This window comes from Oreochromis aureus, linkage group 13 (genome assembly GCF_013358895.1).
Source record: "Oreochromis aureus strain Israel breed Guangdong linkage group 13, ZZ_aureus, whole genome shotgun sequence".
NCBI lineage: Eukaryota > Metazoa > Chordata > Actinopteri > Cichliformes > Cichlidae > Oreochromis > Oreochromis aureus.
Window position 1 is genome coordinate 35,502,460 of NC_052954.1, and position 144,179 is coordinate 35,646,638.

Below are 144,179 nucleotides of genomic sequence, written 5' to 3' on the forward strand. Positions count from 1 at the left end.
TATTTTATTTTTGATTGTATTTATTTTTTATTTTTTTTTACCCTATATTACATTATACCTTATAATTTTATTCGTGTTATTTATGTTTATTATTATTTAATTGTTTTTATGAATTTTTGGTGTTTTTATTTGGCTTTGTTTCACTGCGCTCTTATTTTGAAGGACAATCCGCCGTACTTCCGTTTCTTCCAACCATTTAATCCTTTCCCACAATGCTCTGTGAGCTCGGCGGCTGCTTCCTGTTTATTGTGGCCGTTTTCCCCGGTGATTCCGACAGTTAACGTCGTTCTCCTGCAGCCAAAGCTCGGTGAGTTACCAGATTCCGGTCCCTTTTACCGGCGGCTCCGCGTCGTTTATCCCACTCTCTTATTTTGACAGCGGAGAAAATCCTTCTGCTTCCTCATCAGTGACAGCGAGCCTGACCGAACCGGAACTCCACTCAGAAAACCGTCGATTTTTCAGCCACTCGAGGTGCGACGCAGAGAAAATGATTTTTTTTATCATTCAAAGATTTTTCTGCATTTAAGTCGGTGTTTGGTAGATTTCGGCCTTCGGATATCTGAACAATAAGCTGTAAGTCCTGATGAACCGGGTCTCTTTAATAATGGATGCCCTGCTGGCAGCCGCCCTCCGCGGGCTGCTACCGGGAAATAACCGCTGGGATTGCTGAAAATGGCTCATATGTCTGTTCATATCTAATGTGAAAGAAACGTTAACGGTTTTATTCGACGTATAATCGACGTTTCGTTGATTAAAGATGCGTTTTCGGCGGAAAAATCCGCCTGGCGCCTTTGCTCAGGTCGCGGCGCGCTGCGCGACCTTAAAACCGCGGAATTGTGAACGGAGTTCGGCGCGGGGGAATTCCGCGTTAAAGCGGAACGGCCGCCGGGTTTGACCTGACAACTCAAACCCGGCGGTGGCCACGTGACCCAATGACACTCCCAGGTAGGAGTTTAGGATACCGAGGCGAGTTCAGAGGTCATTTGTTATTTGCAGTGACGTCACGAAGGGCTAACCCTATCTGTCGTTAGGCTGAAACTGAAAGTCAGATTAGGAACAAAAGACGTCACACTGTGTGCGCGCGTGCATGCGCGGAGGTGAGGCGCACCTGTTGAGTACCCCCCGAGGGTCTGCAGGTACAGGTTTCAGGATCCTAAACTCCAATTCCAATTAAAAGTTGTCTAATTTAAGGTCCAATGACACCTGTGCAGCTCTGGTGTAACTCTTGCTTTTTTTTCAACGTCACCTCACCATGACGCTGCTCGTTAACAAAGGATTTTATGTTGAAGAAGAAGAAGGACATGAGAACCTGACCTTGGGATGAGGGAACAGGAAGTGATGACTTGTTTCTTGGTTTAGCACGTTTGGTGGTTTTTACTCAATCATCTGCTGTCCATTGTATTGATTACTGGCGCATCCATTCATCGATAATCGACTTCTTTGAATCTCTTCCTGTTTCTATTTGTTTCTGTCAGATGTGACTGACCGCTCTCTGAGTGATCTGATTGGTTGAAGTTCTCATTGGTGGGCTGTGGTTTAGCTTCAATGTGAATGCTGTTGGAGAGCCGATCTGTACCTGCAGAGATGTGCAGAGTTAACGCCGCGCCTTATTTCTGTGGATAATTTATGCGTTCATCTCCGTGTTTGCAGATTCCTGCTTTGCGTGCAGCTTCTGACTTCAGCTCCACACTCCTTACCTTCCACCATCTCCTAGTCAGCAGCGCGCTTTTCTAGTTTCAGTAACGTGAACGGGGCGCCTTGCTGTTTTACTGCCCCCTTTTGGCCTCGAAGATAAATAAAATAATAAATACAAGATAAATGAATACATTTATTTATACATTACACATAAAACGTAATGTATAAACAAATGTGTTACACATAATAAAAACATTTAAACCAAATTAATCTCATAAACTGAGTAAGTGTGGCGATAGGTCGTCTCACTCAGGTGTTTATTTAACCAATCACTTGGCAGCTTCACTAATCCATTTTCCCTGCCCCTTTCAGATCTGCAGGTGCTCCTCGGAAGTTCTTCTTCACCTCTTCGCTCCGGGTTCGTTTGTTCGTGATGGAGGACTCGGAGGCGGAGCTGGTGGTGTCGGAGCCTGACGCCCTAGGTGCTGACTTCATTACGGTGGAGTTGGACACGCAGCCCATTGAGTACGTAGTGAAGTGGGCAGAGGTTGGCTCCAAGTTCACCATTTCCTGCGTGAAGAAGGACTCGGACGACCCATCGGACCTGACCTCCGACCAGCTGAAAATCGAGACGGATGAGGCGTTTTTCGCTCCGTATGAGGAGGTGTACCCTTGCGAGGTGACGGAGCAGAGCGTGGAAATAAAGACGGACTCTGACGAAGAGGACGACGGCGTGGAGGAGCACGAGGTGCTGGTGGAGGCGGGCAGCAGCCAGTTGGACGGGGAGGCCGATTCGGACCAGGACAACTATGAGCCTGATGAGCGGCAGTTCCGCTGCAGCTACTGCGGGAAGTGCTACAGTCATGCCTCCAGCCTGTATCGCCACCAGCAGACGCACACGGGCAAGAGCTCGGGAGCCACACCGCTTGCCAAGCGAGCACTGGAGCCGACGCACCAGGACGCACGCTACACCTGCCCCCACTGCGGCATGAGCTTCAAAGGAAGCAGGTTTGTCTCCGGTCCCTCCGAGCTTGACGTGTTCTCCTGTTCTCTTATGTGATGTCACTTCCTGTTTTCTGTTTTTTGACAGGATGCTGGGCAGCCACCTGCGGCTGCACGGGAAGCGGAGGATCCACCCCTGCAACATCTGTGGAAAGGAGTTCAACCACAGTTCCAGCCTGTCCCGCCACCGTCTCATCCACAAGAAGGGCAAGGGCATCCCCAAGGACGCCGCCATTGGCACAAATGTGGCAGCCCTGCGCCACTCGCTGAAGGCCGGTGCCAAGAACCGGAAGACCAAGCGGCAGCAGCACGTTGCGACTGCCGTCATCCAGGGTGGAGATAAGTTCTATGCCTGCCCGCAGTGTGACATGACGTTCCGGACGTCCACGCAGCTGTCGAAGCATCAGGTGACGCACGTGAAGGAGCTGCTGGACAACTACACGCCGGGCAAGGAGAACCTCGTCGAGACGTCGTCCGACCTTAAGATCCGCCTCAAGCTCTGCTCCCGCGACAAACCTAACTTCTACACGCTGTGCAAGAAGAACCGCCGCCGCCGGGCCGGACGGGCCGCCAAGCGGGGCCAGACCTCTTCCGAGGATGAGGACGCCCCAGGTGGAGGGCGCCATGGCTGTGGCCAGTGCGGGAAGCAGTTCAGCCACGCCTCCAGCCTGGCACGACACCAACTGACCCACCGGGCGGCTGACGGCGACGGGCGCGGGAAGCTGCAGCAGCACCCGAAGACCGGGCACTCTGCCAAGAACAAGACGTACACGTGCGCAGCGTGCAACAAGACCTTCATGCACTCATCCAGCTTCTCGCGCCACAAGAAGGCCCACATGGAGGAAGAGCAGCGTGCCCGTGCTGCCGCTGCCAAGCGCCGGAAGAGGCCCGTGCTGGATGAGACGGCGCCGCTCGAGTCTGACTCAGAGTGAAGGTGCCGGTCCGGGACCAGTTCTGGAAGGTTCTGATTGGAAGCGTTCTGGACCAGTTCTCCTCCAGTTCTGGACCCGTTGGGACAGATTCTGGTTGTCCAGGTTTCACGAACTGTTGGTTCTTCTCTGGTGTAGATAGCAGCAGGATATCCACTCGTGGCCGCACGGCGGGAGGCCCCCCGCCGGCACACACATCCATATATGGTCAAAACTGACCGTTAGCTAAACGCTCTTACAAATGGATTAGATTTACCTGCCCCGCCCCCTGCACCTATCTGTCCGCAGTCAAGCAGACTCTTCATTCTGCCTTCTCCACAGTCCTGTTTCCCATAAGCCACCTGGAGCAGAGAGGCTAGAGTAATGCAGAGCAGCATGGGAAACGGAGTCCTGACATCATCATACCTGCAGGTTCAATTTCCAAACTTTTAGTGATCAATCATTCCGATCGATCAGAGCCGATCGGTTGTTTTGATCGTTCATCAGACTGTATTCACCACCTTTGATCTCCACACACGGCCAACAAACAGATTATTGATCAGTGAAGGTGATTGGTGCGATCAGAAGTTTTCTAAATTGGTCTTAAGCCGATAAAACCGATTGAATAATCAATGATTATTTTTCTCTTCCGATCATAATATTGGAGCTTGGCTCAATCACTAATAGACTCCTCGCTCACTTCCTGCGTCTCCTCTGGCTCTGATGCGTTTTCTGCCTCTGTTCATCTCCATCGTTGTTCTCTTCCTGTCAGACAGCTCCACCCACTCCCCTTTAAGTGACTGACCTGATTGGCTGAAGTTCTTCCTAGCGCTGCATTCTGATTGGTCTGCTGCGTTTCACCTTCCACATTTTTTTTTTTTTTTTTTTTTTTTTAAAACACGTTAGCATGTGACCTCCATGACTGGTCAGTCATGTTTGCTGATGTCAGAGGTCGAGGTCAAACTGTTCTACTTATTTGTGAATTTGATGTAATATAGAACCAAATATTTAAACTTTACAACAAACAATTTAAAGTAACACTTCCCATCGCTATCCTGTAGCTTCATCTTTGTCATCAACAGCAGGAAATGGTTTTCAAAGTAAAAGTCTCCAAATCAGTTTGGTTTGTTCCTGACTTCCACCCAATCAGCTGATTTCAGGAAGTCGGTGACACATAAACGCAGATGGTGATCCTCCAAGACGCTTCAAGTAAAATCAGACCTGCGCACTCAGACGGACCTGTCCAAATTCCCGAACTGAACTCACAGATTCAGAGCAGCTGATTGGACGCAGAGAAACGATTGTTAACCGTGAGCAGACGTCAAAGATCAGATCTCAGGTTTCAGCTCTGCCCAGAGCGCCTGAAGATCAGAACCACGTCTGAACACGTGCTGAGAGCAGGTCACCTGAACTCCGAAGCTGATGGTCAGGTGACCTCTGCGAGCTGATCTCAGGTATGCGGAGGTAAAATCCAAAAACTAAAATTCAAATGTGGAAGAATAACGAACGAATGTGAAGGTTGAGAGGTTTTTGTCGGTCGGCGCTCGAACTGATCCATCTGATCAGTCTTTGATCTGCTCAGAGTATCTGAAACAACCATCTGCTTTAGTGTCACGGACGGTCTGAAGCTGCTGCTCAAATGTGGTTCGCTCAGCCAGGAACACCTGGAACACCTGGAGGAGAGTCCCTGTGACCAATCGGAGGAGACATCCAGTTGGGCTGGTTCGTATTTCTGATGTTGGACTCGAGTGAACGTCTTATCGATGTGGTTCATTGTTCAGATCAGTCCGAGCTGAGGTGGACTGATGAGAGCAATCGGTCTGATCGGAAGTAGATGGATTGGTCTGATTAGGAACAGGAAAAAAAGTTTGAGTGTAAAAATTCCCAGACTGATTGGTTAATCTGACACTTGGTGAGCAGTGGGACTGATCGGACTGATCGATCTAAGATGTTTAAAAAAAAAAAAAAAAAAATCCTGCAGATGTTTGTTGAAATCATCGGGATTCTGATGGACTCTCCAAAATAAAAGCCTGTGGAGTGCGCCTGAACCCCCCCCCGCCCCCCGCCCCCTGCTCTCTCACACACACACACACACACACACACACACACACATTCTGTTTCCTGCTTATTGACACTTTGAGACTTTTACTGTGTGAATCGATTGGATTTAATTTAATTCTGATCTATTTATGAGTGTGTGCAGGCGGCGGTGGCGTTCTGTACAAAACAAGGCTCCTCCCGCGCCTCCATGTTCTGGTTTGTTTCGGGCCTTGAAGCCGCCGTTCTCCTCTGTCCACGGCGCTCTTAGATCCATGTTGTGTTGGTTTGTTGGGTTTGCAGCGCCGACTGCTGATAGGTCGTTCATTGTGTCGTGTTTGCTGATAGAATAAACCAGTTGACATGTTTGTCTTGCGTTTTGTAATAAACCTTTGAAAGAACTTTCCTGAGTGTTTAAATAAACTGACCTGTCACCGTTACCATGGTAACCACAGCTCATCAGGATAAAGCTTTGGTAAACGGACCGGCTGTTCTATAGCGCTGAACACTCGCTCATTCACACCAGCGTGCAGGCGGGGATCAAACTACCAACCTTCCCCTTAGCAGGTGACCTGCTCTCCACCACCCGAGCTGCAGCCAACGCTACACACGCAACAATCGGCGATCACTGATCTGATGTCAACACCAGGAAAGGAGAGGACTTCCTGAAGGTCTGACCTTTCACCTGTTGATCTGGATCTTCTTCATGAACACCTGGAACATCAGCTCAGTGACATCATCAGAGCCCGTCAGGTGAGGGTTCCTCAGATTCTGCTGCGGTCTGATGCTCGTCACACAGTCACAGGACGGGTGTGCGGTGTTAATCATTTCTGTCTGCTCTCAATCGGTTTATTCAGACCCAAAACAAATATCCAAAAACATCTGAACAATCAGGTTGCTGCATTTGGCACAGACGCATGGACTGAATATCCAGAACTGACTATCCAATGAGATGGAAATGGTAAAATACTTGCAGCTGGGTCAGTCGGCTCTGATCGCGCTGACTTCCCAAAACGCAGACAAAAGCTTCAATGCCGCAATGGAACCCGGAAATCCCGCTGCCTGCTCCGGAGACTCCGCTCATCTGGGCAGCTTGTCATTGCTTCATGTTTTTGGAGGACTCATTCAAAGAAACGTATTTGCTGTGAGTATACACTGCACCACACGCTTGATATAAAAAGTCCAGAGTATCGTGTTTGCAGTGTGTTCAGTGTGTGAAGGTCTTTGTTCAAGATTCAAGATCCTTTATTTGTCACATGCATAGTTACGCAGTGAAAGGTGTCCTGAAAGGCTCCTCAACTGTGCAGAAGGAGAGAGAACATTATATACAGTGAGTGAATTGAATTAAATAAAACAAGCAGGATGACGGCTGTGACAGGGTCATGTACAGGAACTGGGAAATCTGTAAAACTTGATAAGAGATATATACAGTCTTTCACATTTTCCAAAGCTTCCAGTGGACCAGACTCCAGTGCTTGCTCCTGCACCCTATATTTGACACCCTGCTTTAAAAGGATGTGCAAGGTCAATGAGTACCTGGGGGGCTGGTTATTTACCGTTACCACCTTTAGTGAGCATGCACGTAGCTCTGCTGCACCAGGAACCTGGTTATGTATATCGTCATCATCACTGTTTATATTAATAATCGTATATATTTATTATTGATAATTGATCTCTGGGAGCGCGGCGTGTCTCTGACAGTGAATGAGTACTAGCTTTATGTGCTTCTCAGTTTTAGACGAGACCTAAAATAAAACCGAGATATTTGAACCCAGCCTTAAATTAGCGTCCGACCTACTTTTAAAGACAGATCCAGGAGTTCCTGGTTGTGGATCCAGATGTTAGTGTGATGATTTCAGAGTGTCGTTGAACTCCTTCGTACTGGAAACACTCGGATTGTCCCTGAACTTCTTCTGAGTCTGATGGAGGAGCAGGTGTGGGTGTAACCTGGCAGACTCCACCTCTGCATCAAAGCTGAGAAACACTTCCTGTCATCTGCGGTGACCTCCGTAATGTTCTGGGCGGATCATCAGACGCGCTCACAGCTGCCTCTGCTTCGGCAGTTCGAGCTCCTCTCAGAGGAGACGCCTAGTCCAAGATGCCAAGGAGTACCTCCCCCCAGCAGACCATCTCGCTCAGGTTTCTCCTGTTCAGGCTGACCTCTGACCTGCACCTGACGTCAGTTTGAGTTCAAACTGAGTTCATTGTAAATCAATAACGTGCGTGATCTAAGGTCTGTCACGGCTCCACCAGTTGCAGGTCGGTTTATTCTGCATGATGAGGGAGTGAGATGACTCTGAGTCACATTCCTCCGGATTACAATGGGCGTTTTGCTCTGTTTACCTGTTGCCATGGTGAATCACTGAAAACAGATTGATAAACTCACTGTAAGCATGCTCAGAGCCCACTGAGCTCTCCTTAGTGTTTCTGGAAGTTCTCAGTTTATTAAACCTGATCCAGATGTTCAAATGAAGCGGCCACTGGGGGGCAGTAGACATCAAGCAGGACTTTGAGCTGCTCACAGTGAACACAAGAGGAAGAGAGCAGAGCCCTCCAGTGGTCAGACTGTGCAACTGCAGCTGCTCAGATAACTTTAAAAATAAAAATATAGAAAAATAAAAATGTTTAAATATTTACAAATATGAAAATAGATGTTTGTGTCAGAGGGAACCAAAGGAGATTATCTCAAACTGCTTTCAAACAACAACAAGAAGCTGAAGCAGGAAGGTGATGTGCAGGTGAGCAGCTGGTCCGAGTGTCCTGGTGCCCGTGAAGGTCGTATTTATTCTGGCAGATGTTTGATCACCTGCAGACGTGACGTGGCATCTCTTTACCGTCAGGCGAGCTGGTTTTGGAGGCAGTTTCTGACACCTCACCCTCTCATCCCGAAACAAATGGCCTGGGTTTAAAAATTGACCAGCACAGCCCAGAGGTACAGTACTGCCATTTGTATTGAGTTTTGTGATTACTTCACAAAACGGCATATTTCAGATATTTGTCTAATGCATATTCAACCATTGTTGTTGGCGCCACCGTGTTTGACCTCCGCACTGAGACATGACACTTCGTGAATGTTCTTGTTTGGCATAGAGGCAAGGTATCCGTCACAGATCCCAAAGGAACACAAAGCGCTGCCATGTAGGAGGCACAACAGGTTTGCAGCCAGTTTCAGCTACTCTGTGTTATTCTAGTCCAATATGCAATGAAGAGGTTTGTGAGGGTTATTATGGATTCCTGCCTTTGGCCCACGCACCTGCGCGTAATCTCCTCACCTGCTGCTCATTATCTCCGCGTTCCTGTCACTTCTTAAGGTGAGAGATCGGTGCTACTCCCTCCCTCAGTCACGTCTCTCTGTCTCAGTGTCAAGTCCGCATCTCTGTGTTAGGTTTCCTGTTGTACTTTGACAGTCAGGATCTGCAGCCTTAAAGTACGCAGCCTCAACGGTCCTCAAGGGCCGCGTACTCAAAGACCGCTAAGGCCGGAAGTCCGAGGCTTGTGAAATGGGACAGTCTAGCCTCCATCGCGCTGCCCAGGTTGCCTAGCAACCATGATAGATGGAAACGTGTGGTTGACAGAAATGAAGGAGAACATATTTTGTTCATTCATTTGTTTGTTTGTTTGTTTGTTTGTTTGTTTCTACACGAGCTTTATGTGATTTAATAAGTATCTGAGGCTGAGACCACAGGACTGTAAAACATGATTGTTGGCCTTCATATCTGTACTGAACAGTCATTGTAAGATTAGCTAGTAAATAACAATTAGTTAATGTTGTTCATGAGACTAAAGTCAGTGTAAATATATGGCCAATATTATAGTTATTATATTAATCATTATTAGTTATTACAGCATTGAGTTTGAAGTCTCAAATCAAATCACTTTTATTGTCACATCACATGTGCAGGTACAGCACATGTGAGTGAACTCACATGTGCTATAATACTGAGCTTCAGTAAAGATTCAAGTTGCAGTTATTTATATTTCCTATCACCTTAAATCTTCACTCAAAGACAAGTATCTCTGACAGTGTATATACAGATGTATCATATATAAGAGACAAATATTGTTCCTTCAGTATGTTGGCATTACTAAATTTGGCTCAATGCTTACATATATATGGAAAAAGCAAATGTACGAGCTGTGATAACTGTTTCTGATAGAATGAAGATCAGACTGATATATGAAATATCCCTTTATTGGGTGAGAAAATCAGACCATGTCATAACTGCTTTAAGTCATACAGAATAGATATCAGAGCCTTAAACAGGCCGACTTCTGCTAAATGGGTCAAACTGGGCAGAAAGTCTACAAACACATAACATCCTTATAGAATATGATGTAACACTATAGATCAACTTAGCTCAGAATATATAAAGCATATAAACAATTACAGCAATATGATGCAACAAACACAGCAGTGCTACTAATCCAAAATACTCAAAGCTTCATAGAACTGAAACAAACATTTATTTTTAGCTCCATTCTGCTGCTGATACATACTTTAGGTTTCTGAATATTAAACTTGTTGCTGCCTTTCATAGTGTGTAACTTGAAGGCCCTGAGTACTTTCTCCCACACTGAAAACACTGGGATGATCACATTATTTGAACATTACCTAATAAGACTGATTCAGGACAGACAATTAGTTATGTTAAACTTTCCTAGCAGTCCTTCACAAACAGGGAACAGTCTGTCTATTCTCTCCATCTGTCAGCTGCTGCTGGCTCTTCCTCCTCCTCTTCCTCACACACTGCTGAGTTTGTCCTGGTGGATCATCAGGGTGCAAAGCCTCACAGATGATGTGCAGCAGTGGGTCCCTCAGTCTGTCCTCACTCTGGACACTTGCAGTTGTCACACATGGAAATCAAATGTGTGATAAGCTGCAGGATTCAAACACAAGTGTAACTTATAAATACATGTTCATACTTTTATTCCACAATCAGAGAGAAAGAAACAGAGAGAGAGTGCAGGACAGACAGACAGGTGACAGTCTCAGGTGTACACACTGCTACAAAACAGCACAAGAGAAGGAGGATTTAGTGTTTGTGTTATTACGAGTGCTAAACAAGAAGAGTTCCAGATGGTCCAGTGGACACATGTGTGACTCCTGTGATTAAAGCATCTTTCTTTCAGCTTAACGAGTGAACCGTCAGCTCGTTTAAACACACGTTAAAGTCCGTTTGGCTCGACACCACCGAACAGAGGCAGCAATATAACATAGCTAACATTAACAGTGCAGTGAATCCTGCTTGTGCCGTCATATTCAGGACTGCAAACCGAGCAGCATCACTGACTTTCAGCTTGTTGTGTTTGTGGTTATATGACTGACTTTAATTATCCATAAAATCATCGCATTCTCTGTAAGATTAAGGTCGACTATTGAACGACGTATATTTTAAAGTAAAGGCTTTAAAACCAAGTAAACACTGAAAGTACAAACATCGCTAATGTCACATAACTTTGCCGACATGTGGCCAACAGTCATGTTTTAATGTTCTTCGTTATTAAAAATTTGCACATAAATAAGTGACATCATATTCAGTACTTACTTTTAACAGTTTACTCTTCGGTCGCTCCGCTTCTGCCGTCTGCGGCAAAATTATCCACACCGACTGCCGCGCTATGAATTGTGGGATATGTGGGGCCACGAAGTCCTTAAAATTCAGGGAAATGAAGGACGCATTTGAGGGCCGCATTTCGAGCAGCCTTTGAATTGGGACAGCCTTCGGCGCGTCGCTGTGACGTAATCGGCCTTAAAATGCGGCCTTTAAGGCTGCAGACCCTGCTGGTCTCTCCATGTCTGATTCCCCCCAGCTGCATAATGAGGGACTTTAGTTGTATTTCTAGTGTTCATGTATTTGCAGTGAAGATAACCTCCTCCATGGTCCCAGCTCCCAGTGCGGGAATTCCTCTTCCAAACAGGCGCTCCACAGCTCCCTCAGAAATATCTACAAAGACGTCTTGGCTCCCTCCAATCATCTCCACAGTTATGCTGGGGAGGAAAGAACAGAGATTAATTTTCTTCACCAAGAGACACCAAAACTGCTTGGATGAGCTGGGCTGACACTGACAATGGTCCAGCATTGGCTGAGGCTCAGCCGCTCTGTAGAGCCCTCGTAGGACAGGGGAGAGAGGTCAGTGACAGAAGCTGAAGTCAGAATGCCAGCTCAGAATTAAACAAACATTTTGTTGAAGCTTTAATTATACCAAAATATACCAAACAATTGAAGAATAACTATAATAATACTGTAATAACTGCAATACTTATGAAGGAGGCCCAGAGCGTATCCTCTCAGCCAAGAATGAGATGCTGTCCTCTAAAAGAAGACTCCCCAGTACAACATTGCCTGCCAAAAACTGATTTCCAATGTTTCCGTGAGTTTTTTATGTGTAATATCTTTATGTACGTTGATGAATAGACTTTGGTGAACAGGGTTTACAAAGGGGATATATATAAAATTAAAACATGACCTGTTTTTCAAGTGTCTTTATAACTCTGTGTTATTGTAACTACATTATAACCAATCCGGTCCCTTTTGCCCACTTAAACTATGTTTACAGAACTATTGTTATATTTTTTGCAGTTTCTGCTGTCCTCTTGTCCAGAGGACTTGTCCACTCTAAAAAAGACATTTTTAATGAAAAATGAAAGAGACTGTCATTGATCTTCAGGCCCGCAGCATGAGGGATAACCTCAAATCCCACAAACGTCGTGATTATCAGAGGAAAGTGTTCACGATGGTAAACGCATGCTTGGATAAATCCATCAGGGCAAAGCTTTTAGTAACTAGAGTGAAGGGTACTGATGCTGTTGCTCCAGCAGGGGGCGCCTGCTCACTGCGTAGCCGCTCTCCAAGTCACAACTGATAAAGAAATCAATTCTAAAGGCTCAGTTTTTATAGTTTATGTGCTTAAAAGGAAAAACATTGACTTGTGTGTTTTATAAACTTTTAGTGTTAAATTAAAAATTCTGAAGATTTTAAATGAAAACAAAGCAAATCCATTAAAAACAAACTGTGATGACGGAGACTTCAAACAAATTCACATAGATCAGAAAGAAATCATGAAATCTGACCTTAAGCTTCACCTCCAAACCCACGACACAGAAACGAGCATCACTCGGGAAAATATTCAGTTGCTTTGATGTCAACACACTCTAGTCTTTGTTTAATTGTAGTTAGTTTTGTTTTTAATAATAAAATGTGTGGTTTTCATAAAAACAGTGAAATCAAAGTGTGTTACAGGTGACAACAGCTTGTTTAACCTGAAAGACGAAGCAGATTTAGAGCCGACGGACGCCAACACTGACGAGGAGGAGGAGGAATGTTCAGGTGGATCCAGTCAGCCAATCAGCAACTGTGTTTCCCTGTCAGAGAATCTAAAGAAGTAAGAGATCAATACCTCACCACCTCCTCCTCCCCCTTCTTCTGTAATACAATGCAGTGCCGAGGAGGAGGGGCCTAGGTGTGATGAGGAGGTAAATGGTCTCCTGGGAGAAGCTGCGTCTCCTCAGCACAGAGACTGAAAGAGGAGCCTTCTGACCTTCACCTCCTGCCTCTCTCAGTGAGGAGACGTGAGGATGGAGGAGCTCCAGCAGCAGAAAAGTCATTTATCAGAATCCATTTGTTCCGCCTGCAGATGAATCTCCACCAGCTCAGAGCAAAACACACCAATGCAGATCTGTCACACAGGAATCACCGATAGCACCAGTGATCTCTGTGGTCACACTGCTTGTGTTCTTCATCCCGCTCAGCAGGGAAAGGAGGAAGAGGAGCTGTTCAGCTGACGGGGTTCTGATTCTGGAGCCCACCTCAGTTTCTGGGAGTCATGGCTCTGAATCAGAATATTTTATTAATCTCTAAGGAAATGCTGTGACGATAACGGCAACAGATTGAACTAAATATTACAAAATTACAGATATAAGAAATAGCTCTATGTACAAATAGCTCAATTATAAATCTCCAGAAGTTTACAGAAATTAAATATACATGATTGACATTGACACAGGTAGGAATGACTTCCTGTGTCGTTCAGTGGTGCATTATGGGCAATCTGAGTTTCTCACTGAGCATGCTCCTGTGATTGGCCAGCATGCTGTGGAGTGGGCGGGAGGTGTTGTCCACCATTGTCCTTGTCTTGGACAATGTCCGCCTCTCTGACACCACCCTAAGGGAGTCCAGCTCCATCCCCACAACATTACATACTTATAATGATAAATAATAATAATAATACATTTTATTTATAGGCGCCTTTAAGACCCTCAAGGTCACCTTAAAATAGCACAAGAACAATGGCAACAATACAATTTAGACATAAGGTAACTAAGAAAAAAAAAACAGTTTTTTGAAAGTATAAAAGCTGAGCAAGGTAAAAATGGACTAAGAATCAGGCGTATGCAATGCTGAATAGATGGGTTTGAGACGTGATTTAAAAGTGGTGAGAGAGTTTGTGGTCCGCAGATCTGGTGGAAGTGCATCCAAAGTCTCGGGCAGAACAACTAAAGGCTCTGAGTCCCATGGTAGTCAGGCGAGCAGGTGGAACAGACAGAGGGGAAGCTGAAGAAGAGCGGAGTGTACGATGGGGTGAGTATGTATGGAGAAGATCGGATAAATATGGAGGAGCGAGGTTATGAAGCTCTTTGAAAGTGAGAAGCAGGATCTTGAAATTGGAAGGCAATGGAGCTGTTTAAGAACAGGTGGTTTATGTTCAGTGGATCTAATTCTGGAAATAATACGAGCAGCTGTATTTTGAACTAACTGCAATTTATGGAGGGATTTATGAGGTAGACCATAGAGAAGAGAATTACAGTAATCTAGACCAGATGTGACAAGAGCATTGACAAGTATGGCGGTACTGTTTGGAGTGAGTGAGGGACAAAGGCGGTTAATATTACGGAGATGAAAGTAGGAAGACCAAGTGATATTATTTATATGTGCTGTGAAGGACAGAGTGCTGTCGAGGATGACACCAAGACTCTTAACCTGAGGGGAGGATGTGACAACGGAGTTATCGATGGATAATGAAAGACTTCTGGGTGGGAGTTTAGTCAGTTTTGATCTGAACAGAATAGAACAGAATAGAATAGAATAGAATAGAATAGCTCTTTATTGTCATTGTTAAAAAAACAATGAAAGGCAGTTTGGCATCTCTCCATGTGTGTGAAGTACACGATAGCATAAGTATTTACACAATAACAGACAAATTTACATTGACACAAGAAAGATATGTACAAGGATACTTACAAGGGTATGTACAAGGGTAAGATGGCGCTGGCACGGCTGGCAGCCTTAACCCAATTTCCCTCGGGATGAATAAAGTATTATCAATCAATCAATCAATCAAGTTATACATACACCTGCATACATACATACACATACATACATATATGCATGCATACATACTGACACACACATATTTCCACATACACGCTTACATATATATATACACACATACATGCCATCTGATGAGCAGGTGCATTGTGAGGTGCAGTGTGATCAGTGATATTGCACATTGAGTGTGTGGGGGGACGATATTGCAGATTGGGGGGGGGCTGTTGCAACTATTAGTGGTACAATAAATACAGTTTAAAGAGGTAGGAATCTGGTGCCTATTAAAATGAATTCTATTTTATTGACATTACGTTTAAGAAAGTTGTGAGTAAACCAGGCGTTGATTTCACTTAAACAGTCAGAAATGGATGTGGACGGGAGAGTAGCTGTGGGTTTGGAGGATAGGTAGAGCTGGGTGTCATCTGCGTAGCAGTGAAACTGGATGTTATGCTTCCTGAAAATAATACCTAGGCATAGGAGATAGATGATAAAAAGTGAAGGACCCAGGACAGAGCCTTGGGGTACACCGGAATTAACTGGAGTAGATACTGATCACTGAGTGAGTAATTGAACAAACTGTGAGCGGCCAGAGAGATAAGAGGTAAACCAGGTGAGTATTGTACCACTGATGCCAATAGATGCTAATCTGTGAAGAAGGATGCGGTGGGAGATAGTGTCAAAAGCTGCTGTAAGTTCAAGGAGAATGAGGATGGTGATGAGTCCAGAGTCAGCTGCAAGCAGAAGATCATTGGTGATTTTTACTAGAGCTGTTTCTGTACTGTGATATGAACGGAAGCCTGACTGAAACTGTTCATACAAGTTATTTACAGTGAGATGACGATGAACCTGTGCGGCCACTATCTTTTCCAGAATATTGGCTAAGAAAGTAAGATTTGAAATTGGCCTAAAATTATTTAAATTGGAGGGATCTGAACCATTCTTTTTCAGTATTGGAGTTATTATTGCAGTTTTAAGAGAAGAAGGAACAGAACCAGATATAAGAGAGGAGTGTACGATATTAGCAATCAGTAGGCCAAGAGAGGGGAGTGAAAGTTTAACAAGATTAGTCGGCAGTGGATCAAGTTTACACGATGAGGACTTCAACTTAGTAATTATGGAAGATAGCTGAATTATTGTAGGAAGTTCAAAATTGGATAGAGAGGATGACAGTTGAGAAGGACAAAAAAATGCAGGTAGAACAATTGACCATATCACAGGACGAAGGCAATTGTTGATAAAGATTCTCAATCTTGGTGTAAAAAAGTCCATAAATTTGTTGCAGACTGCAGCAGAGTGTGTATGTATGGCAAAGGTATCTGGAGGCTTAACAATATTGTGTAATGTAGAAAACAAACTGCGAGTGTTTCCTTCAGCGGATTCAGTAACAGAGCTGTAGTAGGCAGATTTAGCATGATGAATAGCTTCTTTATAATGTTGTATATGACTGAGATAAATGTCCTTATGAATAGTAAGTGCTGTTTTCCTGGAGAGATGTTCCAGGTGGCATCCAGCTTTAAGTTGGCGAAGTTTAGATGAATAGCATGGGGCAGAGCGAGAGAAGGAAACGGTTTGAGTTTTCTGGGGAGCCAAGGTATCAAAAGAGGTTGATAAGTTCATTGTTATAGTGAGATACCAGTTCGTCTATGGAAGCTGAGGCATCAATGGTAGAATTATTAAGGCCATGGGAAAGAGCTGACAGATCAATGCCCCTAATATTTCTAAAAGTAATTGAGCGGTTTTGTTTATTTTTGTACAGTCTGTCTGAAAAAGGCATGTCCAATACAGCATAGTTCTTTGGGGTGACACCAGTACAGCAAACAAGATCCAAAATATGTCCTTTGGAAGGTGTGGGAACATCCATGTATTGGTGAAAGCCAAAATTGTCCAGACAGGATATAGACAGGATATAAAATCTCTTGTGGATGATTTTGATGTGCTGTCCATGTGGATGTATATTTGGAGATAAGAGTAGGATTTCAGCGAGAAAGTTGGAAAAATCAAAAACTCAAAACTCCATAATAAACCTCAGTGTGTGAAGAGGACTCTCCATTTACATGAACAAATTGGAGTCTGTTAGATAGATATGATACAAACCACTGCAGTACAGTACCTGTAATACCTACAGCATGTCCTAATTGTGCTAATAGAATATTATGGTATCGTACAGTATCGAACGCTGCACTGAGGTCTAGCAGGACAAGCACAGAGATGAGTCCACTGTCAGAGGCCATAAGAAGATCATTTGTAACCTTCACTAAAGCTGTTTCTGTGCTGTGATGAGCTCTGAAACCTGACTGAAACTCTTCAAATAAGCCATTCCTCTGCAGATGATCTGTTAGCTGTTTGACAACTACTCTTTCAAGGATGTTTGATATGAAAGGAAGGTTGAAGGGATTTTCACTGTTTTACTCTTTGGTTCAGATGTGGATACTGTATTGTTCTTTCTTTGTGATTTTTTATGTTTAAGTTGTTTGTTGCTGGTTTTTAGTTTGTTTTTTGTCTTTTTGGGAGCTGACACAGTCTCAGTGGAGATGGGTTTTTGGGGGGGTAGCAGGAGGAGAGAAGCTGCAGAGAGGCGTGTAAGACTGCAACTCTGCTTCCTGGTCCCAACTCTGGATAGTCATATTTTGGGGGGTTTAATAAATTGGTCCATATTTCTAGAAATGAGAGCTGCTCCATCCAAAGTGGGATGGATGCCGTCTCTCTAACAAGACCAGGTTTCCTCCAGAAGGTTTGCCAATTATCTATGAAGCCCACATCGCTTCTGGGACACCACTCAGACAGCCAGCAATTTAAGGAGAACATGCGGCTAAACATGTCACTCCTGGTCTGATTGGGGAGGGGACCAGAGAAAACTACAGAGTCCCACATTGTTTTGGCAAAGTTACACACCGATTCAATATTGATTTTAGTGACCTCCGATTGGCGTAACCGGGTGTCATTACTGCCGACGTGAATTATGATCTTACTGTATTTACGTTTACCCTTAGCCAGCAGTTTTAAATTTCCTTCAATGTCGCCTGCTCTGGCCCCTGGAAGACAATTGACTATGGTTGCCGGTGTCTCTAGCTTCACATGTCTGAGAACAGAATCACCAATTACCAGAGTTTGACCCCGGCGGGTGTGTCGCCGAGTGGGGAAAAACAGTTGAACACATGAACAGGTTGGTGGTGTACCTGGGGCTTCTGTTTAGGACTATGCTTCCTCCTCACCGTCACCCAGCCGCCTCTTTCCCCAGCTGCTTGGGGTCTGCCGGGAACAGCTAGCGGGGCCTGCGCTATCTTCGGCTGCACCAGCTACAGGGGCTGGGCTAGCTACGGGTGAATGAAGGGTGCGGCCGAGTCTCCAATTCCGTAATCCTGGCCTCCAGAGCTGCAAATATGCTACATTTGTTACAGGTATCATTACTGCTAAAGGAGGCCGAGGAGTAACTAAACATCTGACACAATGAGCAGGAAAGTGCAGGAGGGACAGGTGATGAGGCCATGGTGCTAGCGAGTTGGCTAAGAGCTAAGCTAAGCTAGTTGATAAAGACATGGTGAGTGAATACTGTGAAAATAAATTTGTGAGTGAATCAACAGAGTGTGCTTCGGATGAAGCCCGTGAAGATTACACTATGAAATTCAGTTTCCTGAGTAAGAAGAGTCTTTGTTCAGAAACGAGGTCTTCAGTGACCAGGTCAGATCCAAGGTGATGTGGAGGCCCAGGAATTCGATGTTGTCCACAAACTCCATCACCTCCCATTAGATGAGGAGAGGTGGGTGCTTTGTCCTCCTGGACCTCCTGTAGTCTACTATGACCTCCTTGGTCTTGTTGGTGTTAAGGACCAGATTGTTCAATAAACAGCACTGGGATCTCCTCTCTGTACATGGTTTGTTACAAGACACACTACCGTGGGGTCGCCTGCAAACTTCAGAACCGTGTTTGAGGAGTGGATAGCTGTGCTGTTGGTAAAACAGTGAAAAGAGCCGAGCTAAGCACACAGCCTTGTGCCTGTGTGGGGCCATATTGGATGACGTTCTGGCCCCTAGTCTCACCACCTGAGGTCTGATTTAAAGAAGAAAAACTTTAACTTTCTGCATGATTATTGGGGAAACTAACCCTACATGGAGTTTCTCCATTATTTAACCCTGACTAAATTTTAGCTGAATTAACTCATAGGGTCAGGGTTACTTCTTCTATCCGTTAGGGTTAGGGTTAGGTGTGGGGTAAAGGTTTCTGAGAGGTAAAAGCTCAGCTTCAGACACTCTAAACTCTCAGTCAGCCAGAAACATGACAGGAGGACTCATCACAAGTTGTGGGTGCTGCCCCTTGGCAGGCTTCCTGAGGACTGGCCATTCAGAAAAAGGTAGGCATGAAGTGAGTAGCTTCACTGAGGTTCAAGATCACCTAAAGAAGGATTATTTTGAAATGTGACTCAAATCTGCTCCGATATGAAGCCTGAGAGCATTTCTGGTGACGTGGACTGACTGAGCCGTAGCAGTCTGAGTGAAATAAGACCGGTTTCCAGACGAGGAGGGAGCTAAAGCAGAGCTAAAGTAGGTTTAGTAGGCTACAGGGTAATATGAGAAGACTCACAATGTTCACTTCCTGCAGAAATGAAAGTCAGAATGTGGAAAAAATGAAAGAAATTCTGAGTCATTTTTTACTCTGTAAAACTTTTATTTCTTTTTTAAAATGAATCATTTCTGTTTAGAACAAACATGAAAGTCATGAAGCAATGCTACATGTTCCTAATAGCAGGTTTGATGCTAGTGGTGCTGATTCATTCATAGAAACTTACATCTAAACAGGAGGCCCTATCTTTATCATAAATTCAAAAAGCTGCTACAAATTTTTACTTCTATTGCATCTCTTTGCAAAGATTCACATTTCATAAACACTTCTGCTCTTTACATCTCACATATATATTTATATACTTTTATACATAAAAACTACTCTCTTTGCAATTAAACTAAAATAATAGAAATAAAAAGACAGGAAGACATGACAGTGTCTGAAATGGTCAGATGCATTCATCAAGTCGAACATTTTCTCTGAGGTTTGAACATCTGCTGTACTGACAGAGGAAGAAGAGGAGGAGGAGGTCTGTTCCAGAGATCAGACAGATACAGATTAAAGTCTCATTAGGAACACCTGTCCCTCACCTGACCTCCACCATCACAGCCAGACACCAGCAAACGCTCTGGTTTACTGGTTACACCTGAATGCAACCCGCTGCAGACCAATGCTAACGTTCAAAGTTTGGAACCGCTCACAAACGTTCTCATGTTTACCTTAAACAGATCAGAAAGGTCGACCTTCTGCGTTACGGAGAAATGTGATGTTTGGGGCTCATAAAAGATTTTTTCTGGATGAAAGAAAAGGTATATGTTCATTTAACACCACACTGCAACCTGTACACACTACCTGAACTAATTTAGGGCCAATTTCCCCCTTCAACATCTCAACAAACAACCAAGACTGAGTGGTTGAGCAATGAAGGACTCTTTAGATGAGCTGGTGTTCTTTCTGAGCTTCAGTGCTGATGCTGTTGAGCTTCTGAGTGAACGGAGCGAACGAATATCTGAACCGACCGTGTTTACATCCAGTCTGAAAAATAATTCCGACATGAAACATGCATTAATGTCGGAGGTGTAAAATCACTGTCGGCTCAAGCACTTCCTGAAGGTCTCCTGGACCTCCACGGTCCTCCGTGTTAAATCTGCTAGGAAATTTGTGTTCTGATCTGATCTTTGTATCAGATGAAACCACATTTTCTCGATCCAGAGAAGGGTGGACTCCTGTCCCTCACTCTGAAGACGCTTGCCGAGCTGTTCCTGTCAGTGTTTGCGATGAAGATAAGCGAGGTGAGAGGCCGTCACAGCCCGATGTGTGAAGTCTACAACATCTCTCGACATTCAGTTTTACCGCGAACCGTTTTCACCAGGGAGACACCATGATGAGGTCTTGTGATCACCTCGTGAGACTGCACGTGGACGATCCTTTAAGTTTGGTTGTTTCAGGTAAAAGTCTTTCCGTACGTCTCCTTTCACCCTACAGCTCATCTCTTTGACCAAAGTCCGAGTTTTAAAGGAAAACGTAATGTCCTATGAGAGATCCTTGAGTGCGAATAAAAGTTCACGTCTGAGTGTTCGGACCATGAACTCGGTTAATGTGGCGGTTGGGTTTATGCCGGGTTTCTGTGCAATTTCATCGGATTTGTTTCATTAGTTGTGTCAGTGTTACCTATTGATTACTTTGTAACTACAGATGACAGTTTGATTGTTTTAGTACCAAACCCCCGGCAGACAACAGGTTTCTGATCTTTGCAAGTTCACAGAGTAAAATCATGTTTCTGATTTCTGACGGGCAGTGACCTCACAGTGAAGCTGGGAATCTGATTAGATTATTTAATTTAGCGGTCTGATTGGTCAACAGCTGCTAATATTTTAGCAAAGTTTTACCATGGAGACTTTTGTTTTTTCAAGAAATATAATACAACTTAAAAAAGTCAGTATTTATTTTTGATCTTTTGCCCTTTTTTGGAGAGAGAAAATCAGAAATGTTCACATTTATAGTCTTGAGAAACAACAGTATAGACTTTAGCTGTACACTGACCGTCAGCAGAAACGTCTGGTTGGCATGTTTTAATCACATAGTGATCCCAGAATATTTGATAAATCTGTCAGTAACCTCCAGGGCTGTGGTCACATCACCACTCATCTCTGAGGTCAAAGTTCAGCATCAAATCAGTCATGAGCAAAGTCATTGATGTTTCAGACGTAGATCTGCACGCAGGTAAGTTCTGTTAGCAAATGTCATAGCGGGAACTTTAATTGAAAGCTTCCTGTTTACTGTCTCCTCTAGAGTCACACCTAACTTAGCTATAGGACTGTTAGCTCTGTCATCTATCCACACTGTAACATGTTTAAAGTAACATATGAAATAGAAGAAAAGGTAAAATAAACCCACAGACATCTGTAATTTTTCAGGCCTTACCCTAGCTTATCTTAAAGTCTGACCTGAACTGAAACCCAGATCAAAGTTGGTTTGTTAAAAGAGTCGCTCAATCAAAGACAGTCTGTTCTTTTTCATTAACCTCATAGGATCAGTAAAGTCTTCAAAACCAGGGAGCTGTCTGTTCTGCCTAAAGGTGAACAGCTGTGCCACTGTCACACATCAGGACTGCATTTCCCAGAAGCCACCTGTTTTCTTACTGGTTTCTTGCTGGGCTGGTTTCCTTGGATCAAGTTTAACTCTGTGTTCATTGACGTAAAGCATCCACAGTCTGCAGCAGGGGGCGCTGTAAGCAGGTTTGTTTAATTATAGATGGAGAGCAGTCCAAATAAAACACGACTCTACGCTTGTTATGGCTGTGTGATAAGTTATTCTTGAAATTTTAATTAAAATATAAGCTTCGATCGGCCACAGCTGTGTCTGTGTTTGGTTACAGTACGGGACTTTTATCAATCATTTAGTTTTTAAAGCTCTGACCCTCCCTTTTAGGTGTAAAGGAAGGGTCAGACATAGTTTCAGATCAAAGTAAACCTCTAACCGAATCTGTGACGTGAGAAAGGTAGGTGTGCAGCCAGAAGGGCGGGGCTAAGAAGAAGTTTAGCCGCACCAGCCCTTGGAGGACAGGGACAAACCTGTCCATCGTGACAGAACAGGTACACACAGGAACATCATGACATCATTGCTAGTCAGTGATGAAAACAATAAGAAACATGCATTAAGGCACAAACTGGGAGACAATTTCGCTCCAGATGAGATGTGAGAGGCTTTCAGGTCAAGTCTGAACTGTGACATCATCACAAGGGCGATGCCCCTTTGAGTGCTTCACTTTGATTGGTTACTGTGGCTCATAAAGGCCAAAGTAATATTTCATGCTTGGATGTGTAAATATAGCTCTTCCTCTCAAAATACCACAGTCCTCATTATTCTGACATTTAAACCTTTTTAATACTTTTCTCTGAAAGTTTGATTTCAGAATTATATTTTGTAATGTAATAGTTTAAATAATCAATAAATACTAATTATAAGTAATCTGATTACGTTCTAAACATACGTCTTTATTTCCTGAAGATTACAGATATTCAAATCACTTGAATCAACTTTTACTTCCTCTCCAAAAATCGGTACGTTTGCATTGACCTGAAAGCGTCTGCAGGTGGAGGCGTGTTTTCAGTTCACAGGCGTGTGGTTCAGTGCAGGAAGCTGTGGTCACATGACATCAGTGCTAGAAGTCAGTTCAAACATTTTCAGCCAATCAAACGGCAGATAATGATGGAGCAATGACGACCTCATCCATCCAGCAGGAGGCACGAGGCCGTGTGTGTGTGTGTGTGTGTGTTTGTTTGTTTTGTCTCTCAGGAGGCGTGTCGGAGGAGCAGTGTGGGGGCAGGGCTCCACTGGCCATGAGTGTGGTGGTGGGGAGTGGGAGAGCATTCACAGGAACAGGGGGGAGCGGGCTTACCTAACACCCCCCCAGAGTCCAGCGGGTACTCCAAGATGGACGCTGGTGCTGCCAGAGCGTACGGGTAATCGTATGGCGTCGCGTAGATCAGGCCAGACTCAGGCCCCGCCCCTGCCATCAGTGCTGTTGTTCCATTGGGCAACACTGTCTGGATCTGACGAATCAGAGGCATGAGAGTGGGGCCTGTGGGGGCGGGTGTACGCAGGGCAGTGGGCGGCGCCAGGACAGGGGCGGGGCCCGAGAGGACACGAGAAGCCTGTTGCGAGACGCTGGATGCTGCGAAAGAAAAGGCGAGGGATGCTGGGTATGGGTAACAGGAAAGGGGAGGGGTTATAAAAGGAGGAGGAGTTTTAGTATGCTTGCTGTAAAAAGACAAAATGAAAATCTGATTCAAACGTGTGAATGGCATCTAAAACACTCAGCACTGCTCAGGGTTTGGTTCATGTTTTTAATTTTAACCAATAAATTTGGCACAAATGATTCATGTTTAAAATGACTCTCTCTGATTGGCCAGCCTGTCTCTTACAGGATTTGATGCTGGCGTCTCTGTACGTCCCATTCAGGATGGCCAACTCCATCAGCTGCATCTTCTTCAGACTGTCCTCGCCCTCTGCCTGAAACACAGACACGACTTTCAGACACGCGTGTGCTGTGAGAACATGCAGAACTGACACACATAGCAGCTTAAGTTTACACAGAATTTCATTCAGCCTGAAACAAAGTATCAGATGTATTAAAAAGTATCAAAAACTGTAAAATACATTTTAAAAGAATCTGAAATCAGCCACTACAGAAAGATTCATGTTGTATAAAACAATCTGTAAAATATCCAAACGTCAGTAAATGAACACAAAGATCGTATGGTTACTGTGTAACCTGGGTTCTCTTAGTGAGAGACTATCTCTCCACACTGTTACATATTCCATATGTACGTGGTAACTCTGTAAGACACCCCACGAGGAGACAGTGCAACCGAACCGCCGAGACTGAAGGTACCAATGGACCATTCTTTAAGACACTCCGGCTTGGCTGGCCACGCCCCACAGCTCACGTATAAAACAGCTTTGTAGACGTGACACCGGTGATAGTTTGATCGGAACGCGTCTCCGAGCGGCCTGATGGTGGAGAGACAGTCTCTCACTAAGAGAACCAAGGTTACACAGTAACCGTACGTTCTCTAGCATATTGAGAGTATCTCTCCACACCGTTACATATTCCGTATGTACGGGGTAACTCTGAAAGACACCCCACGAGGAGACAGTGCAACCGAACCGCCGAGACTGAAGGTGCCAATGGACCATTGACAAAGTACACATAAGCAGACCACCCCGGTCTTGTGAAGGCCAAGCCGGGGGGTGGAGGCAGCAGTCTGCAGACGCCAGACTGGCCTGAACCGGTCGTGCAGGATGCACGACCGCAAGTGATCGGCTGCTCAAGGTCAGCCCGGGACCGCGAGGCAGACCACCAGGGAGTGCCCCACACCGAGCTGCCAAGTAGGATCCTGCTGGTCGCATAGGCCTACAACATGCGGGCAATGCCAGACAGAGAGTCGGCACTACAGGCTGGAGAACTCTCACTCACCACAGCGAGGTCCGACTGGCATGTAAGCTGGTGAAGCAGGCAGCACACCAGGGGAGCACAGCCTACAGTAGCAGGTCAAGCTAGGGATGAGACGTGTCCATCCACAGAGCCGAAGCCGCCCCGTGCTGTCGACAGACAGGGAGGGGGGCTGACAGCCTAGCCTGCTGAAGTGGAAGGTTGAGCAAGGCGACGACCCGAAGGTCCACCCCCAGCACCGTCACCACGTGCTGTCCGCAGACAGAGGAGCCTCAAGAGTGAACTCAAACGAGACACTCGAGGTCAGTCATAAAGTCTCAGCTCACTGAGTGGGTCCGTGTTGGCCGTGTAAGCCCGTGACACACAGGCAATGCACCAGACAGAGAGCCAGTGTTGCAGGCTGGAGAACACTCACTCACAGGCCGAAGTGTCAGACACAGCAAGGTGTGACAAACATGTAAACCCGCGGAATGTGGTTAGCAGGCCAGAAAGCATGGGCAGTTGACTAAGACGAGCCCGTGTGCACGCTCTCCAAATGATCTCCAGCTGGAGCTTGGGGTGCACAGGGCCTGAACCTGGAAACCCAGGAGCACAGTGAGGAAAGGAAGCGTAGCTCACCGAGCCGCTGAGTGGGGACCCTACTCACTCGTCGCAGCGAGGTCCGACTGGTGTGTAAGCCAGCAAACACAGGTAATACGCCAGGGGAGCACAGCATACCAAGCCACTTTAGCACAGTAGTTGGCTATCGCTATGACAGAAACCCACAATATGCGGACGATGCTCCAGTTGGGAAGTCGGAGCCCCCGGCTGGAGAAGCCAAGTCATAACAGATCCCCACCTGGCACTAAGCAGTGACACAGTGCCAGGGAGAGAGAGCCGGCCGCAGCAGTTTGGCCACTCAGTGGATGGCCGAGCTAGGACGGGGCCCAAGGCCTGTCCCAGGAGCTGAGCAGCCGACCTGCGCCATCCCACGACAGGGGAGGGGCTGGTGGCCCAAGTGGGGAGTGACCCAAGGTACGTCACCAGGGCATAGCAGCCACTCTGCGCTGTCTGCAGACAAGCGGCCAGCAAGAATGAGCCCGACAAGACACCTGCGGACAGTCGGGAAGTGTCAGCTCACTGAGCGGGCACCTGGTGGCTGTGTGACCTGTGTGACAACGCACTAGACAGAGAGCCAGCGCTGCGTGCTGGAGTACACTCACTCGCTGGCTGACGTATCAGACACAGCTAGGTCCGACTGGCGTCACTCGCCGCAGCGAAGTCCGACTGGCGCGTAAGCCGGCAAAATGTGGGGAACACGCCAGGGGAAGACAGCCTGGAGCTGCAGTGCAGCCAGGGACGTGACTCGCCGGGGGTGTCAGCTCACTGAGCGGGCCCTGCCGGCCACGCAACTCACAACTAGGGATGGGTATTGATAAGATTTTCACAATTCCGATTCTATTTTCAATTCTGTTTAACGATTCGATTCTTTATCGATTCTCTTATCGATTCTTTTTAAAAAAGGAGAACACTAAGGTCAATTAGCTTAGAACTTTGTTTTATATCTTCTCTTTGAACAAGATAGAAATTTAGGAGTAAGATGGCCTTACAAACCCAACAGTGAGATCTTAAGAGATCCACAGCCTACGGCTCTTCAATGGGGTGTCACAGGGTCCCCAGGAAAAAAAATTGTAAATGTAAAATAATAAAATAAATATTCTTCTGTAGCAATAACAAAGTATAACATAAATTATTCTGTAGCAATTACACAAGAATATCCAGTAATGTCTCTGCCTACAATTAAACACATTCACTTGCCTGCAGCAAGTGGGGCAGGGTGGCTGGAGGACAGCTGAGCCTAGGCTCCGAGTCCCCCCTGCCTCACCTGAACACAGCCGCCTCCACATGCCTGCATAGGCTCCTTAGCACAGCGAGGTGGCCGCAAGGTAGAAAGGCAGTCCCATCAGGCAACCCTGGTCGTCTGACCGGAGCCAAGCGTCATAAACATCAACCTCCTGACAATCAACCCCCACCGGCCCAGGCTTCACAGAGGCAGGGTCATGGGAGGAAACGCTGCGGGAGGGGCCCGGAAATCAGGCGAGCCAGACATGGGTCCACCTGTCCGGGCCCCACTCCAGTGGCAGCCAGAGGGGATGGAAGTTTCTTCAACATCCACCTCACGATAATCAACCTCCACCGGCCCAGGCCTCACAGAGGTGGGGCCATGGGAGAGAACGCTGCAGCCATCATCCCCATTTTAGCCTGAGAGGCATAGGATCGGGGAGGGCTCTCCGTGTCCCAAGCCTGCCTGCAGCTGACGTGTCAAGTTCCATCCCTGTGGAGGGAGCGACAAAATGGCCACCAGCAGGGCAGCAGTTACCCTCACGCCCCTGTTAGGGGATGCCGCCCTGCCCAGGGAGGGCCCGAAGGGGCGTCCAGAGGGACCAGGGGCGGGGCTATCGGGGGAGGGCCAAAAGGCAAACTACTCCCGCCATGCACTGCAGCAACCATCTGCGGGCAGGGGACCACAAATGCTGGGAGGCAGGGCACTCAACTGCCTGCAACCAGACCAATCAGGCAGCAGCAGCAGCACCTGAGATAAGAGGTGCTGAGGCTGTGTGACATCATCAACCTTGAGGTCCGCTTTACTAGACGGGACCTCAGGAAGGGCTAGTTCCCACACCCGGCATGCTCTAATTAAGAGCTGAAGGGACCCATCTTGCCCGACACTGTGCCTGGGGACCAGCAGGGGGCAGCCCAGGGCTGGTGGGTGACACCGGAGAAGAGGATGGAAGCTTCTTCAACATCCGCCTCCTGATAGTCAACCTCCACCTGCCCAGGCCTCACAGAGGCGTGGCCATGGGAGGGACGCTGTGGGAGGGGCCAGCAGTGAATCAGCAACAGGTGTGGGAGGTGATCCAGCCCATGGCCTGCCTATCTGGTGTCCACAGCAGTGGCAGCCATTTTCCCCATAGTAGCCTGAGAGGCATGAGATGGGGGAGGGGCGGGCCATGTAAATGCTTTCAGAAAACCAAGCATGGTCTGCCTAGTTCGTGCTGGCAACAAAGCAGTCCATGCAAGCGTCAGCTTTTCTAGCCAGCACAGCATGCTCTGGGCTGCTATTTATTTTATTTTTCCCTCTTTGCCCAGGCACAACAAGACTGCTTGTGCCTATCGTCAAAAGGCAAAAATGCCATACACAGACATGTTTGGGACATGTGGGCTGCCATACTACTGCTACCAAGCAAGGGGGCGGGGCCACATGCTAACCAGGAAGTGCTAAGACGTAGCCAGCACTAGCCGCAACCTGAATTCCCCTTTCACTGTTTATTTGCTTCTGCGTCACTGTGCTGTGCTGACACTGAAAGCATATGCTTGGAACTCTGACATCCTTCCCACTGTAGCCGAGCTACGAGCGGAGTCCGGCTGGCTGCATTAACCCGAGCTGCGGGCAATGCCAGACAGGCTAACAGACCGGAGAATGCTCATTCGCCGGCTGTAGCACAGCGAGGTCTCAGCGGCGCGAAGCCTGCAAAGCTGGCAAGACGCCGAGGAAACACAGCCCGATTGCCCCACACACAGATGCCAGCTCGATCGGCAAAGGAACCGGGCCACGGGAGACCAACTAGGGGAGACCGGGGCCGAGGGAAAGATAAAGGGGAACCAAGCTAAGGGGAACCACGGCTGAGGGAGACCAAGCTCTGGGAAATTGCAGGGGAGAGGCTAGCGCCCAGGGAGGCTGCCGAAACAGGCTCCTGACGGACGGACGCACACACACAAAGCACTCTTGAAGAAAAGTCACTCACACGCAGCACACAAGTGGAGGTCAAACAGTCACGTCACGTCTGCACAGCTGTTTTATATGTGAGCTGTGGGGCGTGGCCAGGCAAGCCGGAGTGTCTTAAAGAATTATCCACGCGCCACGACCAAGGGGGGTTGTACCCTGTACATATGGAGTATGTAACGGTGTGGAGAGATAGTCTCGATATGCTAGAGAACATTCAAGTCCTAGAAATAAACTTTTGTCAAATTACGATGACTTGAATTTAGTTTGTAATGGAAAAACATGATGGTTACAGTATCCACTGAGCACGCTCAGTAACCAGCCTGCTGAGGGCTGTGCAGACCACAGGGGTCGCTGCTGTCCACCACACAACAGCGAGTATTTCTACGGATTCCTGAGAGGAAATACAACACAACATCAAACACCCAAACATACACGACACACCTGCCACGAGCTCGTTAGACAATCAGATCGTCAGTTAACATCTTCCATTTTCTTCAGTCCAACTACAAATTGACTTCTAAACCACTTTGTGTCTCTGTAACATGAAACTAACTTTAATGCCCCCCTCCAACTTACTGTCAGAAAACACACACACACACACACACACACACAAAGAGAATGATCAGGTGCCCAGACTCACTTCCTTGTTTTTTTTCTTCCTGCCTCTGCACAAATCAAGGAAGTGAGAGTGGAGGAAGTGAAGATCAGCAGAATCACTGCACTTCCTGTCTCTCTCTCTCACACACACACACACATTCCTAAATGTAGACATGATTCTAACATGAACATGAAGGTTAAAGCCCGAGGGCTGAACCCACAAAGTCAGGTTGATGTCAGCGACCTGAGTCTGTTTACCTGCTGAATCACCATGGTGACTGATGCTGAGCATCACCAGGTGAGGCTCAGAGTTTCCTCTGATTCTTTAATGAGGCATGTTTTCAGAGTGAGAGATCCTGTGTGTGCAGCTTGTTCCTGAAAGCAACAAAAGATGCTCCAGCAGATCAGACTGAACGTGCATGTGTTCATGTTCATGTGATAATGTGTTCATGCGATCATGTTCTTTTTTTTTTTTTTTTTTTTTTTTTTTTAACCTGTCCCGTTTGGTTCTTTTGCCATCAGAATTATTGTCTAAAGGCGAAGAAAGATGCCCAACGGATCATGCGATCATGTTCATGTGATCAGGTGATCATGTTTATGTATTTATGTGATCATGTGTTCATGTTCATGTAACAAGCAACAAAAGAAGCTCCAGCAGATCAGACTGAACAGACTGAACGTGCATGTGTTCATGTGATCATGTGTTCATGTTCATGTGTTCATGTATTCATGTGATCATGTTCATATATTCATGTGATCATGGGTTCGTGTTCATGTCCATCATGTGTTCATGTGATCATGTTTTCATGTGATCATGTGTTCATATTCATGTCCGTCATGTGTTCATCCTCATGTGTTAATGTATTCATGTCAATGATGTATTCATGTGATGATGTTCATATGTTCATTTGATCATGTTTTCATGTGATCATGTGACCATGTGCTCGTGTTCATGTCCATCATGTGTTCATGTGATCATGTGATCATCTTCATGTGCTCATGTGATCATGTTCACGTGATCATGTTTTCACGTGTTCATGTGATCATGTGTCCATGTGATCATGTTTTCATGTGATCATGTGATTATGTTCATGTGTTCATGTGTCCATGTGTCCATGTTTTCATGTGATCATGTGTTCATGTGATCATGTGATCAAGTGTTCATGTGTTCAGGTGTCCATGTGATCGACCTGCTGATCTCTCGATTACAGCATTGTGTGGGCATTTCTGGCGTGGCACTCCTGTGGATAAAATCATATCTCTCAAACAGGAGCTTCTGTGTTAAGTTGGGCTCATCATCATCCTCTGTGGCCCCTCTGTCATGGGGTGTACCGCAGGGATCTATTCTTGGGCCATTACTGTTTTCATTGTATCTCCTGCCACTGGGTGCGACCTTTCGTAAACACAAAGTTTCATTTCATCTATATGCTGATGATTGCCAGCTTTATTTCAGTCATTCTGATAGCTCCCCAATTAGACTCCTGCTTGATTGCCTTACTGATGTTAAGTCATGGATGGCTCAAAACTTTTTAAATTTTAATGAACGTAAAACGGAAGCAATTCTGTTTGGCCCGAATCATTCCTCTGATATCCCTGATGTTGACCTTGCTGCTCTGACCCCTCACCTGAAGAGCTCGATTACCAATCTTGGGTTAAAAATCGACTCTGCACTTACCTTTGATGGCCACGTGAATGGGGTGGTGAAATCGTCATTCTATCACCTCAGGCATCTGTCGAAGGTTAAACCTTTTCTTTCAAGGCGTTACTTGGAGACTGTTATCCACGCTTTCATAACCTCACGCTTGGATTATTGTAACTCCCTTTTAATAGGGGTTTGACTGGGCACTCTGACACGCCTGCAACTAGTACAGAATGCTGCGGCACAGTTTTTATCTGGTAAAAGGAAATTTGAGCACATTACTCCGGTCCTGGCCTCCCTGCACTGGCTTCCAATTGAATTTAGGATTCATTTTAAAGTTCTTTTATTGGTTTTTAAATCTTTAAATGGTCTGGCACCTGCATATATGTCTGATTTGCTGAAGCCCTATGTCCCCACTCGTTCGCTCCGGTCAGCTGAGCAGCTGTTGCTCTCAGTCCCCAAATCACGGCTGAAATTGAGAGGAGACCGAGCGTCCTCTATTGTGGCTCCTAAGCTTTGGAATAATCTTCCTCTTCACATTAGCCAATCGACATCAGTGATGTTTTTTAAATCCAGATTGAAAACGCATTTTTATTCACTGGCTTTTGACTCAGTGGTTGACTGACTTGTATTTACTTATATTTTATGTTTATTTATTATTTTATTGTATTTATTATTCTTATGGTATCTATTACGTTTCTATTGTTCAGCACTTTGGTCAGCCTTGTGTGTTTTTAAAGTGCTATATAAATAAACGATGATGATGATGATGTAATCATGTGTTCATGTGATTATGTTCATGTGTTCCATGTGATCATGTGTTCATGTGATCATGTTAATGTGATCATGTGTTCATGTGTCCATGTGATCATGTAATCATGTTCATGTGATCAGGTGATCATGTTTATGTGTTCAAGTGTTCATGTGATCATGTGTTTGTGTTCATGTCCATCATGTGTTCATGTCCATCATGTGTTCACATGATCATGTGTTCATATTCATGTCCGTCATGTGATCATCTTCATGTGTTCATGTATTCATGTCCGTCATTTGTTCATGTGATCATCTTCATGTGTTCATGTATTCATGTCCATCATGTATTCATGTGATCATGTTCATGTATTCATTTGATCATGTTTTCACGTGTTCATATGATCATATGTCCATGTGATCATGTTTTCATGTGATGATGTGTTCATGTTAATGTGATCATGTGTTCATGTTCATGTGTTTATGTTCATGTGTTTCATCTGTCTATGTGATCAAGTGTTCATGTGATCATGTGTTCATTTGATCATGTTAATGTGATCATGTGTCCATGTGATCATGTTTTCATGTGATCATGTGTTCATATCATCAAGTGTTCATGTGATCATGTGTTCATGTGTTCACGTTAATGTGTTCATGTGTCATGTTCATGTGTTCCATGTGTCCACGTGATCATGTTTTCATGTGATCATTATAATGTGATCATGTGTTCATGGTCATGTGTTCATGTTCATGTGTTCATGTGTTCATGTGATCATGAAACATGAACACCTTTTCAACCAATCACATTCGTTCCCTCTGTTCTAATTCCACGTGCCCTTCATCAGGCTGTGGGATAGGAAGCTGTCATGTTTCACAGCTGTGATGTGAAGCTGTCACCTAGGAAACAAACAGCAGCACTGAGCGCGCTCAGAGCAACATCATTCTGCCATTCAAACCTTTAATTCACAGCTCTGTGTCACAAATCAGCAGATTAACCAGTTTCTGCTGCTCCACCTCTGAGAGGTTCACCTCTTTACAGGTTTCATCATCATTATAGACCTTTAATGTCTCTGGTCAGAGCAGCCGGCGCTCATACAGATCCCGGCTTAACAGAAAAAGTTGATAATGAGCGAGTTTTAGAGTTCATTGAGCGAGCGAACTCGAAGAAAGCCTGGATATGTTGAACTTCCTTTGTCCTCACAAAAACATACACAGGTCAGAGGTCAGGGGACTCACAGCAGGCACGAGCAGTTTGGTGACTTCATCTACAGCTCGTTTGAGTTTGATGTCGGCTCGGTTCTGGGCATCTTCCACTGTGATGAGGACATGAAGGTCATCGTTCAGGTGCTCCCAGTTTGGCTTCCCTCGGTTCTGCTCTTCCTGCAGGTGGAGACATGAGTGAAGACAGAGACAAGTAGTAAATATTCACATGCTGTCTGGTGTTCACAATTGACTGACTTTGGTGAAATGCATCCTGGGAGTTACAGTTTGTTTTTACATTCACTTTTTGTAGTTGTCAGAAGAGGGGCCTCAAAGCCAAAGGCTCTGTGTCCCATTCTACCTTTAAATACTCTAGGAACCATAAGTAAGCCACCAGATCACAACAACAGTCACCTCAAGGTACTTTATATTATAAGGTTAAAAAACTGAGATTAACTGAAGGCTTTTTAGGGAGTTTTTAGGACATCCTGATAATAATGAATTACAGTAGTCCAGCCTGGAAGTAATAAATGCATGAACTAGTTTTTCAGCGTCACTCTGAGACAGGATATTTCTAATTTTAGAGATGTTGCACAAATGGAAGAAACCAGTCTTACATATTTGTTTAATATGTGCATTGAAGGACATGTCTTGGTCAAAGTTTAACTAACTAATTAGTTAAAAAGTTTAACTAATTGGTGTGTGTTATCTCGCTTCATAGATAGATAGAGCTGGGTGTCATCTGCATAGCAGTGAAAATGTATACTATGTCTTCTAATGATGCTGCCTAAGGGAAGCATGTATAATGTAAACAGAATTGGTCCTAGCACTGAACCCTGTGGAACTCCATAATTAACCTCAGCATGTGAAGAAGACTCTCCACTTACATGAACAAATTGAGTCTGTTAGATAGATATGATACAAACCACTGCAGTGCAGTACCTGTAATAACTACAGCGTGCTATATATTGCGATCTTCTGCTGGCGTTCAGCCTGTTAGTGTGTTTGCAGGAAGTCTGCTGAGTTAGCAGTGGATCGGCAGCTGATTGGACAATCGTTTTCTCACACAGATGAGTGGTTTTAACAAAAATTGTGTGAGTTTCAGCACGACATCAGTACAAAACCAAAATCCCCATCATTCATTGTCCTCCCTCTCCTCTGTCTCCATCTGGATCGTGTTGAACTCCTGTTGCTATGCCTGTCTCATGCATCTCTTTTAGCGTAGCAGGTGGCTAACCTCGTCAGCGTCACACATGAAGAAACACAAACACGCATGTTTTTTCAGCAGTTTGACCTGAAATGTCTGAAATAGTTTCTTCATGGTGAATCATTCAGAGAGTCTTGATCCTGAGGAGACCGTGTGACTCGGCTGCTTCTGCAGACTCAGAGCTTTCCCAGGAAGCAGCTCATCAGCTCTTATTTTAGAGTCTCAGCTCTTCCTGAAAGTTGGCAGACAAACTTTCTGACACACGGCTGCATGAAGCAACATCCTGTTCAGAGTTTTATTTAAAATCCCAAACTGAAGACAAATTCATGTCATAATCTTTCTTCAGTCTGACAGGACCTAACCCTAACCCAAAATGTCCTGGCCTGTCTGCCAAAGCAGAATGAAACTTTAAAGTTCAGAACGCAAGCTGAGCAAGAGAAGAGTTTAAGAGCTTTTTTGGAAGGATGTGTGACTTTATTTTTGTGTTTGGAGTAAAACAGAAGTTTTCAAACTGAACCCTGATCAGTGAACGTCTCAGTTTTAGGGACAGACCATCCATCTGAGACAGCGACAGATTTTCGGGCTTCATTGGAGCCACAGATACTTCCTGTTTCAGACATGAACTATTTCTCCAATCAGGCCCATCCCACATTAGTCTGCACCTGCATGAAGTCAGAGCCTGCTCAAACCGGTTTGGTCGACTGAGCTCAGACTGGATCCTGCATGTTCTTCTGCAGGTATCTGTTTCGGGTTGAGTGGACGTTCGCTGTGATAGGAGTAAAGTTCAAATAAAGGAAAGACGCAGCTCAGCCGCTCGTTGATTCACTCGGAACCTGCAGATTTACGACGATAACCGGTCACTCTGAGGGAAAACCTGTAGACTTCACTGAGCGACCTAATTCTACTGACACGTTCTACTCTGACTGATTTCATCTGTGCACACATCAAACCGAGTGTTACAAAGTCCTTCAGAACAACGCACAATAAAACACAAGCACAAAGACAATGAGGAGTTAACCCTAACATCTGGAAAAAAAATTCATAAGAATAACCTCTGTGAAAAGGAAATGTGTCATACCTCAGCAGCCGTGCACGTTCTCACTCTTTGAGCTTCTCAAACAAAGAGAAGGCTCTTCATTTGTTTTAAATGTTGAAACATGTCTGAGTTATGCTCAGGCTCACGTGTTCTGTCTCTGGATCAGTCCTACAAATCTACACCCGATGTGTATTTCACATGTGTTTTTACTCTACTGTGTACAGCGACCTTGAGTGTTTTGAAAGGCGCTTTCAAATAAAATGTATTATTATTATTATTATTATGTGTTGTCCTTTAAATGAAAATCTGCTGACTGACCTCTGACTGCGTTTCAGTGTCTGGTTTTTCACTTTTTACATCACCAAGAAAATCAAATAATTGAAATATAAGAAGAAAAATGTCATCTTATGCCTTCTATGTGCGTGCGTATGAGCGTGTATTCATATCTTTGTGGGAACCAAAAATTGGAAGTTTTTGAGACTCCAAATGTGGTTTTAGTGTCAGGGTGATAGCTATAGTTTAGGCTTGAGGTTAGGCATTCATTTTTCATGGTTAGGGGCTAAGGAACGAATTGTGTTAATTACATGTCCCCAGAAGATATGAATACCTGACATGCTGTGTGTGTGTGTGTGTGTGTGTGTGTGTGTGTGCGTGCGTTACCTTCTTCTTGTCTCTCATAGAGCCTCTTCCTCTCACCATGATCTTACATCCAGTTTCAGCCTCCAGCTGCTTCGCTGTCAGACCGCGAGGACCCAGAATCCTCCCCACAAAGTTAAACTGACACACACACAGGTCAGTCTGTTACCATGACAACCAAAGCACTAATTAGCCAATCATCTTTCAGATATAGCCATTAATAGTTAGAATGAATCTACTGAGTTGTAAAACTTTGAAACAGAGCAACACTGATGGTCAGAGACACAGGAAATGAATTATTATTGGTGCCTCATGATGATGTCATTAAGTTCACACACACACACAGACATACGTCGGGATGCTCCTTCACGGGGACGTAGAGTTTCTCCTGCAGCTGCACCGTTGGGCCGACAGCATCCGGCAGCTCGCCGCTCTTCTCCGATCCATTCAACGTGTCCGTGTACATGTCCTTCCTCACGCGGCCGATCTCTGAAACACACACGCAGGAAGTGGAAAACTGTTGTGCTGTCTGGCCAATCAGAAACTGAGATTCTGTTTGGAGTTCGTGGCAGAGGTGAGTGGGATGAACAGCCCATCAGCACTAAAACACCTGCACCAGGTAACGAGGAGCTGATGGAGCTCGGAGGGAAACAAACAGCTGGAATCAAACTTAACTGAAAACCGATGTTTCAGCGCGCCATCTTCAGACTCGTTCTTCATGTTCAGGTTTTCAGCGCTGATGGAGGCACTACTGTTTCTCTGCGTTTTGTTTTGCTGCGCACCTTTTCTTTGTGTTTGGAGTAAATCTGATCAGCCACTGTCAGCGTTCACGGGCAGAACAGGAAGTACAGCTCATTTAGGTTTTATATTTGTAAGTGATTTAAAGGTCGTGTTCAATTTTTTCCAAACATCACCGTGCAAACCTCTGAAACCTGAGGTGACGCTGATGTTCACACCTGATTCCATGATCTGTCATTCCCATGTCCTCTTTAGCTTCTTGTATCTGCAGGTGAGATGGATGTGATGGATGATGAAGGTGCAACTGATGATCTGTGTGACTGCTGCTCTCCTCGTGGAGTTTGAACCTTGAAGCAGCCAGATGATAACCTGACCTGCAAACATCGGTCAGATTTCCCTTCATGTTGAGCCTGATCAGTGAACAGCTGAGTGTAATAATGTTCATGTTTCACAGATCCAGCTCCAACCTGTGTGGTTTATTAGTCTTCTAGGTCCTGCAACTCCTTAAGTTCTTGAGTTTAAGGCATCTGGAGGTTCTTGCAAATGTTTCACCGGACAGAACGATGTGGCGTCTCGGGTCTTTGACCTCTGGTAAGCTTGTCCCCTCGGGGGTCATCCTCACAGTCACTTACCCACCCTGTAATCATGTGAGTTATGGGTCAAGCTGTGAGTTGGTGTCGAAACACCTGAGAGGAGGTCTGAAGACTGCGTTACAGGTGGCTGACTGCTGATGTGGTGGGTCCCCCCTCTGTGGAGACCACTATCCACCTTTACTGCTGTTATAACGGTTGGTGTTCTCGGTCCTTTCTCCTTTAGAGGGCCGCAACTTTATCACTGTGATAACTTTGACAGATATGTCCTGCAAATGTTTAACACTGGGACATGTCTGGTTACAAAATACAGCAATAAAAGCAAAACAACATGTGACAACAATCATGTGACATCATCCTGCACATGAAGACTTAGGCCAGCAGACCTTTGGAGAGGTCTGTAGTTAGAAACCAGCTAAAAACTCTGTGTTATAGCAGCTAGCTGTGGGGTTCCTCAGGGCTACCGTGTTGGTTCTTTATTCTTTCATGTGCATGTTTTTAGCATGTTGGTTTAACGTGTGGCATTGAACGTGTGTTTAAGCTGCAGCTCAACTCTTTGTTTCTGTTTTCAAACAGCAGCAAGTAGGGACATGAAACCACTGCAGCTTTCACAGGAAGTTGCAGTATCCCAGGTAACTGTTTCCATGATGATCGCACATCTTATACTGACCACCACCCCCTCTCAACCCGGTAAGATTTATTTCTCCCTCGCAATGCATGCTGGGAGACTTAATGAAGCTGTCTGAGTGGTGATTCAGAGCAACAAAACAACCCTCACCGTCAGCCAACCAGGAGCTAGGAGTAAAAATGAGGACCCCCCCCCCAAAATGTCCTGTCCTGTCTTCAGGACGGACCCTTAATGGTCCGTGTGAGTGCTCAGAACTGGTTTGTTTCAGGTCTGGATCCACCTGAGGACATGTTCCTGTGTGTGTGCGTGCTATGATTAAACTGCTAGGATGATTTATGGGCTCCGTTATTACAACCTTCCCTCTCTGCTCTCTGATGAGTTCAGTGATTTGTCAGTTTGAAATATCCAGCATCCAATCAATTTCCTGCTGTAACCCTGAGGCCACACACACACACACACACACACACACACACACACACACACACACACACACACACACACACACAGCAGGAAACAGGAAACAAGCAGCTACACAGGTAGGAAACACCTGAGCATCTCCTCAGCAGGTTAGAAACAGACAAATTTGCACACACGCCACAGATGGAGCATCAGAGACTTTCCATCACATCCAGTGAGCTCCTCACAGTCTGCAGCTCCTGCAGCATCATGGCCACAATAACCAGCAACATGCGAGCAGGTGACCCGCCCCCAGGACACACCTTCAAAATAAATCAACCTGCTTTCAGTCTGCCTGCAACATTCACTTCAACGTCAATGCCCCGAGTCATAGCGCAGGTGAGGAGACCACCAGTCATGAAAGGTTATCGTGTAAGAACCATGTCCTCACATGGTCTCTTCATCACCCTCATCGTCGCCCTGATTCCAAAGTGAACCATCACGGGGGTCTCCGAAGGGTCATCTCACACTGAGGAGCCAACCTAACAGGCAGGAACGTCCTCTCTACAATGGTTAAAATGTGATGTTGGTCCTCACAAAGACAGACAGACGCACACACACTGGTACTAGTGGTTTTACTGCCTGAGGCTATTACAGCAGGGACGCCAGCCAGAAGGGATTCTGGGTAAATTGATTTTCTTCTCTCTCTCGGACTGACTCGCTCTCTCTCTCTCTCACACACACACACACTTCATCTGAGCTTTTGAATTAATTGATTAGACCAATTAAATGATGAATAGCTGCACTTAGTGTAATTGAGACGCACACAGAGGACAGAAAAAAAAGGAGGAGAAAGGTTTTATACTGCGGTGTGTTCAGGTGCTGTTGGAAAAGCAGTGTTCACACACATACCACAATTCTCCCTAGTGTTAGGTCTAGCTGTCCAATCACAGCGCACTTTCTACATCAGTAACTCAAAGGTAAACAACACACCTGACACGTTGGACATGTTGGTCCTAGTTCACAGGACTCTACTGTAAACTAACCTAACTGTTATTAAGTGTTTATTAGGTAAATGCCCCCTGTGGCCATCTAGTGAAATGCAGTCTAACCCTAGCATCTACAACCCCGATTCTAAAAAAGCTCACTCGCTGAGAAAATGTAAATGTAAGCAGAATATTGAGTCATATTTCATTATCTATAGAAATCAAGTGATTAAACTGAGGAAATCATTTCACCATTTTTATACAAATATCAGATATATTTGAATTCGATGTCAGCAACACGTGTCCAAAAAGTCTGGTGTTTAGCAGCCAATCAGGTGAACGGGCAGCAGGTCAGTCACATGACTGGCTATAAGAAAGAGCTTCTTGGAGGTCGTGTGCTGTACAGACGTGTCTATATTCTGCACCCCTGAGTGTCAGTGTAATGACAGCAAAGCTCACCTGGGCATGTGTGGCTAACTTACAGCTAGCAGGCTAACCTTAGCGTGCTTGAAGCATGAACTTCATGGAAAAACAGATCACCTGACAAAGACACAGGTGAGCAAATGTGAGACAGGTGGACGTCTGCTGCATCGGTCTGCGGATCGATCGACCCTCACTGACCATGAGCTTCTTGTATTTCAGTCCTTCTCAAACTGTGAAACTTCATTCAAACATTCACACCTGCAGAAAACATCTGTGAGCACACAAACTGAACCAGATGTTCTCGTTCCTCCACCTCGCTGTCCGCTGGAGCACCGCCACACAGCATGACCACAATAAAGCCGAGGTCCAGTTCAGGAGAAGCTAGCAGACAGCTAGCAGCAAGAGCTGCCTGTGTCCCATCCACCTGTCAGTCACAGAGGCCACGCCCCTAATAATGCAATGAGGCTGTAAAGTGACTGAGTTGGATTCCTACTGATTAGTGAAAATTGTGGGTGGGGTTAAACGTGCCTCAGCCAGCTCACCCATTTGTTTTTTAATCTGTCTGATCAATGAAATCAATAAATGATGATTTAAAATCCATGATCACTAAAGTATGATACGTTACTTGAGTATGCTTCAGACAGTACTTTTACTCTGAATACACAGAGCACACTTTCTGACAGTACTTACTGCAGTACATGTAGGACTGCCAGCACTTTAACTTGTAGTAGTTTTAAAAGAAAAAGTATCAGGATGGTTTCAGTAAACTTTTCCTTTGATTTAAACCCTCTCACGCGCGCGTGCGGGTCTCACCTTCGTCCAGGAGCCTCTCCAGGTGCTGGAAGATTCCGCAGAAGTTCGGCAGACCGCTCATCAGTTTCTTGTCGTTCATGAGTTGCATCAAGTAATCCGGACCGGGTCTGGGCTTCTCCTTCCCCTCCATCCTCCCCACCACGACCCGCCGAACTACACGGATCCGGATCGCAGCGGACTGCACGGATCAGCATGAATCCAGACCCGGTCCCGGAGGCGCCTTGAGTCCCGCACGCTCGGCTCCGAGTCCGGGTTTAACGCTCCAGCTGCACCGGCTTTGCCCGGCTCTCTCTCCGCTCTCCGCTCCGCGCAGAACAGCGCTGTGTGTCGGCCAGCAGCGGCTCTGAGCCTCCGCTCCGCGCGCACACACACACACACACACACACACACACACACACACACACACACACACACACACACACACACAAAGGGGGGGCACAGCCTTCAAAATAAAACTCTAACTAACTAACGTGTGTGTGTGTGGTATTTTGTTCCCAGGCGTCACTGGCAATACAGCTGCTCCGTTTGAATGTGTCGCTCTAAATACTTTAATTGGTTTTAATGGTTTTTGAGCTTTTTTTCACATGGAAATGAGTGTCCTCCTCCTCTTCGTCTCTCTCCTCCTCTTCATCACCCTCCTCTTCCTCTCCTCCTCTTCATCACCCTCCTCCTCCTCTCCAAATGAGAGGAAAACAAATGAGAGCAAAACAAAAACTTTTCTTCTTTGTGAGTTTGGCTGAAAACCGATTTAACAATCACTGAAAGTAGTTTTTTCCTTGGGGGGGGGGAGCACCTGCCCAGCCCTTTCCTGATGTGGACCCAAAGTGCCCTTTTGTTGAGGGGTTTTTTTTGTGTATGGAGTCCTGCCTGTGTTCCTCAACAATAATATTTCACTTTTAATCACAGTTTTGCTAAATTAAAGGATCTTTTTTGCATCTATCACATGATGACCATTAACCAGTGATCGCCAGTTGAGCCATGAGGAGCTGTAAGAAACAGAAAGAAACTGGGAGACGCAGACTGAGGCAACAGAAACCAGTAAGTAGTCGAACAGCCTACACTGTAGTCTACAGCACACAGGAGTGTTAGCTTATTATGGACACGTGGGTCAGTTGTTTTGTGGAAACATGCTGTGTGTGCCTGTCCTTTATTACCTGCACACACATCCTGGTCATTAGCTGCTAGCTAACTGTGTAAGGCTGCCATGGATCTGCAGCTCTGTCCACCGTCTCAGGGAACAAGTTTAAGAAATCTTATCGAGTGATATATCACATGAGAGGAGAGAGCTACCATGCAGATTTACATTATTTTAATATGATGCTCTACGACGTTACAATGATGCCAGAAAGTTCCTCAAAATCACACACAGCACAGATAAAATCTCAAGATTTTATAGAAGCCGAACATTTCAGCAGATTCTGCTCCAATGTTCGTGTAAACATAAAAATGGATAATAAAACGGAGGCTACTCAGTGACGGTGTGCAGCCTGAGCTGAAGGCCTCTGAGTCTGAACGGACAGAAAGTCACCTTTTTGGTTTTAGGACGTCTTTCAGCTGCTGAAGGTCAGTCGAGTGGGCAAACAAGCCCATCTGGGGTCAGCTGACAGGGTCACGTGACCAGAGCCTGGACGACCTGTTACGAGTGGAACAATGAAAGTTTTCTCTGACGGACAAACAACAGAGTGAGGGTGTGTTTGAGCGCGGGCGACATGTGTGTCCACTGGTTTCATCAGGAGGTCACTCCGGTTTCTCCCCTTTACTTTGATCACATGATCAGAACGCCATGTTGTCAGCTGAGCACTGATGAGTACTACAGACTACTACAGTGTACTGAGAGGTACTACAGGGAACCACAGTGTAACAGAGATTTATGCAGTACTTGTACTGGCATTTTGTTTTTGGAAGAATTTCTGGAACGACTGAAATCTGCGGATCTCTCTGCCCACTCTGATTGGTGGGAACAAACAACATCGCTGTCATGTGACCTTTAGGAGACCCTCAGACTGTGTAGGTCACATTGACCTCTGATCAGAAGGTCAAAGGTCACGGTGATAGAAACACAGCCTCCTCTGTCTGCATGTGGTCTGTTCTGAGCTGGCTTGAGCTTCTTCTGCTTCTCCTTTGGTCTGATCCACACTGTGGATAAACGCACGCACCTGTGACTCACCTGTGCACAGATGTTCTCTGTAATCATCATCAGGCTCTCTGAACGCTGACTCAGTGAAGCCTTTTCATATCCACAGTCTTCAGTCTGATCTTTAGAGGAAGGTTTAACAGCTCAAAGACAGACATCAGCAGTCTTCTTGTGGTGTGTTTGTTTGTGTGTCACAAAATGTACTTGATAATGAGGGTGGGAAGTTGCAATAATCCCCCCAGGGACCAGAGGCAGACAGAAATGAACCCAGGACAATTGGACAATCCACAGCCACCAAGAGTACCGAAGACCTGAAGCCACACATCTCTGCGATATCCGCATGTCCATCCCAGCAGGAGAAGGAGGGAGGCCCTAGATGGGGTGGCAGTCCCAGACAACCAGCGGCAAGAGCAGCCAAACTCGCCAGAGGACGGCCACCCCAGTGCGAGCCGGAATCAGGGTCCCAGGGCTCCAGGCACCCGGTACCTGGCAGAGCCCCCCCCAAACATATTTAAGATTGAATCATTAACTAATGGCAGGACGTCAGACATGAGAATGACACCAACAGAATGATCTGCCATTTGACTTTCTCAGTTTACCCTACGGAGCACCGCTGCCTGTGCGAGGGCTTCCAGGAGTTTCCACAGCTGTTTCTGTGCAGGTTCCTCCATCCATGCTTTTCCATTTATACTTATCAGGGTTGTGGGGGGGCTTACCATAGGCTGAGAAGCAGGGTACACCCTGGACAGGTCGCCAGTACCAGGCTCAGGAAGGGGCGGCTGTGGTTACAGGAGGGAGATGGGACAAAGACACGGTGTGGAGGAGAGCCAGAGATGAATAATGACGACATGCAGAGAGGTGTACAAACACACAGTCAGTGCATCAGGTAAGCAGAAAGGTGAGAACATCAATGTTCAGTGTAACACACACAAATAGGCGATAGTCATTATTATACCTGCACACACCTGCACAGGTGCGGCTCTGCAGGAATCATTGACAGAGTCAAACTGAGTTAAAGCTCAGTCAGCAGCTGTAGTACTGCACAGAGTACTGCAGTACTGTAGTGTAGTAGTGGGTGTTGTACAGCGTATGATACAGTATATAGTAGTAGTACTGTAGTAGTACTGTAGTTGTACTGGTAGCTCTCTATGTGTTGACTGTCGAGGTTTAGTTTGTGAGGAGGTGCAGGGAGCATTCCTGCTCCCCTGTGTGCCTCCTCTCTGGGACTCCTCCTCCTCCTCTGATAGATGAAGGAGGTCCTGGGAAAAGGTCGTGGTTTTTGGTTCAGACTGATGAACAACCCCACAAATCACCACAGACACTTTCATTATAGGAGCAGCTCCCCTAAGATGAGGAGGCCGAAGAGGAGTCAGGGAGACGCAACCATGTCTTCCTCCTCGTCCTGCTCCTTTCACATTTTCTCCCACAGTCGGGCCTTTGAGGAGTCCTGGATCAGCTCTGGGTGTTTGGGTTCAGTCCAGACCTCCGAGCTGTTTGAAAGGAGGCCGGAGCGCACCCCCACTCCTCCTCCTCCTCCTCCCGTTGTCAGCAGCTTTAGACTCTCAGAGCGTCTTTCAACAGGGAAGAAAAGAAAACGGTCTTCATGAAGGAGGCCGGCTGGTTTCAGGAAGTAAGGGGGGGCACAGTGAAGGAGTCTTTGTGTTGGCTGTTTTCCGCCCGGCGACCACTGATTCATATTCAAATGGAGTTCTGAATGGACACACACACACACACACACACACACACACACACACACACAATGATGTCATTCCTGGAGAAAGAGAGAACTCAGTGGGAAGAAGGTCATGTGACATGTTAGTCACATGATGTTCTACAGAACAGAACCGTCTGTACAGAACCTCCTCAGTGGTCCAGCTGCCTCAGCCAGCTCTGATTGGACGATCTGGGGTTTTATCAGGTGGGTGGAGCCACCAGAATCAACCGAAACCTATTGGTTGGTTTTTTGATGACCTTTGACCCTGCACAAACAGTGTTACTGAGGAAAAGAATGAAGCGCTTTAGGACGCCCGTCCTGATAACACCTCCCTCCTGTCCCAGCAGCAGGGAGAACACGTCCACGTTAGACTTCATGTGTCACATTTACATGACTCGTTTAAATATTCTCCTCCTGGGAGTGAAACAAACACACGTGCATAAGGCCCAAAATGTTGCTGTTCACAGCTGTTGGCACAAACAGACTCTGAGCCTCTGCAGGAACCCCGGCTGTGTTTGTGCTCTGCAGACGTCAGTGACTCTGACCCCAAATGCTCCTCCTCCTTTAACCTTCCAACCTCTGCAGTGCACGATACTTTCGCAGGCTGTTCTCGTTTATATGACCTCCAGAAGATAACCGTTCTGAAGGAAGATTTGCGTTTTGTAGTCCATCTTCTGGATATTGTAGTTTCAGCACGAGCTCTCGAGGCCTTTAAACTAGAGATGGACGATCCGATATTACGTATCGGTATCGGTCCAATACTGACCTAAATTACTGGATCGGATATCGGAGGGAAATAAAAAATGTAATCCGATCCATTAAATATCAAAAAAGCACCTCACAAAACTTATGACATGGCGTAACTCAGCTCATCACCGTAGCACGTTGGAGTAGTATGCGTCACGTGGTAGAGCGGCTGTGTGTATTTGTAGCCTCGCTAGCAATCTGGTAGTTCATCTCCGAGGAAGTTATCCCAGAGAGAAGTAAAGCAAGCGTGTAAGTTCATCTCTGAATGTTTGTAAAGCGTTCCCGCGTTAAGCTTAACAACCGATATATGGAGCGACTGCCTCTCTCTCCCTCTCTCTCCTGCTGCTACTTCAATCGTGAAACTGATCAATGATCAGCTGATCGGCTTTTCTCTGTTGTTTGTTTATCACCCACTTTGCACCAGAAAGAGGAAACCAGCGGCTGAACAACAGCAGCACGTTTAAGCTTGATAAGCTGTTGTTAGAATGTATTTAATATTACTTTCTACACCAGGATCCTTTTCTACGTAGCTGACGGCTGGTAACTGTGCAGGGGCGGATCTAGCAAAGTGTAGCCAGGGGGGCCGATAGGGCATGAACAGGGAAAAGGGGGCACAAAGACATACTTTTCTTTCTTATTCTCATTTAAAATGTCTCGCTTTTAATAAATAATTACCCGAATCTTACACCCAAAGTTTTAATCTTGTGTAAAATATATAGAAGTCCATTACTGTATATAGTAACTGTTAAGTCTAATATACCCTAGTAAGCTATAGTACTTTTTCCTTTGGGAAGGTACCATCTGTGCAGTCTGCAATTCTGTTGAAGAAAGATGTTGAATCTATTTAATTATTCTTGAAAAATAATTGATTTCTGTGCATTTTTTTTCACACTGCATCAAATTAAAGTTGATTACATCGATTAAGCATCATGAGGTGGAGGGTGGGGGGTGGTTCCCTATTTTTTTTTGCTGGGAGTTTGCAACCCTATTAGTTAGGTTGCTTAATATTTCTGCTAAGTACTCTTTAAAATACCAGAATAGGGAGGATGGAGCAGGTTTAAGTTTATTAGATTGATCAGTGTTGCTGAACTATGAAATATTTTGGGCGCAGTGTATTTTTTACATACAGGTATAACAGAATAGCTTTAGTGGGGTTTTTTTTTTAACTTGAGTATGAACTTATACAAAAAGCAGCAAGATATTAAAAAAACAGTTTTATTGATTAAAAAACACACTATAGGGCTTTGGAGTTGACGTCACGCCGCGGAGCGCGGCGCCATTTTCGGGGTCTACGAATCAAAAGAGACACTGTGTTGGAACGACGTGGACAAGAATCATGCTTAAAAGCAGCTCCAAAGAAAACGGACTGTATAGAGACCGATTGCGTCCAAAGGCGAAGCAGCGGTACTTGCAGAAAATAGCATGCTTTGGAAATGTGGACCCGTATGAAACACGGCCGTGGAGTAGACACCCTGAAGACCAACCGCTACTGACATAGCCTCACATATTTTCGTACCTTATCTGTGCAGTCAGCGAGTACAAGTCGTCATTCAAACAAAGGTAAGTCAGCTCGAGTACTGCGTGTGAAATGCGTTTGATTTTCCCCCGCAGATTCAGATTAGTGCAGCATAAATTCATTCATGAGGGGAAATTACAGTGAGAACATGTGGAGGCTGTTAGAGGGATAACACAGTGAGTTCAGTGCATTGATGTGACATTGTCCTGAAGGATTTAGTTATTCTTTATGGTTAAAGAAATTGCAATAATTTATTCATATTTATTATAAATAATTTAAATATACATCTTGCTTCTGTGTTTGTGTCCTGTGTCACTAAAAATACATTTTATTTTAATTTTATACATTGATTAATGACCTGCATAACTCCTTATCATATTAAGTGATTCATAATTGTCACTTTATGCTTTCTCCATCTCTAAAGTGATGACATCCTTACATTACATACTTTAGGTTCATTTTCTGCAGGCAGGTTTCTGACAGAAAACATGCAGATTTACACTATAAAATGCAGCGTTTTATAGATGGACACATAGAGAAATGAAAAATGACATGTATGTGCTAACTTTCTAAACACTGTTACATTTATGATAAAGTAGATAAAACACATTTATGTCGGCCTTGGCTCATAGTTCTTGTCTTTAAATGAACTTTGTCTGTGTGTGTTTCAGGTGCTGCACTCTCAAAGACTGAATGAACCAGCATTGCAGCCATGGGTCACTGTGAGCATCACAGGGAAGGTTGAAGCCGCCCACTGCACCTGTATGGTCGGAGTCGTGGAGACCTGCAGCCATGTCCCTGCTCTTCTGTTTAATGTAGAAGCAACAGTGCGGATCTGTGGCACAAGGACTTTTACAGATGAACCTGCATACTGGGTTTTGCCTGGTAATGTGACCAAGATACAGCCAGAGGTTGGCCATAAGATAGACTTCTCCTCTTCAGCTGCCCAAAAAAAGGCTCTTGATCAAAACATAAACAGACCATCCGTATTGAAAGGTAAAACGAGCCGTCCTCAAAAAAGAAAAATCCCACCTGCTACTGTGGAGGAGTTGTCACTGCTATAATGCCATAATGTTTTATCTAGGGGTCTAAATTTATGCCTGTAGTGCACTGCCATGTAAATAATTTGCATTTACTGAATATGTACTGACTGAGTACCACTGTTCAAAAGTTGAATAAAGAAACAAACTAAGTTTTGCCTCTTTTTTTATTATTAAAACCACTTTATAGAAAATCACATCAGTTACAGTGTAGAATCCATGTCATTTATAGTTTATAAAAGACAAAATGTTTACATAAAATCATGACAGTGTTTACATGATATCACCCACTACTAACATTATTTACTGTATCTTTTGAAAAAAACCCCACTATTTATACAGCAAAAGACTTAAGAATATTTAACAGGCGCAAGTTTCATTTTCCCTGGTTTTACTACCACACTGTTCACCAAACGCAGCAAACCTTCACCATCTTATCCAGAAGGGTCACCTCTTCAGCCTCACATGGAAGAAGTAATCTGACTGGCATGGTGGTATGTTTGAAGCAGGTCCCTTATGTAGCACTGGAACCCAGTCACGATGTGTTTCATCCATTTCATAGGCTGGTTTGCTGCAATCATGCCAAATAATTAGAAACTCTATAAAGAGAAGGTAGTTCTGCAAAATCACTCAGTAGGATGTTTGTTCTAATTTGCTATGACCTCAGAGTGCATCGAAAATAAAACTAATAGGCTATAAAGAGTGATATGAACATATTTAGAACTTACCGGAATGAAAATGTCTGGAGCACCAACAGATATTTGGAGATGGAAGAGAGCTGGATATCAGCTCGTCTCACAGCTGCTATCCAGGCTAGACACCTTCATTTGGTAACATCGATACACGAGCTGCCTCATGTTGCTTCCAGGTTGGGAAAGAATGAAAAGATAAACCCTTTTCAAGCTTATTCTCTTGCCGGTCGTGCGATCGAGCATTGCAGCCGACCGCACAGCAAATACGAACCATGGCTGTTGTGTGTGCCTTCGCTCCCTTTTCACTTGCGCTAGACCCCCAAAATGGCGGATCGGGCCAAAATCCTTTCCACGCCCACCCCTCTGACATCACGCTCCAAAGCCCTATATCGGATTCATATCGGTATCGGCAGATATCCAAATTTATGATATCGGTATCGGACATAAAAAAGTGGTATCGTGCCATCTCTAGTTTAAACCCAGAGTTCAAATAGGGCTTTGGAGCGTGATGTCACCGGAGGTGGGCCACGCCCCCTTCCGCCATGACAGTAGGCAAGACACAGGATACAGCTTCAGCTATGGTTCGTACGTGTTGTGTTGTCAGTTGCAACGTTAGATCACACGATCGTGAAAGCAAGAAGCTGGATAATGGGCTCTCTTTTCATCGTTTTCCATCTTGGAGGCAACGTGAGGGATCCCATGTATCCGATATTACTAAACTAAGACGTCAGGCTTGCATTGCAGCGGTGAGACGAGCGGATCGAGTTCTGTGCAATCCCCAGCTTTTTGTTGGTTTGGTCTCTGCATCTTCTTTCCGGTGAGTTCTAAATTAATTCATATCACTATTAAAAGGCTTTTAGTGTTTTTTCAATGTGCTGAGGTCATAGATAATGAGATAAAACATGCTAATGTGTGATGCTGCAGAACCACGTCATGTCATCATGTCGACTGAGTAGCTTATGATTTAGCATTATTGCAGGCAAACCAGCATATGAAATGGATGTAACAAATCCAGACTGGGCACCAACACTGCACATGGGCCTCTAAAAACATACTAAATTGCTCTCATTGTACACTAATCCGCACATAACTTCCAGATGAATCACACACCTGTCATTGGAATATTAGTGTACATTTACCTTATGTGTATGCACTAATTTTATCTTACAGGCTTTTGTTATGCAGCTGCAGAGTCTGAAGGTGTGCCGCGTGCAGAAGTGATCGATGAAGATCTGACAGAAGACCAACAACAAAATCACCATGTCATGGAGGCTGTGGACAGCAGTTGTGTTGGACAAGTGGAGGTTGAGGTACCAGCTGCAAATGTGGACAGTGGCGATCAGACAGACAGCATCACGGAAGCTAAAGGGCAGACGAAGGATTGTGTGTGCAATGAACAGGGCAGAGCAGAAAAAAACACAACACTGCTTGATAAGATTGTTAAGGTTTGCTGTGTTTTGGTGAATATGTGCCCCAGTGTGGTTGTCAAACCAGCGCCAAATGAAACTCGCTCTTGTTGAGCATTCATAAAGCTGTTGTGTTGCATGTGTAGTTCATTGTAAATAATTGTACTTTGTGTGAAGTAGTTTCAATAAAACAGAAAAGAATAGTATATTTGTTTGTTTTTATTCTTGATCTGTTCACATGTACTTAGCAAGTACATAAAATGAAATGCAAACTATTTACATGGCAACACACAGCTGGCATCAATCTTGAACCACAAAATGAAACATTACAGGCTATTTAGAGCAGCACGTTGTTTGGAGAAGTATTTCCCAACAAGTTCAGGAAGACACACTTTAAGAAAGAAGTCTTGTGCTTGCTTTAAACGTGGTTCCCAGAAATCCACATCAGGGAAGATGCGCATCACAGCAAGGTCTCTCTGTGTCCACACAACGAGGTCACAGTGGTTGGCGCCGGTAACAAAGATTTGTGTTTGTACCTGACAGTAGTGTATCCAGTAATGGTGACAAATCCTCCAGCGTTGCAATAGGAATCTGCCTTTTTTGCGATCGTCTCCTTTTGCCTCTCAAAGGCAAAAGGAGGGTGTGTTTATGTTTTCATCAAGACCATGTTTTTGGGCAGCTGCTGAGGAGAAGTCAATGTTATGTGCAACCTCGGGCTGTATCCTGGTCATATTTCCGGGCAACACCCAATATGCTGGCTCGTCTGTTACAGTTCTGGTGCCTCTGATACGCACTGTAGCCTCGACTTTAAACAAAAGAGCAGCGACATGAGTGCAGGTCTCTGCAACTCCGGCCATGCATGTGCAGTGAGCAGCCTCAACCCCCCCATTGGTGCTCACAATGACCCATGGCTGTAATGCAGTTTCATTCAGTCGTTGTGAGTGCAGTACCTGAAACACACAAAAACCACTTTTAATACAGAGTCTGTAATGACCCAGGCTAATATAGATGGGTTGGCTGTACGTGCAAATCAGAAACTGTAACAAGGAAGTTGTTTAGAAAGTTATAAAGTTCAAACCGACTTACCTTTGTCTTAACGACAACGTACTCGCAGCGTGGAGGCATAAAGACGGACAAATCTTGCACCCAGCCGTTCGTGAATTGGATGTGGGCCTCCAGGGATTTATAATTCTTAAACTGGTTCGCTGTGTATGCGCTGACTCCACAGACAAGGTATGCGAAGATCGGGATAGGACAAAGGCGGTAGGTCGTCTGGGTTTCCACCCACTTCCTTATTTCATACGGGTCCACATTACCGATGCACGCAATTTTTCAAAGTACCGCCTCTTGGCGTCTGGGCGCAATCGGTCGCGATACAGCCCTTTGTCTTTTGCGCTGATTTTGAGCATGGTTCTGGCAGTCCCGATTCCAATAATCCAACACTGTGCGCTTGTTTTGCTTTCTAGCCTACTGACATGGCGCCGTGATCCCACAATGCACTGCGGCGTGACGTCAACTCCAAAGCCCTATAAAGCAGTCAGGCCCTCCTGCAGGTGAGCAGGTGAACTTTCAGAAAGGGAAACTGATCCACTTCCTGCTGCAGACGTCATATCCTTGAAAATCACAATCAGTCACTGGGGATCAGACAGAGATCGTAATGTCAGAGCGAGAATTCAACCGGCAACTGTGAGAAACCCAGACACACAGACACGCACACACACACACACACACACACACACACACACACACAGATACACACATGTGTGTATTCATATCCTCGTGGGGATCTCTCATTGACTTAATGCTTTCCCTAGCCCAGGGGTCTGCAACCTTTAACACCCAAAGAGCCACTTGGACCCGGTTTCCACGCAAAAGAAAACACTGGGAGCCGCAAATACTTTTTGAAATCTAAAATGAAGATAACACTGTATATATTGTTTTTTACCTTTGTGCTTTGTGAGAACATCTAAAGCAAGTAAGTAAAGTTTATTTATTAAGCGCTTTTCACAGACAGGCAGTCACAAAGCGCTGTACACAAATATTAAAATAAACAATACAATCAATAGACTTTATACACAATGTAAAAGATCAAATGTAAATAATGTAAAGAATATAAAATACGTAGATCAACAAAAGGCTTGTTTGAACAGAAAAGTTTTTAACTGCTTTTTAAAAGAATCCACAGAGCAACTAAGGTGTGTTGCTTATGTAATCCATGAAGTGCTACAGAGAAAATTACATTTTATTTATGTAATTAACACATTTTGAACTCTTAAAGAAATATAACAAAAGCAAAGACACCCAGCTGAACTAAAATGATCCATGTAGCAAACAAAAACTGTTGTCAGCCGCCACCCTTATATCGCCTTTGGGCTGTTGGAGCCTTGACCTGACTTTTAAAAAGTAACTGGAAAAAAAGCTCTATGCCGCTAAAAAAAAAAAAAAAAATAGATATTTGCAAAATTCTGCCTAAATATGTATTTTACCTTGTTAATGTGTGTGGCGGGGCGTGGTCTGCAGTGCTGCTGTAGGGGCACCTGAGCAGCACCCGCAATCGCGCCTCGAGCCTGTGCTCTCTCTGCTGTTGTGTTGTCGGGCTGTGAGCTGAAAAGCTACAGCCGGCTGTATGCTACAGCAACCGTGTGTGAAAAGTGCTCAATATAGAGATGCTGAAAAGCATGTCCATGCAAACATCGTCGGGTCTGCCATGATATGTTTACAATGAGACTTCTGGTCCCCAACCTCGGCACACAGCGTCTGCAAATCGGGGCTTTCATATACACAAGACTGTAAGCTGTGTTTGTTTTTAACATAGTTCACGGTTGAGAACAGCTGCTGACATAATGTGGATCCGAAGATCCATAATTGGCCTACCTGGGGTTGAAAGTCTCGATAAATGCACGGTGTTTCAAGGGGTACACCGCTTCCGCGAAGTGACGCTTATTTTGAGCGATGAAAAAATAATAAGATATAATTTTATTTTTATATTTCAAAATCACAATAATCTTCCAATTTAGAACTACAAGTTAAAAAAAAGAACTAAACACAAATAAAATGCCGCAAAATAAGGACTAAAGAGCCACATGCGGCTCCGGAGCCGCGGGTTGTCGACCCCTGCCCTAGACCCTTACCCTAAACCTTACCCTGACGTAACTGTAACCATGACATTAAAACCATATTTTGAGTCTCAAAATTGTCTTCAAACTCATGGGGACCGGGATTTTGGGCCCCACGAAGATGTTAATACCCGTCCACAGATACACACACACCTAACACACAGCCCTGAAGCTCCACCTCCCACCAGAAGGTGGGGGTAATGCGCCTGATTGTTGTAGTCAACTGAAGATGAAGAAAAAGAACTACAGCCCCCAGAGGGCACTGCGGCCCGCAGACTGTAAACACACATGAAGGACGGAGAGAGCAGAGAGAAGCATGATCGGTGAGTCTTCCGGACCGGACCGATCAGCTGATTGATCCGGTCAGTCAGCTGATCTGGGTTTTGCTGATTGATGCGGGTCAGTGAGGGTTCTGTGTGGGCTGTCCTGTGTGCGGATCAATGACCTGATTAGAGTAGAGATTGGAAATGTGACGTCATTCAGGGGTAAAACCGCAAAGGATTCTGGAAACGAGTGGCAAGCGGTGCACGCAGGCTTTCAATTGAAATCAGTTACACAGCGATAAAAAGAAACACAAAATGGCAAGTAGCTGTTGTATTGTTAACTGCAATAGCCGGTCGCATGACAGCCACGGGAAGCCGACGGGTAAAGAGATCGGTTTTTATCGGATTACGTCGTGGAAGAGAAATTGTTCAAGCCATGTTTCCGATGCAACAAAGAGCCGACGGATGACCTGGATTGCAGCCATTCGAAGACCAAATATAACGTCCCAGAACACTCCAGCTCACATGTTAGTCTGCTCCAAGCATTTCCACAAAGGTACGTCTTCTGTTGTAGTTATTACGTAATTTATCATAACATAATTGTTGATGTAGGTTACAAATAAGTCTTATATTGATTTGAATTGAATTCGTTGTGCTATGCTGCTTTGTTCACTGTGGCTTTGCGGGCTAATGTTTGTTGTGTTTTGTAGGAAAACCAGCCTACAAAATGCAGGAATGCGATGCAGACTGGGCACCTCTATCACCCTGGGTCATACCGAGTTTAAAGCTGCTACCACAGCCAGATTTGATCGGTTAAGAGAGAGAACGATATCAAAAGAGCCACAAAACGTCCCGCATATATGTGCCCAAGGGTTGTATTGAAGCAATCAAGTGATGAATAACTGTTTTCCAGTATGTTGTTTTGATATGGTTTTTTATTTTTTTGGTTGCATTGTTGATTTGTTTTTCACTGAAGCAGCTAATAAAGAATGATGGATTTTTACAATTTTGCCTCCTTCTTGTAAGATTCTATAATAGAATGAAACAATAATGCCAGTTATAAATAAAGACAACAAATTGAATGAATTACAAAACACTCATGTTATTTCTATTAGATCTGAAAATGTTGTGTAATACTACAACCTGAAACGACAAATAGATGCGTTGGCCTGTACAGGAGATAAAGGAAAAGAATGTAACAACAGCTGTGAAATGGAATAGTCCAAATCACCAAAGTAAACTGGACCTGGGCTTGTTGCAGGGATCTGAAGTTAATAAACAGCTTGTGAGTGTCTGTACTCACACTTAGGACCATATAATAATAAATATGTGCGTGATGAAAGTTGGGCAGCACGCTAACGTCCTTACTCCGCTCTGTATGCTCGTATGGGTCTGACCCTTTCACTCCTTTGATTTTTTCCTCGTACTTTTTTTTTTTTGCCTTTTCTTCAAGTCTGTCTTTGTACGGACCTGCCGTGTTCTCCGTCGTTTTGTACATAACTGTTTTTGGGGCAAATAAAATGCAAGTAGGGATTAAAACCGGAGAATTAATGATTACCGTTGCTGAAAATGCTAGCGCCTGATGCAGTGTTTTGATTTTGTTGCCACTCGTACCCACAATGCAATGCGCGAAAGTCACGTGGTCTGTCAAGCTCTGTTCAGGTGCCACACGCAGTGACGTCATTTTACTTTCAAAAGAACACGTGGCAAGTAACCTACGTGAAGCTGAAGTGACTGTGTGTGTGTGTGTGTGTGTCCTCAGTGTTTGTGCGCTTTAATCTGGGCCCTGGCGTCCCGGTGGAGCTGCAGGAGGAGGCGAGCGTGGCTCAGCTGAAGGAGGTGGTGGGAAGTCAGCAGGGGGTGCGGCCGGAGCGCCTCAGGGTGCTGTTTGCGGGCCGGGAGCTGCAGAGCACCGCCACACTGCAGGTATGGTAGAGGTCAGGGGTCACTGCGGGGTCGAGGCGTCTGCAGGAGGATGTGATCACTCAGAGGGGTCTACAAGTGTCTCCAATACTGTTACATGTCAGTGATCTCCTCCTCTTCCTCGACTTTCAGTAAAATTCTGGTTAAACTATCTAGTTTTCACAAACAGGTCCTCTCCTTCTGGAAAATGATTTTCACACTTCTCCCCCCACATGTCGACACTTTGGAACAATAGACTGATAACCGCTAACAGAAAGCCATTATTTACCAGAAACTGGTTTGAGAACGGCATCTTGTTTGTAACTGACCTGTTGGACTCTAATGGTGCTTTACTGGATAATGTATCTTTTCTGAAGAGACACAATTTAGACTGTCCACTAAAAGATACCAGAAAGGTTTGTCGTGCTATCCCATTAGCTCAGCTAATACGCAACACATTGTTACATTCTGACGTCACACCAGCGCTGTCAAGCTTAAAAATTGGAAACTGTAATTTAAATGATAGTAATTGTTCCAATACGTTTATAAGTGTGAACTTCAAATCGATTCTTTTCCATGAGTTTGACTCGGGTAGACGTCTGCAAGCCTTTCACGGGGATCAGTCACTCGTTGAAAACGCGTTTTCTGAATTTGTTAAGTGGCCTGTTCCCCCAAAAGTTAAAGAAACCCATTTTAAGGTCATTAATAATAAATACCTCGTATCTGAATTTCTAAAGAGGAGGTTTACATTTGGACCCGTGTTCTTTTTGTGATTCAGCCTGTGAAACATTACACCATCTCTTTTTGTCATGTCCTGTATCAGCCGGTTATCATTCAAATCAGTGATATCCCACAGTGTAATATATCTGATATTACCTTCTATATGGATCATTTACATCCATCTGTCTCTACTGTGATTAACAGTATCATCCTCTTAGGTAAATACCATCTACATTGTAGCCAGTGGAGAAATACTACACTGTCCTCCATGTGGGTCATTATTCACATCACTGAAGAAACTGAAATCCAGCAGATCTGTTAAAATCTATGATGACGTTTCTCATCTGTTACTGTTTTGATTTTTGCCTCCAGTGTTTTGTTGTTTTTGTTGTCTTTGAATATTGCTCTATGCTTTTATCCTCTACGACAGTTTGTATTCGTATTGTTTTAATTATTAATTAAAAAAAACCTTTCTCTTCCTCCTTCTGTATCTCAGGGCAGCGACCTCCCGGAGCAGAGCACCGTCCACGTTGTCCTCCCTCCTTCAGGCACCTCCTCCTTTCAGCAGCTCATGCAGGAGCACCGAGCTGAGGGCTCTTTGACCAGGCTGGACCTCAGCTCCTCGCGACTCCCTGCCAGCAGTGAGGGAGGAGGGGGCGGAGCAGAGGGGGAGAGCCTGGAGGAGGTGCAGGCTGTAGCTCACAGCAGTGAGTATGTCATGGTTACAGGTGCCTCGAGGCCCCGCCCCTCGCTGCTGCTGAAACTCCTGAAATGTAATGTTTTTTCTAATGAAACAAAAAACACGCCGGATACTCAGAAAGACTCATTTATTTATTTTATGATTGATTTTTATTCAATTTAAATTTTATTTTAACTGTTGCTGCAGCTGACAGTACGTCCTGCTTGAGTCCCGAGTTTACGAGGGGCACCTGAATGCATCACCTGTCTCCGTTTGATCAGTGATCCATCGCACACCTGAGATGGAAGTGTGAGGGAGGAGTCGGTTATATTTCTGATGAAAGAATGAAAAATGAGCTGAAACACGTTTTTATCCACATTATTAAGCTGAGTTTCATCAGTGAAGCTACTGCACTACAAACATCTTAAAGTACTTTTTGTATACAAATACATGAAACACATGAAGTGCTGTAATACTCCCTTCAGAGTAGTATTGCTCAGTACCTCGCTGGAGCTGTGAGTTCCAGTGCTTCTTGTTTCTTATTTACGATAATGAAGAAAAATGTTTGTAAAGAAATGTCCCTAAGCGCGAGAGCGCCACCTTCTGGCTGTAGGAGCACATTACATTCTTTCTGCTGCCTGGAAAAGACAAGTACCAACAAATACTCTGAAATTGTATTTATAACCCTAATCATGCTTGGCAGCACCTTACTGCTCTGACTGTGTACTGTGTGTACTGTGTGTAAAGGTGTGCGTGCCTGTAGTACCTTCTTTGTGTTCTGTAAGAGCTGCTGCTCCATCGAGCCAGGAAAACTGCGAGCGCGCTGCCAATCCTGCAAACAGACGACGCTGACTCTCAGCAGGGTGAGAGATGTTACTGCTTACACTACAGTACTTGTACTACAGAGCTTATACTGCAGTACTTATACTACAGAGCTAATACTGCAGTACTTGTACTACAGTGCTTATACTGCAGTACTTGTACTACAGAGCTAATACTGAAGTACTTATACTACAGAGCTAATACTGCAGTACTACAGTGCTTATACTGCAGTACTTGTACTACAGTACTTATACTGCAGTACTTATACTACAGTGCTTGTACTGCAGTGCTTGTACTACAGTGCTTATACTGCAGTACTTGTACTACAGAGCTAATACTGCAGTACTTGTACTACAGTGCTTATACTGCAGTACTTATACTACAGAGCTAATACTGCAGTACTTGTACTACAGTACTTATACTGCAGTACTTATACTACAGTGCTAATACTGCAGTACTTGTACTACAGTACTTATACTGCAGTACTTATACTACAGTGCTTATACTGCAGTTCTTGTACTACAGAGCTAATACTGCAGTACTGCACTGTCTGTGTTGCAGGGTCCGTCCTGCTGGGACGACGTGCTCCTCCCCGGTCGCATCCATGGCATCTGTCAATCAGAGGGTTGTCAGGGCAACGAAGCGGTAAGGGGCGAGGCTTCATCAAATCTAATTAAGTGATGAATCAGAAAATAAGCAGCGGCTCAGAGACTTATCTGTAGACTATTGATCAGCTGTCAGAGGGGTGGAGCCAAGTGAGGAGCCTGGCTTCAGTTTTTCTGGGAACTTTTTATTGTCACATGAGCCAACACAGATAATGTCATTGTGTGTGTGTGTGTCTTCAGGAGTTTTACATGAAGTGTGCGTCTCACCCGACGTCAGATGATGACTTTTCTGTGGCCCTCGACCTCATCATGACCAACACCAGAGGCGTGCCCTGCATCGCCTGCACCGATGTCATGTATGGCGTGCGCGCGCGCACACACACACACACACACACACACAGACCACCCATCAGCCTGGTGTAACCCCACCCCTTCTGCCTCTCAGGGGTGTGGTCCTGGTCTTCCAGTGCTTGGAGCGTCATGTGATCTGTCTCGACTGTTTCCAGCGTTATTGCCAGACCCGCCTGAATGACCGGCAGTTTGTGTACCATCCTGTGATTGGCTACTCGCTGCCGTGTGCAGGTGGGATCAATGCAACCTTCACTTTCTGTAGAAGTATGTCAGGATAAGACTGTCCGAGAATCTGAATTCATTTTCAATGATCATTGTTGATTAACTGCAGACAGGACATCATCAGACACACGTGTGAGTGCGCACACGCGTGTAAACATGTTTCATGTGTTAATGTTTCAGTCGGCTGCGACGACTCTCTGATTAAAGAAGTTCATCATTTCAGGATCCTGGGAGACGAGCAGGTACACACAGTATTGCATCACAAAGATAATTATACAAATACTCTCAGTGAGTGAAATATTGTGAAGTCTGTCAACACTCGGCCAAAAAAACCAACAACAACAAATGATCGGAAAATAAAAACAAAGAAAGAATGCGATAGGTTTGTAGCTTGAACCTATTCGCTGGAATGTTGAAGACAATTTAATTACACAGCAAGCAAGACACGAGTAGGCAACGTCCTTTATGTTTTACGTGCACGGGAGAGAACTGAACAAGCGCCGTTCCTTCGCTTGACCCCAGTTGCTCTCGTCCGCTCTCCCGTATCACTGCTTTTTTATTGTGGTTACATGAATATGCATAGGTTCATTAACATATGACGTATACATACACACAAAGAGTACCTTGCCTGTGCGTTGTGTAAGTATGTGTGTGTGTGTGTGTGTGTGTGAGAATGTGAACCTGTGAAGACTCCCCAAAGCTGGTGCCAGGAGTCTAGCGGTCCATCTAAACAAAAGGCTCTTATACTTAACCAGATACAGAGTAGGTGTCCTCCTATACCATAAATCAGTAAGAGCAGATATAACCTCTCTCCTGACCTTAAGTTGTGTGTGCATGCCAGAATGCTCTGGAATGCACACAAAGTTTGCAGACTATTAAGGATCAAAACCTCTACCAATCTACAACTGGTCATAAAACTCTAAGCATATATTGGTAGATATTTCTAAGCATAAATGACAATCCACTATATAAACCTAACAGAAAGAAATGAGTGAACGTGGCAGACAGATGTCAGACGCACTCTCAAATATGAAACCAGTGAAGAAGATTTTTGTGAGCGCAAACAGGAACCAGTAAGAGCCAATGAGAGGCCTCTGCCTCAATCGTTAATTACTGTGAGCAGTAAGGGGTAACCGCGGCAACGATAATATAAAAAATAAAGAAATGAATGAAAAGAATTGAACAGAAACCAAAGTTCATCCAGTGAGCACGCTCCAGGTGAGTCAGCTGAACCACCTGCACCCTCAGTCACCTTCGCTGTGTCCTCTCAGTATGGGCGCTACCTGCAGTACGGCGCCGAGGAGTGTCTGCTCATCACTGGAGGAATGATGTGTCCATCACCTGGCTGTGGGGCGGGGCTTGTCCCACCTGATGGCAGCAGGAAGGTGGAGTGTGACCGCCGGCTTGGCTGCGGCTTCATCTTCTGCAGACTCTGCAGGGGGGAGTACCATGAGGGTCCGTGTCAGGCAGTGACAGCCCCGCCCACAGGGGAAGCAGCACAGGTGAGCTGGCCAGTTACAGAGGTTGTAGGACGATGATGAAGATAAAACAATCAGCTTACTCCTCCTCTTCCTAAGGGCTTCGTGGTCGGGGAGGAGGCGTCGCTCAGGGGGAGATGGGAGCGAGCGTCTCTGCTCGTCATCGCCGAGTTGACCCGGCGCTGCCCAACGTGTTCAGTTCCCGTGGAGAGAAACGGTAAGGGACGGCTGTGATGTCATACGTGTCGGGTATCGTGTGACAATGGCTGACACGCTGTCTCCCCCTGCAGGTGGCTGTATGCACATGCACTGCCCGCTGTGCAAGGCCGAGTGGTGCTGGCTCTGTGGAGTCCCCTGGAACAGAGAGTGTATGGGAAACCACTGGTTTGGTTAAGTGTGTCACATGACTGCTTGCGGTCACAGAAAAGACTGATTGCTTTAACATGTTCTTCCTTTTTGTTGAAGCCCTTTCACAATAAAAGTCAAATGAAGTTTTAGTCTGACTGAAGTCACAGATTCGGATCGATCTGTTTGATCAACCAGGCAACAAAAGGTGTGTCTGTATGACTATATTCCTGTTTGGTGTACAGCAGGTATGTTCACAGGTTGTATTCATCAGGAGGCCAGCTGTGTTTGAATAAACATGAATCCAACAGTGGGAAAAATGTTAATTTCACTCTTGGACTTTCAGGTTTTACTGTCTCCTTTGTTAATTTGAGTAAATGAAAAACATTTCTGAGTTAAAATATCTTCATGTGTATGCTCAATCGTCCAGGTAAGGAAAGTTGATTCTGTTCATCTGGAAATGTTTTGTCATCATCAGGTGCCGTCTTCAGTCTCAGCTGACTGCAGGTTTCCAACCTTAAACAGGACATTTACACAATGACTGAAACCAGCACCACTGAATGAACAATGGGCCCTGAGGTCAGTTTATGATATGCAAACTATCATGACCATTGATCAACAACCACTGATCAAGAAGGCCCTGAGTAAATGTGGTTATCCCAGCTGGACATTTGTCAAAGCTGGGAACGCTCCTAAAGAAAGCTGCAGCTGATCTAGGAGAGAAGGACAACCGCTGCCTAAGTGAAAACCTGTAGTCATCCCGTACGTGTCCGGAGTATCGGAACAGCTGAGACGCATTTTTTTTCTAAACATCGCATCTCTTTGGCTTTTAAACCCCAAAACACGGTGCGCCAAAGATTGGTCCACCCCAAGGATCGGGTCCTCCGACACAAAGTGAGTGGTGCTAGTTTCAGTCATTGTGCAAATGTCCTGTTTAGAAGGTTGGAAACCTGCAGTCAGCTGAGACTGAAGACGTCACCTGATGATGATGAAAAGCTTCTCTCACTGAAAACGTCCAGATGAACAGAATCAACTTCTTGGGATTTCTGAGCTACTTTAGGCTCATGCAGAGGTCACATCGGTTGGCTTTGTTTGGTCCCTGCTGAAGTCTTGGTGGTTTGAAGTTGGCGTGTGTGTGTGTGAGAGAGAGTGAAAGAGAAATAAAGCTCTAACTATATATGAAGCCCTGTATGAGTTTCCACAGATGCTTTTTGTATTAAAATGAGTTCATTCACCTTTACGCTCTGAATCTGGTCCTCGTGTTGGGACCGATGGCGAGCACATCATTGATGTTGAGGAGACAGCTCAGATTCATCATGTGACTAAACAGGAAAACAAAGAATTTGTACAGCTTTTATTTTTTTCTACTAACAAAGAAGTAAAACTCAAACATACCATATATCATTCTCGTCTGCTTGAACCTTGGGTCAACACCTGAACGTGGACTGAGGTGGAACCCTACCATCTCCACCCACTGATAAGATGAACCATAAACCTTTGAGCTGCAACACGTCACCATCAGCTGACTTTAAAGGTTTGTTTTCGTCAACTGAAACCAGCAGAGAGCTCAGAGGTCCATCAGCTTTAACAGAAGCAGGATGAAGAGAGGAGCCCAGGTTGGTCTGGCAGGTCTGTGTAATACTGGACTGGAGCTGGAGGACATGACAGGAAGAACCGTCCAGGTGAGTGGGATTTTCCTCATATGCAGCCAGCTGGAGCTTAACTCATCAATGCTTAAAAATATTTTTACTCATAACAAACTTTATTCGATTGCTTAGTGGGTGTCTTTAACAGAATTTAGCAGAAAAAACAAAGTGTATCCAGGTGTCCTCAGGTATCTATTTGTCCTCAGGCATCTGGGTGTCCGCAGGGATCCAGGTCCTCGGTGTCAGCAGCAGCTTGGTGGGTGTCTTATTACAGAGGTCGCTGGAGGCAGGAAAGAAGAAAGCTTACAGGTAAGTCCAGCTGAGCTTAGTCAGTTGTTGCAACAAGTCTGAGTTTGGTCTTCATCAAAGCTTCTTTTTCAGGATTTCAGGTGGAGGTCAAATACTGTGGTCTGGCTGAGGATGATGAAGATGACAAAGAGCAGAGGGACAAAACAGACAACATCAACAAAAACCAACAACTCAACAAAAAACTGCTCGATCACTTCAGACACCTGGCTGCATCCAACCAGGACACTGACCAGGTAACAATCAGTGAGAAGTGTCCGTATAAAATCAAACCATTTTTGTTTTCCTCTGTTTGTGTTCATGTTTGTGTGTTTGTTCAGGTGGACCTTCAGCTTCTGGACTGGGCGATCTCAGACGGAGCTGATCCAAACGCCTCAGACAGATATGGACAGACCGTCCTGCACGAGGTCACACTGGAAGTCACTTCTGCCCTGTTAGCCGTTTGTTCACACACCTGGAGGACGGTCACTGAAAGCTTCTGGAGAGCTTGTGCTGTGTCTGTGTGGTACAGGTGTGCGTCTGCGGAGAACTAATGCAGGTACATGTGTGTGTTCAGATCTCCAGAGCGTGGAGCGTGGATGTGATGCGGTTCTTCCTAGACCGGGGCTCAGACCTCCTGCGCCCGGATCAGTTTGGAGTCACTGTGCTGCATGTGGCCTCGGCGCTGGACTATCAGGGCATGATCCAGTTCCTGCTGGACCGAAAAGGTCTGTGGACACTAAAGCATGAACAATGTGTGATGGAAGTCATGTGATAGAGTCACGTGACTGCATGTGTGTTATGATCAGCTGATCCGGAGGCTCGCACCTTTCTCGACCAGCAGACCCCGCTTCACTACGCTGCAAAGAACGATGCCATTGGTTCGAGCAGGCTTCTGCTGCAGGCCGGAGCCTCCATCGGCTGCACCGACTACAAACACAGGACACCGCTGCAGCTCGCCGCTAATGCAGGTACCACTGACACACACTGCAAAAATTGCCTGTTTAGAAATAAGGAAAAAATGTATTGACTTTAAGAAGATCCCGACTATAATCAAGTGAAATAAGATAATTACACTCAATAAGATTTCTTGAAATAAGAACAATTATGTAGACAAGTGAGAAATGAAGTATCTTTGAAGTCAGATCAACTGAAAACAAGCCCGTCAGTAATGCTTTCAGTGTTGTTTCTTTCTCACTTTGAGAGGAAGGGTCTGAAAACAAGACTCTTCTGGTCACCAGTCTGTCACAGAGCTAACAACCTCGCCTGTGGACGATTTGGAATAAGCGATTAACTTCAGTCTTTGGACTGTGGAAGAGAACCCAGAGGGAGAGACACAAGGCAGATGCTGGAGTTGAACTCAGAACCTTCTTGTTGGAGGGAGTGGTGCTAGCTACCGGACCACTTTCCTGTCCACGTTTTTAAAAGTCTGTACAAGAAAAAACTGCACTGCAAAAATCGATTTTCAAGAAAGTAAAAAAAAACCTGTTTATGAACATTTTTTTGTATTTTTGTCTAAAAAGAAAACATATTCTTATCTTGTTCCTTCAGTGGGCTGGTTTCAGTCATTATGCAAATGTACTGTTTATAAGGTTTGGGGAAACCTGCAGTCAGCTGAGACTGAAGACGTCACTTGGATGAGTGACGAAACGTTTCTCCCACAAAACGCTACGTCCAGATGAACAGATTCAACTTTTGGAGATATTCTTACCAAGCAAAATTAAGCACATTCTACAAAAATATGTCTAACCTTTTCATAATAAGATATTTCAGAGACAGACACTATCTCTACTTTCAAGATTAGGCTTCAAACTTTCCTTTTTGCTAAAGCATATAGTTAGGGCTGGACCAGGTGACCCTGAATCCTCCCTTAGTTATGCTGCAATAGGGCTTTGGAGTTGACGTCACTGGAGGTGGGCCACGCCCCCTTTCCGCCATGACAGTAGGCTAGACACAGGATACAGCTTCAGCTATGGTTCATACGTGTTGTGTTATCAGTTGCAACGTTTGATCACACGATCGTGAAGGCAAGAAGCTGGATAATGGGCTCTCTTTTCATCGTTTTTCAACCTGGAGGCAACGTGAGGGATCCCATGTATCCGATATTACTAAACAAAGACGTCAGGCTTGCATTGCAGCGGTGAGACGAGCGGATCGAGTTCTGTGCAATCCCCAGCTTTTTGTTGGTTTGGTCTCTGCATCTTCTTTCCGGTGAGTTCTAAATTAATTCATATCACTATTAAAAGGCTTTTAGTGTTTTTTCAATAGATAATGAGATAAAACATGCTAATGTGTGATGCTGCAGAACCACGTCATGTCATCATGTCGACTGAGTAGCTTATGATTTAGCATTATTGCAGGCAAACCAGCATATGAAATGGATGTAACAAATCCAGACTGGGCACCAACACTGCACATGGGCCTCTAAAAACATACTAAATTGCTCTCATTGTACACTAATCCGCACATAACTTCCAGATGAATCACACACCTGTCATGTGCACTAATTTTATCTTACAGGCTTTTATGCAGCTGCAGAATCTGAAGGTTCTTATTAATAATAATAAGCATAATTCTTAAACTGGTTTGCTGTGTATGCGCTGACTCCACAGACAAAGGGCTGTATCGTGACCGATTGCGCCCAGACGCCAAGAGACGGTACTTTCAAAAAATTGCGTGCATCGGTAATGTGGACCCGTATGAAATAAGGAAGCGGAGTGGAAACCCAGACGACCTACCGCCTTTGTCCTATCCCGATCTTCGCATACCTTGTCTGTGGAGTCAGCGCATACACAGCGAACCAGTTTAAGAATTATAAATCCCTGGAGGCCCACATCCAATTCACGAACAGCTGGGTGCAAGATTTGTCCATCTTTATGCCTCCACGCTGCGACAACTGTACGTTGTCGTTAAGACAAAGGTAAGTCGGTTTGAACATGATAACTTTCTAAACAACTTCTTGTTACAGTTTTTGATTTGCACGTACAGCCAACCCATCTATATTAGCCTTGGGTCATTACAGACCTTTTATTAAAAGTGGTTTTTGTGTGTTTCAGGTACTGCACTCACAACAACTGAATGAAACTGCACTGTGACCTCGTTGTGTGGACACAGAGAGACCTTCTGTCATACGCATCTTCCCTGATGTGGATTTCTGGGAACCACGTTTAAAGCAAGCACAAGACTTCTTTCTTAAAGTGTGTCTTCCTGAACTTGTTGGGAAATACTTCTCCAAACAACGTGCTGCTCTAAATAGCCTGTAATGTTTCATTTTGTGGTTCAAGATTGATGCCAGCTGTGTGTTGCCATGTAAATAGTTTGCATTTCATTTTTATGTACTTGCTAAGTACATGTGAACAGATCAAGAATAAAAAACAAACAAATATACTATTCTTTTCTGTTTTATTGAAACTACTTCACACAAAGTACAATTATTTACAATGAACTACACATGCAACACAACAGCTTTATGAATGCTCAACAAGAGCGAGTTTCATTTGGCGCTGGTTTGACAACCACACTGGGGCACATATTCACCAAAACACAGCAAACCTTAACAATCTTATCAAGCAGTGTTGTGTTTATTTCTGCTCTGCCCTGTTCATTGCTCACACAATCCTTCGTCTGCCCTTTAGCTTCTGTGATGCTGTCTGTCCGATCACCACTGTCCACATTTGCAGCTGGTACCTCAACCTCCACTTGTCCAACACAACTGCTGTCCACAGCTATGACATTGTAATTTTGTTGTTGTTCTTCTGTCAGATCTTCATCTATTACTTCTGCACGGGGCACACCTTCAGACTCTGCAGCTGCATAAAAGCCTGTAAGATAAAATTAGTGCACATGACAGGTGTGTGATTCATCTGGAAGTTATGTGCGGATTAGTGTACAATGAGAGCAATTTAGTATGTTTTTAGAGGCCCATGTGCAGTGTTGGTGCCCAGTCTGGATTTGTTACATCCATTTCATATGCTGGTTTGCCTGCAATAATGCTAAATCATAAGCTACTCAGTCGACATGATGACATGACGTGGTTCTGCAGCATCACACATTAGCATGTTTTATCTCATTATCTATGACCTCAGCACATTGAAAAAACACTAAAAGCCTTTTAATAGTGATATGAATTAATTTAGAACTCACCGGAAAGAAGATGCAGAGACCAAACCAACAAAAAGCTGGGGATTGCACAGAACTCGATCCGCTCGTCTCACCGCTGCAATGCAAGCCTGACGTCTTTGTTTAGTAATATCGGATACATGGGATCCCTCACGTTGCCTCCAGGTTGAAAAACGATGAAAAGAGAGCCCATTATCCAGCTTCTTGCTTTCACGATCGTGTGATCTAACGTTGCAACTGATAACACAACACGTACGAAACATAGCTGAAGCTGTATCCTGTGTCTAGCCTACTGTCATGGCGGAAGGGGGCGTGGCCCACCTCCAGTGACATCACGCTCCAAAGCCCTATAGGTGTAGGCTGCTGGGGGATTCCCATAATCCACTGGGTGTTTCTTCTTCAGTCAGCTTTTCACTTATTTACCTCGTTGCATTTGATTATTCGTTATTATTAACCTCTGGCTCTCTTCCACAGCATTTCTTTGTTGTGTCTTCCTCTGCTAACCTCCAGATGGCCCCACCCCTTCCTGAGCCTGGTTCTGCCAGAGGTGTCTTCCTGTTAAGAGGAAGTTTTTCCTTCCCACTGTCTGATTGTAATCATCTCTTTGTGTCTTCAGAGCGTAGTGAAGCAGCTTGTGTGCTGTTGGAGCTCGGGGCGGATGCGGGGTTGAAGGACTCTGATGGACAGTTCTGTATAACAGCTCTGATTGGCCGGATGAGTCCAGTGGTATAAGATAAGATAAGATAAGATGAACTTTATTAGTCCCACAGGTGGGAAATTTGTTTTGATACAGCAAAAGTGCAAAGTTATGTAGCAGAAATTAGAAAACACTGGAATGAAATAAAATACAATAGAATAAAATAGAAATACAAATACTATATACAACTGAGTAGGAAAATACAAAAATACAACTTCATCAGAAGAAGAATTGCACATATAGCAGTCTTATTGCACGTGTGTGGGTTTGTGTGTTTGATCAGCTGCAAAAGTCTTTGTTGTGGAGTCTGACAGCAGTGGGGAGGAAAGACCTGTGAAATCTCTCCGTCCCACACCGTGGGTGCCGCAGTCTCCCACTGAAGGAGCTGCTCAGTGCTGTCAGTCTCCTGCATGGGGTGGGAGATGTTGTCCAACAGGGATGACAGCTTAGCCACCATTCTCCTGTCACTCACCACCTCCACTGGGTCCAGAGGGCATCCTAGAACAGAGCTGGTCCTGGATCAGCCTGTTCAGTCTCTTCCTGTCCCCGGCAGAGATGCTGCCATCCCAGCAGACCACACCATAGAAGATGGCTGAGGCCACCACAGAGTCATAGAAGGTCTTCAGGAGTGGGCCCTCCACTCCAAACGACCTGAGTCTCCACAGCAGGTACAGCCTGCTCTGCCCTTTCCTGTAGAGGGCGTCTGAGTTATGAGTCCAGTCCAGTTTGTTGTTCAGATGAACACCAAGGTACCTGTAGCTGTCCACAGCCTCGATGTCCATACCTTGGATGTTCAGTGGTTGCAGTGGAGGATGTTTGTGCCTGTGGAAGTCTACCACCAGCTCCTTGGTTTTACTGGCATTGATCTGGAGGTAGTTCAGCTGGCACCAGTCCACAAAGTCTTGAGTCAGTCCTCTGTACTCCTTGTCGTCCCCATCAGTGATGAGGCCGACTATTGCAGAGTCATCAGAGAACTTCTGCAGGAAGCACTGGGTGGAGTTGTGGGAGAAGTCTGCAGTGTAGATGGTGAAGAGGAACGGAGCCAGAACCGCTCCCTGTGGGGCCCCTGTGCTGCAGACGACCCTGTCCGACACACAGCCCTGAGTCCTCACATACTGTGGTCGGTCGGTGAGGTAGTCCAAAATCCAGGTAGTGAGGTGATGGTCCACTCCTGAGTTCTCCAGCTTGTCCTTCAGAACCGAGGGAAGAATGGTGTTGAAGGCACTGGAGAAATCAAAGAACATGATTCTCACAGTGCTCCCAGCGGTCTCCAGGTGAGCGAGGGAGCGATGTAGGAGGGGAATGACGGCATCATCCGCTCCAATGCCAGGCTGGTAGGCAAACTGAAGTGGGTCCAGTGACGAGCTCACCAGGCACCGAAGCTGAGCCAGGACCAGCCGCTCCAGGGTCTTCATCAGGTGGGATGTCAGAGCCACCGGCCTGTAGCTGTTGAGGTCCTTGGGGCGTGAAGTCTTTGGCACTGGTACAACACAGGAGGTTTTCCAGAGCTGTGGGACTCTCCCCAGCCTCAGGCTCAGGTTGAAGAGGTGCTCCATCACCCCACACAGTTGGTCCGCGCAGGACCTGACGACCTTTAAATTGATGCCATCTGGGCCCGCTGCCTTCTTGGCTTTAATCCTCCTCAGTTCCTTCCTAACCTGGGTGGTTGAGAGAGACAAGCGGGAGCCTTGTGTTGAGTGTGTATTGGATGCTGTTGTTGGGGGTGGGGAGGAGTGAGCAGGGTGAATAGAGGAGGTGTGAAGTGTCTGAGGTGTCAGAGGTGGAACAGCAGCAGTGGGGGTGGGTGAGTCTGCAGCCGATGTTGGAGACTGCCTCATGGCTGAATCAAATCTGTTGAAGAAATGATTCAGTTCATTTGCCCACCTCACATCCCTCCCAGGCAGAGAGTCCCACCTAAAAACAACACAGAGCTGTGATTCGTTCACAGACATTGTTATGTAACTTGTGGTTGTGTTTAGGCTCAGCTGGCTCTCAGTCAGTTCCATGTATTCAACCGAATGACCAGGCAGCACTACTACTACCTGAACCTGCTGGAACCAGAACTACACTCACCTGAGGACCACCTGTCAGGTGATACTACAGTGTGCAGTCTGGCGTACAGCAGCCTCACAGCTGCAGCAGTACTTCTGCAGTAGTGTTGATATTACGGCTGCTGGTCTTGCCTAACACCCCTCTGTCTGTCTGTAGGTGTGTGGGTCGGTGAGCCAATGTCTCCGGTAAGTTTCAGCAGTAAGTGAAGGGAAGCCTGGGTTCAAACCTCGGTATCGCCATTAGCACCACCTGAGCTACATTTAAAGAAAAAAAATAATCTTCTCCGGAGGGATCCCCTTGATTTAATAAGGCATCCCATAATATTACTCATGGATTAGTGTCCTCCTAAACTAAAATTAGGATCAAACTGTAGAAAAAAAATAAATGATGATGATGTTGCAGATGTTAACTGGGAGTTGGGGTGTCTACATGACTGAGTCAGGTTCCTTCACTAAGTGCCTGTCTGAAGTTCTTAAATCATTGTAATAAGTCCTCAAATAGCTCTTTGGATCAACTCCTCGTCCTCTGAAGGATGTATGACGGTGCGGGTACACATCTACTCTGTGGCCCTGGGATCGCCGCTCTGCTTTTTCTTTTGATGCGGTTATTTTAGCTTCATCAAGCTATCCTGATGGTTCACTGCCGAGCGTGAAGTGGCAGAAAAGAGAACGCCTCAGGTTTGAGGTCATGGTCCTCAACAGGAAAAGGGTGGAGGCCCTACTCCAGAACAGGGACAAAGTGGAGGAGTTTAAGTATGTTGGGTTCTTGTTTAAGTGAGGGCAGACACATGTCGACACACGGTTTAGCACCATGACTGCAGTGACACTGTAGCTTCGGTGAAACCAAAGGTGTCCATTTAACAGCTGATCTACTCCCACCCTCATCTACGCTCACAAGCTGTGGTTAGTGACCAAAAGTATAAGACTGAAGATACATGAAGCAGAAACAAGCTTCCTCTGCAGAGGATCTGGGCTCAGCCTTACGACAGGGCGGGAGCCTGGAGTAGAGCCACTACCACTACACTACTTAAAACGGCTTCTAGTATGTGTCAACACAACTCTCGTTTATCCTCGGGCTAGGAACTGTTGCTTGAATAATTCATGGGTCAGAGTTCAGAGGGTCAATAACCAAAACCATCCAGTGAAAATGGTCAGGTACAAGGACTAGACTGAACATGAGTGAAAAGCAGCCAATGTCCAAAGAGGAACAAAACAAGTACATTAGCGATGGCTTAAGACTGCACAGCACTGCTTGACGGAGCTTAAGAACTGGTACAGGTTATTTTTGTTTGATGGCATCAGTGCACAGAGCATTTTATTTTGCATGCTATAAATGCAGTCGGACATCAGCTGTACCTGTATCTGTTCCAGCTGCAGATGGTGATTCAGGAGGAGAAACTGGATCTCATCATGAATCCCATCTTCCTCAAACTGATCCAGGTCAAATGGAATCGCTACGGCAGGTAAACCCTCTCTGACTGACGGTTATGTCAGGTGATAGGACACTTTTCTACCTGCATGTCTGTCTGTGCTGCTGACAGGTTTGGGGCATGGCTTCTCCTTAACTTCCTGTTTAATGTTTCCTGGACGACTGTCGCTATCTCAGTGTCTGTCCACCGAGACTCACCTGATCGTTATGTCCTCCCAGAGGTAACCTGTCTGTCACACCTAACCTATCTATCTATGTGTCACCTGTGTGTCTCTCACATGCGTTCCTCTAACATTTATGTTTCACCTGTCCGTCTCAGGACTGGTGGCGTGTCCTCTTTGTGGTCCTGGCGCTCCTGTTGACCCTAGAGGAAGTGCTAAGGGAGGTGTGGGACACCCTGCGCTCAAGGAAGAAGCTCCACCTCTGGCAGCAGTTGGTGAATGACAGGGGATTTCTTTAAATCACCCCGTAGTTCTTCAGCTAAGATTCTTGAGTTAGAAAACACAAACACTGCAGTTGTCTTTCACTCGCGAGGGGCAGTCATGGAACGCAAGATCTCCGCCTCATGACTGTCTGCGTCCTTTATTTATACAAGATTGTTCTCTCTGTGTGTGTGTGTGTGTGTGTGTGTGTGTGTGTGTGTGTGTGTGTGTGTGTGTGTGTGTGTGTGTGTGTGTGTGTGTGTGTGTGTGTGTGTGTGTGTGTGTGTGTGTGTGTGTGTGTGTGTGTGTGTGTGTACACAAAGATAACAACGTCACTCAGAGCAGCGGGTTTTTCCCTTTTCTACATCTGTATGTTCTTGTAAAAGAGCTTAGGTTTCTCTTCTCTACATCTAAATGTTCTCTGAAAACAGGAAGCGGTTAGTAGCTGAATAAGTTCATCACACAAGTTACTAGGTGAAAAGTCACGTAGACATGTGCTTAATGATATATGAAAGAATACATTTCATGTAGCTGATCACATACACAATTTTCTTCTGACAGTGAAGCATCGTCTCCAGAGTGACCTGAGCTGCTCACATCCCATGTGCCCACAGGTAGGAATCAGGATGATGTGGACAGGAACAGGAAGTATTAGATGTTTCAGGTGTATGTTGTGTTTGCAGGAGAGAGAGTTTCTACTGAACCAGTTCAAACTGGTCGACAGGAAGAGAGGAAGCTACTGCCGGGACCTATGGTACTGACTGACACACACTGACACACACACACACACACACACACACACACACACACACACACACACACACACACACACACACACGTCTGTATGGTCTTTTGGGAACCTTCAGTTACTCCCAGCTTTATCAGGACACTCAGGTTGCCTTTTTAACACAAACCAAATGTAATCATGTGTGAAACAATCACTTTATTACATTTTAGCTTCACGGTGTCACAGTGTGAATGTGTGGTCAGAGCAATCAGAAAGAGTATCTGCATCACGATGGACATCAGCTGTGCAGATCAATATCACAGCAAGAAATCAGGACATTGAAACCCCCACCATCAAAAGTATAACGCAGAGAAATCAAGTTCAGCTCTAGTATCAGTCCACATTAATCCACTGGAGGAGGCAGAAAAAAAGCTCAGAAAATGTTCAAATATGTTTGGTGTGATCTTTAAATGATCATTTGCATGGATCAATGAAAAAGGTAGAAATTCATCATCAGCTGAGCAGGTCACGCCGTACACATCAGAGCGGAGTTTAATTCCTCCACAGGTTGCCCTGATGGTCGTATCTAATTGTTGTTTCTAATTGTTTCTACTGTTTCATTTTATTCTAGTGTTTTCTGTGCTGTCATTTGATTTTCCTCTGTGCCTCTTCTACTTTCACTTACTTCCTGTCTTATTTTGGAAAGTAGCTCACCTGGTGTGTCTCCTTGCTGTCTACTTCACCCTAAACCAGGGCTATTAAACTTACTGCCTGTGGGGAACATCCGGCTCGCAATACAGTCATATCCACCCCGTGACATAATTACATGATTATATGTCAGTTATTAATGGTCCATCAATGTGTGGGAGCTGAATCTTCAGCCCTACTGAGAACCCATGGAGGCAGGGGTGGGGATTTATTTTGATGGGCAAACCCTGCAGTCAATCACATGCAAAAACAGACTGCAAAAACAGACTGGGCTCATACCATTATTTCTTTCCCTCTCCCATCTCCTTTTTCCTATCCTATTTTGTCAAGCACCTTGGTTATACCCTTGGTTTTTTAGTGTGCTTTATAAATAAATTTTTTTTTTATTATCATTATCATTATTATTATCATCATTATTATCATCATTATTATTATTATTATTATTATTATTATTATTATTATTATTATTATTATTATTATTATGTGAAAGAAGGGAGGGGTAGATAAGAGAAAAGGAGAAAAGGGTGAAAACACCAAATGAGCATCTGGCTGTACTTTCAGGATTGTGGAGAATGAGAAGCTGAGTGCAGCATTTTTTTAAATTAGCAGCTGGATAAAGAGAAAATTGCTTCCTTGAAAGAGAATAAATGTGTCGTTCAGAATTGAATATTACAAAAAAATAAACTATACACAAAGTGTGTTTGAATGGCAGAGATGCAGAAATGTGTGCATGTTGCACAGAGCCATGGCTCGGTGTCTGAATGAGTCTCACAGGCCTGATTATGAATGGCTAGAAGCGCACAATTATAATTTATAATTCTTAATTTGTTTGATCTGCTGCTCTCTGTAAACAAGCATAAGCAGGAATGTTGGACTTTTAACTGTATTTGTAATGTAAGTTTTACAGCTTTTGCTACTGATAAAAACCTCCCTTATGGCCATTCATACAACACAAAGTCATGAAGCCATAAACCATTAAATGACAGAATAGTTTCTGTTTTTCACTTTCTGCCATAATCATAAAGAGCACAAGTCTGTATAGTTAAAAAAAACCCTGAACAGTGTGCGCAATGAGCCAGCAGAACTTTTTCTGTAATTTCACTCATTTATTTCTTATAGTTTAAAGAGTCGTGCTGACAGATTTCCTTCTTTATCACAGCAATTTTTCCTTCATCCATCTATCTTCTTTCACTTATTCGGGGCACGGGTAGCGGAGGCAGCAGCCTAAGCAGAGAAGCCCAGATTCAAGATTCAATTCAAGATTCAAGAGCTTTATTGTCAATACAACAGTATTGACACCTGATCCAGCAGTAGTGTTTCACCCCAAGCCCCCCATGGTGCATTTATAAGTATATAAAAGATATATCTCCAAGAGATATAAAACTGGGATTTACAAATAAATAACGTGCTAAATTTCGGTAAAATTAAGGTACGGTAATTAAGGTACTCATTACTAACTATACAATACTAAATGTATAATAAACAAAGACAGCACAGAGACAATACAAAGTGGATTTTGCAGCGGTATTGAATACCAGGTTCAAGTTATTGTCAGGATATTACAGACAAGACATGACAAAGACATGTGCAAAATGCAAAATGTGCAAATGTAGTATAATTTAGATGTGTGTTCAGTCACTATGTGACTGAGTGTGCAAACAGGCATATTGTCCCCCGATGGATTGTGTAAGTTTGAGTTTGAGTCGTTTGGTGAGTATTGTAGGTGTTTGTAAAGGTGTTTGTGTATATCAGTTCTTTGGTGGTAGTGAGTTGAGGGCTCTGACTGCTTGGGGGAAGAAGCTCTTGCAGTGTCTGGTCGTTAAGTTTTGATGCTGCAAAACCATCTGCCAGATGGAAGGAGGGAGAATGGTGCATGTGAGGGGTGGAAAGTGCCCTTCACCATGCTGTTCGCACGTCGGATGATGTGTTTGTCGTAGAGTTGGGAGATGGGTGGGAGAGGGCCTCCAATGATCCTCTCTGCTGTCCTCACTATCCGCTGCAGAGACTTCTTTTCAGCGAGGGTGGACTTTCCTAAGAAAGTGAAGACGTTGTTAGGCTTTCTTCATGATGCTGGTGGTGTTCAGGTTCCAGGAGAGGTCAGCTGATATGTGCAGTGGGGTGTGGGCTATGGCTGGGCCATATTATACCGTTCACGGTAATACCGGTACAATGTTAGGCAATGATAAGAAAATGAAATATCGCGATAGAATATGGGTAAAACGCGCATGCAGTGCCTTTGTTTTCATACGCACATGGCCGAAAAAGCACGGCGGCAACGGAGAATGAGAAGAGGGAAAGTGGATTGTTGAGTGAAACTGATGAACCAGAATTGGTTTGTAAAAATGGTGCAACTTCAGTGATGTGGAACTGGTTTGGTGTTTGTCCATCAGATACACAACAAAGCACATTTTTTTTGTAGAACATGCAAGCGGGCCGTCGTTATTGCCGTATTTGTCGGACTAAGGTGCTCATAAATCTGGGAGTAACCTGGGTCCTAAACTCCGTCCCCTTCAGGTCCCAAAGTCAAACGAACACTGCAGCATCACTGAGAGTTAAACTGTCTAAATTCTTTCATCTTTAATAAAACGATCAGCATTGCTACTTTAACAGGTGTAACTATGAAGTTTAACATCCAGACATCCATGAAAACAGAATTTATTACATTTAACGGAGTTAGAAGTTAGCAGGAAGTAAGCGGAAGTAAGCGGAAGTAAGCGGAAGTTAGCTCGCTAGCTTCCACCTAAACATGATATAGCATGTTCTGACTGAGAGATTTCTGAAACATTCAAACGTACAGCTCTGCTATCACTTCCAACATAAATGAAGACAGGAAACTAAACAGCAGTGATGTTTGTAGGGTTACTGAAGTTGGGCTAGCTGCTATATAATGATGTGCTACGTGATCGCTAGCGACACAGCTATGTTAGCATAACATAAGCTGCAGGATAAACGCTAACACTTTTCCACTCGATAAAAGTTAACGTGAAGGTTCCTGGTGGTTAGGGACAAATGCAATCGCATGGCAGGATGCTGTAAACGGACCAAACTTCAGTCAGGAGAACAACTGAGATAATCCATCCACAATACGAGGTTAGTCATTAATATACTGCAACAACATGGGAATAGAGCAGCTGTGATAGAATACAGCATTAATGAATCAATGGTACAGAAGTGGAGGAAGCAAGAAGACTGAGTTGAATAAAGTTTGATTTATCTGACTGCTTTGTTTCTCTTAATGTACCTTATAATCCCGTGCACGTTATGGTCCGAAAAATACGCATTTGACTTTTTTATTTGGCACACTGCAGTTAAAAAGAGGTGCTTTGCAACATTAAACTTCAGTGGATATTATACATGGTTATGCTCAGGATATGTCAGCCCATTTCTACTGGAAATGCCTTTTGGTTAAACTTTGAGCAAGGAATTTGCATTTGCATTGTTAAATTTTTATATAGCTTTAATGCACATAAAAAACAGCTGCTTGTTCAAGTGAAAATAAATGGATGAGGGTTTTTTTGCGCTAGTAAAGTTGTGGGGTTGTATTTTGTCTCGCAGAAATTATATCGTCAGTTATATCGTTATCGCAAATTTTCAAATCTATATCGTGATATATATTTTTGGCCATATCGCCCTGCTCTAGTGTGGGCCATTGAGCTCTTCCTGAAGTTAACAACCATCTCTTTAGTCTTCTGAACATTTAGAGACAGGTTGTTATTCTGACACCGGTCCACCGGGTGTTGTACCACCTCTCTGTATTCAGACTCATCGTTGTTGGTGATGAGACCCACCACTGTTGTGTCATCTGCAAACTTGATGATGTGATTTGAGCTGTACTGTGCAGTACAGTCATGTGTTAGCAGGGTGAGCAGCAGTGTACTTAGCACACAGCCCTGCGGCGATCCTGTACTCAGTCTTGTGCACTAATGGACACCTTTCGAACATGGTGTTTGTTAGGCCATTCCTCCCAATCACGCCCCTCCAGGTCTCACTCTCACTGACCACATGAGCGTTGAAGTCTTCCAGTAGGACAATAGAGTCCCCAGGTGGAGCACCCAGGGACGCCAATAAGGCTGAACCATCATTTGGCGCATAAGCGCAGACAACAGTCAGGACCCGTTTCCCAACCCAAAGGCACAGGGAAGAGATCCTCTCATCCACTGGAAGAAACCCCAACATACATACCTGGTCCCTCATCAGGCAAAGAGGGACTAAGTGGGACAAAGTACCACTCGATAAATTTATAATAATAATAATAAATTTATTTATGAAGCGCCTTTCAAGACACCCAAGGACACTTAACAATAGAATAAAACACATAATAGAACAAAGACAAAATGAAGAACAATAAAAACAAAAGCACAAGATAAAAATAACAAACAGTGGGTTCACAGTGAATATGCAGATTTGAACAGATGGGTTTTGAGTTGAGATTTAAACTGGGGGAGAACCATTGTTTTTTTTATATCTGTGGGTAGAGAGCTCCACAGCCTGGGAGCAGAGCAGCTAAAAGCTCTGCTGAGGTGGGAAGAAGGCACAGCAAGCTGGATAGAAGAAGAAGATCGAAGTGAGCGGGTAGAAAAGGCAGTGCTTAACAGGTCAGAAAGGTAAGGAGGTGCGAGATTATGAAGGGCCTTGAAGGTGAGCAGAAGAAGTTTGTATATCATCCCGATTTTCACTGGGAGCCAGTGAAGTTCCTGAAGAACAGGGTGATGTGCCGGTAGGAGGGATTCTGGTGCTAATGCAAGCAGCAGAGTTTTGAACCAGTTGAAGCTGATGGAGGGATTTATGGGGGAGACCATGCAAGAGAGAATTACAACAGTCAAGGCGGGAGGTAACAAGACTGGATGGTAATGTTGCGTAGATGGAAATAGGCACAACGGGTGAGATTATTGATGGGAGATTTATAGGACAGTGAACTGTCTAGGATGACATCAAGGCTCTTAACCTGAGGAGAAGGAAAAACTGTGGAGTTATCGATAGTGAGAGAGAAATTATTTGACTTCAGTAGGTTGGATTTAGTGCCAATAAGGAGGATTTCAGTTTTATCCTCATTGAACTTTAGAAAATTAGAGCCAGACCAGGATTTTAGTTCAGGTAGGCATTCTGTAAGGGAAGAAGGCAGGAGGGAGGAATCAGGTCTGACTCACTTCAACAAAAAAAGTGAAGATCAAATTTGTGGAAAAATGGTACCAAGAGGGAGGATGTAAATTATGAAGAGAAGAGGGCCTAAGACTGGAGGTTTGGGGTACACCAGAAGTGACCAGAATAGACGAGAGCGGAATGATTTCAGATGAATAAACTGGGACAAGGAGATATGATTGGGGGTGTGTCGGAGATGCCAAGAGAGGAAAGTCTGTTTAGAAGGACGGGGTGAGAGATGGTGTCGAAGGCTGAGCTCAGATCCAAAAGGACGAGAATGTTGAGAAGACCAGAGTCAGCTCCGAGTAGAAGATCATTAGTAACTTTACGTAAAGCAGTTTCTGTACTGTGACATGAGCGAAAACCAGAAATCTCTCGTAAATGTTATTATTAAGCAGGTGTGAATGAAGTTAAGCTGCAACTGTTTTTTCAAGTGTTTTAGAAATGAAAGGTAGATTAGAAATCAGATGGAGGTGTTAAAGGACTAATTTGGACCATACCAGGGGCCAAAAGCCCCTTGACAACATAGCCCCTAGGATCCTAGGGGTCGACACACGCCGCACCCCCGAATCACATGACCGATTTAAGCGGACATAGCTACGAGCTGCAGCCATGCTGAGTCTCCATTTCAGCTTGTGTTCAAGACTTCAAACTATATGCCAGTTTTTCCATTTAATTTCATTTTATTTTATCTATTTATTTATTTTTTAACCTTTATTTAACCAGGAAGATCCCATTGAGATTTAAAACCTCTTTTTCAAGGGAGACCTGGCCAAGATAGGCCGCAGCAAGTGTCTCACAGTTGCAGAAATTACTCAATTAAACACAGGCAGCAACAACACACAAGCAAAAATAAATGAAAAACAAAATAAATAAAATTCAAATAAAAATTTAAAAAAAATCATTTAAAATGACAATCTAATTGAAACAGTTGCCCGTGTTAAGGTTGGCTGTGTGGCAGGCAGGCAAGGAGGAGTGGTGGACCCAAAATGCAGGACTTAGACTCAAGGGATGAACTCAAAATACTCAGCTTTATTTGCTGGCATGGGAAAACGAGCATACAAAGCAAACTAGAAAAATTTGCATTTCCTGCGAAAATGCTGTGTGGATGCCTTAACGCTGAAGCTGTCTGCTGAAAAGCTGAAAAAGATGAAAAGTTGCAAAAAGTTGCATGGTGGTGAAAAAAAACATGTCACCCTGAGCAGGATTCGAACCAGGCCCTGCTGGTCTAAAGGCAGCTGCTCATCTCACTTAAACCAAACTCATTCTCACAAAAACAAAAGATGGAGCAACTGACAATTTTGCTAAATGAGCAGAAGCTGCTGAGAACTGTGCTGAGAAGAAGTGAAAAGGCTGAAAATTTTGCAGGAAAGAGATGAAATCAGCAGAATTTCTGCTGAAAAGAGTTTTGTTTTTCTGAAAACAGCCAAAAAAGCTGGAATTTGTGCTGAAAAGGGGTGAAAAAAAATGAAAATTTTGCCTACAGGGGTGAAGAAGCTAAAGTATACCAAATCAAAGTATTTGTGCCAAAACATAGTGTTTCTGCCATATTGTGGTACTACTACATTACAACATGAATACGGATTAAAGATGAAAGAAACTGGCAACAAATTCCTCTACTACAAACCAGTCTGATACCACTTCTTTGCAGTGTTCACGTTTACTAAGGCACTACCCAAAAGGCACCACGAGAGGGCACTCCAACACAAGAGATGAGGTGAATGAGCAGAATTTCTGCTGAAAAGAGGCAGAAGGTTCTGTATGTTTTGGCTTTGGCTCTCGGAGGAGGCGGACGCACTTTTCTCCTCTCCCTTATCTTCCCTGCTTCCCTGCTTATGTCCTTGTCTAGTCTTGTGTTTTTTGTCTTTCACTCCCTGGAACACTCTCTCACAGTCTGTATCTAAAACCTAAAGAGAACTATGGATTTGATCAACTGGTCTCTGAATGCTATTGACACCCTCTTCTCCACGAGAAGTCTGGGCTCGGGAGAGCCCGAGTGCCCTGGAGGGACCTTCCCTGCCGGATACGCGATGGACGGGTGGCAGACATGGAGGATCGTGTGCCTAGCGGGACTGTCGATCGAGGACGCTGAAGATATGTACCTATTCGGAACCATGATAACAGGGTTCTTGCTGATCGGAGCTGGCCTGGCCCTGGCTTATCAGAGAATTAAGAAAGCGGAACCGGCTGTCCAAACCGCCACAAAGCTGCCCGCTGAGATTGACTTGACGGGACGAGGTGCGGGTTTTGAGAAAGGGCTCACAGATGGGGACATGGTCAAGAGCTTGGAGGCAATTGCGGCTGCAGTGAATACTCAGAATAACATCTCTGAGCGGATATTGGGACACATCAGGGAAGAATCCGCTCAAATCAACAACTATGGGCGGAAGTTGGAATACATCACGGATCAGTTGGCTGCGGTCGCGAGGTCTCAGAATCTGCTCTGTGAGCAAAAGAGTGACAAGATCTCGGATTCGAAGGTAAATAACATCATGGAAAAACTCGCAGCTATCCAACGGATGATGGAGGGACCAGTGTCGGAGTGCTAAAAGAAACAGCTCGAAATTCTCATGAGTTGGTTGGAAGACAATTGCTATCATAATCTGGCTACCCCTCCGGCGCCAGCTGCGGGCTCAAGGCTGGAGCCGATCAAAACAATCCCTGATAACGACTATGTTGAGACTGTTCCTTCCCATCCCATGCAAGGCCACCTGGGTTGGCTGGAAGACTGTTTACTTAGCCTGGCAGGGCGAAGGACACTGTCTCAGCTGAACTCTGGACACACACACATACATATACTGATAAGCACTCACCGACGCATCACCCTCCCTACCCCGGATCCAACGCCACCTCCAACGCTTACCTCCCCTCTGATGTGGACATCAGGTCAGTTGGAGGCGCAGTCGAACGATTGCAGCGGTCCCAGATCAGATGTACACACTGGAACTCTTTCCCATGTTGCTCGTCTGTGTTTTATTGTGCTATGGTGTGTTGATATCTGTGCATTCCTGTATTATCCTTTTGTGTTACACATTTCGATGTTTTTCCTCGCTACCTAGCCTGACCCGTCTCCCCAATGTGATGTTGTGTAATGTATGTACGGTCGGCAAGGTCTGTCATCTCGGTTGCGGGCAAAAGACCTGCAACTGACAAATAAAGGCTATCTCATCTCATGTAGAAAAAGAAACACTGTTGAACCATGTGTGAAATAAATAAAGAAATGAAATGAAAGAACAACCTGGTTCTGCTCAAATTCACCAATCAGAGGTACTGCCTCAGTCTGCTTCATCAGGCTGTGTACTTGTTTCTGCCATGGAGCGTTAACAAGAATCTGAGGTCCATATTAGAAAAGCTGCTAAAATCATAAAACTTTGCAGAATTGTAATAAATTAGCAATATAAATTACAGGTCTGTGATAGTGTATAAATTTGTAGTGAAAAAAAAAAACAAAAAAACACGTGGACCAAGGTGGGATTGAACCCACGACCTTTGAGCTGCAGAGCCGTGTCATTACTGATTGCGCCACCTGGAAAGGGGGCGGCGGTCTGAAAGACAGATACTTGGGCAGTCAGAAAATAGATCGCGGTGAGAGGCGGCGCCGCTTTTTGGAGTTACAAAACGTCGTGTAACTCAAAAACTAGGAGGGCTAGCAGCATAATTCTTGTACTGGGTGAATCAGCGGACTTTGGTGTATTTTGCGATTTTCATAGCTCGTTCTACCTCCGTCGCGGAGATATGACGAGAGAAGAAACGGCTTCATTTCCAGAGTTTGAAGACTGAGAGAAGGACAGATTTCCACCCCTCAAACAAACGTAATTCATTGCTTAACGGTAAGATAATTGTAAAACTGCTTCCACTGTGAGTGTCAGCAGTGTCTGAAGATATATTGGCACAAGCCTCATGTCCTAACTTTGCTTTGTTAAGGAGATATGGCGATTTGAAAATGCCTCCGTTACAGAATTTCAGCTCTGAATTTCAAAACCTCCCATAGACTTTGAATGGGGAGTTGTCAGACCTTGTGTCACTCCGAGGCAAATTGTGAAAAAAAAAAACGGTAAACCTCACAATAAAGATAGTGACATTGTCTGAAAGCCAGCAAAAATACCTACGTTTTGATGTATAATTTGTGGGGGTTGAGTGGAAATTGAGTGAGTAGCAAGAAGTTGTTTAGACATGAAGAGAAAATTCAGAACGGACCAGCACTCACTCTGACTTAATTGCATAGCAACCATAGCAACGCATGTATTTTCTGAAAAATCACAATTTTGCAACTGAAAACTTAGAGAGATAAGATTAAAACGGTAGAAGATCTGAAAAAGCTGAATCAGACAGGAATAGCCCAATAATCTGAGAACATTTTAAAGTTTGAATGGAGTTTCTAGGTGAAAGCATGAGGAAGTAGTTAAGTTTCAAAGACAAGCAAGTTTTAGCAAAATTGTGGAAGTTTCCCATTCATTTCAATGGGACAAATTAAAGGAAAAAAAGTGTAATATTTTAAAAAGTATAATAGTTATAAACACCAAAAGATAGAGCTGGAATTAGCAGAAAGAGCAGAACAGTTTAGAGTTTGAACGGAGAAAATCGGCTGAAAACTGAGGGAGTAGTTAAGTGCCGAAAAACGCGAACAACTTGAAAAAGAATAAAGTTTAAAGAGAAACAGGAACTCAATAGTGTGGAAGCCCTTGAGGGCATCCACACAACTAAACTGGGAAACAACATAAACTCACGGGAAACACAGGGAGGTCCACACAGCATGAGGGACGACGCAACACTGACTCAAAGAAACACAGGGTTTAAGTACACTGGGAAGTAATCAGGAAATGGGAGACAGGAGGGAAACACAGCTGGGGCAAATCAGGGCTAACAAGACAAGGGAAGCAAAGCCAGATACACTAACATGAAACACGGACTTTCAAAGTAAAACAGGAAACATAACAGAGACGCAAACTTAACAAGGGGATACAGCCGACAGGGGAGACAGAGCAACTATAGAACACAGAGACATAAACCATAAGACAGAACTCTAAGAAAGAAACCAAAGACTAGAAATGATAAATAATATAATAAACTCAAAAGCCCTGGGTCAACGACCCAGGCATCCTAACAGCCCGTTATGGACTTGGCCTCAAGGATTTTTAGTTTAGATTTAAAAGCACTTAATGAAATGAATTCAGTCATTTTCCAGTCGTTCTGCAGTTTGTTCTTGTTATTGACAGGCCACTAAAAGCAGAGTTATGATAAAAAAATATATACAATTTTTGAAATACTATCTTCACGTTTTGTGTGGGAAGAAATGGTGAAAACCACATTTTCTAAGGACAGCGCTTGGATCATCATGTGTGCACCACCAGCTGACAGCTGCTATGAGGTAAACATGCTGCTGTACATTTTGGACAAACATCTACACTTTGGTCTCATCTGTCTGAAGGACATTGTTCCAGAAGTCTTAGTGTTTCTTGATAATGTAACTGCTGATAGAAGCAGCAGGATGATCTGTAAGGTGTACACGTCAACACTCTCTGCTCACATTCAGACTAATGCAGCACTTCCAAGTGCAGAGGGATAATGAGCCAAAGCAACAATGTCACATTCTAGGAAGATACATTTGATTTCACTGCTTTATGTCTCAGTGAAATCCACCAATTCCAAAAGTTAAAACTATGCCCCAGTCATTCTTGAGAGGATTATGTACAAAAATATATTTTAAAAAATCACATCTTGATTTTATTTAAAATGAGAAAACAAGTGTGTGTGTGTCTTTGTGTTGTAGGGTTCACAATAACTCACAGGCCAATGCTATGATGCAGCAGGCCACTGTCATCCTGCAGGTGGAGGAATCCATGCCCCTCCTGCGTCGTTTCTACAACAACCAGTACATCTCCAGCCACTGCTTGCCATTGGTCGAACCCTCTGATGATGGCATCACAATAAAATTGCATTACCATGATGAGATGGGACGAATTACAGTGCAGATCAAAGTGCGTTTCTGAAGAACAAATTCTGATCTAAAGTCCTGTGCTTCAGGTTCTTATGGTATCTGTGCGTCTGCAGGAGGTTCTAGACCAGTTCTTGGTCCTGCAGCAGGAGGCAGAGACCACAGGAGGTCCACGGTGAGATTAGCAGAACTCCATCACTACTGACACACAGTTCTTCTTCATTCAGCTGCTCTAATGTGGATTTCTCTCATTCAGAGTCCAGATGGACCAGGACCAGCAGAACCAGCAGGCGACCCAGAGGAATAAGTGCCAGCAGAGCCAGGATCTTCAGGGGCACCATGATAAACAGAATCAGAACCAGGGCAAAAAAGACAAATTTAGCCAAATCCTACAGAAGCAGAACCAGGAGCTTCAGGCCTTGCGAGCAGAGCTGAAGGAGCTCCGGGCTCTGGTCTTGCAGCTGGTTAAAACCAAGACCAACTCTGTATAAGAGCTGTGGGTTGGACTGGGAGGAACGTCAGAACCATTGTTTCATGTTTCTGTTTCTCCAGAAGCTCCTCTGGTCCGGGATTTCCTGTTTAATTCTTATTTACAAACTCTCATAAATGAAAATACCAGTGAGAAGTTTGCTAAAGGTTCAGAGTGTCATTCATCTTTAACTGTTTAACTGTTCACCTGCATCCAACTCTAAAGTCCCGCCATTTGGCAGCCAAATGGCTAAAATATAACAGGACACTGGAGTAAACTCTCAACTCTCACACTTCTGTTTAATCAGTTTTCTGTTTGACGATTATTCAGCTGTGTGAAAACTACAACTTTAATCTCAGCCAAACCGATTTACTCAGGAACAAATCAAACACTGAAAAAAGCCAAACAATAACATTTTTAAGTTATCTGAGTGACTTATATATCATGTTTAACCTGAGTAGCAAAAGACCGCGCGGGGGGAGGGTTGAAACAGGGGCGGATGAAACAGGGGCGGATCTAGAGAAATTTTCTTAGGGTGGCAAAGAAATCAAATGGGGTGGCAAAATCAAAGCCTTTTTTTTTTCAAACACATATGCAGGTGGTTACATATGGTTAAAATGATTCAAATGCAGTACCTATACCCATTTTTCATATAAATATAGTCTAGAATTTCATTATTGTCTGTAGCCCACATAATTAAACACTTTAGTTACATAAAACATGTGAGTTTTGATGTTATGTACTGTATAGCCTGTATAATAAATAAATATTTAGCCCAGTAAGTATCCAGAAAAGCTACACAACATGGGCGCTTCATTACAAACACAAGTCTAACTTCAGTTAGAAAATAATCAAATTGTTACATGCTTAAATTACACAAAATGTCAGAAATCTGCACTGTCAAAAACATAAATGTAAACCTAATTTTTCATGATTTGTTGGATTAACCCACTGAGGTCCAAAATATAACCAGTCATTTTTGACATTTTTATTTCACCTTCGAATTGTTTAATTCTATTTTTTCCTGCCATGCTTGGTATCATTCTTTTCAGCTCAGCCTCACATGTCTGAATTTAGTTGTTTTTTCATTGACATACTGTGTTAACACAACTGATCTGAAATCACACAAAAAACTTAAAATCCTAGAAGGTTTTTTTTACTGCAAAAAACACAGACATGTTGAGTCAATTATTTTTATAACTTGAAATGCAAATATAAATTGTACATTTTGAAAACGTATGCACACATTTTGTAAACAAATACAACTATTTATCTAAAAATGCAGCCAATGCACCTGCCGTTTTTTTATTTTGTACAACCATTTAAAAATATTACTAAAGCTAAAATGAGAGAACAATCAGTTCTCGCAATAAGATGCCCCACAAATGATGTGTGCCAGTAAAAAAAATTATTTGCCCACCACAAGACAGAGGAGAACAGCACAGGGATAAACCTGCAGGCCTGACAGCAGGATGTCTATCACTCTGCTGGTTTTCTACCTGCACACTCCAAAGTGCCTTTGTGAATTCATTAGTGTCCTCACTGACACACAAAACAAAACAACTGTTGCGGAGTATAGCATGGTGGAAAAGAATGGAGAGAATCCTCCACTAAACTTTTGGGTTGGCATTACTTTAGTTTTTTTGTATTATTGCATGCTTTGGTGGTGGGTTTTTTGTGTGTGTTTGGTGTGAGGTGTGGGCCACACCCATGTGGGAGTGGAGATTCTACTCTAGTCCAGCTGCCAGCTATTTGGAGTTGAGTACAGGGAGCAGCTGATTGGGAAGGATTGGAGCCCTTCTCTATAAAGGGGAGAGGAAACTGGGGGGGGCGTTTTTTTTTAGTAGGACACTGGTGCAGCAGGGAAGCCTCGGAGACTCCAGGATGAAGTGTCCACATTTTAAGGGAAAGGATTTTTAACCTGGCCTGGTTTTGCTTTTAAAATAATCTGAGGATGTTGGAGGGAGGACTCATTTTAATTTGGATTTGTGTGGATCTGCTGGGAGGAAAAACACTGGATTTGAGACTCTCTGTGCCCATGGAAAGAAAACTGGCCAAGTTTTAGGGAAGTTTCAGCTCAAGAGTGGAAGCCCCAGGATTTGACGTGGAGACCCACCCTCGAACGACGCCAGACCTGAAAAGGTGGGTGACAAGCCTTTCTGAGGAAGGTGCAGGATTCATGTGTTTTTGGCTGCTTGTTCTTCCAAGGGACCACCTTTCCCCTGTTTGTAACAACCCTGACCGTGGTGGCTTTGGGCCTTGGATACCTGACCAGAGTTGTCTTCAGCCAGTAGTTTGACTCTGAAGCAAAAAATAAATGTCGTGTACCCCATTGCAGTGTGAGTGTGGTGGTTCCTTATTGGTCAATATTAGAGCTTACTACTTTCTTGTACGGAGGCAATTTTGGGCCATATGTAACACAACGACTACACACTCCACACCAAATGTCACAAATCTCCCACATCTAAAAACTCGCTCGCTCTGTCTCGCTGCCGTCACTCCCAAAACTTTTCCCTCTTCCTAAACAACCAAATCCCACGTGTTGACTTTTTTAAAAGTTGGTTGACATGGTACATTTTTCCACCAATAGAAAAAAGTCACCTCTTTCCTTTCTTTACTGTTTTCGCACTGTCCTTAGAAAATGCTTTAACAAAAAAACGTGACGACAGTATTTAGAAAAAAACGTGTCTTATATATTTTTGTATCATAACTGTGGATTTATTGGCCTGTAATTAACAATTAAAAACTGGTGTATACTTTGAAGTCCAAACTTCAACACGGGCTGAAAGACTCAGCGTGGCTGCAGCTTGTTGCTGTCAGCTTAAATCAGTCATGTGATTTGGAGGTGCAGCGTGTCCGTGGACCCCAGAGGGTTAATAACACTCACCTTCCTTCCATTTCCGGAGTGTAACATCCAACCACCTGTGTGAAATCTGACGTTTCCGTGGTGTTGTTCAAAATGTGGTCTGGCACAGTCATAGGCATGGCTTTCTACTGAAAACAAGAAAAAAGCCGGCTGGTGCTATGGGCTGAACCATTTGTTTATGGTGGAGGGGGGGGAACACTATGCAATATATTCAGTTTTAGCATTTATCTGTAACTATGCTAAAAGAGTTAATGCCATCTTATTTTAATAAACAACACTGTCATATGCAAAACTAGGGTGGCAAGAGATCATTTTAGGGTGGCACTTGCCCCCCCCCCAATGCCACCCTTCTAGATCTGCCCCTTGTTTGAAAACAATGTGTGGGGAGTTTGCTGTTCTTGCTGGCTCTGGTGAGCCTCAACCTGGTCAGCTGTCGAGCTTGTGTTTAAGAGACGTCGGAGCACTTTTGCAAATGTGAAGTCTTGATAGAGCAGATATTTGGAGTTTACACAGCTACATTCTCGCCTGAAAATATCTAAGGTTTTTTGTGACCCAAGAGTAATAACAGAAACTGGAATTGGTGGGGCCGCGCTATGAATTCTGGGATATGATGGGCCACGAAGGATACACCTTCGTGGCCATCATTCAAATCCGGGGAAAAGGAGGATGCATTTGTCGGCCGCGTTTGGAGGAGTCTATGACAGTTTTCGTCGCTGTGATGTAATCGGCCTACAAATGCGGCTTCAGGAGGATGCGGCACCTGAATTTGGACACAGCTAGAAAACACCATTTCAAGCTCCTCCCACACACGCTGTGCTAATTCATGTCATCGAGCGCAACAGAATTGGCTCATGTTTCCTGTCTGCTGATTACCACGCCTCCTTAAAGTAACAGGAAGAGACCAGCAGCGATGGAGCTTCAAAAAACATGGAGAACTTCCCAAGTGAAAAGATATTAGTGTTAGCAGGTGTCCAGGTTCACGTGTAAAACTCTAGGTTATGTACCTGTGTTAAACATATCCCCACTTTAAGGTGAGTGGCTGACGTGGTTACCTGCAAAGAATACCATAGACTGACATCACCTACACACCTGCAGCTGCAAATGTCCGCCGTGGTAACGGTCCATGATGAGAACAAGTGTCTGCAGCTGGTGCTCAGGTGTGGCCTGTAACACAATCAAAAGTAATTACATTACATTTGTTTTCAGTGGAGTACTGTAATACCATTACTGTTGAAAATATATATTCAACTTGTCTCTTCAAAAAGGGGTTTTTCCACAAAAAATGAAAGTTGCTAAAGTTATTCCCATTTACGAAACAGGTGAAAAGTATCATTTTACAAATTATAGACCAGTGTCGATCCTTTCCCAGTTCTCTAAGATACTGGAAAAACTTTTCATAAAAGGATTTGACAGTTTTGTGGAAAAACATGAATTGCAGACAAATAGTCATTATGGGTTCAGAACCAACAGATCAACAACTTTGGCATTGAAAGACTTAATGGAAGCAATAAGAGAATGTATAGATAATAAGAGGTACACACTCTGAGTTTTCTTTGATCTAAAGAAGGCGTTTGATACGGTTAATCATGAAATTATATTAAAAAAACTGGAAAGGTAAATGGCCTGTATTTATATAGCGCTTTTCTGGTCCCTAAGGACCCCAAAGTGCTTTACATATCCAGTCATTCACCCATTCACACACACATTCGGTACGGGTTTAGGGGAGTGGTTTTGGACTGGTTAAAAAGCTATGTAGGGAATAGGCAACAATATGTACAAATAAATATAAATGTAATTTGATGCATATTGCTTGTGGAGTACCTCAAGGTTCAGTATTGGGTTCAAAAATGTTTATTATCTCCATAAATGATATTTTCAGTCTCGCAGATTTTAAAATTTGTAATATTTGCCGATGACACAGATATATTTTGTTCAGGTGTGGAATTGCCACAGGTTTTGGAGATAATCACACAGGAATTAACGATATTAAAGAAGTGGTTTGATATAAATAAATTATTATTGAATCTAGATAAAACCAAATTTATGTTGTTTGGAAACCAAAAGAAAAATATCGAAGTAGAAATATGTGTTGACAATGTATATTTAGAAAGAGTAAATGAAATAAAATTTCTTGGTGTGATCATTGACCACATGGTCTTTTGGAAATCACATATTACTTATGTTCAAGGGAAATTGGCACAGGGCATTGCTGTCCTGGGGAAAGCAAAGCAAATATTGGATCAGAAAGCACTGCACATATACTGTGCTTTACTACTGCCGTATATGAGCTACTGTGTAGAGGTCTGGGGAAACGCATACAAAAGTAATACACAAACAATAAGTAGAATACAGAAAAGGGCCATTAGATTAATAAATAATGCAGGGTAGAGGGACCATACAAATGGACTATTTTTCAAAATGCAAGCTATTAAATTCCAAGACTTGGTGAAGGTTAAAACAGTGCAAATAATACATAAAGTAACAAATACAATTCTTCCAAAAGAAATCTGTAAATTGTTTATAGAAAGAGAAGGTGGGTATAACTTAAGAGGGAAATGGAATTTAAAAATACAAAGTGTTAGACATACTTTTTAAAGTTGTTTTATCTCTATAGCAGGAGTTAAATTTAATTTCTTCTAACAGAAGAAAGTAAAAACATAAACCAGTTTAAAATGAAATATAAAAAACAAATTTTAAACAAATATAAGAATGAAGAAAACGGGGTTAACCCACGGCGGTAATGTTGTTCGTAATAGTGTTTTAGTTTGTTTGTTTCATTATTTGTGAATCTGCAAACGTAACCTCTCAGTCCTTATTTATATGAAAGTAACTATACTGTGGTGGGGCTTGTTTATTTGTTTTGTTTTTTGTTTGTTTGTTTTGTCTTTGCTTTACTTTTGCTTCATATGTTGTTTATTTAATTTAAAACTAAAAGAAAATGAAATCAATGAGAGGTAAAACTTGAGGGGGAAGGGACTAATAAGTGTATAATTCTGCCTACTCCTTTTCAAACAAAAGAATGGAGTGATATTTTGTAATGATTGTGAATGCACATGTTTGAAATAAAAATGGACTGAACTGTTCTAAACCCATCTTAAAACATATTTTTTTCTCTTTGGCTTTCTCTCTGGGGAGGGATAGCTCAGTAGGTAGGTGGTGTAGTGGCCCCATGATCGGAAGGTTGGGGGTTCGAATCCACTGAATGGCTACCCTGAGGCACCCCTGAGCAAGGTACCGTCCCTACACACTGCTGCCCACTGCTTCACTGAGTGAATGGGTTAAATGCAGAGAGGAATTTCCTCACGGGGATCAATAAAGTATACATTATTATTATTTCTATACTGCATGAGAGTTACCAATTTTTTTTTATCCGAATTTTCTTACCTGTTTGATGATGTTAATGTCATTGTTTAAGTACAGCACTTTGGTCAACTCTTTGTTGTTTTAAATGTGCTTTATAAATAAAATAAAATAAACTCAGTAATCACATGACAGTTTCTAGTCCAACATTATGTCTTTATTGATGCTACAGAAGTTCTTCAGCTATCATGAAGGATCCAACATGTCCTTATGCCTCCTCAGGACTAAAATCTTCCATGTTTGACGACTGAACTGAAGTCAGTCCAGAGGCAACACGCCAACATCTGTAAGCCGATCTCACACCAACGCCGGCCTGAATGTTGTTACCTGTGGGATCGTACATCTACTCTTGTTCCTGCAGCAAATTCTCTGCAAACGAGTAATGAGCAGTGAAACAAGGTAATCTATTACTTTTCTTAAACACAGCTCAGTGATGCTGATGTTTCACTTTTCTGCAGTTTAAAAGTCTGATCGATCATGTGATCACCAAAAATGCACTTTGCTACTTTTTAAAAACATTCAGACTCGATAAACAATAAAAGTAGTGCGTTTACTTTCAAAAGCGGCAGCCAATCAGAATGCGGAGAGGGCCTGGGAAACTTGTCACTTACCTGTCCTGGGGTCCGTTCTTCGTACCTCGCTAAGTAAGTTAGCTGGATTTGATTGTTGACGATTTCGCGTGATCTTGGATCGTTCGGTTCTCCGAAGCTCATCCGGGACTTGCTGTCATAGCAACAGATCCATAAGCGTACACCTGCTCGGGAGCAGGCTTACTTTACGTAAACAGGATTAGATTGCGGCCACTCAGGTATGTCCGCTTCATTTATACGAAAGCAACAGCGATATTTCTCCACTGTTTCTCCATAAATAAATATTATCAATGTAACTAAAGCACTGTAAAATGTAATATTGTGTTTAATTAAAAATATTAAATAGGCTGAACTCAATTTTTTATCAATTTGTTATTAGAACTCAATTTAAATAAGTTACCAGTACTTTTTATGCAAAAACGCTGATAAACTCCATTTATTTGAGTTGTCTTAACTTAGAAAAACTAAGTAAGCTGGAAGTTTTGCTTCTCAGTGCGGAAGGATGAAAGATATGGTTTGAAAATGCCACGTGACTACCGTCCTCCTCCCTCTCGGATCAGTCCGCATGTTCACGGTGCATTTTTTATGGAATATGTTGAGCAAACCCATTGACTGTAGAAAACTGTTTTCTACAGTCAATGAGCAAACCTGGAGAAGCGTCAGCTCAAGATATTATTGTTGTCATTGCTGTGGATCTTTACCTGATACACTGACTTAGTGAGTAAATGTTTACTCTTATTCAAACTGATTTTGTGGCTTCTCTTAGTTTAGCACCAGGTTTAAAATCTTGCTAGCTAGTTAGTGTTAGCCTAGCGTTGCTGCTGCCGCTGGGCTCATGTTACTAAAAATTAACACCACAGCCTTAAAAACCTTACATAAAACTATGTGGTGAAATTTTCTGTTGATTGTTTGAAATAAATAAGTGAGATAAGAGCCCAGACAAAATACTTCGGGAGGTGCAGCCGTTAGGGGTGGGGTAGGTGTGGGATGTGGGGGGTGGATAACAGAGCTCTCCGAAAACGTGGAAGCACTTTTGCAAATATGTGATATTTTGATAAATTAAGTAGATATTTGAGCATTACACAGCTACATTGTTGCCTGAAAATATCTTAAAAGTTATTTTGTGACCCAGAAAGGGTAGTCTGGGGAAAAGGAGGATCGCATTTGTCGCCGCGGTTGTCGGAGCCTGTGCGTGCTTTGTAAGCGCGGCAATGGCGGAGGAGCCCGCTGAAAAACTTATTACTTTTTCTGGGTCACAAAATAAACTTTCAAGATATTTTCAGGCGACAATGTAGCTGTGTAAATTTCAAATATCTGCTCGATTTATCAAGACATCACATATTTGCAAAAAAATGTCTCGACGTTTTCGGAGACGCTCTATTTTTTTTTTTCATGCTTTGTGGCAGCTTTAGAACATCTGTGGCATCTATTAATGTCAAATCTAGCCTTTATTTAACAACATAAGCAAACTCTATGTTACAATGATTGCACAGCCATTAAGGATCAAATCAGTTTCTGAAAAATGTTCTGTTTTTTTCTCCCTCTGCTTGCTTCTTACTGTCTTTGAGGCTCGGGACCAGCACTCCTGCTGTTGGACAGAAAGACATCAGTAAGTATTTTGGTTTTCAATATATTAGCAACTGTCAGTGACATTTATATTAATCAGGCTGAACTTTAATCATACTTTAGATCAGCCTGTTTTACTTATTGTTTTATTTGTGCTTTGGTTTGGGGAAGTTGTTTCTTCACTGATCTTTTCCTGTCTTCTGTTATTAGACTTGAGATATGACTGCACTATGCTGTTGCTGTGACTCCAGTTAATTCTACAAGACATGCTGTGTAAGTAAACAAACAACAACAGTTTGGTCTGCATTTCTTGAAAGATCACATCCCCAAACTTAGTTTAGAGGGTCTACACTGTAGATAGTGAAGTCTGCAAGTTTTCTAACAGCAAAATCTGTTTTGTGCCCAAAATCATTTTGCACATCATTAGAATGAAAGTTATTGGCCATGTTTGCATAGCCCTTTTAAAATGATGCTTTCATGACATTATTGTGTGTTGGGTGGTGGTCAGGGCTATCCAGACTGACAATTGGGACATTGAATGTCACCTCTCCGGTGGGAGGGAGCCTGAGATCGTCTAAATTGGAGTCTGTTTTATACCAAATGCAGAAAAAAATGTTTTAAGAAAGCAATTAAGTTCATGTTCCAAAAAATATGATTGTTTGCTTGCAGGACAACAGGAGAGATGAGTCCTCCGTCACAGATGGTGTGGTCAGTGAAGATGGTCGCCTGCAGGTTTAAGCTCATTGCATCTCTAACCCACATCCACTGCCACTGTACTGAAGGGAAGTTAAAGACTTTCTTCTGCACCTACATTTGGATCACCTCGATCCATGACAGTCATTCAGGCAGTAATGCCTGGACTGGAAACAAGCATCCTTAAAATAATACAACATTCCAGCTCATGTGTTGAAATGAAAAACAAATGTGTTGTTTAAATTAGAGACTGCACTTGTGACAGAACAATAAATATTTTATTTTGATTATATAAGTAATGTGTCAGGGTTTCTGGGTCGTTGACCCAGTGTTTTCAGTTAGTCCTCATTCTTTATCTTCTGCCTGTTTCACTTCCTGTTTTATTGTGTTAACCTTGGTCCATGTGCATTATGTTCAGTCCTCTTCCCATTTATCATTAGTTCATTATGTTCAGCTGTGTACTCACCAGTTTCTAATCGCTCCTCACTCAGCCTGTGTATTTATGTTCCTCAGTTCAACCAGTCCAGTGTCGTGTCATTGATGTTCTCGTGATGTTATGTCGTATGTTCAGATCAGTCAGCCAGCCATTCAGTTCTTCAGTCAGTCGTCCACTCAGTCAGCCATTTCAGTTCGGGTTCTGTTCATCCAGCCTGCTTTCAATAAACCCCATTATCCTGCACCGTGAGTCCAGCGTTTGGGTCATCCTTTCCTCGCCTCCACACACGCTACCCCTGACAGAATGACACGACCGCTTTTGACCCAGCGGACTCGGACCTTTTGAGCGGCAGGAGGCAGCGCTCCATTTGGACGGAGAAGCTCAAGGGGAAACAGCGGCTCTTCGGCGAGCAACAGCACATCTTCGAGGGAACTCGCCTGGCTCTGGGCGGGCCTCGAGACGCCCGCGTTCCCCACCTGCTGCCTCACCTGCACCGGAGCATTCGCCGCAGAGAGTGGGCGTTTCACGCCGCGCTGCTGCGGCCGTTCCTCTCTCGGGTCCGCCTCCTCGCTCACGCCATCCGCCTCATTCACCGGAGCTTCCACCGCCACGGCACAGCGGCTCGCGCCCCACCTCGGCTCAACAGAGGCTACCGCGCCAGAGGCTCATCTGTTTACCCCGCCCACTTCCTCTTCCCAGAGAAAGCGGCGTTCACGCCGCCATAAAACGGACTATTCCCAGCAGCTCCCGGCGGTGAGTCCCAGTGACTGTTTGCCTCTTTCCTCATTTGATTCGTCACATAACATGCATAATGGACTCATCTCCGATCCATGGGGGACTTCCCTCTTAGACGATGATGTGGACTGGGAAGACTTTTTCTGCTCTGCTTCCCCAAAGACAGCTCAGTTAAAGACTGTAAATAGCGATGGCAGAAAGACCAGACTAAAACCCGTTAGACCTGTCAGTGTCACTCACCCAGTTGTTATTTCCACTCCTATCAGCCAGCCTACACCCACACCTGTGCCAGCTCCCAGGAGGAGGGCAGCTGCGACCCAGTCTACCTCCGCACCCGCTCCTGTTTCTCGGGTGGGGGTGACTGGTGTCCAGCCACCTCCCGTGCCTGTCCCCGCGCCTAGGCCAAAGGCAGCTAGAACCCAGCCTGACCTCCCTAGAGTCTCGGAAGAGCTAGCCTCTCCATCTGCTACTTCACCTCTTCATCCACCTCCTGATCCAGCCTTTCACGCCCTCGCATTATCACTGGTTAGGCTAGCTGAGGTTTCTCCTGCTCAGGCACCAGCTTTACTAGCCCAGGCTATAGCTTTATCTCCCTCACTAGCACAGTCTATAGCTCAGCCACCAGCCACACCAACCACAGCTCCGTCGTCAGCCTCACCCACCTCTATTCATCCCTTAGCATCCCCACTCCAGTCAGTTCACTCACCGGCTGTTCGGCTTCCAGCCCAGTCAGTTCACTCACCTGCTGTTCAGCCTCCAGCCCAGTCAGCTCCCTCTCCTGCTGTTCAGCCTCCAGACCAGTCAGCTCCCTCTCCTGCTGTTCAGCCTCCAGCCCAGTCAGCTCCCTCTCCTGCTGTTCAGCCTCCAGCCCAGTCAGCTCCCTCTCCTGCTGTTCAGCCTCCAGCCCAGTCAGCTCCCTCTCCTGCTGTTCAGCCTCCAGCCCTGCCAGTTCACTCTCCTGCTGTTCAGCTCCCGGTCCAGCCAGTTCACTCCCCTGTAGTTCAGTCACCTGCTCTCGTCCAGTCACCTGTAGCCCAGTCACCTGCTCTCGTCCAGTCTCCTGTAGCTCAGTCACCTGCTCTCGTCCAGTCTCCTGTAGCCCAGTCACCTGCTCTCGTCCAGTCTCCTGTAGCCCAGTCACCTGCTCTCGTCCAATCTCCTGTAGCCCAGTCACCTGCTCTCGTCCAGTCACCGGTAGTTCAGTCACCTGCTCCACTCCAGTCAGTAGTACGGCCTGCTCCTGTCCTCCAGTCCCCTGTAGTCCGGCCTGCTCCTGTCCTCCAGTCCCCTGTAGTCCAGCCTGCTCCTGTCCTCCAGTCGCCCGTCCTCCAGTCAGTTCAGTCTGTCGCCCAGCCTTCTGTAGTCCAGTCACTGATTCATCATCCATTCCAGTTCCCGGACCCGAAGCCACAGCGTCCAGAGTCAGCTGTGAGCTCTCCCGCTCCTCAGCCAGGGGTTTCCGCACCCGCTGGCCCGGCCGCTCCTCAGCCAGGGGTTTCCGCACCCGCTGGCCCGGCCGCTCCTCAGCCAGGGGTTTCCACACCCGCTGGCCCGGCCGCTCCTCAGCCAGGGGTTTCCGCGCCTCCTGGCCCAGCCTGTCTCCAGCCAGAGGCCTCCGCGCCTCCTGGCCCAGCCTGTCTCCAGCCAGAGGCCTCCGCGCCTCCTGGCCCAGCCTGTCTCCAGCCAGAGGCCTCCGCGCCTCCTGGCCCAGCCTGTCTCCAGCCAGAGGCCTCCGCGCCTCCTGGCCCGGCCTCGGCCTCAGCTTCTGCCTCGCCTGGCCCGGCCTCGGCCTCAGCTTCTGCCTCGCCTGGCCCGGCCTCGGCCTCAGCTTCTGCCTCGCCTGGCCCGGCCTCGGCCTCAGCTTCTGCCTCGCCTGGCCCGGCCTCGGCCTCAGCTTCACCCTCGCCTGGCCCGGCCTCGGCCTCAGCTTCACCCTCGCCTGGCCCGGCCTCGGCCTCAGCTTCACCTTCTGCCTCGCCTGGCCCGGCCTCGGCCTCAGCTTCATCTGCTCCATCACCGCCGGCTCCCATGCAGTCGCCTGGCACAGCCTTGGCCTCGGCTTCTGCTCCGCCTGGTCCAGACTCAGCTTCGCCTGGTCCTGCGGCTGCCACGCCGCCCGCCCGAGCCTGCACCTCGGAATCGCTGGCCACTTTCCAGGCCAACAGCTGGACGTCATCGCCAGCGTGGTCGACCACCGGACCTCCTCAGTGGCCGCCGCCGTCTTCCTCGCGGCCGCCCACCGGACCTCCTCTTCAGTGGCCGCCGCCGTCTTCCTCGCGGCCGCCCACCGGATCACCTCCTCAGTGGCCGCCGCCGTCTTCCTCGCGGCCGCCCACCGGATCACCTCCTCAGTGGCTGCCGCCGCCTTCCTCGTGGCCGCCCACCGGACCGACTTCAGCGTCGCCGCCTTCCTCGTGGCCGCCCACCGGACCGACTTCAGCGTCGCCGCCTTCCTCGTGGCCGCCCACCGGACCGACTTCAGCGTCGCCGCCTTCCTCGCGGCCGCCCACCTGAACTGTCCGGGCTCAGCCACTGGCCGCGTGGCCGCCCACCTGAACTGTTTTTGTTTCGGACTCCGTCCCTCCGTCCTGGGCCCCCTCCGCCCTCCCTGTTCTGGTTTTTCGTTCTTTTGGCCGTCGAAGGGGGGGGTACTGTCAGGGTTTCTGGGTCATTGACCCAGTGTTTTCAGTTAGTCCTCATTCTTTATCTTCTGCCTGTTTCACTTCCTGTTTTATTGTGTTAACCTTGGTCCATGTGCATTATGTTCAGTCCTCTTCCCATTTATCATTAGTTCATTATGTTCAGCTGTGTACTCACCAGTTTCTAATCGCTCCTCACTCAGCCTGTGTATTTATGTTCCTCAGTTCAACCAGTCCAGTGTCGTGTCATTGATGTTCTCGTGATGTTATGTCGTATGTTCAGATCAGTCAGCCAGCCATTCAGTTCTTCAGTCAGTCGTCCACTCAGTCAGCCATTTCAGTTCGGGTTCTGTTCATCCAGCCTGCTTTCAATAAACCCCATTATCCTGCACCGTGAGTCCAGCGTTTGGGTCATCCTTCCCTCACCTCCGCACACGACACCCCTGACATAATGTAAGTACAAAACAAACTGTGGTAGACCTAAACTTATTTTCAGAATAATTAAATCTGAGACTTTGTTTCATTGTAAGATTATAACAGTGATGGCAATATAATTGTTTGTTGTTCAGCAGAACAGTGTCCAGTATGTTGGCTGTTATACTTTGTTGTGTTTGAAAATAAAAGTTGGGCTGATTTTAACATCATTACAAAAATTGTTGTTAATTATTTTTAATCATATTCAGGTTACCACAAATTGTTTTTTCATTTAGTTGAACTTAACATGTTTGTCAGTAGGTAAACAATTAGTATTGTACAGTCAGAAATATCAAGTTATTGTTAATACTGCAGACTTGCAATGTATAAGTTGTCCTAACAGTCATCTTAAGTAAGCTTTACTTAGTTTTTTTGAGGCAACGAGTTTCCATAATTTTTTTGAGTTCTGAGAACTAACACGGCTGTACAGTGTACTCAAAATGAGTAAGTTGCCCTAACTTGGTCATCTTACGTAAACTTGATCCAATTTTTTTTGAGTTCTGGGAACAAATGAGCTTGTACAGAGTACTCAAAGTAAATAAGTTGTCCTAACTTAGTCATTTTTAGCTAAGCTTTACTCAATTTTTTTGAGGCAACGAGTTTCCATAATTTTTTTGAGTTCTGGGAACTAATTAGATTTTACAGTGAGATAATGCAGTATTTGATTCTTTTATTGATTTAATACAGATACATACAGGTCATTTCCTAAAAAAAGGGAAATGTACTATTAATCATTCTATTTCATGTATTTGATTATTTCAGATGTAATTCATATTTTAGAGTAGTAATAGTAAAACACTTCGTGTAATCAAGATGAGAGACCACGGCTATAAAAGCGAAGGTGGATTTGGGAAGTCTGTCGCAGCCATGTCCTGTCCGTTTGTACGCGAGCAACCCATTGCGGAAGGTGCAAGATTGATAAGGAGAGTTTTCAGAATTCAGCGGATATTGCGGGATAGACAGGATCCTTTAGCTCAGCGCGACAGTGTGCTCATAGAGAGATATCGATTTTCCCGTGAGGGTATTATTTACTTAACACGCTCTCTCTCTCCCATATATATATAGATATATATATATATATATGGGAGAAAGAGAGATAGAGATAGATATAGATATATATATATCTCCCAACTTACTGTGCATGCTTCAGTCACCCCTTGCATGGGAACAGGTAAAAGTGATGGAGTGTTATGTAAAACTACACACAATAAAACCCACAATGTCAATAAATGTCACAGTACAAAAAGCCGGGGTGTGACGAGGGGGTGCAGGACCACCACCTGTCTTTATTTGCTCTGCCCTTTTCTTGGTTGCTGTTATAAACAAACAAACAGATTATTTCAGGGTCTCTTTTCAAGAGACTAAAAGCAATATAAGTGATAAATATTGCCATTCTGTAGAATATTCTTATATTTCACTTTTACTTGTTCCCATGTTCTAGTGGGTCCTGTTGTGGCTCTAATGTGAAAGAGGATATAATGTAATATAATATAATAAATTACTTACGAGTTTAATTTGTCAGCAACTTTCTGCCAGCCCTCTCTCCTTGCTTTTGCAGGCTTTGCAGTGTTCCCTTGCGTTTTCATTAAACTCTGAAACTCCTGAAATCCCTCAATCAAGAGTTCTTGCTCTGCTGCCGAAAAATACTGAGCGCGCTCCTTCGACATCTTCGCCGACCAATCAAAGGGTTGCCGATCAATGTTTCTACTATCGATGCGTAGCCCCTTTTAAGCCACCCAGTGATCTCAGATTACTTCATCCAGCTATACTAATCGTCAACAACAGGTGTGTTCGGAGAACCGGATTAGGGAGCTCAAAGTTGGCGCGATGATTTGATCTTGGATGTAGTAAACGAGGTACGAAGAACGGACCCCTGATTGATTTTAACATGATGTATTTATTTTTCTATATTTTGACACATGTGCAACAGCGCCCCCTGCTGTGTTTACGTTGAAAATAAAATCACACAAATAAAGATAAGACGATGTAGGTTCGAGTCCTTTCCTGTATGTCTTCACTGCTGAGCTATCCAATAAAGGTAGAAAAGTGTTTGTATCACGGATTTATTGTAGATTACTATTATTATTATTATTATTATTGTTAATATTAGAGAGGCACTGGGTTTTTACATTCGTATTGATCTGTATTTGATCTGCTGATTGTTATCACAATAATCGGCCTGTCTGGATCCATTTTCATTCACCTGCGATGAAAATAGACCAAAACAGAATAACTGTCACACCACTTTAACGATACTACGAGGTGACGTTATAATACAGTAAAACAATCATAAAATGTTGTATTATTACTATTATTAATAATACATTTTGTTCTTATTAAACTGAACTTGTGCCCAGGAGCTAAACGTTTGTTTTTGTTAATCTGCGAGTTAAAAACAAACACCGGAAAAAACAACATTGGTCACGCCCACCATTCTGGTCATTTCCAGTTCCAGGTTCTTCCTGCTCCAGCACCGAGCAGAGGGAGGAAAGATGGCGGCGACCGAGGCTGACAGAGATCCGTCCGCTCTATGCTCGGAGTTCCTGGATTTCTCCGCCAAAGACACCGCGTCGGTAAGCGGCTCCAGGAGCCTTCAACCCCGCGGACGCTGCGCAGCGTGTCCCGGTGTGTGGCCGATCTCCGGCCGCTGCTGTCCGCGCTGGTCAGCGATCCGTGGTTGTTTTCATGCTAATGCTAACCCTAAAGCGCAACATTTGTGTGTTCACATGTCTGTTAGTAACGCTGATTAAGCTGTTAACCCTTTAATGAGCCGGTCCTGAGCGCCTGTTTAACGTCAGAATCACCTGGTTGCAGAAGGTCACCTGGCCTGAGCACACACAGGTGAACTCACTTGTGCAGTTGTGAGAGAACAGCTGGAGCAGGTGAGCGTCTCTGGTGTGTTTGACAGCTGATGGATAGATAGATGAGGTTCAGGTAACGGGGTGGAACAGGTCCTGAGAACGCTGCAAATGTACATCTCACCTTTAAGTATGTTTCTTTTTCCTACCTGCAGCAGGTTGTTTACATGACTGATCACCTGATTGATCAGGCCTTAGGAAGTGTACCCTGACAAATTCTCCTGATGGAGGATCGTTACCTTTACTGCTGATTCTTAGACTCACCTTTATTCCTTATTTTGTCCTGCTGGCTGAACATAGTTGTGTCGCTCTATAAGAACACTAAACCTGTGTCTACCTGCTAACCTCATCAACCCTGCAGGTAGTGTAATCACCAGGTGGGCTAAAACTTCACTGGGGCTGGAGCGGAAAGAATACAAATTTTAATGAAACACTCAGACGATCTATCACTAATCTATCAGATTCTCTGATCGATCAGGCTGCTCACACAGCTCTCAGGACACGCACAGTTCCCAGTCTGATGCAGCAAAGTGTTTGAAATGCACCCACGCACGCACACACACAGACAGACACACACAGTCTCACTGCTGCTCTGTCAGCAGCAGCTGTGTTACAGTCAGTCTGAGTTTAACTCTTCGTGTTGTTCTGATATTTCAGTCTTAGTTTCTAAAGTCAGCTGTTTTGCTGTCACTACACTTGCATCCAGGATTGATTGGTTCAATGCTGAGAGCCCCGCCCCTTTCATATGTAGACATAAAGCGCTTTGAGTGCTCTGAGTAGAAAAGCACTAAGTAAGAACCAGTCGATTTAACAATTACCAGGGCTCGCAAAATTTCAAAATCTCTGGTAGCCCTTCGGGCAGGCCCTCTTCAGTTTTTGGTAGCCCAAAATAAATTTAAGTAGCCCGAATAAAAAAAGAGAGCAATTTTTTAATGTTTTGTTTCCGTTACAATATTATACATTAAAGTATAATATTGTAAAGGAAAGAAAAATTAATCAGAAAATTGTTAAAATACAAATCACAACAACTGTATAAAAATTACAATCATCAACTCAAATACTTGTTTCTAATTGAACAGAAATTTCTATGAACTTGTCAGAACTGTGCAGAACATGAATCAGTCTGTGTCAGATCCTGAATCTTAAATTTCCACTGAAGTCAAGGGTAAGAGGTAAGTGGAACCAAGATCGAGGCCATTTGCTTTTTGAAGTTTGCAAAGACTGCTAAATTTTGACAATGGTAGTTCACTCTTTGCAACATAGCACGCTGTTCTAAACAGCTTTTTCAGGACTTCTTGTTGTGCTTGGTTTATTTTTAGTATGTTTTTTGCAATTGCTGTTTGTTCTGGGAAAGATATTGCAGACTGGGCAATAATGCATTTCTTGCATTTCTCATGGGTTCTGATGGGGTCTTTCTTAAAATTACTGGTCCCAGTTACAAAGGCGCTTGTCGACTCAAATGAAATGAAACTCACAACACACCCGGCAGAACATGATGTTATTTAGCTCGTCATATTCCAGCCACAGAAATTCTTTTGTCCATGAAACCAAAAAAGCTGAGCTTTCTTTTCGCCTCATAGTCTGATTTGTCAAAACTTTTCCGTTTTGTGGTCGGCTTTTCTTTGGCTGCCCCTTCTTCACCCTGACCTGTCTTATTTGGCTCAGCAGAACTAAAATACCGGCGTAAATCCTGCTGCTTTTACACAAGTACTTACATAACGGTCAGCGATTCTCTGCGCAATCAACCTCTCACATGTTTAAGCTTGCTGTGGGAGATTTCACTTGTCACGTTTGAATAGTAAGCTAATGAGTGATAAGACAACGTCAGAGGAATTGGTGCGCAATTAATCGTCACTCACCAATCAGTGCTGCCGCTCTCTACACACCGTTCGCGCGATCGCAAAGTGAAAGTGAAAGCAAAAAACAAGCGCAAATTCAAAGGCGATTTCAATATGTCGTATATTGACAGTGGCTCATCGATGCCAATAACATACTTACTCAGCTACATTTGCGAAAGAAAATGCAAAAGCATTGACACATATTTTTCCTTCCTATGATAGCCCGACGGGCAGGGCTGAGATAGATTTTGGTAGCCCGACTGGAAAAATCGCTAGCCCCGGGACGTCGGGCTAGCGATTTTGCGAGCCCTGTTTACCAAACTGGTTTTTAGCTGGTTTGTAGCTCAGTGTTTACTGGTTGTTAGCTGGTTTGTAGCTCAGTGTTTACCGCTTGTTAGCTGGTTTGTAGCTCAGTGTTTACTGGTTGTTAGATGGTTTGTAGGTCTGTGTCGGCCTGTTGTCGGTATGCTGTCCCCTGGTATCCAGGTCAGTGTGTTATTTTGACTGAGTGGCTGTGACAGTCTGAGCTGATTATCAGTGACCTGCAGCTCCTATTTCCTGTCAGCGAGCAGAGCCACCGATCTCCATCTGTCACTCTGTTTTTGTTACCTGTATTTCATTTAAGCAACACTTTAAAAACCTTCACCATTACTTACCTGTCAGTGCACGCCACAGTGCCACAGTTTGTATTTGTGCACACAGGTGTGAATTTGTACACACCTGTGTGCTGCAGGTGTCTGTGGTGAACAATGAGTTTAAGTTTTTTAAAGAATAACTGAAGCTGATGTTTTTTCGTGCTTTGTTTGCCATAGCACTCACAGTCGTACTTTTTAACCACTGTTCATTAAGGCACGTGTGAGCCATCACTGATCTCCACCTCTTCCTCCATTTCAGCGGTGGCTAGCAGCTGCTGACCTGCAGCAGGAAGTGTGCCGTCACCTGGCCATATACGTACCCAGAATTTTTTGCTTGGGGCTGAGCGGCAGTGAAAGGGAGGAGCAGAGGGAGGAGCTTGCCTGTCAGCTCCTCCTCCTTGCACCACTGGAGTGGCTCCTTCTGGGGGAGGAGCCAGCAGCTGGCCTGGCGTTGCTGCAGGAGAACAACCAACCGTCAGCGCTTTGTGGGCACGTGTTCAAGGTGGGAGAGCCCACCTACTCCTGCAGGTAGGAGACACACGTCCACAGGTGAGACAGGCAACACAGGTGACTCAGTTTAAGTGATGATCTGTGTGCGTGTGTGTGCAGGGAATGTGCGGCCGACCCGACATGTGTCCTCTGCATGAAGTGTTTCTTGGGCAGCGTTCACAAAGAGCATCGATACAGGGTAAGCACGCACACACACACACACACACACACACACACACACACACACACACACACACACACACATACAGAGTTTGGTCATCATGGCTATATGGTGTCCTCAGTTTTTCGGTGGACATCAGAGTCTGTGTGTTGGAAGACAGCGTTTAAGGTTTTTAAAAAGTTACTGATATTTACCAAGTTTTAAAAGGATAAAATAGTGAAAGAGGTTTAAAATAAAGGAGGAGGTCAGTTTAAGAGAATACGCCGAGCAATAATCCAGTAACTCAGGTGTTCTTGGTCAAGTGCTGCAAATGGAACATGAAACAGAGAAGAGGAGGAAGACCATTTCGGACTTGGTCATCATCAGCTGGATGTGGCTGACCTCAGATCTGCAGAAAATAAACTGCTTAAATAAGTAAGAGGGACACTTTAAAAGAAACAAACATCAGATCTCAGATGTAAAACAAAATCCTTATCCTGGATATCTGTACTGATATTACCTGGGTAATGTGTTGGGAATGAAAAGAAGCCACATTGTTTAATGAAAAGAAAAATGACCAACCTTCCCGATATGCCTGATGGGGATTTTTTGTTTTTATGAGCCAATATTTTTTGTTTGTTTGTGTTTGTAACGGTATAAACAATGAAAGGTGGTGGATTGGCCAACTGGTCGTGATCGACTCTGGACTGGACCAATTACAGCCGAGGTCGAACTTTAAAGTTCCATATTGAGGAACGCGATTTGTCCCGGACTTCAGCTAGAATGAAACAAAGACACAAAGCTGGAGTTATTCCTCCCTCTCCTGTTGCTACTTCAATCATGAAACGGATCAGGTCGGCTTTGCTGTTGCAAGTCCCATCTCTCTTGTTTGTTTATCGCCCGTAAAAGCTGCTGGTCATGATGTCGGTTTGGATATGTGGTGAGAGGGAAACATGAAGATGAAACCAGGAGATGTTCTTACTGAATCATCAGAGCTGAACAGGTGATGGAGAAACAGGTTTACCTTTTAGGTGACATGAATGAGTTGAAGGGAAGTTATGAACTGTTTCTGAGAGACAAATAACACCAGGATCCTTTTCTATGTAGCTGACAGCTGGTAACTGTGCAGGGGCGGGTCTAGCAAAGTGTTGCCAGGGGCCAGGTAGGGCATTAACAGAGAAAGGGGGGCACAAAGAAATTAGGATTGGGTGAGATGCATTGACAGAGATATTTCAGGGATTTTGACTTGGTCTGTGCTCCAGATGGGTTAATTGTTAATCGCGTTAGTTGTGATGACGGCGCGTTAAGACTGACAGCACTAAAAAAATATAAAGTCGCCAATTTGGGATTTCTTTGGCTTTAAACCAGATGACAGAGGTAAACCTAAGGATGTAACCAAAGCGGTGTGCCGCTTGTGCAGACGTAAAGTGTGAGCAAAGTACTCAAACACGGCTAACTTGCATGAGCATGTCCGTGTCCACCATCCGGCTGAGTATGCGGCTATCACCAGCTTCTGCAGTTCCATCATTTGGGCGCACTCTGAGGAGGGGGCATTTGCTCTCAGATGAAAGAGGGTGCTGTTAAAACAGCACTATTATTTTTTTTTCTGTTGACTGCTTCTATTAGCTCCATCATTATTAGCAAACTTACTCACGGGCAAACAAATAAATCGCCCATGTGAAAACGTCGATGGGCTCAGCCTATCATCGATAGTCGATATATTTGTCCAACCCTAAAAGAAATACTTTTCTTTCTTATTCTCATTTAAAATGTCTAGCTTTTAATAAATAATTATCTGAATCTTACAACCAAAGTGGTATTCTGATGTACAACGTATAGAAGTCATACATATATACCAACAAGACAGTGTACATCACCGTCACAACAGCATTTGCTTTCATTATTGGCTTTTCCTGTAATACCTGGTGGGCCGGTCTCTAGTTAAAATGCCAGGGCCGATTTTTTGTCCCAGTCCAGCCCTGCTTTGCGGACAGCTGAATTCAAAGAAACCCCCAAAAATCTAAATGAAAAAATGATCCTAGGCTAGTCCATTTTGCTGAAATTTAATTGGAGCAACTAAAAATGGTACTCAGTTATTTGTAGGTCTGTTTCTGACTGTTTGGTCCAAGACAATCAGACCACCAGCAGCCTGCTGATGGTCTGATTGTAGCTGCGGCAGCTCTCATCCTGTTCCTCCCTAAACAAATGAGCAGAGACCTAATCTGGGTTGTGTGTGTGTGTGTGTGTCTGTCTGTCTGTCTGTCTGTGTAGATGACAACGTCCGGAGGAGGTGGTTTCTGTGACTGTGGAGACTCTGAAGCCTGGAAGACTGGCCCTTACTGCCAGAAACACACACCGGGAGATGGCAACCAGGACACCGACAAGGTCAGACTGATGTCTGTCTGTGACTCTCTATTCAATTCAATTTTATTTACACAGCACCAAATCACAACAACAGTCGCCTCAAAGCGCTTTATATTGTAAGGTAGACCCTACAACAATACATACAGAGAAAAACCCAACAATCATATGACCCCCTATGAGCAAGCACTTTGGCGACAGTAGGAAGGAAAAACTCCCTTTTAACAGGAAGAAACCTCCGGCAGAACCAGGCTCAGGGAGGGGCGGGGCCATCTGCTGCGACCGGTTGGGGTGAGAGAAGGAAAACAGGACAAAGACATGCTGTGGAAGAGAGACAGAGATTAATAACAGATATGATTCGATGCAGAGAGGTCTATTAACACATAGTGAGTGAGAAAGATGACTGGAAAGGAAAAACTCAATGCATCATGGGAATCCCCGGCAGCCTACGTCTATTGCAGCATAACTAAGGGAGGATTCAGGGTCACCTGGTCCAGCCCTAACTATATGCTTTAGCAAAAAGGAAAGTTTGAAGCCTAATCTTGAAAGTAGAGATAGTGTCTGTCTCCCGAATCCAAACTGGAAGCTGGTTCCACAGAAGAGGGGCCTGAAAACTGAAGGCTCTGCCTCCCATTCTACTTTTAAATACTCTAGGAACAACAAGTAAGCCTGCAGTGTGAGAGCGAAGTGCTCTAATAGGGTGATATGGTACTACAAGGTCATTAAGATAAGATGGGGCCTGATTATTTAAGACCTTGTATGTGAGGAGCAGGATTTTGAATTCAATTCTGGATTTAACAGGAAGCCAATGAAGGGAAGCCAATACAGGAGAAATCTGCTCTCTCTTTCTAGCCCCTGTCAGGACTCTTGCTGCAGCATTTTGGATTAACTGGAGGCTTTTCAGGGAGTTTTTAGGACATCCTGATAATAATGAATTACAGTAGTCCAGCCTGGAAGTAATAAATGCATGAACTAGTTTTTCAGCGTCACTCTGAGACAGGATATTTCTAACTTTAGAGATGTTGCACAAATGGAAGAAAGCAGTCTTACATATTTGTTTAATATGTGCGTTGAAGGACATGTCCTGGTCAAAAATGACTCCAAGGTTCCTCACAGCATTACTGGAGGCCAAGGTAATGCCATCCAGAGTAAGAATCTGCTTAGATACCATATTTCTAAGATTTTCAGGGCCGAGTACGATAAGATAAGATAAGATAAGAAGAACTTCATTTATCTCGAGGGAAATTCTTTTATCATACACATGCTCAATGCAGCAAGAGAGACAGAGGAGCAGAGGAATAACATATACAATATGTACAATAGAATACAAGTAGAGCAGGGCGATATGACCAAAAATATTTATCACGATATACATTTGAAAATTTGCGATAACGATATAACTGACGATATAATTGACACTAGACAAAATACTTTACAACTCCACAACTTTATCAGTGCAAAAAACCCCATCAATGTATTTTCACTTAAACAAGCAGCTGTTTTTTATGTGCATTAAAGTTATATAAAAATGTAACAGTGCAAATTCCTCACTGACAGTTTAACTAAAAGGCATTTCCAGTGGAAATTGGCCGACATATCCTCAGCATAACCATGTATAATATCCACAAAACTTAAAAAGAGGTTATGCACACAATACTGGTAATATTATGTTGAAGCACAGTACGTATCACTCCGCGAGGGCCTGCCTACGATAGCCGTAATGCTCCGACAATCCATCAAGCGGTGCGGCTTCGTAGCTTAGCAAAGTCGTACTAAAACATTTGACAGATTTTCGAGCGCCGTGTACATAAAATCGTTTCGAGGTCAGTAAACACAACCAGAATTCATACATAAGGCACGCGGGATTATAAGGGACACTGTCAATTTTCAGAAAAATCAAAGGATTGATTTTAAGTGTGCCGTATTTTCCAAAAAACACGGTAATAACGACGGCCCGCTAGCATGCGCTACCAAAAATAGTGCTTTGTTGTGTATCTGACAGACGAAAGCTAAACCAGTTCCACACCACTGAAGTTGCAGCATTTTTACAAACCAATTCTGGTTCATCCGTTTCATTTAACGATCCACTTTTGCTCTTCTCATTCTGCGTCGCCGCCATGTGCGTATGTAAACAAAGGCACTGCGCATGCGCGTTTTACCCACATTCTATCGTGATATTTCATTTTCCTATCGTTGCCCAAAATTACACCAGTATTACCGTGAACGGTATGATATGGCCCAGCCCTAAATACAAGTATACAGTAATATACAGTAGGATAGTGCAAAATATAATATCAAATAACTGTAACAAGTAACAATATAACTATATCCTGAAAAATAAATTGCTTAGTTTAGCTATCAGTGCAGGTGATTCTAAAAATGACATAGTATTGTGCAAATGGATAAAAGAGTAGCAGCATATGATGGGGAGATGAAACAAACATTCAGTGAAAAACTGTTGGGTGATATTGCACGGTCTGAATGGAAACAGAATAGCTTTGTTATTAATCCTCAGGAAAATCACCTACAGACCGAGGAAGAGTTGTACAGTTTTATTGCCACCGGCACAAAAGATGTCCTGTGGCAGTCAGTTCTGCATTTTGGTGCGATGAATCTTTTGCTGTGTTTGCTCCGATGGTCCATCATGGAGGCGTGCATGGGGTGGGAGGGGTTGTCCATGATAGAAAGAAGCTTTTTTTTAGCGTTCTCCTCTCAGACACCTCCTCCAGGTTCTCCAGTCTGACACCCAGGACAGAACCAGCCTTTTTAATCAGTTTGTTCAGCCTGTTGGCATCGGCTGCCTTCACCCCACTGCCCCAGCACACAGCTGCAAAGAACACAACACTCTCTACCACAGAGTGATAGAACATTGTCAGCATTTTCCTACAAACATTAAAGGACCTGAGCCGCCTCAGTAGGAAAAGCCAACTCTCCCCTTTTTTAAAGACGGCATTGGTGTTCTTGGTCCAGTCCAGTTTACAGTCCAAGTGTACCCCCAGGTACCGGTAGTCCTCCACGATCTCTACATCAGCCCCTCTGATGGTGGCAGGTGACAATAAACTCAGTTTGATCTGAATTAAGAAGCAGAAAGTTAGCGGCCATCCAGGTCTTTATGTCTTTAAGACATTCCTGCACTTTAACTCATTGGTGTGTGTTACCTGGCTTCATGGACAGATAGAGCTGCGTGTCATCTGCATAGCAGTGAAAAGTTATGCTATGTCTTCTGATGATACTGCCTAAGGGAAGCATGTATAATGTAAACAGAATTGGTCCTAGCACTGAACCCTGTGAAACACAAAACACAAAATGGTGCCGGTGAGGTCGGTTGCCGTGCTGGGTGCTCTGCCCCAAATTCTCCACTTTTTGCGGTTTTTCGCCACTTTTTTGCTATATCTGCCATAATCTTGCATGGGCATCATGCAAAACACACAAATTCGCTACAGTAGAGACACTCTGGTTTCTATTGGTCTACAATACACGAACATTTCACCATGTTTAACTCCGGACCCAACCTGGCCAAAGGAGATCCTGAGAGAGAACAAAGGACGCGACCCTAAGCGACGGCCTCGAGGGAAACGAGCCGGCATCAGGAACAGGCTACGGGCTCGCGCACACCGCGCACCCATGCCCAGTATCCTGCTAGCCAATGTTCAATCCATCGAGAACAAGCTTGATGACCTCAGAGCCAGAATCAAGTTCCAGAGAGACATTCGGGACTGCAACCTCCTCTGCTTCGCCGAGACTTGGCTGAACCCAGCGATACCAGACCACGCCATGCAGCCGGCGGGGTTCTTTTCGGTTTACCGCATGGACAGGACAATGGAGTCGGGGAAGAAAAGAGGTGGTGGAGTGTGTTTGATGGTGAACAACAGATGGTGCGACAGCACAAACATCTCCCCACTCACACGCTCTTGCTCGCCCAATCTGGAACTTTTGATCGTTAAATGTCGCCCTTTCTATTTCCCTCGGGAATTCACTGCGGTCATTGCCTGCACTGTTTACATTCCGCCTCACGTGGACTCGGACACTGCCTTATGTGAGCTGCATGAGGCTCTCACACATCAACAAACACTTCACCAAGATGCCGCACTCATTGTTATGGGAGATTTTAACAGAGTGAATCTCAAACGTACATTCCACAACCTTCACCAGCACATCAACTGCCCCACCCGGGGCACTAGGACATTAGACCACTGCTACACCCCGTTCAAGAACTGTTACAAGGCTCAGCCCCTGCCGGCATTTGGAAAATCGGACCATGCCGCCATCTTCCTCACGCCTGCCTACAAACAAAGGCTAAAGCAGCAACCACCAATCAGGAGGGAGGTCCCTCGCTGGACAGACCAATCAGTGGCCACGCTGCAGGACGCACTGGATGACGCAGACTGGGACATGTTTCGGCGCAGCTCTGATGACATCAACATGTTTACGGAAGCGGTTGTGGGATTTATCGGGAAACTAGCGGACGACACAGCAGAAAGATCTATCATCCGAACGTTTCCCAACCAGAAGCCGTGGGTGAATAAAAACATCCGCGACGCTCTAAGATCACGCACCACTGCCTACAATGAAGGGCTCGTCTCCGGTAATATGGACCTATACAAGGCTGCGTCCTACAACGTGCGCAGCGTGGTCAGAAAGGCAAAGCGGAGCTACGGGGAAAAACTAGAGTCACAGCTACGACAGTGCGACTCTAGGAGCCTGTGGAAAGGACTGCGGACTATAACAGACTATAAACGACCAGCTTCTTCAATGATGAATGCCGATGCTTCACTGGCTGATGAGCTGAACACGTTTTATGCTCGCTTCGACGCCGCAGCAATTAAAACAACAAACGGCTGCGCGCGCTCGGAGTGCACCAGTGAAGACAATGCATTCATCATCACAGAGCATGCCGTGAGGAACACCTTCAGGAGGGTGAACACCAGGAAGGCAGCAGGACCAGATGCAATCCCAGGCCGGGTCCTGAGAGCCTGTGCTGACCAGCTAGCACCGGTGTTCACGGGGATCTTCAACCTCTCCCTGGCCCAAGCAGTGGTTCCCACGTGCTTCAAACAGTCCATTATTGTTCCTGTTCCAAAGAAACAACAGCGCGCTTGCCACAATGACTACCGTCCAGTAGCACTGACTTCAAATCAAAATCAAATCAAACTAGAAAAATTTGCATTTCCTGCGAAAATGCAGTGTGGATGCTGTAATGCTGAAGCTGTCTGCTGAAACTAGCAGAAAAAGCTGAAAAGTTGCAGAATTTGTAAAAACTTTGCAGAAGCAAAGGAACTTTGCTAAAATGTAGTAACTTAGCAGAACTGCAATATCTTAGAGGAAACATAATACTTGGAAGAAATACAATAGCATAGCAGAACTTAGCAGAAATATTGTAACTTACCAGAAACACGATAACTTCTCAAAAATACAAGAATTTAGGAGAAATAGTATAAGATAACAGAAAGAATATATTTAGCCAAACATTCTTAAACATTACAGAAATACTATGATTTAGAAAAACAGTACAACATAGCAGAAATGCTGCGATTTACCAGAGACACTGTAATTTACTATTAATATTGAAATTTTTTAAAAAAAATACTATGTTTTAGCACAAATACTGTAATTTGACAGAAATACTATCATTCGGCAGAAATACTATGTTTCAGCAGAAATACTCTGGTTTAGCACAAATATTATAACATAGCAGTAATACAATTATATAGCAGAAATGCTATATTTAGAAAGAAAAATATAATATAGTAGAAATACTATGATTTAGCAGAAATACTGTAATCAGCACATATACTGTAACATGACAGAAATTCCTCCACTTAGTAGTAATACTATAACATAAAACAAATGTTATGATTTGGCACAAAACCATAATTTGGCAAAATACTATGATTTAGCAGAAATACTATGATTGAGCAGAAGTACCAAGATGTAGTAAAAGTACTTTGATTTAAGAGAAATACAATTATGGAGGAGTAATACTTTAAAATGGGAGAAATATTGATACACACACACACACACAGAGCCTAAAGGGAACAGTATTTGTGCCATGGAGTGTTAACAAGAATCTGAGGTCCATATTAGAAAAGCTGCTAAAATCATAAAAGTTTGCAGAATTGTAATAAATGATGAATATGAATTAGTGGTCTGTGATAGTGTATTAATTTGTAGGGAAAAAAAAACATGTTGCCCAAGGTGTAATTGAACCCATGACCTTTGGGTTGCAGACCTGTGTCATTACCAACTGCGCCACTGGGAAAGAGAGCGAGCGCCTGGAAAACAGGGTGATGAGCAGTCAGAATTAGATTACGGTGAGAGGCGATAAACGCCATTTTTTTGGAGTTACAAAACGTCGTGTAACTCAAAAACTAGGTGGACTAGAAGCATAATTCTTGTACTGGGTGAATCAGCGTACTTTAAGGTGTACTTTGACTGCGATTTTCATTGCTCTTTGTACATCTGTCGCTGAGATATGACGAGAGAAGAAAGGGCAGACCTCAGATATGATTGGCTGGCTGGGAAGCCGTGCAGGCCCTGATATGTAAATTTTATATGTATCAGTCCTCACAGAGGATTAGCTGCCTGGGGACCTGGCAGAAATATATACAAATAGTATGATTAAGCATAAATACTACATTTAGTAGAAATACTATGTTTTAGCACAAATACTATAAAATGGCAGAAATACTATAATTAAGCAGAAATACTATATTTGGCAAAAACACTATATTTAGTACAAATCTTATGAAATAGCAGAAATAGTATGATTTAGCAGAAATGCTGTATTTGGCACAAATCTCATAAAATAGCAGAAATAGTATGATTTAGCAGAAATGCTGTATTTAGTACAAATACTGAAAAGCAGCAGAAATGCTATGACTTAGCACAACAGTAATAACTTATAGAAAAATTGGAAAAGCAAAATGGACAGCTGGAAAAGTCCTGAACATGCTAAGGGTCCCTCAAATCTAATTGTTAATTGAAAAAAAAAAATCAGCAAAAGAAGTATAACAGTCACACAATCACAAATATGGGCACATATGGAAACACACATGCACAGAGAGACACACACAGGACCAAATTCAGTCAACCAGTCTAAATATATTGAATTTAAATCATACAATAAGATGCTCCCATCAAAAGGCTCTCTCGCTCTCTCTCTCTCACACACACACACACACACACACACACACACACACACACACACACACACACACACACACACACACACACAGAGCCTAAAGGGAACAGTATTTGTGCCATGGAGTGTTAACAAGAATCTGAGGTCCATATTACAAAAGCTGCTAAAATCATAAAAGGTTGCAGAATTGTAATAAATGATGAATATGAATTAGTGGTCTGTGATAGTGTATTAATTTGTAGGAAAAAACACATGTTGTCCAAGGTGTAATTGAACCCATGACCTTTGGGTTGCAGACCTGTGTCATTACCAACTGCGCCACTGGGAAAGAGAGCGGCGCCTGGAAAACAGGGTGATGAGCAGTCAGAATCAGATTGCGGTGAGAGGCGATAAACGCCGTTTTTGCAGTTACAAAACGTCGTGTAACTCAAAAACTAGGTGGACTAGAAGCATAATTCTTGTACTGGGTGAATCAGCGTGCTTTGGTGTACTTTGACTGTGATTTGCATTGCTCTTTGTACATCTGTCGCTGAGATATGACGAGAGAAGAAAGGGCAGACCCCAGATATGATTGGCTGGCTGGGAAGCCGTGCAGGCCCTGATATGTATTTGTATGTATCAGTCCTCACAGAGGATTAGCTGCCTGGGGACCTGGCAGAAATATATAGAAATAGTATGATTAAGCATAAATACTACATTTTTAGAAAAACTATATTAAGCACAAATCCTATAAAAGCAGAAATACTATATTAAGCAATATAAATATCCTCTAAAAATCCTATAAAAAGCAGTAAAACTGTACTATGATTTGGTAGAAAAACCTAATTAATCAAAAATACTAAATTTGGCAGAAATAGCAGAAACACTATATTTAGCACAAATCTTATGAAATAGCAGAAAGAGTATGATTTAGCAGAAATGCTGTATTTAGCACAAATCTCATAAAATAGCAGACATAGTATGATTTTGCAGAAATGCTGTATTTAGCACAAATACTGAAAAGCAGCAGAAATGCTATGACTCAACACAATAGTAATAACTTAAATAGAAAAATTGGAAAAGCAAAATGGACAGCTGAAAGAATCCTGAACATGCTAAGGGTCCCTCAAATGTAATTGTTAAATGAAAAAATCAGCAAAAAAAAGTATAACAGTGACACAATCACAAATATGGACACATATGGAAACACACATGCACAGAGAGACACACACACAAGATCCAATTCAGTCAACCAGTCTAAATATATTGAATTTAAATCATATAATAAGATGCTCCCATAAAAACTCTCTCTCGCCCTCCCTTTCTCTCTCTCTCTGTCACACACACACACACACACACACACACACACACACACACACACACACACACACACACACACAGGAGAGACAAGCAAGTTTCTAGGTCAGTCAAGCAGCCTGGGAGCTGCTAAATTTGAATCCACCAATCAGAGAGGCTGTGTACTTTTTCCCGCCAAAACAGGTGCAGCCGTTTTTACACACTCAGCACAGAGAGAGACAGGATTTCTGCAGTGTATTTCTCATAGTGAGGATTCCTCTCAAACAAATGGCCATAATTTCCTAACCGTAGGGGCTAGAACGGTCATTCTTACACCGTTTTGTTCAGAAGAGATGGGGGAATCTTCAAGTGTTAACAATTTATCATTAAAATATGAATTATTAAAGATATTTGACTTGTAATGCACCATAACTGAGTAGAGGCGAAGCAAAAACTGCCTTGACCTGCCCTCAAACAACGCTTTCTAACTCTAAATCTATTTGGAGTATCGATATAATTCTTTCACCGTAAGAGACAGCAGGCTTTGGTGAACAGTCATGGAAATTTTCAGGTCTTTGTGGAAATCTATCAAAAAGATATGACGAGAGAAAAAAGTGCCTCATTTCCAGAGTTTGAAAGCTGAAGAAATCTGAGCGAAGGACGAATTTCCTACCCTCAAACAAGTCTAACTCATTTCAGAACGGTAATAGGTGAGAAGAAAATTCTTGAATTGTGAGCGTCAGGAGTGTCTGAAGATATACGGGGACAAGCCTCATGTTTTAACTTCGCTGCGTTAAGGAGATATGACGATTTGAATATGCCTCTCATTACAGAAATCAAGCGATGATTTTGAACAAACTCTCCAATGACTTTCTATGGAGAGTTTTCTGACTTTGTGTTGGTCTGAGGAGATTTGCCAAAATTCTATAAATCTCACAACAATGATAGTGACATTTTCTGAAAGCCAGCAAAAATACCTACGTTTTGATGTATAATTTGTGTGGGTTGAGTGAAAATTGAGCGAGTAGCAAGAAGTTGTTCGGACATGAAGAGAAAATTGCCAAAGGTACAGTGGCTCACTTAGAACCAACTGCATAGCAACCATAACAACGCATGTATTTTGTGAAAAATCACAAAGATGAAACTCAAAACTTAAAGAGGGATAAGATGAAAACGGTAACAGATATGAAAAAGCTGAATCATTCATGAATAACCCAATAATTTGTGAACATTTTAAAATTTGAATGGTTGTTCTAGGCGAAAGTATGAGAAAGTAGTTAAGTTTCAAAAAGAGTAAGTTTTAGCAGAATTATGGAAGTTTCCCATTCATTTCAATGGGACAAATTAAAGGAAAAAAGCTTAATATTTTAAAAAGTATAAGAGCAGAAAATACCAAAAGTCATAGCCGGGATTAGCAGAAATAGCAGAATAGTTTAAAATTTGAGCGGCAAAAATCGGCTGAAAATTGTGGAAGTAGATAAGGTCCAAAAAACGTACGGAAGCAACTTGAAGATGAAGAACTAGAAAGCGAAAATTTCAGAAGAAATTTTATGTGTGCCTATGCCGCTGCTAATCAGTGTAGTTTGCCATTCATACGGCTACAGAGAGCAAAACTCAGTAGAGCAGCCATTCTCCACCATGAATTATGATAAAACAAACACCGCTCGCGCCTCACAGATGACAACTTACAGTTTTGGGTAAAGATGAGGTGACTTCAGTACAGCCCCGATTTGCAGGCAGCTGTGCACAGAGGTTCATGAGCAGAAGTCCCATTGTATCACGGCAGACCCGACAATGTTTGCATGAACATGCTTTGAAGCATTACGTTATGGACCACTTTTCACACATGGTTGGTGTACCCACACAGGCAGCCGTAGCTTTTCAACTCATAGCCCAACACACACCCAAAAACAGCCAAGAGAGCACAGACTTTACACCGTGGGTCCACCTCCCCTGCAGCGGCACTGCAGACCACGCCCGACACACATCAAACACATAAAATAAATATGTATGCACTTTCGCATTCACTTTTTGTTTTTTCTTATTTTTACATAGTGTTCTGAATGATGAACAATGGTCTACAGCCAATCTTGTGTATTATTATACAAACTTTGGTTGTAAGATTCAGATAACTATTTAATAAAAGCTAAATATTTTATACAGGGAGTGCAGAATTATTAGGCAAATGAGTATTTTGTCCACATCATCCTCTTCATGCATGTTGTCTTACTCCAAGCTGTATAGGCTCGAAAGCCTACTACCAATTAAGCATATTAGGTGATGTGCATCTCTGTAATGAGAAGGGTATGGTCTAATGACATCAACACCCTATATCAGGTGTGCATAATTATTAGGCAACTTCCTGTCCTTTGGCAAAATGGGTCAAAAGAAGGACTTGACAGGCTCAGAAAAGTCAAAAATAGTGAGATATCTTGCAGAGGCATGCAGCAGTCTTAAAATTGCAAAGCTTCTGAAGCGTGATCATCGAACAATCAAGCGTTTCATTCAAAATAGTCAACAGGGTCGCAAGAAGCGTGTGGAAAAACCAAGGCGCAAAATAACTGCCCATGAACTGAGAAAAGTCAAGCGTGCAGCTGCCAAGATGCCACTTGCCACCAGTTTGGCCATATTTCAGAGCTGCAACATCACTGGAGTGCCCAAAAGCACAAGGTGTGCAATACTCAGAGACATGGCCAAGGTAAGAAAGGCTGAAAGACGACCACCACTGAACAAGACACACAAGCTGAAACGTCAAGACTGGGCCAAGAAATATCTGAAGACTGATTTTTCTAAGGTTTTATGGACTGATGAAATGAGAGTGAGTCTTGATGGGCCAGATGGATGGGCCCGTGGCTGGATTGGTAAAGGGCAGAGAGCTCCAGTCCCACTCAGACGCCAGCAAGGTGGAGGTGGAGTACTGGTTTGGGCTGGTATCATCAAAGGTGAGCTTGTGGGGCCTTTTCGGGTTGAGGATGGCGTCAAGCTCAACTCCCAGTCCTACTGCAAGTTTCTGGAAGACACCTTCTTCAAGCAGTGGTACAGGAAGAAGTCTGCATCCTTCAAGAAAAACATGATTTTCATGCAGGACAATGCTCCATCACACGCGTCCAAGTACTCCACAGCGTGGCTGGCAAGAAAGGGTTTAAAAGAAGAAAAACTAATGACATGGCCTCCTTGTTCACCTGATCTGAACCCCATTGAGAACCTGTGGTCCATCATCAAATGTGAGATTTACAAGGAGGGAAAACAGTACACCTCTCTGAACAGTGTCTGGGAGGCTGTGGTTGCTGCTGCACGCAATGTTGATGGTGAACAGATCAAAACACTGACAGAATCCATGGATGGCAGGCTTTTGAGTGTCCTTGCAAAGAAAGGTGGCTATATTGGTCGCTGATTTGTTTTTGTTTTGTTTTTGACTGTCAGAAATGTATATTTGTGAATGTGGAGATGTTATATTGGTTTCACTGGTAAAAATAAATAATTGAAATGGGTATATATTTGTTTTTTGTTAAGTTGCCTAATAATTATGCACAGTAATAGTCACCTGCACACACAGATATCCCCCTAAAATAGCTAAAACTATAAACTACTTCCAAAAACTTTCAGCTTTGATATTAATGAGTTTTTTGGGTTCATTTAGAACATGGTTGTTGTTCAATAATAAAATTATTCCTCAAAAATACAACTTGCCTAATAATTCTGCACTCCCTGTATTTGTCTGTCAAAAATAGTTCATAACTTCCCTTCAACTTATTCATGTCACCTAAAGAGTAAACCTGTTTCTCCATCACCAGTTCAGCTCTGATGATTCAGTAAGGACATCTGCCGTTTTTACAGCTGTAGCTCCAGCAAACATCAGCTGATACCAGAAATTAAAAGCAAATGAATTCTAACAACAGCTGATCAAGCTTAAACGTGCTGCTGTTGTTTTGCGCGATAAACAAACAAGAGAAAACGCCGATCATTGATCAGTTTCATGACTGAAGTTTCAACAGGCGAGAGAATGACAGGGGAGGCTGTCATAAAGTTCAACATGCGCACACAGCTGTATAGAAACTCCGTCGTGCTAGCTAGAACGCAGTACGAGTTATTGTAAGTGACTGAAAAAGTCAGCACAACGAAAATAAACTACACCTAAACTCTGTTTATATCTGACCCAAATAGAGTGCAGTTCATAACTTCTTACCTGAAATTCAGTTCACCTCACGCTCCTGCCTTCGCTTTCCCTGATCCATGATTGACCACCGCGTTAGCAATCGCCTGCCCGGCCTCATATGTCTCGTTGGCGGCATGTCCTTTCTGTCACACACCGGTGGATAGCTGCCCTCTGTTGTAGCTCCACCACCAAACAACTCAGTTATTTTTTCCACATCGACCAGCATCATCGGCCCATATAAACGAAAAATAAGTCCAGCTAAGACACAGACCCTTGCCGAGCGATCGGGCGATTAAACAAATTTTAGCCACCTCACTATCAGCCAAGCCTGGGTGGTTTTTCACGAAGGCGCTAGCTAGCTAAGCTAGCGGCGCTAGCTAACTAACCGGCTATCAGCAACACTTAAGAGAATTGTCGCTAATATGGGATGTCTTGATAAAACGAGCAGATATTTGAAGTTTACACACCTACATTCTCGCCTGAAAATATCTTAAAAGTGTATTTTGTGACCTAGAAACACGAATAAAAGACATATAAAACGCAGTGGTGTCCGCCATTGTTTAACTCGGCAGAGGGGTGCTATGAATTATGGGATATGGAGTTTTGTAACAAGCATACAGATTTTCAGCCGTACTACTCCCGGTATACCACTAGAGAGAGCCAACCCACCACAAATAAAGTCTGTTTCTATGGAAATTGGCCTAAATTTGCACTAAAATCTAAATATTTCAAAAACTATAAAAGTCATAAACACCAAAAGTGTATACCATACTAGTCCAGCTCCAGCCGCACAAAATGATCTAACATATGTAACCCTATTTTCAAAACTGTTTGGCAGAGAAGCGGCGGAAAATTTTCACTAAAATATTAATATTTAAAAACTATAATAGTTATAAACACCAAAAGTCATAGCACACCATTCCTGATCCAGCCGCACAAAATGAGGTAACATATATGAAGCTTGTCTCAAAACTGCGGGGGCGAGTTTCAGCTGCAAAATTTCAGGCGAAACTGAAGAATAACTAGAAAAATTTGCATTTCCTGCGAAAATGCTGTGTGGATGCCTTAACGCTGAAGCTGTCTGCTGAAAAGCTGAAAAGATGAAAAGTTGCAAAAAGTTGTATGGTGGTGAAAAAAAAAAGTCGCCCTGAGCTGGACTCGAACCTGGCCTGGCCAGGCTCAAGGCAGCTATTCATCTCACTAACCCAAACTCATTCTCACAAAGAAGAGGTGGACAGACTGACAATTCTGCTGAAATCAGCAGAAGCTGCTGAGAATTGTGCTGATAAGAGGTGAATGAGCAGAATTTCTGCTGAAAAGAAGCAGAACAACCTGGTTCTGCTCAAATTCACCAATCAGAGGTACTGCCTCTGTCTGCTTCATCAGGCTGTGTACTTGTCTGTATTTCTGCCATGGAGCGTTAAGAAGAATCTGAGGTCCATATTAGAAAAACTGCTAAAATGGGGTGAAAAAAATGACAATTTTGCTGAAAAGGGGTGAAGAAGCTAAAGTATACCAAATCAAAGTATTTGTGCCAAAACACAGTGTTTCTGCCATATTGTGGTATTTGTGCCACAAAAGTTACTACATTACAACATTAATGGATTAAAGATGAAAGAAACTGGCAACAAATTCCTCCACTACAAACCAGTCTGATACCACTTCTTTGCAGTGTTCACGTTTACTAAGGCACTACCCAAAAGGCGCCACAAGAGGCCACTCCAACACAAGAGATGAGGTGAATGAGCAGAATTTCTGCTGAAAAGAGGCAGAAGGTTCTGTATGTAGAAAAAGAAACACTGTTGAACCATGTGTGAAATAAATAAAGAAATGAAATGAAAGAACAACCTGGTTCTGCTCAAATTCACCAATCAGAGGTACTGCCTCAGTCTGCTTCATCAGGCTGTGTACTTGTTTCTGCCATGGAGCGTTAAGAAGAATCTGAGGTCCATATTAGAAAAACTGCTAAAATCATAAAACTTTGCAGAATTGTAATAAATTAGCAATATAAATTACAGGTCTGTGATAGTGTATAAATTTGTAGTGAAAAAAAAAAAAAGACAAAGGTGGGATTGAACCCACGACCTTTGAGCTGCAGAGCCGTGTCATTACTGATTGCGCCACCTGGAAAGGGGGCGGCGGTCTGAAAGACAGATACTTGGGCAGTCAGAAAATAGATCGCGGTGAGAGGCGGCAAAACGCCGTTTTTGGAGTTACAAAACGTCGTGTAACTCAAAAACTAGGAGGGCTAGCAGCATAATTCTTGTACTGGGTGAATCAGCGGACTTTGGTGTATTTTGACTGCGATTTTCATAGCTCGTTCTACCTCCGTCGCGGAGATATGACGAGAGAAGAAACGGCTTCATTTCCAGAGTTTGAAGACTGAGAGGAGGACAGATTTCCACCCTCAAACAAACGTAATTCATTGCTTAACGGTAAGATAATTGTAAAACTGCTTCCACTGTGAGTGTCAGCAGTGTCTGAAGATATATTGGCACAAGCCTCATGTCCTAACTTTGCTTTGTTAAGGAGATATGGCGATTTGAAAATGCCTCCGTTACAGAATTTCAGCTCTGAATTTCAAAACCTCCCATAGACTTTGAATGGGGAGTTGTCAGACCTTGTGTCACTTGAGGCAAATTCGAAAAAAAGCGGTAAATCTCACAATAAAGATAGTGACATTGTCTGAAAGCCAGCAAAAATACCTACGTTTTGATGTATAGTTTATGGGGTTGAGTGAAAATTGAGTGAGCAGCAAGAAGTTGTTCGGACATGAAGAGAAGTTTCAGAAAGGACCAGTGCTCACTGAGTTAATTGCACAGAATTGCGGAAGTTTCCCATTCATTTCAATGGGACAAATTAAAGGAAAAAAGTGTAATATTTTAAAAAGTATAACAGTAATAAACCTCAAAAGTCATAGCAGTCATTAGCAGAAAGAGCAGAACAGTTTAGAGTTTGAACGGAGAAAATCGGCTGAAAGAAGCAGAACGTTGCGCTGAAAAGAGGTGAATGAGCAGAATTTCTGCTGAAAAGAAGCAGAACAACCTGGTTCTGCTCAAATTCACCAATCAGAGGTACTGCCTCTGTCTGCTTCATCAGGCTGTGTACTTGTCTGTATTTCTGCCATGGAGCGTTAAGAAGAATCTGAGGTCCATATTAGAAAAACTGCTAAAATGGGGTGAAAAAAATGACAATTTTGCTGAAAAGGGGTGAAGAAGCTAAAGTATACCAAATCAAAGTATTTGTGCCAAAACATAGTATTTCTGCCATATTGTGGTATTTGTGCCACAAAAGTTACTACATTACAACATTAATACGGATTAAAGATGAAAGAAACTGGCAACAAATTCCTCCACTACAAACCAGTCTGATACCACTTCTTTGCAGTGTTCACGTTTACTAAGGCACTACCCAAAAGGCGCCACAAGAGGGCCCTCCAACACAAGAGATGACCTATGTACACTGATGCACTTAGTAACAGTCAGCCTCCTACTTAGCCATTATGTAATACAGCGATATTACAGTGTACAAATTCACATAAATTTGCAGGGGGAACAAACAAAGCAGGAACAAGCCCAAAACAATAAAATAACTGGGCTGCCATAACTATCGCTAACTAGCACATACGCTAAAGGTAACTAAAACCAATACCAACCAATGTTTTTGCAGAAACACTGTAATTTCACTCAAATACTATGAAATAGCAGTAATACTATGATTTGGCAGAAATACTATGTTTCAGTACAAATACTATGACAAAGCAGAAATACTATGACTTAGAAGTAATACTATAACAAAAGGGATTCCTCAAAATTACTATGAAATTGCAGTAATTCTATGATTTGGCAGAAATACTATACTTCGTACAAATACAGTGCTTTGGTACAAATACTATATTTTGATTTGAATACTATGATTTGGCACGAGTAGTATGATTTAGTACGAATACTACGAATTCAAATCAAATCAAAATCAAATCAAATCACTTTTATTGTCACGTCACATGTGCAGGTACACTGGTACAGTACATGTGAGTGAAATTCTTGTGTGCGAGCTTCTCAAGCAACAGAGTTGTGCAAAAATACAATAACGTAAAACAAGCAAAATATAAAAATGGCTAATCTAAAAAGTAATAAATATGTGTACAATATATAAAGGTATATACATTACTGAACGTGTGTACTAAATATGTTTTTCTACGTGTGTGTGTGTGTGTGTATATAGTGTGTATATACATGTTTTACAAATGAAATAAAGTAAACAATAAAATAAGATATATAAAATATACAGAGGTTGGTATGTGCAAAACAGTGGCATTAATGTACAGTATGGAGTGCATAATGTTGAAGTTCCAGTAGTGAGGGTGAGGTGTCTATGACGTGTTCAGCAGTCTGATGGCCTGGTGGAAAAAGCTGTCTCTCAGTCTGCTGGTACGGGACCGGATGCTGCAGAACCTCCTTCCTGATGGAAGTAGTCTGAACAGTTTGTGGCTGGGGTGACTGGAGTCCTTGATGATCCTCCCGCTTTCCTCAGGCACCGCTTCCTGTAGATGTCTTGGAGGAAGGAAGCTCACCTCAATTATCCGTTCAGCACACTGCACTACTCTCTGGAGAGCTTTGCGGTTGTAGGCGGTGCTGTTGCCATACCAGGTGGTGATGCATCCAGTGAGGATGCTCTCAATGGGACAGCGATAGAAGGTCCTGAGGATGCGGGGGCTCATGCCGAATCTTTTTAGTCTCCTGAGAAAGAAGAGGCGCTGCTGCGCCTTCTTCACTGTTTTGTCTATGTGTACTGACCACGTAAGATCCTCAGCCAGATGTACACCAAGGAAGCGGAAGCTGCTCACTCTCTCCACAGCGGCGCCGTTGATGGTGATGGGGTGTGTACTCCTCTGCACCTCCGGAAGTCCACTATCAACTCCTTTGTCTTTGCGACGTTGAGGGTGAGATGGTTGTCTTGACACCAGTGGGTCAGGCGCTGACCTCCTCCCTGTAGGCCGCCTCATCACCGTTGGTGATAAGACCCACCACTGTAGTGTCGTCCGCAAACTTCACAATGATGTTGGAGTTGTTAGTGGCCATGCAGTCGTGGGTGTAGAGTGAGTACAGGAGAGGGCTCAGTACACACCCCTGTGGAGCACCAGTGTTCAGTGTGATGGGGATGAGGTGGTGCTGCCCAGTCTGACCACTTGGCGTCTGTCAGACAGGAAGTTAAGGATCCAGCTGCAGAGGAGCTGCTCAGTCCTAGATCCTGCAGTTTCCTGTCCAGCTTCGAGGGAATGATGGTGTTGAATGCTGAGCTGTAATCTACAAACAGCATTCTCACATACGTGTCTCTCTTCTCCAGGTGTGACAGGGCAGCATGGAGTGTCAGGGCTATGGCATCATCAGTGGACCTGTTGTGGCGGTATGCAAACTGTAGAGGGTCCAGTGAGTCGGGTAGTGCAGAGCAGATGAAGTCCCTGACCAGCTTCTCAAGCATTTGCTCACAATGGGGTCAGGGCTACAGGTCGCCAGTCGTTTAATGAGGAAATGGTGGAGGATTTGGGTACAGGGACGATGGTGGCCATTTTGAAGCAGGCTGGGACTACAGACAGAGAGGGGAAGGTTGAAGATGTGTGTAAACACTCCAGCCAGCTGAGCACGCATGATGACTTGAGGACGCGGCCGGGAATCCCGTCCGGACCAGTAGCTTTGCGTGGGTTCACTCTCCTGAAGTACTTCCGCACATCCTCCTCAGACACAGTGTGCGCACTGGCGTCATCCGCGGTGCGCACACTGTCCGGTCTCATGGTGTTCGCTGTGTCGAATCTAGCGTGAGAATACGTTTAGATCCTCACACAGAGAGGCCGTGGTCTGCGGTGTGCTGGTTTTCCCTCTAAAGTCTGTGATTGTGTTTAGTCCCTGCCACATACTCCGAGGGTTGTCAAACTGTTGCTCCACCCTGTCCCTGTACTCACGTTTGGCTGCTTTGATCGTCTTCCGGAGTTGGTAATGTGCATGTTTGTAGTCCGATGTGTTCGCGGAGGCAAAAGCGGTGCTCCGTGCCGCCAGCGCCGTCGAACATCTCCGTTAATCCAGGGTTTTGATTTGGGAAGGATTTAACTGTTCTGGATGGGACGACATCTTCCACGCATTTTCTGATAAATCCGCAGACTGAGTCTGTGTACTCATCAATGTCTTTAGCAGCCACGTGAAACATTTCCCAGTCCGCGTGATCAAAACAGTCCCGCAGCGTAGACTCCGATTGGTCCGACCAACGATGCACCGCCCTCAGGGTTGGAGCTTCCTGTTTCAGCTTCTGCCTGTAGGCGGGTAGAAGCAGGATGGAGCGGTGATCTGATTGGCCGAATGGGGCGCGGGGGAGGGCTTTGTACGCATCCCGGAAAGAGGTGTAGCAGTGGTCAAGAAGCCGGTCTCCACGAGTGTTGAAATGGATGTGTTGGTGTAGTTTTGGTGAGACTTTCTTCAGGTTACCCTTATTAAAGTCTCCAGTCGTGATAAACGCCGCCTCTGGGTGTGAGGTTTCCTCACTGCTGATCGCGCTGTACAGTTCCCTGAGTGCTCGGTCAGTGTCGGCTTGTGGGGGAATGTAAACAGCCGTAATAATGACTGCTGTGAATTCCCTCGGTAGCCAGAATGGCCGGCAATTAACCATCAGGTACTCAGGTCCGGTGAGCAGAAGGATTTGACCGGTGCACGTTCGCATAATCACACCAGCTGTTGTTGATCATGAAACACACACCACTGCCTCTGCTTTTCCCAGTAAGATCCTGTGACCTGTCCGCGCGGTGCACAGAGAACCCCGGTAGTTGTACTGCGGAGTCCGGTACCTTGTCCGATAGCCAGGTTTCTGTGAGGCAGATCACGCAGCAGTCCCGCATCTCTCGCTGGAATGAGATCCGTGCCCGAAGCTCGCACAGCTTGTTCTCCAGAGACTGCACATTAGCCAGTAATAAACTGGGTAACGGTGGTCTGTTAGTGCGCCATCTCAGTCGAACCAGAACGCCAGATCTTCTCCCTCTGCGTCGGCATTTGCGGCCTCCACAGGCCCAGAACAAAGGCGTCTCAGGTGAGATGAATGGGGGGTCTGCAAACGGAGGGTCCGTGTTGCAAAACTTGAACTCCGGAAAGTGATGAGAAAGTCCATCTTTTATGTCCAGTAAGGTTTGTCGGTCGTACACAAGGAGACATGTGCTACTCGTGAAAAAATAAAGAAAAAGTAAAATTAAACACAAAAACAGCTGTTGCTTGGGGAGCTTCATGACGAGGCTGCCATACTCGGCGCCATCTTAGTCAATTGGCAGAAATACTGTGACTTAGTAGTAATACTATAACATAACAGATATACTGTGATGTTGCAGACATAGTATGTTTTTTTGCACTACTCATTTGCAGTGAAAAAAACATGTGGACCAAGGTGGGATTGAACCCACGACCTTTGAGCTGCAGAGCCGTGTCATTACTGATTGCGCCACCTGGAAAGGGGCGGGCGGCTGAAAAACAAAGACATCAGCAATCAGAAATAGATCGCGGTGAGAGCGAAAAATGCCGTTTTTGGTTAGTTACAAAACGTGTAACTCAAAAACTAGGAGGGCTAGCAGCATAATTCTTGTACTGGGTGAATCAGCGGACTTTGGTGTACTTTGTCTGCGATTTTCATTGCTCTTTGTAACTCCGTCATGGAGATATGACGAGAGAAGAAACGGCTTCATTTTCGGAGTTTGAAATCTGAGAGGAGGACCGATTTCCACCCTCAAACAAACGTAATTCATTGCTCAACGGTAAGATAATTGTAAAAACTGCTTCCACTGTGAGTGTCAGCAGTGTCTGAAGATATATTGGCACAAGCCTCATGTCCTAACTTTGCTTTGTTAAAGAGATATGACGATTTGAAAATGCCTCTCATTAGAGAGTCCCAGCGCTGATTTTGAACAGACTCTCCACTGACTTTCTATGGAGAGTTTTAAGACTTTGTGTTGCTCTGAGGCGATTTGATAAAAATCTGTAACTTCCACAACAGTGGTAGTGACATTTTCTGAAAGCCAGCAAAAATACCTACGTTTTGATGTATAATTTGTGGGGGTTGAGTGGAAATTGAGCGAGTAGCAAGAAGTTGTTTAGACATGAAGAGAAAATTCAGAACAGACCAGCGCTCACTGTGAGTTAATTGCATAGCAACCATAGCAACACATGTATTTTCTGAAAAATCACAATTTTGCAACTGAAAACTTAAAGAGAGATAAGATTAAAACTGTAGAAGGTCTGAAAAAGCTGAATCACACAGGAATAGCCCAATACTTTGAGAACATTTTAAAGTTTGAATGGAGTTTCTAGGTGAAAGTATGAGGAAGTAGTTAAGTTTCAAAAACAAGCAAGTTTTAGCAGAATTGTGGAAGTTTTCCATTCATTTCAATGGGACAAATTAAAGGAAAAAAGTGTAATATTTTAAAAAGTATAATAGTAATAAACACCAAAAGATATAGCTGGAATTAGCAGAAATAGCAGAACAGTTTAGAGTTTGAACGGAGAAAATCGGCTGAAAACTGAGGGAGTAGTTAAGTGCCGCGAGCAACTTGAAAAGAATAAAGTTTAAAGAGAAACAGGAACTCAATAGTGTGGATGCCTTTGAGGGCATCCACACAATAAAGAATAAAGAGAAACAGGAAAACAATAGTGTGGAAGCCCTTTTAGGGCATCCACACAACTAGAAAAAAGTTGCATTTCCTCTTGAAAATGCTGTGTGGATGCCGGAACACTGAAGCTGTCTGCTGAAAATGACTGAAAAAGATGAAAAGCTGCAAAATTGTATGGCAGTAAAGAAACTGAAAAATTATGCTGAAAACAAGTAAGGAAGCAGAATCTTTTGCTGAAAAACGCGGAAAAGGCAAAATTCTGCTTAAAAGGGGTACAGAAGTTCAAATTTGTACTGAAAAGAGGAGAGGTGAAAAGGTTTCCTCTGAAATGAGCAGAAGATACTGAGATTTGTATTGATAAGAGGTGAAAGGCTGAAAATTCTGCTTAAAATAGGTGAATCAGCAGAATTTCTACTGAAAAGAGGTAAAGAAGTAGAACGTTGCACTGAAAACAGGTGAATCAGCAGAATGTCTGCTAAAAAGAGATTTCTGTTGAAAACACCTGAAAAAGCTGGGATTTGTGCTGAAAAGGGGTGAAAAAACTCACAATTCTGGTGAAACGGGTGAAGAAGAGGTGTTGGGCTGTTGAGAAGAGTAAAAAAGTTGAACTGATGTGTTTGGGTACAAATACTATGATTTGCCAATAATACTGCGTTTTAGCACAACTCCTGAGATTTGATTGAAATACTATGATTTAGAAGAAATATTTTGACTTTGTACAAATACAATATTTTGGCACAAATACTATGATTTGGCAGAAATACTATTATTTAGTAGAAATACTATGATTTACCAGAAGTACAATGTTTCTGCAAAATACTATGATTTTGAAGTAATACTATGATTTGGCACATATACTATATTCAGCACATATACTATAACAAAAAGAAAGTCTACGACTTAGTAGTAATACTATAACATAATAGATATACTGTGATTTTGCAGACAGTCTATGTTTTTGCACAACTAGCACAATATGGCAGAAATACTATGATTTGGCACAAGTACTATGATTTAGTACAAATACTCTTATTGGCAGAAATACTATGCCTTAGTAGTAATACTATAACATAACAGATATACTGTGATTTTGCAGACATAGTATATTTTTCACAAATACTACGATTTCGCTCAAATACTATGAAATTGCAGTAATACTATGATTTTGAAGGAATACTATGATTTGGTAGAAATGCTATGCCTTAGTAGTAATACTATAACATAACAGATATACTGTGATTTTGCAGACATTCTATGTTTTTGCACAAATACTACAATTGGGCAGAAATACTATATTGAGGCACAAATACAATGATTTGCTATAAATACTATGATTTGGCACATATACTATATTCAGCAGATATACTATAACATAACAGAAATTCTACAACTTACACTGTAAAAAAAAAACTGTCAAATTTACGGTAAAATACCGGCAGCTGTGGTTGCCAGGAATATACCGTGAAAAAAATGTGGAATCTGTAAAAGACAATACGGTATACTGGTTTTGTAACCCTAAATTTTAAGGTAGACAACGTATTATTTTACCAAAATCATGATAGAAAAAAACAAATATATTTGTCAATTATACAGCAATTTAATGTAAAAAATGCAACTTTCCATAGCTTTTTACGGATATTTGCAGTAAAAAAAAAAAAAAGTTATAATATAATATTTACAGTAATTTGTTGTTAATTTAACAGTAATAGGATAGACCCTATTATTGTAAATAACTGTAAAAATAACAGAAATATGTTAAACCTTATTAAAACCTTTGACAGTAAAAAACACAGTGAAATTGTATAACAAATTACAGCATTTTATTTTGACCAGATACATTTTACGGTAAATTCCTGGCAACCACAGCTGCCGGTATTTTACCGCTAAAAATACAGTACAATATGAGGAACATAAATGGTTTACCGTACATTTTACATTTGCAACCGCTAAATATAGAAAAATCTAAAGATGCTCATATATAACCAAGGTAGTGAATATTACTGATAAACAATGAGAAAATATGACATACCATTTGAAAACAGACTAAACATATCACTTTCTCTATTCCTACAAAACAGCATAGATCTTGAGAATACAGCATGTGTCCTATATATGGCTGGTAATCCATGGAGGAATGAATAAACATGAAACAAAAATATTACCTGCCCCTGATCTATCAACAGTAATGAGTCACTGGGTCCTGCCTTGGTGAAGGAAAGGACTCAGTGGAGTTTCTAATGCGCATGGTGTCGAAGATACAAGCTCTGCAGGAGTACTTCAGTGTCCATCAGGAGTTCACTTTGGACTGGCAGGATCCCTCTGCAGCAAAAATGGACAAAGTTTGATCAGTGCTTGAGCAAAATGCACAGAAATGAACAAAACGTGCTGCCAAAAACAGATCTAATGATAAATGATTTCTTAAGTGTAAAATATACAGTTCTTAAAGGATAGCTATTGTCAAAATGCAACCTGGGCTGTTTTTTTTTTTTTTTTACTGTAAACGAGACAAACATATATCTAAAAGCATAATTACGACAAACGAGCTGTTTTGAGATTGACCGTGATTTTGTTTTGTGGTCAATAGCCAGTGAATGGGAATACTGGGGCCGGGGCAGAAATTTGAGCGCATCAAAATCGATACAGTAAAAAAAAAAAAAAACAGCCCAGGTTGCGTTTTGGCAATAGTTATCCTTTAAATCTACTCAGGGCTCTAGACTAACTTTTTGACATGGGCACCGCACAGTGCGCTAACTTTAAAGATTTAGGCGTGCCGGCACAAAAAGTTAGGCGCACTCAAATTTTTGAACCGCATCGCTTATCGCTGCAGTTTTACATGTGCACTTTCTTTGGGGAAGTCCATACAGACAATATTCATTTCTAAATTATTAACTAACAATCTTGTGCTTAAAGTGCTTTGTCAATATTGTAGAAAATGTTAAACTTAATCATCATCTTGGCCTGACGACCTGTTTGCTGTTGCATGCTGCTGAAAGGCAGTGGGGAGGGGACACTTGGGCAGTGCATTTATTGCAGCATATAATGTGTTTTCTGGATACACTGTGCTTTTTCAGCATTCAAAGATTGATGGCACCGTGTCAGAGCACTGGCTATGAATTTCAGACAGATCAGGCCTTAACTTAACAAAAAGTTATCAATAGTTCTTTTCATCTTTTCTTATTACCCACAGCTACATCCACTTCTCTCAGGCCTAGGCTGCTCACTAGGGCTGGGTATCATCACTGATTTCTATAATCCATTCGATTCCGGTTCTCAAAGTCCTGATTCGATTCAGTTTAGCCTCAGACAGTCAGAAATATTATAATTCTGATCATTTATCAGTACTGATACATGTGAGACTTCATCCGAATTGTGAACATCACAGCAGATGCCTTTGTGTCAAAGTAACTGAGAATAAAACAGAAAAAAACATGAAGGAGATTTTCCTGGTCTGGTTTTTTATAGCAGATAACCTTAAAAAATATTCTGCAATTTTGCATAATTTTAAGAAGTTTAAATTTCTTCAGTATTGAACAACAGAAATTAGGCTTTCTTGTCCGAGGTCATTTAAGTGAAAAAGAAAAAGACCGCGCTGTAAACAACGGTAGACTGGTGGGTAATAAGCGAATGAATAATGCAGAAAACAGATTTGAGACGGAAACTGTTCTTGAAGTACACACAGAGAGCTGTGCATGAAGTGTGATTTTTATCGTGGTGGAAGCAAAACAGCAAAAGTCAGAGGAATTCATGACGACATTGATCAAATGTGAGCGTGGTTTGCTGCTTCTTTGCTGCTGGCTCGGCGAATTTTGGTTGGAGAGAGACAAAACCTGCAGCTCAGAATCAGCGCAAAAAAGACGGAAACAGCGCGGACCCGACACATCAGAATCGCTAAGCTCCGACAGCGTGTCCGTGCTGATATTTGCTTTTTTTTTTTTTTTTAAATGGTATTTACTGGTTGTATTATTACGGTGGACCCTATTTTTAACATCTTGCTTCTGTAAAATGAATGTTTTTGTTTGCTTAAAATCTACAGCTTTATACTGTGAATTCCAATGTGCACAACCCCAAAAGATGTAGTTTTACTCAAATAATACCGTAAAATCTAAGTTTTTCAGACATTTTCAACATTACAATATTTAATTGTAAAATGTATGCATATTTATTTGTTTTCACAGACAATATTTATAATTTCAACATTTTATTACAGTAAAAAACAAAGTTTTATCCAGTCTCACAATTAACGGTTATTCAATCTATTTAATACAGTAAAAGGAAGTTTTTGGTTTTACGCTCCATTACCGTTGGAATTTGACGGTGTTTTGCTGTATATTTTACTGACTTTTGTTACAGTGTAGTAGTAATACTATAACATAACAGAAATTTTAATTGGCCACAAATACTCTAATTGGGCACAAATACCATGATTTGGCAAAAATATACCATGATTTGGCACAAATACGATGATATGGCAGAAATACTATGATTGGGTACAAATACTGTGAACAGGCAGAAGTACTATGATTTAGTACAAATACTATGATTTGGCACAAATACTATGACTTAGCAGAAATACTGTTTTAACATAAGTAATATCTTTTGACAGAAATTTCTGCTAAAAGGTACTATTTCTGCTTTTTAGCAGAAATACTGTAATTTTGCATAAATACTGTGATTTGGGAGAAATACTATGATTTGGCAGATATATTCTATTCAGCACATATACTATAACATAACAGACATTCCTCCAATTAGTAGCAATACTATAACATAAAATAAATATTATGGTTTGGCCCCAAAACCGTGATTTGGCACAAATACCATGATTTTTCAAAAATACTATGATTTAGCAGAAATACTATGATTGAGCAGAAGTACTAAGATGCAGTAGAAGTACTTTGATTTAGCACAAATACTATTATGGAGGAGTAATACTTTAACATGGGAGAAATATTGATACACACAAACACACATACACAGAGAGCAAAGTGTACAGGGGCTGTTAAGAGTCTGGGCTTGGTATATCTAGGTCAGCTAAATTGGCTGCACCTGCTGTAATCAGCACTTACACACACAGACACAGAGAGAGCTATGGGTTTCCTTCAGTGTATTTCTCACATTCAGGATTCCCCTCGAATGGCCATAATTTCCTAACCGTAGGGGCTAGAACGGTCATTCTGACAGCGTTTTGTTCAGAAGAGATGGGTAAAACTTCAAGCCTTCATAATTCAGAGATAAAATATAAATTATTAAAGATATATGACGTGTAATACGCTGTTGCTGAGTAGAGGCAAAGCAAAACTGCCTTGACTTGCCCTTAAACAACGTTTTGTAACTCCAAATTTATATGGAGCATCAAAATCATTCTTTCACCGTAAGAAACAGCAGGCTTTGGTGAACAGTCATGGAAAGTTTCAAGTCTCTCTGAAATCCATCAAAAGATATGACGAGAGAAAAAAGTGCCTCATTTCCAGAGTTTGAAATCTGAACAGATCTGAGCGAGAGACAAATTTCCTATCCTCAAACAAATGTAAATCATGGCCAAACGGTAATAGGTGAGGAAAATACTCTTGAATTGTGAGCATCAGGAGAGTCTGAAGATATATTGGCACAAGCGTCATGTCTCAACTTTGTTTCGTTAAGGAGATATGACGATTTGAAAATGCCTCTCATTAGAAAAATTCAGCGGTGATTTTGAACAAGCTCTCCATTGACTTTCTATGGAGAGTTTTCAGACCTTGTGTTGCTCTGAGGAGATTTGCAAAAAATGTGTAAATCCCACAAGAATGATAGTGACATTTTCGAAAGCCAGCAAAAAAACCTACGTTTTGATGTATAATTTGTGGGGGTTGAGTGGAAATTGAGCGAGTAGCAAGAAGTTGTTCAGACATGAAGAGAAAATTCAGAACAGACCAGCCCTCACTCTGAGTTAATTGCATAGCAACCATAGCAACGCATGTATTTTCTGAAAAATCACAATTTTGCAACTAAAAACTTAAAGATGTATAAATTTAAAACGGTAGAAGATCTGAAAAAGCTGAATCACTCAGGAATAGCCCAATAATCTGAGAACATTTTAAAGTTTGAATGGAGTTTCTAGGTGAAAGTATGAGGAAGTAGTTAAGTTTCAAAAACAAGCAGGTTTTAGCAGAATTGTGGAAGTTTCCCATTCATTTCAATGGGACAAATTAAAGGAAAAAAGTGTAATATTTTAAAAAGTATAATAGTAATAAACACCAAAAGTCATAGCACCCATAAGCAGAAAGAGCAGAACAGTACAGAGTTTGAACGGTGAAAATCGGCTGAAAACTGAGGGAGTAGTTAAAGTCCAAAAAACGTACGGAAGCAACTTGAAAAAGAAAAATAAAGAATAAAGAGAAACAGGAACTCAATAGTGTGGAAGCCCTTTCAGGGCATCCACACAATAATAATAATAATAAATCCGACGAATAGTAATATGTGTGCCTCTTGTCATAGGCACACATAATAATAATAAAGAATAAAGAGAAACAGGAACTCAATAGTGTGGATGCTTAATCAGCATCCACACAATCACTTTTATTGTCACGTCACATGTGCAGGTACACTGGTACAGTACATGCGAGTGAAATTCTTGTGTGCAAGCTTCTCAAGCAACAGAGTTGTGCAAAATACAATAACGTAAAACAAGCAAAAATATAAGAATGGCTAAATCTGAAAGTAATAAATATATGTACAATATATAAGAGTATATGCATTACTGGATGTGTATACTAAATATGTTTTTCTACGTGTGTGTGTGTGTGTGTGTGTGTGTGAGTGTGTGTATATACATATTTTACAAATGAAATAGAGTAAACAATAAAATAAGATATATAAAATACACAGAGGTTGGTAGTCGGACATGTGCAAAACAGTGGCATTAATGTACAGTATGGAGTGCATAATGTTGAAGTTCCAGTAGTGAGGGTGAGGTGTCTATTACGTGTTCAGCAGTCTGATGGCCTGGTGGAAAAAGCTGTCTCTCAGTCTGCTGGTTCGGGACCGGATGCTGCAGAACCTCCTTCCTGATGGAAGTAGTCTGAAGAGTTTATGGCTGGGGTGACTGGAGTCCTTGATGATCCTCCCTGCTTTCCTCAGGCACCTCTTCCTGTAGATGTCTTGGAGGGAGGGAAGCTCACCTCCAATTATCCGTTCAATTGTGATGAAGTGTTTTGAAAGACTGATGAGAGATCACATCACTTCTTCACTTCCTGCCACCATCGACTCACTTCAGTTTGCTTACCGGACTAATCGTTCCACAGACGATGCCATATCTCATCTGCTCCACACATCCCTGAGTCACCTGGACACTGGCAGAGGGAATTATGTTAGGATGCTGTTCGTGGACTACAGTTCAGCATTCAACACAATAATTCCCTCTAAGCTTTTCACCAAGTTGACGGATCTAGGACTCAGCTCATCACTGTGTCAGTGGATCCTCAACTTCCTCACAGACAGACCCCAATCAGTGAGGGTGGGAAAACAAGTCTCCCCCTCCATCTCACTCAGCACTGGAGTGCCTCAGGGCTGTGTTTTAAGCCCCCTGCTGTACTCACTGTACACTTATGACTGTGTAGCCACATCAGACACCACCTCCATTGTCAAGTTTGCTGACGACACTGTTGTTGTAGGCCTGATCTCCGACAACATCGAGGGCGCCTACCTGGAGGAGATTAGGAACCTGGAGAACTGGTGCCAGGAGAATAACCTCCTCCTAAACATCAGCAAGACTAAGGAGCTGATCGTGGACTTCACCACAAAGCAGGCAAGGAATTACAAACCCCTCATCATCAGTGGCACGCCAGTGGAGAGAGTGGACAGTTTCCGATACCTGGGTGTCCACATCACTCAGGACCTGTCATGGTCCTGTCACATCAACACCCAAATTGGAGTCTATTAGATAGATGTGATACAAACCACTGCAGCACAGTACCTGTAATACCTACAGCATGTTCTAATCGCTCTAATAGGATATTATGGTCAACAGTATCGAACGCAGCACTGAGGTCTAGCAGGACAAGCACAGAGATGAGTCCACTGTCAGAGGCCATAAGAAGATCATTTGTAACCTTCACTAAAGCTGTTTCTGTGCTGTGATGAGCTCTGAAACCTGACTGAAACTCTTCAAATAAGCCATTCCTCTGCAGATGATCTGTTAGCTGTTTGACAACTACTCTTTCAAGGATGTTTGATATGAAAGGAAGGTTGGAGATTGGCCTATAATTAGCTAAGACTGCTGGGTCTAGAGATGCTTTTTAAGTAAAGGTTTAACTACAGCCAGCTTGAAGGCCTGTGGTACATCGCCGATTATTAGAGATAGGTTGATCATATTTAAGATCGAAGCATTAATTAATGGCAGGACTTCTTTGAGCAGTTTTGTAGGAATGGGGTCTAAAAGACACGTTGATGGTTTGGAGGAAGTAATTATTGAAGTTAACTCAGAAAGATCAATTGGAGAAAAAGAGTCTAACTTAACATCAATGGTACTAAAAGTAGCTGTAGATAATATTACATCTGTGGGATGATTATTGGTCATTTTTTCTCTAATGATTAAAATGTTATTTGTGAAGAAGTTCCTGAAGTCATTACTAGTTAATGTTAAAGGGATGGTTGGCTCAGTAGAGCTCTGACTGTTTGTCAGCCTGGCTACAGTGCTGAAGAGAAACCTGGGGTTGTTCTTATTTTCTTCAATCAGTGACGAATAGTAAGATGTTCTGGCTTTGCGGAGGGCTTTCTTATAAAGCAGCAAACTATTTCTCCAGGCTAAATGATGATCCTCTAAATTTGTGACACGCCATTTCCTCTCCAGCTTACGAGTTATCTGCTTTAGGCTACGTGTTTGAGAATTATACCACGGAGTCAGGTACTTCTGATTTGAGGCCTTAGTTTTCACAGGAGCTACAGTATCCAGAGTCGCATGCGTAGTGAGGAGGTAAAATTATTAACAAGATGATCGACCTCTGTTGGAGTAGTGTTCAGGTAGCTGCTCTGCTCTGTGTTGGTACAGGGCATTGAAGATGATAACAGTGGGTGGATTATATTATTAAACTTAGTTACAGCTAGGGCTGCCACAAACTATTATTTTGATAGTCGACTAGTCACCGGTTATTTTTGCGATTAGTTGACTAATCAGATCATGTATCCATTGGAGGTAAAACGTACAGCTTATTGCACCAGCATGCATCTGCTCTTATATAACTATCATTAGCAGTGTTGGGAAGGTTACTTTTAAAATGTATTCCACTACAGAATACTGAATACATGCCCCAAAATGTATTCTGTAACGTATTCCGTTACGTTACTCAATGAGAGTAACGTATTCTGAATACTTTGGATTACTTAATATATTATCATGCTGTTTACAACTATGTGAATGTACTATTGCTGTGATTTATTACTGTTACTGAAGGTCCGCGGCTGCGAACCGTAGTAAAGGGACCTCGGGCTAATACGGTGGGTTCTGTGTGGGCTGGTAGCCGAAAAATAGCTTTACTTTGTTGTCTGGGTCAACTTTGCTTGCCAGAGACAGAGAGAGGCGTTGAAAGGCTTCTCCAACATAACTTATTTTTTCAGGAGGAAAACACGAACACAGTGTACAGTTGAGTCTTAATAGCTTACTTACAGCTGGGCTCGTCAGGCACTCTGTTTGGCTGCGGTGGTTATTATTATATTTACATGCTTCCAGCTCCTGTGTTTGCTCCGTGACAGCTCGGACTTTTCCGTGACAGCTCGGACTTTTCCTTTCTCTCCCTCCCTCGCTCACAGACACATAACGTGTATGGCAGTCCATTCTCGCTGCGGCACGGACTACACTGCCCATGAGGCTACATGCTTTAGGGCCATGCCTGTAGCATTCTGCCTTTTAGCTTAGCACAACAACAACAACAAAAAAGCGCTCTCTCACCCAGGAAACACGCAGAGAGAGAGTCACCCTGTAACCATGGCAACCGTAACGCTGCCGCCTGGAACAACAGAACATAGCTGTCAAACAAACCCAAATAATCCTGACCCGCGACAATATGAAACAGGAAAGTACCGCCGTGTAATCCATTTATTTCAACAAAGTAACTGTATTCTGAATACCACCTTTTTAAACGGTAACTGTAACGGAATACAGTTACTCATATTTTGTATTCTAAATACGTAATGGCGGTACATGTATTCCGTTACTCCCCAACACTGATCATTAGTAGGGATGGGTACCGGTGTCCGGTGCCATCATGGCACCGGTTCTGACATAAACGGTAGTAACCAGACCGAAAAGCAGTGCATATTTCGGTGTTTTTTTTTTTCCTGAGCCAATTCTAGCCAATCATTTTACATTTCCAAGGATAGTAGGCGGGGCCAGGTACGTACGTTCTTTTAGAGCAGAGCTACAGATTAAAAATGCCCAAGGTGAAGCGGTCAAAAGTCTGGCTGTACTTCACAGCAAAAGATGCAAACTCAGCAGCCTGCAACAAGTGCTTTAAGGTGATACTGTGATACTGTCAAAGGAGGTAACACCTCGAATCTGATGAAACACCTGGCGACGCATAGCGTTTTTTTTTTTTAAAGCCGAGAAATGCGCCGTGTTTGTTAGCTTGCTGCGAGACCTCACACCGTGCACATCTACTGCGGGTGTGGTGCCTGTTATTGGACCCGGAGTTAGCAACATCCCCCAAGAACCCGAAGAGGAGAGTCCTGGCCCCTAGCCCTGCCAGTGTAGCAGAAATGATGACTGATGATGATTGTTTGTTTGGGTTGAACCCAGGACTGTATAGGCGTTGGCTGAATAGCAGTGGTGTTCACCTTGGGGTGTCGGTCAGAACACACAGGACGCACAGTTAAAGGTTATACCGTCTTTACTGTGATTCCTCAGCTTAACAGCACAGTACAGCAACACAGTAATGCAACCGCAGGCTTACAAAGTGGTGAGGGGTGTGGGTGTGGTCTGTGAACAGAACATATACAGAATACTGAATGTAATAAACATCTAAGTCATGAATTATGATTCATTAGCTTTCTTCGAATTTAACCAGAACTACAAATGGGAATTCCTATATGAACATTTACCTGCACAAGTTTCATACACTACTCCCAAACCCTTACAGTACATGACATTGATTGCCAATACCCCCAACAACAATATATATCACAAAACACCAAATGGCTTTAGCTTACAGCTAGCAAGCATGTAGCATAACAAGTAGCATTAGTAGCATGAACTAGCCACATAGCGAACAGGTCAAAACACATTGCACTTCTACATCCACTAAATGTCTAACTGGCATAAAAGACTAAAACTGTCCTTTCCAGGCAGGGCTCCACGTCTACTCACAGTTCTTTAGCGACGCACACAACTCACACCGTGTGTAGACATCCCCTGCTGAGTCAGTCTGTCAGGTGGCTCTTGCTATGTGTTAGCTCCAACTCTGATCACTGGAACATGTGCTCAGTAGTGCAACTGTGCTCTCTCACCACAAGGGGGCTCCCCTCCCACAGCTGACAGCCTTTCCAACAATGATGATGGCTGCAGCAGCCGTTCTCCTCTGCGTGAGTAGCTTCATGTTGTTCGTGTGTAATTTACGTTGAGTAGGCTAACCACATTATTACATTAATGCATGTAAGGTGAACTAGCAAACACCGTCGTAGTTACATGCGGCTGTCTTCTTGTTTGATGGCAGATACTCCCTTCACCCTGGCCAAAAAGGCTAAAATGACCAAAGAAAAAGTGGAAAACAGTTAAACATGAGAGGTTTTTGGACCAATATTGTGTTCTCAATTCTTTAAGCACCGGTTTGAGCACCGTTTAAGCACCGGCACCGTTTCAAAAGTACTGGTTTGGCACCGGTATCGGATAAAACCTAAACGATACCCATCCCTAATCATTAGCTTACAGCTTTAAGTGTTTAAGATGCTAACTAAAAATAAAGACAAGATGATGGTTTATTAAATTTTAATGAAATTTGCAGATTGTTTCGGTGAAGTTTAATAAACACAGCCATCTGCTCCTTGCTATCTAAAATATAACAGGACACCGGAGCATATTCTCGAGCATCTCACACTTCTGATAATCAGTTGTCTGCTTGACGTTTATTCAGCTGTGTAAAAACTATAACTTTAATCTCAGCCAAACCGATTTACTCAGGAACAAATAAAATACTAAAAAAAGCCAAACAATAACATTTTTAAGTTATTTAAGTGACTTATATATCATGTTTAACCTGAGTAGCGAAAGACGGCGGTGGGTTTGAAAATGATTTGCCGGGAGTCCGGTGTTCTCACCGTCTCTAGTGAGCCTTGAACCCCAACTAGCTATCGAGCTGGTGGGTAACAGACGTCTCCGAAAACGTCGGAGCGCTTTTAAAAATATGTGATGTCTTGATAAACTGAGCAGATATTTGAAGTTTACAGCTACATTCTCGCCTGAAAATATGTTGAACGTTTATTTTGTGACCCAGAAAGAATAATAAGAGTAATATTAAAACTAATTAGCTGCCGCCATTGTTGGAAACTAAGCTGGGCCGCGCTATGAATTCTGGGACACAGCTTCTTCTTCTTCGGGGTTTAACATGGCATCCTTGTACATGCAGTGCTGCCATCTTCTGTTTCAGTCCGTTATTACACTCTTAAATCCTACTACTTATTCCTGTGTCTTTTGGGATCTTACAAAGCTTCAAACGATGCGTCGACTATTAAATTAGTCGACGTAATCGTGACTAGTCGACTAATCGTGGCAGCCCTAGTTACAGCACTTTCAGAAAGACATCTACTGTGATAAAGTCTACTCTCCACTGCTGTGTAATCAATTATTGTAAATGTAAATGTTATCAGGAAATGATCAGACAGCAGAGGGTTTTCAGGAAACACTGTTAAATGTTCAGTTTCTATGCCATATGTTAAAACAAGATCTAGAGTGTGATTAAAGTGGTGGGTGGGTTCTTTTACAGTTTGAGAGAAGCCAATTGAGTCTAATAACAGATTAAATGCCATGTTGAGGCTGTCATTTTTAGCATCTACATGGATGTTAAAATCACCCACAATAATTATTTTATCTGAGCTGAGCACTAAATCAGATAAAAAGTCTGAGAAATCAGAGAGAAACTCTGTGTAAGGCCCAGGTGGACGATAGATGATAACAAGTAAGACTGGTTTCTGAGTTTTACAGCTGGGGTGGACGAGGCTAAGCATCAGGCTTTCAAATGAATTAAAAGTCTGTCTTGGTCTTTCGTTGATTAATAGGCTGGTGTGAAAAATTGCTGCCACACCGCCCCCTCGGCCTGTGCTTCGAGGTTTCTGGTAGAGATGGACCGATCCGATATTACGTATCGGTATCGGTCCGATACTGACCTAAATTACTGGATTGGATATCGGAGGGAAATAAAAAAATGTAATCCAATCCATTAAATATCAAAAAAGCACCTCAAAAAACTTGCGACATGGCGTAACTCAGCTCATAACCGTAGCACGTTGGAGCAGTGTGGTTACATGATAGAGCGGCTGTGTGTATTTGTAGCCTCGCTAGCAATCCGGCATTTCATCTCCAAGGAAGTTATCCCAGAGAGAAGTAAAGCAAGTGTGTAAGTTCATCTCTGAATGTTTGTAAAGCGTTCCCGCGTTAAGCTTAACAACCGATATATGGAGCGACTGCCTCTCTCTCTCCCTCCCTCTCCTGCTGCTGCTTCAATCATGAAACTGATCAATGATCAGCTGATCGGCTTTTCTGTTGCGAGTCCGTCTCTCTTCTTTGTTTTTGGCCCACTTTGCACCAGAAAGAGGAAACCAGCGGCTGAACAACAGCAGCACGTTTACGCTTGATAAGCTGTTGTTAGAATTTATTTAATATTACTTTCTACACCAGGATCCTTTTCTACGTAGCTGACGGCTGGTAACTGTGCAGGGGCGGATCTAGCAAAGTTTAGCCAGGGGGCCGACAGGGCATGAACAGGGAAAAGGGGCACAAAGACATACTTTTCTTTCTTATTCTCATTTAAAATGTCTAGCTTTTAATAAATAATTATCTGAATCTTACACCCAAAGTTTTAATCTGATGTAAAATGTATAGAAGTCCATTACTGTATATATCCAAAAGTTGAATCTGTTCATCTGGACGTAGCGTTTTGTGGGAGAAACGTTTCGTCACTCATCCAAGTGACTTCTTCAGTCTCAGCTGACTGCCGGTTCCAATCTTATAAACAGTACATTTGCATAATGACTTAACTGACATAGGTCAGTTCCTTAATCATAATTATGCAAATTCCCATGACCATTGATCAACAATCACTGACCAAAACCCACTGATCAAAGAACACTGATCAATGGCCATGAGTCCCATTCACAGAGAGTTGGGGAATGGCTGCAATCACAGCATTGTAAGATGGTGACAGATGTACCCTTAGGCCCCTCCTCGATTCAGAGATGGTCTTTCCTTTTCACGTAAATGGCCTCCTTGACTCCGCCCTCAAACCAGCGTTCCTCCCTGTCCAGGATGTGTACATCCTCATCATTGAAAAGAGTGTCCACTGGCCTGTAGGTGTAAATAGACTGCAGAGTCCTGGCCTGATGAGGTAGCTCTTCTGTGTTGTGCCATCCGCTTCGCTAGAGGTTGTTTGGTTTCCCGATGTATAAATCCTGGCAATCCTCCTGGCACTTAACAGCGTACACTATGTTACTCTGTTTGTGTCGGGGACCCGATCCTTGGGTGGACCAGTTTTTGGCGCAGCGTATTTTGGGGTTTAAAAGCCACAGAGACCCGGTGTTTAGAAAAAATGCGTCTCAACTGCTCTGATACTCCTGACACATATGGGATCACTACAGGTTTTCGCCTGGGCAGCGGTTGTCCTTCTCTCCTGGATCGGCTGGAGCTTTCTTTGGGTGCCTTTCCAGCTTTGACAAAAGTCCAGCTGGGATAACCACATTTACTCAGGGCCTTCTTGATGTGCTGTTCTTCTGCCTCCCTGGCCGCTGTGTCTGTGGGGATGGTGTTTGCTCTGTGTTGTAGCGTCCTGATGACACCCAGTTTGTGCTCCAGTGGATGATGAGAGTCAAACCTTAGATACTGATCCGTGTGCGTGGGTTTACGGTACACGTCAGCTTTTAGATGTCCCCATTACTGATGGAAATCTCACAGTCTAAGAAGGCTAACCTGCCACTTTTCATATCCTCCCTGGTGAATTTGATGTGTTGGTCCACCGAGTTAATGTGATCCGTGAAATGTAGTACGTCCTGAGATTTGATTTTCACCCAGGTGTCATCCACATATCTGAACCAATGGCTTGGTGGTGTTCCAGGGTAGGATAGCAAAGCCCTCTTTTCCACTTCTTCCATGTACAAACTGGCCACGATGGGTGAAACTGGGGAGCCCATGGCACACCCATGTTTCTGCCTGTAGAACTGACCCTTGTATGTGAAGTAGGTGGAATGAAGACACAGTTCAAAAGCAAACACACTTGGTCGATGCTGAGGGTGGTCCTGTTGCTGAGGTTGGTGTCATCCTGTAATCTCTTACGGACTACCTCCAACACTTCCGTGACTGGGATGCAAGTGAAGAGAGATGTAACGTCGTAAATGCGAGACCATGGTTTCATCTGCCTCCATAATGACATCTCTCACCTTCTCAACAAAATCCAGGGTGTTCTGGATGTGGTGTTCAGAGCTGCCCACCAGCGGGTTGAGGATCGAAGCCAGAAACTTGGAGATGTTATAGGTGACCGAGTTGATCATGCAGACAATTGGTCTTAAAGGTGCACCCTGCTTATGTATTTTCGGTAAACCATACAGACTTGGTGTAGACTCCCCTGGGTACAGCCTGTGGTATGAGGTCCGGTCGATAGCCTTGTCTTGTTCTAACTGCTTCAGACAGTCTATGACCCTCTTCCTGTAGCCACTTCCTGGGTCTCGTTTCAGGGGCTCATAAGTATTTTCATCACTGAGTAGTGACAAAATCTTCTCATGATAGTCTTTCTGGTTAAGCAATACTGTGCACCTACCCTTGTCTGCCGGAAGGATGATAATGTTGTTGTCATCACTAAGTGATGTGAGTGCCTTCCTCTGGGGGCCTAAGGGTACATCTGTCACCATCTTACAATGCTGTGATTGCAGCCATTCCCCAAGTCTCTGTGAATGGGACTCATGGCCATTGATCAGTGTTCTTTGATCAGTGGGTTTTGGTCAGTGGTTGTTGATCAATGGTCATGGGAATTTGCATAATTATGATTAAGGAACTGACCTCCCAGCCCATTGTTCCTTCAGTGGGCTGGTTTCAGTCATTATGCAAATGTACTGTTTATAAGATTGGGGAAACCTGCAGTCAGCTGAGACTGAAGAAGTCACTTGGATGAGTGACGAAACGTTTCTCCCACAAAACGCTACATCCAGATGAACAGATTCAACTTTTGGAGATTTACTTTCCTGGATGATTGAGAATGCATCAAGACATTACTGTATATAGTAACTATTAAGTCTAATATACCCTAGTAAGCTATAGTACGTTTTTCCTTTGGGAAGGTACCATCTGTGCAGTCTGCAATTCTGTTGAAGAAAGATGTTGAGTCTATTTAATTATTCTTGAAAAATAATTTATTTCTGTGCATTTTTCTTTCACACTGCATCAAATTAAAGTTGATTACATCGATTAAGCATCATGAGGTGGAGGGTGGGGGGTTTTTTGTTTTTTTTTGTTTTTTTGCTGGGAATTTTAGAACCCTATTAGTTAGGTTGCTTGCTCTTTAAAATACCAGAATAGGAAGGATGGAGTAGGTTCAAGTTTATTAGATTGATCAGTGTTGCTGAACTATGAAATATTTTGGGTGCAGTGTATTTTATGCATACAGGTATAACAGAATAGCTTTAGTGTTTTGTTTTGTTTTTAACGTGAGTATGAACTTATACAAAAAGCAGCAAGATATTAAAAAAAACAGTTTTATTGATTAAAAAACACACTATATTGGATTCATATCGGTATCGGCAGATATCCAAATTTATCATATCGGTATCGGACACAAAAAAGTGGTATCGTGCCATCTCTAGTTTCTGGTAGTTAGAATGACTCGGGGGTGTTGATTCATTTAAACTAACATACTCATCCTGCTGCAACCAGGTTTCTGTAAGACAGAGTAAATCGATTTGTTGATCAATTATTAAGTCATGTACTAACAGAGACTTGGAGGAGAGAGACCTAATATTTAATAATCCACATTTCACTGTTTTACTCTTTGGTTCAGATGTGGATACTGTATTGTTCTTTCTTTGTGATTTTTTTTTTTTATGTTTAAGTTGTTTATTGCTGGTTTGTAGTTTGTTTTTTGTCTGTTTGGGAGCTGACACAGTCTCTATGGAGATGGGTTTTTGGGGGGGTAGCAGGAGGAGGGAAGCTGCAGAGAGGCTTGTAAGACTGCAACTCTGCTTCCTGGTCCCAACTCTGGATAGTCATATTTTGGGGGGTTTAATAAATTGGTCCATATTTCTAGAAATAAGAGCTGCTCCATCCAAAGTGGGATGGATGCCGTCTCTCCTAACAAGACCAGGTTTCCTCCAGAAGGTTTGCCAATTATCTATGAAGCCCACATC

At 43.7% G+C, this 144,179-nt stretch overlaps 6 protein-coding genes across 21 annotated transcripts in view; 5 read left to right on the forward strand and 1 right to left on the reverse strand.

The window, feature by feature from the left end:
• Positions 1-5,983, forward strand: part of LOC116317390 (zinc finger protein 135) — a 7,161-nt gene extending 1,178 nt beyond the window's left edge. The window contains exons 1-3 of one of the 3 annotated variants that reach the window (XM_039621952.1): positions 194-307; positions 2,008-2,643; positions 2,726-5,983. In XM_039621952.1, coding sequence (XP_039477886.1) covers positions 2,069-2,643; positions 2,726-3,569 — 1,419 coding nt within the window. In that variant the 5' untranslated portion in view covers positions 194-307; positions 2,008-2,068 and the 3' untranslated portion in view covers positions 3,570-5,983. Of the gene's footprint in view, positions 1-193; positions 308-426; positions 574-2,007; positions 2,644-2,725 lie in introns of those variants that run through there. The other 2 variants (XM_039621953.1, XM_039621951.1) reach the window with 2 other exon arrangements.
• A 13,586-nt stretch (positions 5,984-19,569) lies between these two features.
• Positions 19,570-40,677, reverse strand: LOC116317409 (protein quaking-B-like). 4 transcript variants are annotated; one of them, XM_039621346.1, is made up of 7 exons: positions 39,774-39,958; positions 39,552-39,632; positions 36,107-36,243; positions 35,779-35,916; positions 32,912-33,055; positions 23,893-23,980; positions 19,570-23,666 (listed from the first exon to the last, which is right to left on the reverse strand). In XM_039621346.1, the coding sequence occupies exons 3-7, from the start codon at positions 36,218-36,220 to the stop codon at positions 23,260-23,262; spliced, it is 891 nt and encodes a 296-aa protein (XP_039477280.1). In that variant the 5' UTR covers positions 36,221-36,243; positions 39,552-39,632; positions 39,774-39,958; the 3' UTR covers positions 19,570-23,259. The 4 variants fall into 4 exon arrangements, with proteins under 4 accessions (XP_039477280.1, XP_031592015.1, XP_039477278.1 ...); XM_031736155.2 differs by lacking the exons at positions 39,552-39,632; positions 39,774-39,958 and adding an exon at positions 40,329-40,677 and having other exon boundaries at positions 35,779-35,895; XM_039621344.1 differs by lacking the exons at positions 39,552-39,632; positions 39,774-39,958 and adding an exon at positions 40,329-40,677.
• A 12,253-nt stretch (positions 40,678-52,930) lies between these two features.
• On the forward strand, positions 52,931-60,406 carry prkn (parkin RBR E3 ubiquitin protein ligase). Its single transcript, XM_031736138.2, has 11 exons — positions 52,931-53,016; positions 54,719-54,882; positions 56,075-56,285; positions 57,005-57,120; positions 57,641-57,724; positions 57,925-58,040; positions 58,130-58,266; positions 58,438-58,499; positions 59,529-59,759; positions 59,835-59,952; positions 60,026-60,406. The coding sequence occupies exons 1-11, from the start codon at positions 53,010-53,012 to the stop codon at positions 60,127-60,129; spliced, it is 1,350 nt and encodes a 449-aa protein (XP_031591998.1). The 5' UTR covers positions 52,931-53,009; the 3' UTR covers positions 60,130-60,406.
• A 629-nt stretch (positions 60,407-61,035) lies between these two features.
• LOC116317396 (ankyrin repeat domain-containing protein 46) lies at positions 61,036-79,342 on the forward strand. 7 transcript variants are annotated; one of them, XM_039621920.1, is made up of 11 exons: positions 61,036-61,762; positions 61,933-62,035; positions 62,108-62,268; positions 62,353-62,439; positions 62,589-62,739; positions 62,821-62,982; positions 70,250-70,341; positions 70,627-70,743; positions 71,291-71,343; positions 71,413-71,483; positions 79,279-79,342. In XM_039621920.1, exons 1-9 carry the CDS (start codon positions 61,679-61,681, stop codon positions 71,291-71,293), a joined length of 960 nt encoding a protein of 319 aa, XP_039477854.1. In that variant the 5' UTR covers positions 61,036-61,678; the 3' UTR covers positions 71,294-71,343; positions 71,413-71,483; positions 79,279-79,342. The 7 variants fall into 7 exon arrangements, with proteins under 7 accessions (XP_039477854.1, XP_039477855.1, XP_039477852.1 ...); XM_039621921.1 differs by lacking the exons at positions 71,291-71,343; positions 71,413-71,483; positions 79,279-79,342 and adding an exon at positions 70,420-70,528 and having other exon boundaries at positions 70,627-70,748; XM_039621918.1 differs by lacking the exons at positions 71,291-71,343; positions 71,413-71,483; positions 79,279-79,342 and having other exon boundaries at positions 70,627-70,889.
• Positions 79,343-82,310: 2,968 nt separating this feature from the next.
• On the forward strand, positions 82,311-83,995 carry LOC120443360. Its single transcript, XM_039621924.1, has 4 exons — positions 82,311-82,671; positions 83,074-83,281; positions 83,355-83,413; positions 83,495-83,995. Exons 1-4 carry the CDS (start codon positions 82,667-82,669, stop codon positions 83,727-83,729), a joined length of 507 nt encoding a protein of 168 aa, XP_039477858.1. The 5' UTR covers positions 82,311-82,666; the 3' UTR covers positions 83,730-83,995.
• A 15,022-nt stretch (positions 83,996-99,017) lies between these two features.
• The window catches only part of ubr2 (ubiquitin protein ligase E3 component n-recognin 2), a 78,940-nt gene continuing 33,778 nt past the window's right edge, over positions 99,018-144,179 (forward strand). For all 5 annotated transcript variants that reach the window (XM_039621913.1, XM_039621914.1, XM_039621916.1 and 2 more), the window contains exons 1-5: positions 99,018-99,104; positions 99,516-99,639; positions 102,657-102,925; positions 103,007-103,085; positions 105,318-105,431. In XM_039621913.1, coding sequence (XP_039477847.1) covers positions 99,559-99,639; positions 102,657-102,925; positions 103,007-103,085; positions 105,318-105,431 — 543 coding nt within the window. In that variant the 5' untranslated portion in view covers positions 99,018-99,104; positions 99,516-99,558. The remainder of the gene's footprint in view (positions 99,105-99,515; positions 99,640-102,656; positions 102,926-103,006; positions 103,086-105,317; positions 105,432-144,179) is intronic.

Coding starts and splice junctions, on each gene's coding strand:
- prkn (XM_031736138.2), top strand. Junction 54,883..56,074: donor AGAGCACCGCCACACTGCAG/GTATGGTAGAGG, acceptor TCTGTATCTCAG/GGCAGCGACCTCCCGGAGCA. Junction 58,041..58,129: donor ATCGCCTGCACCGATGTCAT/GTATGGCGTGCG, acceptor TCTGCCTCTCAG/GGGTGTGGTCCTGGTCTTCC.
- LOC116317409 (XM_039621344.1), bottom strand. CDS start 40,458: ATGGAGGGGAAGGAGAAGCCCAGACCCGGTCCGGATTACTTGATGCAA. Junction 35,917..36,106: donor CCGTGAAGGAGCATCCCGAC/GTATGTCTGTGT, acceptor TCATGGTAACAG/ACTGACCTGTGTGTGTGTCA. Junction 23,667..23,892: donor AGACGCCAGCATCAAATCCT/GTAAGAGACAGG, acceptor ACCCATACCCAG/CATCCCTCGCCTTTTCTTTC.
- LOC116317396 (XM_039621918.1), top strand. CDS start 61,679: ATGAAGAGAGGAGCCCAGGTTGGTCTGGCAGGTCTGTGTAATACTGGA. Junction 62,269..62,352: donor CCAACCAGGACACTGACCAG/GTAACAATCAGT, acceptor GTGTTTGTTCAG/GTGGACCTTCAGCTTCTGGA. Junction 70,342..70,626: donor AAATGGAATCGCTACGGCAG/GTAAACCCTCTC, acceptor TGTCCGTCTCAG/GACTGGTGGCGTGTCCTCTT.
- LOC120443360 (XM_039621924.1), top strand. Junction 83,282..83,354: donor GAATTACAGTGCAGATCAAA/GTGCGTTTCTGA, acceptor GTGCGTCTGCAG/GAGGTTCTAGACCAGTTCTT. Junction 83,414..83,494: donor GAGACCACAGGAGGTCCACG/GTGAGATTAGCA, acceptor TCTCTCATTCAG/AGTCCAGATGGACCAGGACC.